This window comes from Aotus nancymaae, unplaced genomic scaffold (assembly GCF_030222135.1).
Source record: "Aotus nancymaae isolate 86718 unplaced genomic scaffold, 86718_ANA_hifiasm-v0.15.2.pri h1tg000033l, whole genome shotgun sequence".
Classification (NCBI taxonomy): domain Eukaryota; kingdom Metazoa; phylum Chordata; class Mammalia; order Primates; family Aotidae; genus Aotus; species Aotus nancymaae.
Genome location: NW_026988447.1, coordinates 49,537,315 through 49,681,493, shown reverse-complemented (window position 1 = coordinate 49,681,493; position 144,179 = coordinate 49,537,315).

The window sequence follows — 144,179 nt, the reverse complement described above, 5'->3', positions numbered from 1 at the left end:
GTAAGAAATAGAAAATCTGATAAGGACACATGCACACAAATGTTCATTACAGCACAGTTTACAATAGCAAAGACCTGAAACCAACCCAAATGCCCATCAATGATAGACTGGACAGGGAAAATGTGGCGCATATACATCATGGAATACTATGCAGCTATAAAAAACGATGAGTTCATGTCCTTTGTAGGGACATGGATGAAGTTGGAAGCCATCATTCTCAGTAAACTGACACAAGAACAGAAAATCAAACACCACATGTTCTCACTCATAGACGGGTGTTGAACAATGAGAACACATGGACACAGGGAGGGGAGCATCACACACTGGGATCTGTTGGGGGGAAATAGGGGAGGGACAGTGAGGGGTGGGGAGTTGAAGAGAGATAGCATGGGGAGAAATGCCAGATATAGGTGAAGGAGAGGAAGGCAGCAAATCACACTGCCCCATGTGTGTACCTATGCAACAATCTTGCATGTTCTTCATGTGTACCCCAAAACCTAAAATGCAATAAAACAATTGTATAAAAAAGAAAAAAAAGAAAAAAAATAAAGAAAAAATAAATCTGAACAGACCAATAATAAGATAATCATTCAGTGATAAAGTCTTCCACCAAAATATGCCCATGACCCGATAGCTTCACAGATGAATTCTACCAAACATTAAAATAAATGCCAAATATTCTTAATGTCTTCCAAATAAAATTAACGAGGAAATAACTCATCCAAACTCATGAGAACAGCATTAACCCGATACCAAAGCCAGATAAGACACTACAAAAAAGTAATGAGAGGTCAATGTTCTTGATTAACATAGTACAAATTCTCAACAAAATACTGGCAAACCAAATTCAGTGACACATTAAGGAAATCATAAACTGTGATGAAGTAGGATTTATCCCTGAATACAAGCTTGTTCATGGTTTAGCACTCGCAAATTGATAATTGTGATACATCGTATTAAAAGAATGAAAGATAAAATTATGTGATCACCTCAGTGGATGTAGAAGAAGTATTTTATAAAATGTAACTTTTTATTATGGTGACAAAAACTCTTAAATTAAGTGAAAAATGTACTTTAATATAATAAAAATTATATATGACCTTAGAGAAATGCAAATGAAAACTACATTGAGATACCATCTCACACCAGTTAGAATGGTGATCATTAAAAAATCTGGAGACAACTGATACTGGGGAGGATGTGGAGAAATAGGAACACTTTTACACTGTTGGTGGGAGTGTAAATTAGTTCAACCATTGTGGAAGACAGTGTGGCAATTCCTCAAAGACCTAGAAATAGAAATTCCACTTGACCCAGCAATCCCATTACTGGGTATATATTCAAAGGATTATAAATCGTTCTACTGTAAGGACACATGAACACAAATGTTCATTGCAGCACAGTTTACAATAACAAAGACCTGGAACCAACCCAAATGCCCATCATGATAGACTGGACAGGGAAAATGTGGCACATATACACCATGGAATATTATGCAGCCATCAAAAACGATGAGTTCGCATCCTTTGTAGGGACATCGATGAACCTGGAAACCATCATTCTCAGCAAACTGACACAAGAACAGAAAATCAAACACCGCATGTTCTCACTCATAGGTGGATGTTGAACAATAAGAACACATGGACACATGTGTTCTCACTCATAGACGGGTGTTGAACAATGAGAACACATGGACACAGGGAGGGGAGCATTACACACTGGGGTCTGTTGGGGGGAAATAGGGGAGGGACAGCGGGGGTGTGGGGAGTTGGGGAGAGATAGCATGGGGAGAAATGCCAGATATAGGTGAAGGGGAGGAAGGCAGCAAATCACACTGCCATGTATGCACCTATGCAACAATCTTGCATGTTCTTCACATGTACCACAAAACTTAAAATGTAATAAAATAAATAAATAAATAATTATATATGAACAACTCACAGCTAACATTATACTCAACACTGAAAATTTGAAAGCTCTTCCTGTGAGATGAGTAACAGTACGAGGATGTCCACTTTCGCCACTTCTATTTAACATTGTACTCAAAGTACTAACCAAAGCAACTAAACAACAGAAAGGAATAAAAATCATCCAAACTTACCACACAACTGTTAGAACTAATAAATAAATTAAGTAAAATCGAAAGATTCCAAATCAACAAAATTCAGTAGCATTTCTATATGCTAACAATAGACCATCAGGAAAAAAAAATCAATAATTTCACTTCCAATAGCGTAAAAAATATTAAATATTGGGAATACATTTAACCAAAGAGATGAAATGTCTATACCATGAAACCTATAAAATATTGACAAGAGGAATTTAAGAAGACACAAATAATGAAAAGCTATTCTCTATTCATGGATTCGATTATTATTTTTTTTTTAATATACTAACCAAAGCAATCTAAGGATTCAATGTAGTTCACATCAAATTTGCAGTGACACTTCCTAAAATGTATAATAAACCACACACACACACATACACACACACACAAACCCAATAATCTAAAGTAATCTCGGTTCAGATTACTTTAGAACAAAGCTGGAGGCATTGTACTACTTGATTTAGAATAAACAACAAACCTAGAGGCATTGTACTACCTGATTCCAAAATATACTAATAAGCTATAGTAATCAATACAGCATAGCATTGGCATAAAGAAAAGACATAAACCAACAGAATAGAGAAGAAATTTCATAAACAAATTCATGTATTTTCAGTTCATTGATATTTGACAAACGTGCCAGGAATACTCAATGGAGGAAAGGCAAGCTTTTTAATAAACAATTTTAGGAAGCAGACGTTTGAATTTCGATTATTATATCACACCACATATGAAAATCAACTGCAGATGAATTAGAGACCTAAAGGTAAAACCTAAAACTGTAAAAATGCTAACAGAAAATGTAAGGAGAGCTGCTTGCTAGTGATCTGGACAATCATTTTTTGAGTGTGACCCCAAAAGCAAAGGCAACAAAAGCAAAAATAGACAAATAGGATTGCATCAAATTCAAAAGCTTTTGAGTAGTCAAGGTAATAATTAACAGAGTGCAGGCTAGGAGAAAATACTTGAAGAACTTGCAACTGATAAATGGGTAATATCCAAGATATATAAATATGTCAAACAATGCAATACAACAAAACAAATAACCAGATTAAAGTATAGGTAAAGAACCTGAACAGACATTTTTTTTTTTGAGATGGAGTTTAGCTCTTGTTCCTTAGGCTGAAGTGCAATGGCACCGTCTCTGCTTACTGCAACCTTCGCCTCCCAGGTTCAAGCCATTCTCCTGCCTCAAAGCTGGGACTACAGGCATGTGCCACCATGCTCGGCTAAGTTTTGTATTTTTAGTAAAGACGGGGTTTCACCATGTTGGTCAGGCTGATCTCCAACTCCCGACTTCAGGTGATCCACCCACCTAGGCCTCCCAATGTTCTGGGATTACAGGTTTTAGCCACCGTGCTCCTGGCTTTGAATAGACATTTTTTAAAAGACATCCAAATAGCTAACAGGTATATGGAAATATGATCATCATCGGCAATCACTAGGGAACTGCAAATTGAAACCACAATGAGGCAATGCCTCAGACCTGTTGTTAAAGGCTGTTGTTAAAAAGATAACAAGTAGTGGTGAGTTTGCAGATAACAAGATGTGGTGAGGTGGTGAGCCTCCCAGCACTTTGGGAGGCTGAAGAGGTTGGATCACCTGAGTTCAGGAGCTCAAGAGCAGCCTGGCCAACATGTTGAAACCTCGTCTCTACTAAAAAAATACAAAAATTAGCCAGGCGTGGTAGTGTACGCCTGTAATCTCAGCTACTCAGGAGGCTGAAACAGAAGAATGGCTCAAACCCAGGAGGCAGAGGTTGCAGTAAGCCAAGATTGCACCACTGTACTCCAGCCTGGGCAACAGAGCAAGACTCCATCTCAAAAAAAACAACAACAACAACAACAAAAGAAAATGGGATACACACACACACAGAGACACACACACGCACACACACACACAAACACAAGCACACTATGTGAAATATGCATATAAGTATCCATATGTGTATGTGTACCACATCTATGTTTGTATATATGTGATGGCTTACATATACTCAAGAGAATATTGTTCAGCTATTTATTTATTTGTTTTTTTAGAGATGGGTTTTCACCACATTCCCTAGGCTGATCTTGAACTCCTGGGCTCAAGCAAATCACCAGCCTTGGTCTCCCAAAGTGCTGTAATTTCAGGAATGACACACTGTGTCCAGCCTTGTTCAGCCTTTGAAAAGAAAAAAAAAATAGAATATACTGAAAATAAGGAAATTCTGTCCTTTGCAACAATGTAGATTAATGAGTAAGACATTTTAAGTGATAATAAACCAAAAACAAGGATCAAATACTGTATGATCTCACTTGTGGAATCTAAAAAAGTCAAAATCATAGAAGCAGAGAGTACAGTGGTAATTACCAAGGGTTGGGAGTAGCAGTGATATTGGTAAAAGGCTACAATTTCAGTATACAGGATAAATAAATTTTGGAGATACATTAAAAAACACATTGACCATAGGTAATGCTAATGTATATTTGAAAATTGCTAAGAAGTAGATCTCAAGTATTTTCACCACACACACAAAAAAATCTATGTGAAACCATGAATATGTTCATTAATTTGATTATGGTATTTATTTTATAATGTATAGTTACATTAAGGCATCATGTGTACCTCTTAGATATGAACAATTTTTTATACCTTAGTAGATCTGATAAAAATAAATTGGATGTATATTGAAAACTGTAAATTATTCAAATGTAAATATATCTAATTTAGATACAAAATTACCATCATATTATTAAATTCTGATATATGCACATTTTTAAAATAGCATAGCACTTAAACTTCATTTTGAGAATCATAAAATGATATGAATGACTTCCATTGCAATATTTTAAACCTCTTTCAAATTCAAAGTAATATGAATGCTATGATTAACAAAAATGAACATATATTTACACGGCTAGTTCAAGTTGTAAATTTAGGAAATAAATTTTAGATAAATGGCTTAATATCTAAATCTGCCACTAAATCCTTCAATTTTCAAAAACTATTTAATTTTCATGACAAATTTATAAACCGGCACCTGGTTTTGAAATTCACTGTGCAATGTATCTATCATAGCATGTTATGTATAGCCACTTGTCTCTAGAATTAAAACTACATCTCAAATAACAAAATGTTTAGTGTACAGAATTTTAGTATCTGATAAAGAAAGCATAATTAGTATTATATGTTATAGTAATTAAAGTTGAAAAAACAAAGTGAAAAAATATATTTTATTGCAATGGAAAGAAATCTCAGTACATAATCACTCTAAAAATCATTACTGTCAATTCTATCCCACATACATTATTAAAGTCAAGTTTTAGTAAAACATTATATTTTGTAGATAACCTCCAATGACTTAAATTTTTTCAATCACTTAAATATTTATTTCCATTAACCAAGTGTATTTTTTTAAAAAGTCATTCACTATCAATGTATTTTACTTATTTTACTATTATAGTTTTCTCCTAATAGTGGATCTATAATACCTTTCAACAAAGCAACAATTATTTTTTAACTTTTACTATGAAATTTCATTATGTTTCAAGTTATACAATTCTTTTACATTAAAATAAAGTTTAATGTAAAATTTATACTACATTTAAAGCATTGATAAATGACATTATTTATGACATACTCAACATGGAAGTGGATTGTATCTTATATTCCGATGGTGCAACATAAAGTATTAAAATTTAAATATGTTTAGAATGAAATAATGTATTTTTCATATTGTGGATGGGATTACTCAAGAAATACATAAAACAGTATACATGAAAATATATACATTTACTGAATTTGCCAGCTCTTCTTCTCAGGTAGGGCATTTAGCAGTTTTTAATCTTTACATTTGAGAATTTATGGAATTAATGAATTGAAATTATTATAGCACTTAAACTTACATCACATTTTTCCATATAGTTATCTCATTGACCTTATTTTATGTAACATAATAAACGTTTTGACATAAGATTTCAGCCTTCATATAAAAAATCAGTTTTTTTCCTATCTAACCATTAAATATGGTGATGAAGGAGTTTTAGGAAACAAAACACAACAGCAGACACTTTAGTCCCCATTGAAAAGCATTAGACAAAGTGTATTTATTAGTATTAATAAATTTCATCTCACTAAGCAAATAAAATGTGTGGTCCATGTAATTGGCACTCTGCACATGTCCTGTCAATATTTAATGTTTTTGTCCACACCAGACTAACTTCCAACTGCCAGGCTCTGTGGCTTTCTCCCTGAGTGTGTTTTCTGCCCTCTGGAACCTGCTCTGTCCACACCACATGTAAGTGTCAATGAACTGATATGTTCCTGGGAGAAGCTCTCAACCAGTGATTGATGGGAGGTAATGTGGATATACCCCAGATCCCTTGCCTCCAGGTGAGATCATTCTAAGCAGTGCGTACTAAATGAAATCCCATAGTTCCAAAGCAGGACTTACCTTCAGTTGCTCACCATGTAACTCGCTTAATAAGGCACTTCTGTATTGGCTTCTTTTCCTTTCCTGTCTCATATCTCTTCTCCTGTACAAATGTTTCCTGGGAACAATTTCCACATAAATTGTATGCAAATCCTCGTATCACAGTCTGCTCCTTGTGAAACTCAAAATAATGCAAGCAGTTAGACCAATAAAAATTATATTTACACTTATTTCAAATAGGCCTTAATAATTAGTAAGCCATGGGGAAAATAAGCTTGCTTCCTGTCTAGGAATCCTGAGAGACTTTGATCAGCAAACAACTAATTTCTATCAGAGAAAGCCCTAAAAGACAATCCTGGTCAAAGGAGGGGATTCTCTCTGTGGCTTCTTTATTTGGCAGAAGTTACAATATATTCCACTCATAAGATTTCCCCTTTTGAACAGACAACTAAAGATAGAGACTGTTATTATATGAGCCATTGGTTAGCCTTCCTGTATGGCATGGTTGCAATCTTCTATGTTTAATCTAGAAAATGATATACAGTGTTAACATGTGGTTTCTCTCTCCAAATATGCCCATTTTGGGCTTTGATTCAGTGTCGTGATCAGTCAAAGTATGTAGGTGGAATTCTTAATTTCCAGTTCAATACAAACACTGTTTTGTCCCCTAATAGAAATTTTTCTCTATTTATAAAACATTTTTCTTTCTCTAAATCTAATTTTGAGTAATAGGGAGAAAAGCCTCTCCTTTATTCAATCCCTTGGTTCCCAAACCTGTATTCTGACTATGGGACAGAGTACTATAAATTATTTTTTGGTTCTGAGCTTTTATGGTATCTAGAATTTGCTTTGGCAGGTGTTGTCACCCAATTTCTGATTCTTCAATAAATTCTCTCAATTCAGCTGGGCAATTTATTTACATTATGGCTTATTCGGTGCATGAGCCTATTTCCTCACTTTATTTGCTGTACTTTCACAGAGAAGCAATATTTAGAAAACCATAATGATAAGTAATAGATTTAGTAAGTTCAGAGACAGTGCTAACAGAACAACTGTGGGAAATGCAAGACTTTATTCCAGTGCCAAGAAATCTTCTAACAAGACTTCAAAAAGTCCCTAAACAGCAAGAATATTGCTTGCCAGACTTCCATTGATTCAACCCATAAGAAATCAATAAACCTAAATGGATTTAGATAGTTTATTACTATTTTAGATACTTTATTAAGCCGGAACTTAATGTCTGCATTGTTTCCCTTGTCTCTTAAGTCCCATGCTTCTGAATCAGAATAAGCCCAAGTGAGCATTGCACACAGAATAGTCTGTATCAAAGCCAAGCAATACTGAGCTTAGCCAGCCCCTATTCCTATAAGGAATTTGATAGTAAACCTGTCCATCCTTTGCCCTGGAGGAAGATTATACTATACTGGTTAAGAAACAAACGTACCTTCTGACCTAGAGGAAGATTCTGTCTTTAGCTTTCAGGGCTGTTTGTTATGGAGACATCCTTGAAAATATGTTTCTGCAGAAAAGTTGTCATAAGACATACAGGAACACCACAAAGCATAGTCTACCAGCAGCTTCCAAGACAGGTCCAATAATTGTGCCTATGGTCTCTGCTTTTCAAAAGTTGAACATTTAACAGTAGTAATACCAGATAGCTCTTGATGTGCGAAAACCGTAATATTAGTCCATGTATTTTTTCAATTAAAATTCTACCACTATTACCACTATTAAGGACTGCTGAATCTAACACTGAGGTACCTAGAGAGAAGGACTAACTGATAAGAGTTTGAGTCATACTGCTCATGTTGAGTCATAGTCAGAATATTGAGAATTACCTTATTATTAAGAGCTTCCGATGCAGGGCATGTTTTATGCAGGTAACCATTATTACATCCTGTTTCCATCATTAAAGTCCTATTTTTTTCTACCTATTCCTGTGCTTCTTATCACACTCCTGAAGTCTTGTCCTCTTAACATGCTTGATGTCTAGGCTAATCATTAGTGACTGCCTACAAACTTATATGAATTCATATATCTGACCATGTCTTAATTATGAAAAACCAGATATATACCTTAAAAATCCCACCTCTTCTACTTTTTAAATGTATTAATTACTAAATTTGAAAAACTGATCAGGACATAATTTTTATCAATAAAATTCCTATTGATGTGTAACTACTAATTTGGAGGCAATTGGGGAAATATTAAAGAGAATAAATCAATTTTTTATTGCTTTATAAAAATACATGAGGAAACCCCCTATAAACAATCATTCATTTGTGTATTTATTATCAGTGGGTATCAATCCAGTGGCCAATTAGAGGAATTTGTGGAGTTTTAAAAAAATTGCCTTTGTCCAAGCCACAATTCAAGTACATGTAATTACACAAATACATAAAAAGCTGGGTTGAAAAAAATGTATTAAGCATATATTTAATATCTAATGTTTCCTAAACCATCATTTACATTTATTCAAGTGCAGGGAAGGTTTCTAGACTGTGTGAAACTTTTTAATCTTTAGCTAACATTTCTTCTACATGATAAAACACATAATTTTTAAGTGAAAGTGAATGCTCTGATGCAAATATATAGCGATTCATTTTTATGGTTCGGAGAAAAATAATAACAGCTATTCATGATATTCAAAGTAACTGTTAAGTCTTTATTCATATTCTCTTTTACAGAGTTTGTGGATTACTAGAACACAATATGCAGAGGCCTGTGAAACTGCCTTAATGATAACTGCTCATGCATTTAGTGCTTCAGAATCCCCATGAATATAGAAATCAATTATGTGAGCAGGTGCACCCAAGTAACTAGGTTTTATGCTCACTGGGACATCACAACATTTAAATTTGATAAAGTTAATCCCCAAATATGTACATTCATATGCCACAATAAGTTAATATACATTCATGAAAATGCAAATTGAGAAATCAACACTTGGAAAGTGGTTAAGATTGCATTTTTAGAAAATTGATACAATGATTTCAGCTCTATATAAGATTCTGAGGATAAAATCAGCATAGAAGGAAAAATAGGCTGAATATTATTGACCATACAACATTAACTAGAAATTTGGTGATTCTTATTAAGATAGAACGATGAAAGCAAAATAATAATAATAATTTATTGAAGTTTGCTGCAGGGGTGCAACCCTCATGGAGAACCTCTGCTAGGGCAAGGTGGAAGGGAAAAGTGGAGTTAGAGCCCCCACAAAGAGACCACTGCCTAGTGGATCTGTGGGAAAAGGGTCACTGTCGTCCAGACCCTAGAATAGTAGATCCACCAACAGCTTGTACTGTGTACCTGGAAAAGCCACAGACACCATGCCAGCTCATGAAAGCAATCAGGAGAGGGGCTGTACCCTGCACACCACAGGGGCAGAGCTGCCCGAGGCTGTGGGAGAGCCCAACTTTTGCTTCAGTGTGCCCTGGATGTGAGACATAGAATTAAAGGAGATCATTTCAGAGATTTAATATTTGGCTGCCCTGCTGGATTTCAGACTTGAATGGGGGCCTTAGCCCCTGCATTTTGGTCAATTTCTCCCATTTGTAGTGGGTGTATTTACCCAATGCCTTTATCTCCATTGTATCTAGGGAGCAACTAACCTGCTTTTGATTTTATGGACTAACAGGAGGAAGGGATTTGCTTTGTCTCAGATGTGACTTTGGACTTGAATTTTTGGGTTAATGCTGGAATGAGTTAGGACTATGGGGGACTGTTGGGAAGGCATAATTGTGTTTTGAAATGTGAGGACAGGAGATTTGGGAGGGATCAGGGGAGGAATGGTGTGCTTTGGCTGTGTCCCCACCCAAATCTCATCTTGTAGTGTAGTTCCCATAATCCCCATATGTCATGGAAGGGACACGTGGGAGGTAATTTAATCATGAGGGTGGTTACCTTCATGCTGTTCTTGTGATACTGAGTGATTTCTCATGAGACCTTGTTATTATTATTTTTCTTAGAAAGGCAGACTGCCACATGCAGCCCCTCATTTGGATATGTCTGGAGTTTTGGAAGCTTGACTATCCTACTTTCTCCTTCGAATGGACCTTAAGAGCTTGTTTGGAGCTTCTAGCAGGGGAGAACAGCTACTTGTATACCCTTGACCAAAGACCAGTCCTCCTCTATCAGGGATGGTCATCCTTGTCGACAAGAGCACAGCTTTGGGAGGGACGTGCATGGAATGGTAAGGGAGGAAGGGGACAATCGTCTGTCAAGACAGATCAGCCAAATCAACCCTGGCTATCAATGGGGTGACAGTTGTTGCAGCCAGATCACCCTCACATCCTAGATCTGATGGTTTTATATGGGGCTTTTCCCCCTTTTTCTTGGCACTTCTCCTTCCTGCCATCATGTGAAGATGGTTGTGTTTGGTTTCCCCAGCCATTACTGTAAGCTTCCTGAGGCCTCCCAGTCACACTGAAGTGTTAGACAATTAAACCTTTTTTTCTTTATGAATTACCCAGTCTCAGTTATGTCTTTCTTAGCAGTTTGAGAATGGACTAATACATTCCCTCCTGGCCACAATAATGAACCTGATTCCTAAAATCAAAATGTGTTCAATCCTCCTTGCACAGCATCAAAGTCTTCTCCCTTTAGGACATCAGCCCTAAGTCCAGAATTTCATTGTCTAAATAATATTTTGATAATGATGAGGCTCTTTCTGTGTGCTTTCTTGTGTAGAGTTATTTGTATATGATACTTACTGAGCTATGTACCTGTGAAAGAAGAGGCTAGTTATCAGCCCTTCCACTACCCAACATATAACTGTGATAGAAAGGAGTGATAACCCCATGAGGCATTCCTAATCAAAATGAGAGAAAAATGAGCACCTATAAGTGACCTACCTACGTTGTAAGAGATTTTTGCAGAATAGAACATCTGTTCCAAGACAGAACATTACAAGTTGATCATATGAATATGAGGATGCAGAAGTTTCCAAGCCAATTTTAAACTACATTTGACCATATTTTCCTTTTGTATAAAGAATCACAATAGACGAGTATTAGAATTAAGAAATCAGTTAAGAAGGATAGATGTGAAATTGCTACTTCCTCTTTTATAAACACCCTTATGCCTAACCTTTTCCTTGAACCTAAGATGATTTTTTCAGGGAACTGAAAAAGGCAAATATTGAAAGGGAGAGGCCAGGGGCAAAAACTGAGAAATGTTAGGAACATTGGTGTCATATGAATCATGAAACACAAAATGCCTAGGATTTTCAATATCTAATAAAATCTCATGTTATAATAATCTTCATCATGTGTTTTCTGATCTCAGTAAGGTGGTTTAATAACACAAAAAATAACTCATACTCTTAACCACATCAAGTTGTTTTAGATGAAGGCCCTTCAAAAATGAAGACATAAGCTCCTTGTTCTATTTGGATGAATGTGTCTGAGTACCTGGTTGATCCTTCTAAATCCTGTTTAATCTAAGGACATAGTTCTGTCTACTTGTCTTACATTACTGCCACATCTATCTGATATACTTCTTTTTAAATAAAGACATTTTAGAGCCTCTGCTCCCAAAGGACGAGTAAAACTTGTAGGCTCTTAGATAATGTTTCTGCAGAGGAAATATTGGGAGTGGGGAATTTCTGTCAACAATAGTTTATACATTTTCATAGCTTACAACCCTCTAATCATTATTTCAAAAAAATTGTTGTTCTACTATGGAAACAATATATAGACATTGGGTCATGTTATAAAATACAGTAATTTTAAGAACACAGCAGATTATAATAGTACTTTGGGCATTTCTATTATTGCAACTCATGTTATTTTAATGACAACCGAGCCCTTTATTAATAGTAATGCTACATTCTGAAAGTATTAAACATACCACAATTGAGAATTACTTTCTAAGGAAACAAGGATTCATGAAAAAAATATTTGTTTTTCCAAAAGTCACTTGGTTCTATTTAAATAATGTGGTTCTAACTGATTAAAAAGATTAATACTCTCAATGAGGAAAAATTTGAACAGAAGTAAAAACATTACCAGTCTAAGCTTAACTAAACAATCTTTCTCTACACAGCAGCTTAAAGACAAATGAAATATAAACACACAGACAGTATCTTTATGCCTCACAAAGATACACACACATTATCCTAATTTTAGGTAGATGGAGAGATATCAGAATTATGTGTAGATATATATGTAGAGTAGAATCATTCTTAACTACTTTTAACTAAACAGTTTCTGGCCAGATAATTTGGCTGTTTTCTCTCCAAAGAATGATAGTTGCTCCCAGCACACTGAATGACTGCATCATTTCTTATGTGGTAAAAGCAAAACAGTAATGAATTTATATACATATGTGTGTGTGTGTGTGTGTGTGTGTCTGTGTGTGTGTGTATATATATGTGCATATATGTATATATATATTTATATATACATATATGTGTATATGGCCTACCATTGTGTATATATATGTATATATAAATATATATATACATATATGCACATATATATATACACACACACATACACACACACACACACACATATGTATATAAATTCATTACTGTTTTGCTTTTACCACATAAGAAATGATGCAGTCATTCAGTGTGCTGGGAGCAACTATCATTCTTTGGAGAGAAAACAGCCAAATTATCTGGCCAGAAACTGTTTAGTTAAAAGTAGTTAAGAATGATTCTACATATATATGTGTATATGTGTGTATACACATATGTGTGTGTCTGTGTGTGTGTGTGTGTGTATATACCGTGGAAACTCAGAATCCATCAATTAAGTTATATTATTAACAAGAATCAACTATGTTTTTTCGCAAATGAAACTTATAGATGTGGGAAAAATAGCCTTTTTTAAAAACCATATATAATGTTTGTAAAATCTCAAATGTGAATTACCAAAAGAAAGTTTACAATGTGGGAAATAAATTGTAAACATTTCTTATTTTAAATCACGAAAGTAGGAGTTTCAAATCAGTTTGCTATTCATGGACATTTGTTCTTGTGCCTCCTTGGCCCTAAATGCCTGGAGTAAATACTATTTGTTTCAGGGTAGGTACAATGAGTTTGTTTCTCTTCTTAGTGGTGAGCTCAGAAGTAGACAAGTGGCTCAGTTCTCGCTTTTGGAACAGTTTTATCACATTTAGAAATGAACTCAGATGAACGAGCCATGTTCTCCTTGGGCATCAGTGTATAAAAATGTAGCTTTGATCATAAAAGAGGGAGATGACACAACAGAGGATGGCGGGGCCAAAAGTAGGCAGCAGTTGGGTCCCTGAAAACTAGCAAAATATTACCAAGCTGATTAATCAATTATAAAAATTTAAAACAATTCCTGTAAACCACTTATGAATGAATATAGATATAACATTGGTAATTTAAAAAAAAAACGTATTTTTCAGCTGAGCTTTGTATAATGTGGCTAAACCACTAAAAAATGTAATAATTATTTAGTAGTAGAGAAAGAGTACAAAATATAAAGAAGAAGGCTAAAAAGTATTTATTAAAATAATAAACATCGTTGAGACACTGAATTAAATCCTGCTGTATTTAGAACCATTTTATTTGAAACAATATATCTTATTGTTTGAATTTTCTACTACTCCTTGCTGAAATGATCCTACTGAGTATATTAATGGTAGGCCAACGTTTTTCAAATGTGGCTCTATACTAAGCTTACTTGAGACATTAAAAAATAGCAATGCGAAACACACAGCCTAACCAAGGTAACATAGAATCACCAGGCATTGGTAATTTAAAAATTCATCCATTTGACTCCATTTTATAACCCATGTTCAGGAGCAATAGGTAGAAAGATGAGTTTTTTCTACAGTACTGTAAGTCTTTGACTTGACTGCCTCTTCTGTTAAAAAAAAAAAAAAAAAAAAAAAAAAAAAAACAAATTTTTGAAGTCTGTGTAAGTTAAAGCTCTTAAGATCAGGAGAGCAATCTGCCCCTTTATTCTATGTTGGAACTGCTTTATCTTTTCTCCAGTGAGCTAGTTTGAGTCACTACAGACTCTTCTCTATTTCTACCTCTGGAAACATCACTACTGGGCAGAGTGTTCACTTTCTTAGGGAAACAGTTGTTTATGCTTTCATTATGTGACATATCACTTTTGACAACTGCTGTGTATTCATTGGGAAGAGGAGGGACTCAAACGAGACTGGCCATATGTTCATTAGGAAATAATTAACTTCATTATTTGATAATGATGACTATACTAACTGCTTCAAATCCATATCAGTTTGTTTTTGTACGTTTTAATAACTGAACATGGAAATTTGCATGAGTTCCTCTGCAGGAAAAAAAAAAAAAAAGCTGCTCTTACCTTTTCAGCAACTTGAATTATGGTAACTAAATTCTAGCTTTCCTGGAATTGTATTATGATATCTGTTTTCTAGGAGTGTCCCAAATAATTGATCTATTGATGGTGTTTTCTTTCTTATCATTTTTCAACTGTTATTTTATTTGTTCATTTATATCTTTACTGTATTTCAATGAGATTTTTAGAAGAATCGTGATGAAGATGTGTTGTATTTATGTTATTGGAGTCTCTTTATGTTTCATCATATATTATAAAACAAAGTATAATATAGCCACAACAAAAGTGATGCCAGGGATAACTAGCTGTTTATATAGCTGTAACTATAACTTAACTATGACTGTAATGGCACTTACACATGTCTCCTGATGTTGATGTGTTTTACAAGTGTCAATTAGGTCAAGTTGTTTAATGACATAGTTTGTATCCTCTTTATGCTTATTGATTTTCTATCTACTTGTTCTGTTAATAAGAAAGAAGTGTTGAAACTTCCAACCATAATTATTGATGTGTGTATTTCTAGTTCTAGTTCTGTCAATTTTGGTACTTGTAGTCTCTAGTTCTGGGCTATAGGTGCATTCACATTTAGGAGTTTCATGTTCTCTTGAAGAATTGGCTGCATTATTATGTATTTTCTCTTTTTATCTCTGGTAATGTAATTTTTTCTGAAGTGAGTTTCGAAGTGGTAACTTTTAGTTCCTGAGTACACTACCAAAATATTCTATGTACAAAATCATTAGTCATTGCAGGCTTACCATTTTTGTCAAGAAGGTTTTTGTTTTGATTTTTGACCACTGATTGAATTTCAGTTTTTCCCAATCAGTAAGGACATAATAATTATGAAACTAGTTTTCAAACTTAAATAACTGTCTCTTAAATTATTTTCTATGGTAGCTTTTTATATGTACATTTATCTTGGGTAATTAGCATTTTCATAAATGTCAATTGTTTTAGATAGAAAAAAATGGCACATCCTTGTTCAAGTTTTGGTTTACATTTTTTAGTACATTAATTTACTTTATACAGCTAAAATATTTTTAAATACTTTGGTGTTCTTTTTCATTATTCTCAAAAAAATTATTCCACATTTATATTTTCTATTAAGCTATTGCTTAAATATTTATGTTACATAGACTTTCATCTTGTGATAATTTACATCACAAATGTCTTTATTACATTTTCTTCTGTAGTGATCTAAGATCCTCAGACTTTCTACAAAATTTGATATTCAGATAACTTATTTTTATTGATAAGAGGTTCTTTAGAAATTAAGTGATTAAGTTGTTCTTACTAATTCCTAACAAAATCATCTATTATAAAACCATATTTGCTGCATGTTGGTATGAGGCATTCCTTGTATTCTTAGTAAAGCATTCTTACATTTATTTTTTGAGTCCCTCTGTTTTTAAAATTGATATATCATGTCTCAGCATGTACTCTAATAAGCACATGTTACATTTTAATAAATACTTCTAGCCTTCTTCTTTATATTTTGTACTCTTTCTCTACTACTAAATAATTATTACATTTTTTAGTGGTTTAGCCACATTATACAAAGCTCATTTTTTTTTGTTTTTTTTTGAACTACCAATGTTATATCTATATTCGTTCATCAGTGGTTTACAGGAATTGTTTTAAATTTTTATAATTGATTAATCAGTTTGGTAATATTTTGCTAGTTTTATTCGATACATTATGAGTATTCTTTTTTGATCTGTATGTTTTATTGTACTTTAGGTTCTGGGATACAATGGCATATCATGCAAGATTGTTGTATAGGTACATACATGGCAATGTGGTTTACTGCCTCCATCCCCTTGTCTCCTATATCTGGCATTTCTCCCCATGTTATCCCTCCCCAACCTCCCCACTCCTCACTGTCCTTCCCCTAGCCTCCCCACAACAGACCCCAGTGTGTGATGCTCCCCACCGTGTCCATGTGTTCTCGTTGTTCCAACACACGCCTATGAGTGAGAACATGTGGTGTTTGATTTTCTGTTCTTGTGTCAGTTTGCTGTATGTTACTCCTGGAATAGTTTACTTAAGGATAGTATGATAATATGTTTATGAATGTTGATATAATCCATGCTAAAGTTAATCTAAATTTGGAATTTTTAATGTATTTCTTTGATATCTTTTTTCACTTTGTTAACAGTTAATAATCTTTAATTATACTTTATACACAGATTTTTGGACATTTCTATTTTTCTCTAGAAAGATGTCTATTTTATCAAGATTTTCAAAATTTAGAACATAGTGTTACTTTACTTTTAAAATTTCCATATATAGGACTACTTCTGTTTTATTTCTTCTTATATTCTTATACATGGTTTTTCTAAGATCTTGTAATAGTTTTGTAATTAAAATATAGCAATTTGTTTTTACATCCTCCTCTGCCTAAACACCCACAATGTTCTAACAAAATAAATCCACATTTGGTGTTTGGATTTAAGTTAGTTTTGAAAAGTCAAGTTACAGTATTTATTTGTTTTTCTCTACTTTGCTTAATACGTATAAATTAAGCACTCAAAAAAATCTCACTCACATCACCACATATAACTATGTGTAGAAAAATTTAAATGTTAACATAAGTCACACTGGAGTCTAACTGAAATGAGAGTCCTGTTACAATAATGTAGTGCTCTTTACAGTAAATTATAGCGTATGGTACAGGAGAGAAAAGGTGATTAGTAGTACATAATACTCTTTATAATATAAATATGCACAGATACAGTCTTCCTGTTAGAACATATTGGTCCAATAATAACCTTTATAGGTTATGAAGTAATAACTCATTGTGGTTATGAGATTTGCATTTCCCTGATAATGAGTAACATTGGGTACCTTTTCACATACCCATTGATAATTTGTATGTCTTTATTGGAGAAATGTTTAATTATTTTGTCTATTTTAAAATTGGCATCTTTGTTTATATTATATTGAATTATGGGACTTCTTTATATTTTTTATGTGTTAATCCTTTAGCAGCTATATGATTTACAAATATTTTCTTCATCATCATAGGTAAATTTCCATTTTTTTTTTCCTTTGCAGTATAGAAGGTTTTTTCATTTGACGTTGTTCTGCTTGTGTATATTTGTTTCTGTTGTTTATGCTTTTGTCATCATATCCAAGAAATCATTGTCAAGACCAATGTCAAGAAGCTTTTCTCCTATGTTTCTTTCCAGGAATTTTATTAATCCTTGATATGTTATTGTTCAATTCATTTTAAGTTGATATTTATGTATGGTGTATGATGAGGGATCAGTTACAAAAGACAACTTCTGTTTTTTGAGACAGTGACTTTCTCTATTGCCCATGCTAGTGTGCAGTGGCACAATCACAGCTCACTGTAGCCTCAACCTCCTGTCTCAAATGATCCTCCCACCTCAGCCTCCTGAGTATCTGGAACTACTAGTTTCCAGACAGGTGTGCACTATCACAACAGGCTAATATTTTTATTGTTTGTAATGACAGGATTTTGCCATATTTCCCAGGTTGGTCTCAAACTCTTGCCCTCAAGAAATCTGCCCACCTCAGCCTCCCTAAGTGCTGAGATTACAGGAGTGAGCCACAGTCCTCAGTCAGATAACAAATATTGTTATGGATGTAGAGAAAAGGGAACCCTTATATACTGTTGATGGGAATGCAAATTGGTGCAACAGCTATGGAAAAAAAGGGTGGCAGTTCCCTGCCACGTTATAAATAAAATCATCATATAATCTAGCAATCCCACTTCTGTATATACACTCAAGAAATTGAAATCAGAATCTCAAAAAGATATCTGCACTCCCATGTTCATTGTAGCATTATTCACAATAGAGAAGACATAGAAGCAACTGGAATGTTCATAAATGGATGAATGCAAAAGAAAATATAGTGTATACATACAATTTAATATTATTCAGTTTTTACAAAGAAGTAAATTCTGCCATTTGCTACAACATGGACAAATCTGGAAGACATTATGCTAAGTGATATAAACCAGAAACAGAATGACAAATACCACATAATCCCTTTTATATAAAAAAATCTAAAATAATAAAACTCATAGAAGTAGAGACTAGAATAGTGGTTTCCAGGGACCGAGGAGAGGGGAAAATTAAGATTTTTTAGCCAAAGAGTAATAAGTTTCATTTACAAAGGAGTAAGTCCTGGAGATCTATTGTACCACATGGTGCCTATAGTCAAAGATATCATTTGTATACTTAAAAATGTGGCTAGAGAGTAGATGTTATGTTAAATGTTCTTATCACTATAGTAATAACAATAATAACTGAATAGGATGGGAGAAAACTTTTGGAGCTGATGTGGAAGATTATGGCGTAGATCGTGGTAATGATTTTACATGTGCATACTTACCTCCAAACTTATCAAATTGCATACATTAAATATTGACATCTTTTTGTGTCAATCGTACACTACGGTGGTTTTAAAAATTAAAGTAAAATTTGTAAATCCAAATTCATGCATTTAAATTTGTAGACATAAACAAGATAGGTATATTTCTAAATCTCTAAAATTCACTATTATTATTCATAGTGTAACCAGGGGAGCATACTCAGCTTCCAGTTCCCCAAGAGATTCTTAGCCTCGCTAACCCAGAAGAATAGGGAAAGGGGCCACAAAGGCATGGTGAGTTTGCTTTTTAAATAAATATCATGCACTCAAAGAGTATTGCAGAAAAGCAATTTATTAGACAGAGAGAGAGAGAGAGAGAGAGAGAGAGAGACGGCTCCCATACTGTCATGAGAGGGGACCCAGAGAAGGAATCCCTATAGGTAAGGAGCTCCTGGAGTTTTAACCCTTGATTTATTCTCTCCCCATTCATGTTCTCATCCAATGAGAGAAGTTCTTTTAAACTTTCTCTGGAGTGATTGATCTTTGACTCTGATAACTGGATTGGATGCTTGGTCCACAAGTCTGAGTTACAGAGCTCCCTCCTCCCAGAGATTTTGGAGGATTTTTTGGGACAAAGGAGCTTCACCCGGCTTTCTCTAGCTAGCCTGCACCCAGACAAATAACTTTACATTTCAAACCCCTCTGGTTCCTGGATGGAGGCATGGGGCTGGAAAACTCCTGCCTTTGAAACCAAGCCCCTCACAGACCTGGAAAGAGATGTCCCTCAATAGTGAATTAATATCAATAACTAAAATTCACTATTATTTAGATTTATTACCAAAATCTCTAAAATGCACTTTTATCCAGATAGATTCACTATTATACAGTTTGCCACTTCCTAAGTTATTCAGAAACAAATTTACTTATAGCTTTTTCCTGAAATATCCAGATGCTGCAAGAAAACTTGTCTTTGCCATGAGTCATCAGTGCATTGAGACCTGTGTGTACTGCAACATAAAATCGTTTAATAGACACTTTTACTCAGCTCTGTAGATTTTTCTTATTTGCATGCAAAGTACTACACATCTTGTTATAAAAATGAGTCTTTCATTACAGCGCAGTTTACAAAAGCAAAGACCTGGAACCAACCCAAATGCCCATCGCTGATAGACTGGACAGAGAAAATGTGGCACATATACACCATGGAATATTATGCAGCCATCAAAAACTATGAGTTCACGTCCTTTCTAGGGGCATGGATGAACCTGGAAACCATCATTCTCAGCAAATTGATACAAGAACACAAAATCAAACACCGCATGTTCTCACTCATAGGCGGGTGTTGAACAATGAGAACACATGGACACACGGAGGGGAGCACTACACACTGGGGTTTGTTGGGGGGAAATAGGGGAGGGACAGCAGGGGGTGGGGAGTTGGGGAGAGATAGCATGGGGAGAAATGCCAGATATAGGTGAAGGGGAGGAAGGCAGCAAATCACACTGCCACGTATGCACCTATGCAACAACCTTGCATGTTCTTCACATGTACCCCAAAACCTAAAATGCAATAAAAGAAAAAAAGAAAAAAAAAAACCACTACTTAAATCTAAAAAAAAAAAAAAATGAGTCTTTTCTTTTAATTACAGGATAAAATGTATATGAAAATAAATATTGGCTTTATGCCTTTATTTCTTCTACCATAAAATCATTTATTGATTAATACATTTATTTACTTCTAACTTCTTCTATAGTCATGGTCATCAGCATGAAAATATAAATTATGTTTAGATTGTTAAATGTTCTCTTGAAAGAAACTTGAGATATATTTTTGAAAATATATTATAACTTTTATAAAGTTTAAAAGCAATATTTTCATTGACAGATTCTTTCTACTTCTTCATGGGTGTAACTTTTACATGTATCCAGACCCATCATTTTAAATGTATTCTCACATTTTTCACATTTTTTAAATTTCTCACCTTTTACCATTTGACCTCCCTTTCTCTTTTTATGTTTGGGAGTGTGTGTGTGTGTGTGTGTGTGTGTGTATCCCCTGAAAGAAGAGAGACTTGCCAGTCTACATTTCTAAGAGCATGAAAAAAATCACAAGACAAAAAATTCAACCTTTTTTTCCACAATCACAATCAGTATAAACTGTATGACCTCAATACGTGTAAGATAGAAAGTAGATGTAAATATAAATAAATGTAAAATTACACAGCTTATACTATGGTCAGAATTAAAAGATACCATAATATAGCTAAAATTTAAAAACTTTATAATAAAATACATGAAAAATCAAATATATATATAAATGTAGAACATTTGAAGTTCCAGAATAAGAAGGATAACAATTTATATGATACCTATGTGATTGGAAAATTATCTAATAAAAAGATTCTTGAAGACTTTTAATAAACACCAACATCTACAGCCATTATGTAACATTAAGTCATGTTTGTGAATGCCCACCAACATTTGAAGATTTTAGGAAGATTTTAAAGTGCTAAATATTTAAATGATCACAGAATGGCTTGTTTTTATAAAGATCTTATGAGTCACTATTGTTGGAATAATTTGTATATCAACTGGAATACTTACCTAAATTTTTCCTAATTAACTTCATAAATTTAAATCTGTTCCAGAGACATGATGAGAGAAAAACAAGCAATATAGCATAAAAAGAGATCAAGCTTTTGTGGTGAAGCAACTCAGAATGAATAGTATTTTTGAAAACATAGAAACTTTGTGACCTCAAGCAAGATAACACATATTAGCTTTAGTTTGCTTATTTATTAAAGTAGGATTGTAATGGTATTCATAAATAATACTAGAAATTTTAAAAAGTACAATATTTATAAAGCATCAGAATCAGCAAAAGTTATTATAATTTGTCACAGAATATGAATTGCAATATGAAAAGAAATTAGTCCTCAAATTAAATTACTTATTTTCTTGTATTTGTGGTGTTAGGTATGTTATGTTGATTGCAGTAATCATTTTATAATGTATAAATGTATAAAATTATCCCATTTTACACCACAACCACATATAATTTTTATCAATTAGACCTCAATAAAGCTTGAGAATGTAACATATAGTTCAATAAATAAGAGTACTATTAATCATATACATTTATTATTCCTATTTCTCCCTAGGTCATCAGAAGAAATTTTTAAGATTTGTTTAAAATACATCTTACAGCATGTTGCAATAATTAGAATATTAGAAATCGCAGGTTAAAAATTTCAAAAATTCTTTATAGTTCCTGATTTATGGAGTAAATATAGAAAGTAATAAAATCGTTAAATATACATTATTTGGGTACATTAAAAATAGAGAATATTAGATTCTTATCTGAGGGAACATATCTTTGTCCTTAGCTAACTTGCATGCAGATTTTATCAATATTCTAGTAAAAATAAATGATTAAATATAGTTATAACAATTATGTATCTGCTTTATATTTATAATTTACTCAAGGCTTATCTTAAAGTTAGAAGTACCCCCAGAGAGTTAGAGTAGGCTTTTGGATTAATTAAGGTAATAAACCTAGAAAATACTAAGGTTAAAAGCCTTTCTTCAGTTATCAATTAGAAGAGGTAACATAATCAGCTGTAACTAACCTAGTGTCCCAGTACTTGTGAAGCACTCATTTACAAGTCATACAAAATAATGTGTTTGTTGTTGACATATTTATCTTTGCAATGAGAATTTGTATACATATAATCTATTTCCTTCACATATTCTAGTTATTAAAACAGCTACACTTATTTTAAAATTTGTAGAATAAATGCTATACTAAGAAACAACAGTGTTCATTTCAGTAGCACATATGGCAAAATTAGAACAAACACATTAGAATTATAGAAATCAGTATATACTGCTACTGCTGTGAAGAATATTTTAATTATACTTATTATAACGGACTAACTGTTTTCTAAAACTTAAATGATTATAGAGCAGATATAGGTGTAGATACATATTATTAAATGATTAATGTATATTTTATCATATGAAATGAATTAACTAGTTAACTATTATTTTAAATTAATTTTGAATACCATATACATAACATATATAAATAAATTAGTTTAAATTATATATCACCATTATTTTGTTTCTTTACAAATTAGCTTTACAAACTTCAGCTATCAGTATATTCAATATAATATTGTTTAATTCACAATTATATTTTTGTAAGATGTATAATAAGAGCTTTTGAGGTGCAGTTATGCTTCCTCTTTAAATTTTGAAGATGTGATTTAATGTGTTTAATGTGGAACCCTGGGGAGCACTGAAAATAATCAGAAGCCATCTGGCAAATACTGAAATAACTGAAGAAAGCATAGTCTTCAGGAAATCATAACTTCAATTTATTTATTAGTATGTACTTAAAGAATAAAACTAAAAGATATATATTAAAAAGATGATGTGCATATCACAAAAGAAAAACGTTTTTGACATGCAGATATTGGGATCATATTTATAATTTTAAAAAATAATATTGATTTCTTTTTAATTACACAAAAATAGCATAATGATTGCTATTTCTTGATCTACAATTTTAAATGAAGTGACATGAGTTTTTCCCACATATTTTAAAAATATTTTAACAATAAAATACACTTCAAGTTAAACACACTCCTCTGAATAAAACTAGGTCAGCAATTATTGTTAGCCATATTTGTTATTAAATATTTTTTCCATTTAACATTTTACTTCTGGAATATTTAGTGATTATTCAGAATTTATGCTTATGCCATTTTCTTGAATGAAAACTACTGGCTTTTAAACTTAGAACTGAAGAGAATCAGAAAATATGAACAATGATTTGCAGATAAAAACAAAGTTAAACACTTTAGGCCACACGATGTCACTGCAGTTCAAGTAGGGTGAGGTTTTCTATGCAATTAAGCAGAAAAGAGGGTAATTTATGTATTTAATCTGTGCTTAATTTATATATTTAATCTGCTTTTTATTGTATTTTAGATATTTTATACTGGGCTATAAAATGAAGGTAGAACAGGAAATAACTTATAAAGGAAGCTATTTTCATTTGATTTTCTATCAGTCACATGAGAGATGTTAGAGAAAACGTCAATTCTTCAATGTTTTTGAGAAAAAAATGCAAATAATAATTACAATAAGAACAAATAAGTTGCTTCTTTCTTAGCCTTAGATTTTATTTCTATTGAATAACAATGTTCTAGGCGTGGGATCAAGATTTAGTCTGCAGGGATTCATATATTTGTGATTTACTAACTGTATCTTAGAACAACCTATGCTATTGACTTGTAAAATGGAAATAATAATGATAAAATACTTCATGGGGCTATCATGGGTTGCATATGAAATGCTTTCATCCAGGCTTTAATATAAAATTAGTTTTTAATACATGTTATCTATTATTAGAGAAACAAGCAAACCTATATGGTATAACTACCTTCATTTTTATGTGCTTAGAAATATATATATTTGCCAATGTTAGTCATTTATTAGTAAAATCAGAAAATGCCATACATGATACATCAAACCCTACTTTATCTTTTCCACAATTATTTCACAGGACAACTCCCATTAGACTGACATCAGAATCCTGAAATGATTTTATTATAAATAATAGTTTCCCAATAAGTTCCACATCACCATCTGAGACTACCTCATTCTGGACTTCATTGCCCATAACTCTATCAGCATTTTGGTCAAATCCATTCAACAAATCTCTAAGAGGTTCCAAATTTTCCTACATGTTCTTGTCATCTTCTGAGCCCTCTAAACTTTTTGATTGACTCACAGTTTCCTATGGCTGGGGAGGCCTCTGGAAACTTAAAATCATGGTGGAAGGTGAATAAGGCAAACACCTTTTCCACATGGTAGCAGGAGAGAAAGCGAAAGGGGAAGAGTCCCTTATAAAACTATCAGATCTCATGAGAACTCACTCACTTTCATGAGATCAGCATAGGTGAAACTGCCCCCATGATCCAATCATTTCCTATCACGTCCCTCCTTTGAAACATGGGGATTATGGGGATTACAATTTGAGTTGAGATTTGGTGGGTACAGTGAGCCAAACCATAGTAGGTATGTTCAGGAGAGGACTATTAGAAGTAAGATGTTCTACCAGGCATTCATCCTAATGTGAATTCCACAAGTCTGTGATAACACAGAGGCATATATACAACAGGCACAAACATACACACACAAACACACACAGATACACACTCACACACACACATACATAGACACACCATAAAAGTAGTAATTTTGTGCCTTGGCCTTAAACTTGAATGAGTAGTCAGTTATCAACTGATGTTTGAAGGGTTCAACGTGAAAAAACCAGGATAAGGGAAACAAATAAAGAACAAGCATATGATCCAAGTAACGATGATCCTGAACATACTTGTCATATTTTTAGATGATCTGCTGAGGTCAAGAAAATTTTTAGTGTTGAAAAATGTTTCAAATGATTCTTTTAGAATCACCCTAAGGATTAGTTTGAGGATCACAGCAAAAATGCTCTGATCCTGGCTTTCTGCCTTAGGAGTTTCTAGGTTGAAACATGAAAATAATAATTTCCTAGGAGTTAGATGATCCAAATATAAAATGAAAAGGAATAAGCCAAATATCTCCCAGTTAGAGATATTTTGCTCCCTAGATGGCTTTAACACTAACGAGTTGGATGACCCTAAATATGTTATTTAAGAGTTTAAGCTATACACTTTACAAATCTTGAAAAGTGAATACATTTTGTTTTTAGGTTTCTTACATGGATATCTTCTACAATATACTTAAAGTGTAGAATATAGTTTCTACCATAAAAATGCTCATTAAATGATATGTTTGAGTTAATTTTCATAACTATATTTTCAGAATATAACACCTAATAATATATTAATATATAGAAATAGAGTCTTGACATCTGTTTTATTCTATTGTACAGATTTTTAAGTGACTATATCTAAAAATCAAAGTAAAATAAAGTATATATGGGGGAAGGCTATATTTACCTCCCTAACCTCCCTGCTTATATATTAGAAAAGTTAGAAATTTCCAATTGTTAGTGTAGAGTCATATGAAAATTCTTTTTTAAAAAAAATAAAATAAAATCCTACACCAAATATGACTGTCATGAGGATTTCCTAAGGAAAAAAAATAGGTAGGAAATATTCAGCTGCTGTGTGACTGAGAAAAGATATACTTGGGGTAAATACAAGAATCTGTCTTTTTCCTTTTGCAAATTCATTACTTGAGTAAGTAGCTATTTTTTCTTTATATTCTTACCTTAGTCTTTCATTATACTTATTGACATCCATAATGCCTGCACTTCCAATCACCATGAGATATGAAAATCTCCCCAAAATGGATGTTATATTATAAAACATTATTTATAGTCATTTCAAACATAATCTTTGTGTTTCAATTTAACTTCTGTTAATTTTTAATGAAATTCCTCAAGAATATGTTTGCAATAATGGTTATATTTAAAAGTAATATTTCCCTTCATAAAACAATTTATTTTAAGATGTTAAGTAGATGGAAGAATTAAAAAAAACCTCTGGTTCAAATTTAAGATGACGATTTAAAATATTTTATAATACTATCTAAAGTTTGAGAGTAATTTTAATATTTTATTTCAATTAATATACAATTCTGTGATCCATGATGCTTAAATCAACAACAACATGCATATATTACCATAGTCTCATAATATTATAATACTACATTTTTACTGTACCTATTCTATGTTTAGATACACAAATAATTATCATTGTGTTACAGTTGCCTACAGTATTAAGTACAGTAATATGCTGTTCAGGTTTATAACTTAGGAATAATAATAGGCAACGCCATATAGCCACATGTGTACTAGACCGTACTATCTAGGTTTGTGTAAGTATTCTCTATGATGTCCTCACAAAGACAAAATTGCTTAACAATGCCTTTCTCAAATCGTATCCCCATCTTTAAGTGACACAAGACTGTAATTGCTCTATATAAGTGAAGAAAAAGTTTCAATGGAAGGAATAAAGGATATAAGAAAAAAGAAAGGGTTAGGACAGATGTGTTGTTTCTATTAATGCCTAGATCACTGTACTTGATGAGCAATTAAAGTAAAAGCAGATGAGGGAGAATTAGGGAAATATGAGAATGAAAACAATATTAAAAGAGCAGAACCAGCAACTAGTTTCATAATTCGCATTATTCTCTAAAATTTACTTTCTTTTTAGTCTAATGTACATATTTCTCCATATCTAACTCTTAAAATCAATGACTTAAAGTAGTAGCAACCTATAAAGCTGAAGTAATATAATTCAAAGATAGCCAACCTTACTGAATTACTTTCTGTAAGTCATCTGTTAGCATACATGTATTTCTATTAATGAACCAACTATATAAGGCCATTTTTTTCAGCTGTCGTCTTGTAGAATTTAGGTTAACGTCTCCATAGGTTAATGTCCATAATGAAGGATATCATCATGTGGAAACTACCAGCTAGGAATATTGAGCAGAGGAAAAGATGGAGAGATGGACTGAGAAAATTTATTTAAACATTCAAAACACAGAGAATCAAAGGCAGACCTAATTCAGATTGATAATACTCTCCCAAACAAGCACTATGACCCTCCTTGCCATTGTATTTTTTCTTTCTTTTAATTTTATCAAGTTTTAGAATATGCCCTGTTTTATCTCTTCTATATTGTTCTTCTCATAACTTAGCAGAGTTAAGATTAAAGTTGTTTTTTTTAGACTTTGTCCAGAACCATATGCAGTTTTTGACTGTAGAGTAAATGATAATAAAAATATCAGCTACCATATGTTAAGCAGGATATTAAATATTTTAAATATTTCTATGAAATACATCATGTTTATAAGAATTCAGTAGAGTGACCTACAACTTATAACTGGGTTATATTTCCTTGCCCTTAATTTATTTTAGAACAAAAGCATTATATTAAATGAATAAATTTATTATATTTTTTCCTGAAATAAATTGTATCTATATTTTAAGAAAACCCAGTAGACATATTTACTAGTTTGCAACTTTCTGAATATGTCTTTTAGTTATTATTAGGCTTGGAAATTTGAGACAAACAGTTTTAAATTGATTATCATGTGATTATTTCAGTTATCTGATGATGTATAATGACTGGCTGTATGAATGGCTGGTTCAAAACAATGATTTATTCCTTTATCATTCTTCACTTTGGATGGGATTTTCCATGAATGGATAGTTCGTGCTCCATATGATGTTATGATGTTGGCTAGGGTGGCTCAACTGTTACTGGCAGACATGTGCCTACATTCACACATCTATCATCTCAGCTGGATAGCTGGAATGACTGAGGGTTGGCTAGGGCTTTCTTTTCATACAAGTTGTCATTCATTCTCAGTCCCTATAAGTGGTCTTACTCTTCATCAGAAAGTCAGAATTCTTCACAGGACAACTGACTGACTTCTAAGAGGATAGATAAAAAGGAAACTGCAAATCATCTTAAAACCTAAGCCCAGAGATCACACAACGTCATTTTTGCATGTTCTGCTGGTCAAAAGATGTTTCCAGGATAGTACAAATTCAGCTGGAGAAATAATGGCTTCTTTTTTTATTTTATTTTCTTTCTTTTTTTTTTTTTTGACAAGAAGAAAAGAACAAAGACACAAGTATGGGAATAATAATTGGTAGCCACTGCATAGTTAATGTTCTACAAGGCTCAATATATAAATTTGTAAAGTATTTTACATTGGCATATAGTTTGAGAGTAATGAAACATTTTTGTCTGCAAAGAATAATATTGTACTTATTTCCTTCTGCCATCTCATTTCTTGATACTCCACATTAACTTATATTCTATTGCCTCTAATGTTCTTAGTTGTGTAGGGGCCATTACTGAACTTTCTTAGGAGCTATTACACATTTTTTTTTAGTTTTTTCTGTATAGTTTTTCATATACAAATTTTAATTGCCATTGGAAGACAATAATGAATTTTATAAGAAAGAATTCATATAGGTTCTATTGCAGTTCTTTGTTTGTATAGAAAGTTTATAATAACTCTTGAGATCAACACCAGTAGAGAAGTGAAGGAAGAAGAATTGAGCAGAGGAGAGATTTAGCTGCCATATTGCTCCACCAAGACTCAGCAAATACAATAAAGAGATCAGGAGTTGAGATGGCTCTTTAGACTTATCTTGAATTTAGGCACGCTAACTAAAATTATTTACTCCTGCACTAGTTGTTATTATGTGTATTCTTTGTTGGGAAAAGAAGCTGTCTTCAGCTGAAAAGAAGTTCCAGGGAGAGACTTAAATGAGAGCTTTTGTCTGCCGAGACTTCCAACAAATGGGAAACACATTTTTCATTCCTAAAAGGGGAAATATTCTCCTGGGTCGCACACCACATACATGAACTACAGGAGCAAATAGTAAGCCTGAATAATTGATCCAATGTATGTAATGAATTAGCATATATTTGTTACCTTAAAATTCATCAGTGATTCCAACAATAGTCTTTTTAAAAATAACAATGATAAGCTAAATGAAGAAAGATAATTCATATAGTTAAATTCAACTCTGATCATACCTCAATTTGGATATTGTGATCATTATTATGTTTTGCCATTTAAATAGATCATAATAATTTTTAAAATTAATATGATCGGAGTTTCATCCAGGGGATGAGGGAGAAAAACACAAAAAATTTGTTTATAGATTATACATTTTAAGTGATTATGAGAATAAAAATAATATTTCTTCATGATGGTCTGTGAGTCATGCTTGCTTGATTTACATAGAATTTACATACATATCTGTGAACAAGTACATCACAATATATGTCAATAGGTACGGTAGGATTGCCTTTGTGTCTGTATTTATCTGTAACTAGGATTTTATTAAGATACGTATTTGGAAAAATAAAACTATCCACAGTGTTAGACTGGTAGCAGCCTGGGAACCTGAAAAGATAAAATTCATAATTTTATATATAACTTTAAATATTTATTTTTTTCTTATTAAACTTACAACTTTTTACTATCTCCTGTAATTCCCTTATGCTCTGTCAGTATAGCACATTATTTCTTAATAATGAGAATGTCTGTATCTACAATTGCTTTTTTCATCCTAAATATATTCTTGTGATTTATTTTCATATATTAGCCACCTATTGCCTTTCAAAATTAAAGTTTTAAAAATGAATCAACATAATAAACTTCCATTTTTAAATGTGTTTGTGCAATTCCAGTGTGATTTACAAAGTGCTCATTTTATTATACAATTAGATATTAATATTAACAAGAAATTTTGTCTATATTGACATTGTTTTCCTATTTTCTATCTAAATTCTGTCATTCTTACTATGAATTAAATTTATTAAATTGAATGACCTATCACAAACTAGTCTCTTCACAAATGTACATTTGGCCTATGTTAGATGATTAATTTTCTGTGCCATTATGTTTTCTCTAATGGTCCAAACAGCATTAATATCTCAATCATTGGTTTCTTCTCAGCAACAAAATAGAAGGAATTTAACTGTTCCTCGTATTACAATTATTGGAAAGTATATTAGTAATTAGAAGAAAATGTTTTCAATGATTCAATTTGCTAATGATATATTAAAAGCCTAAGTGTTGAAAGTTACCAACATGTAGTCAATATGTTGATGAAATAAAAAGTAATATAAATGCTTTATATTATTAATAAAATTAAAATTGTAAGTAAAACATATTTAATTATTCATTTACAATACAGATTGCCAAACTAAATTATCTCTAATTACTAGCAAGGCTGCAATCAAACTATGCATTATGTCAGATGTGAAGAATGCACTCGTTGGGACTTGTCCAGTACAACATACAACACTCCCTGGTTATAGTATTTCTGTATTTTACTTCACTATGTGTCAGCCAATGCTATTCCCATAGTACAATGCAGAATGCTCTTCCCACTGTACAATCTAAATAAAGGTGCTGAATGACAGCAGTCCCTATCCTACCTACAAAGAATAAAATTACATTAGTAGCTTTATAGTTTATAATAGAAAGGAATATTAGCAAATTGACAAAGGAAGGAAATGTAAAATAATCAAATCAATGAAATATGACAATATGTATTAGGTTGTCATTTTATTAAGCAATTATTTTACTTTAACATCAGAATTATAGCCTAAGTATATTTATATCATTTAAAAAGAAATATACTACATTCAAAGCTTGATTTGAAATTACAGAATTAATATTGTAATTAATTTAAGAAAATACACTGCTCTTTGGTATAATGAAATTTAATAATGCATTGTCATTTGTTTATAGCATTTATTGTTATTAATTCAGGTAGTTCTAATTTAATGACTTTCAGAATGAATGAGCCCTTAGAATGGGATCTTATAGGTAACATAACTAAAGAAGCAAAGGAAAGTCGTTTCAGTTTAGAGTGATGTAAAATGTTGTCAAGCTGATTCATAGAATAATATTAGCATACAGCTCTATCCCAAAAGAACAAACGTCTGTATTATAGCAAAGCCACATAAGTCACTGTGATCATTCTAGTACAATATCATGACATGCTGTAATAATATGAAGAGTATAATCGCCAGCAGTTGTGAAAATAACAGGAATCGCATTAATAAAAAATTGAATTTACTTATATATGCACTTTAAGTTGAAGACAAAAGCCTGGCAAGTGAAAAAATAATGGTAAGAAAGATAAGATGAATACATTTTATTTAGCTTTTGCATTTAAATCCATGGGTCCATTTATATGTACCCATTTATTATTTATTATATATTTGTACATGAATTCATCAAATGGAGCACTTAGTAAATGACAGGATATATGTTTGTTGGGTATTTAAAATGCAAAATTCGATCTATTTCTTCAATAATTTTATTTTTAATATGTAACTTGCTGTGGTGTAGAGTAGAACTATCTACACTTTTCTAATCACAAAGTACTCATCTGTACCTTAAGCAAATTTCATTCTCAGTGTTTCTGCTTCTGAAGGAACTGGGGGCCTGTGCTAGTTCCAGCTATGGGATTTAACCTTCAAGTAACCTTATGTTTCCTTCAAATCATGTTTTAATCTATTACAAAACAATTAATCCAAGCTGGGATGCAGTGTCATAGAGGGTAGTTTCAGTTACTTGGGAGGCTGAGGCAGGAGAATCACTTGAGTTCAGGAGTTCAGTCTAGACTGGGAAAAAGAGTGACAACTCTATCTCTAAATAAATAAATAAGAGTTAATGCAAGGCAAATTCACTATAGAAAAAGATATATATTAAGAAATCTATATGAATATGAATTTATCTATGTTTTTTCCTTGTGCATTCCTCAAGTTCCACCTATATAAAGGAAATGTAGATCATGACTACTCACATATAACATCAGGTTTATGAATTAGAATAATAAACAGTGAAAACTATCAAAGCCAATTTCCTTAACAATGTTTAGATTTTAACTATTTCTGTAATTGTTTTACAATAAGTACATTTTAAAAAATTAAAGTATATTTGACAATTCTATAGAAAATATTTTAGGCTAAATTTATTACAAAATTAGTTAGTTCTTAAATTGACCTCCATAGTTTGAAGTGAAAGTGAAAAGTATTCATGTAAATTATAAAATTTATTTTAATATAAAACAGGGTTAAAAGGGTTACTTATCAGTATATTTAAGGAAATAGAATAAAATGGACACATATTACTTTAAAAATGAGATCATTTCTTCGATGAACCAGAAGCTATTACCACACCTAAGTGTTTGAATATGTGTCTGCTAATAAAATGCTTCACTGAGCCGGAATATCTCACAATCAACACCAATCTAAACATCATTGTTGAACTAATTTCCAACATAGGCAAATAATTTATTGATCAAAGATTGAAATTTCCTGGTATTTCCTTATTTTTTGTTTCTCTTTAACCCACCATCTTTTACTACTTAAGATAACTGTATATTAAATTTTCCAATTCAAATTACTGATGTGTTTTCTGTCTCCTGACAGAACTCAAGTTAATGAAATTCTCCAGCTACAATCATTTCTCACTGCATTACCCAATGATTGCAGTAGGGGTAATGGTGATTTTAGAGTTTGCCAATCCTATACTTAGGAAGGTGAACTGATTCCTAAGATTTCAAACTGTGTCCCAAGATAATGAAGGGTTGTTCTGATGTGCATCATTTTCAATTGAATATGTGACGCTGGAATTACTGCTATTAAAAATTAAGATCAAATTTATTTCAATTTAAAAATTGGCTAAGTTATTAAATAAAAATCTATAAAAAAATAAAATAAGTGATAAAATAGCACTTTTTATCAACAAGCACAGAAAATATCCAGTTAAATATGCCAGGGTAATAGCAGTTAATTTACTTTCCTTTCTGAATCACAGCAAAAACAAAAGTAGAGACAAATAGTGGCATCATGAGAAATGTATGTTGAATAAATGATTTTATAAACTTATAGATATTTTCATACATAAAATATATTTACCCATTTATCTTGGGTAAAATATATATTTTTATATATATTATAAACTTCTCTAATTGCACACTCATTACCATACTAAAATGATAGATCCCAGTATGGCCATATTTTGTTTAAAAAATGGGTGGCACCTCAATTCTAAGAAAACTTCACTTTTTTCCTAGGAAACCTCATGGTTATTCTAGCCCCTGGTTAGAAGTGCCCACAAAATTAGAAACACAATTCCATTGTGCACTACTCACTCTGCTCTTGAGTGTGTGCTTTTGCTTTGCAATAAAATCTTACTGACATTTGCTTTATTCTGACTCATCCCCGAATTCTTACTCTGAATTCTGGCTGGGGCTAGAATCTCACTGGCATCTGGAGACCCTCTTGAGTCCTCCAGCAATGTTTTGATAAAATGTTTATCTGCTTTATATATTCACTATTGTTCGGATAACCTGTGTGGTTTGCTCTTGCTTTAAATCTAAGTCTGTGTCTATTAACATTTTATTGTCAATCATTATCATTCTTTAACTTTTGTCATGATTGTCCTCCTTGTAAGTAATAGTAAAAAAAATTACAACCAAGTTAAAAATCACTCCATATTTTGAATGCTTAATTCTATATCAGTATCATTCGTCTGGCATATTTGCATTGAAAATGTGACTATTAAACAGCAATTAAAATTTAGCAAACTATCTCCATGGCATTTATTTGAATCTTCAGTTTAATAATGATGTTAAGTAAAAATGTTTTATTGTTAACCACGAATCCATATAGATATACAACAACCTCAATTTTTGCCTTCTTAAAGAAAGAATTCAACTGAGGGGCATAAGGCAGAAAGAGGTACGAAGGCAAGTTTTAGAGAAGGAGTGAAAGTTTATTAAAATGTTTTAGGGCAGGAATCAAAGGAATAATGCACACTTGAAAGAGGGCAAAGCAGATGACTTGAGAGATTAAATACGTGGTTTGACCTTTTGACTTGGGGTTTTATATATTGGCATGCTTCCAGTGTCTTACCTTACATCTCTGATTCTTCTCTTGAGGTGGGCTGTCTGCATGCTCAGTGGCCTGCATTTGGGAGGGGCTACATGCATAGTGTGTTTACCGAAATTATGCACATGTTCACTTGAGGTGTTCCCTTACCAGTTGAGTGATTCTAGAGGAAGGTCATATACCTGTTAAATTCCACCATTTTGCCTCTTAGTGCACATGCTTGAGCTCTCACACCCTGCTCCTCCTGTGATCTTATTGGGAAGCTGCTGATAATCACTATCAGGATTTTTCTATCTTTTGAAAGACTGCCTTTCCCTGGCACTGGCTGTGACCAATTCTTATTTTAGAGAGACAATTTAACAACTACCTAACCATCATATGACATTCTTGGTAGGGAGGCTCTCTCCTGCCTTGTTATGTCTGCCTGAATACCTACTGTAACATTATTACTGCTAAGTAATATTCAAAAATATATAGATGCAAAAAACTTTTATCTCTAGTATTCCATTCTATTTATGTACTTAGAATGCAAAAGTGTTTACACAAGACTACTTTGTAATAATACTTTATTGGTAGAAATGCTATAAATAATATACCCAAGCTAAATATATATATATGATAGATCCCCCATATACTCATACATATATTTATGAAGAAATATGATGAATCCGAAATAATGTGGTTTGCCTATATTAACAGATAAGAAAATATGTTCAAGTGTAATAAGAAAATACATAAGTTATAATGATGTAAGTATAGTGTGTAGTTACTTGTAGTAAATAATATAACAATATCAACAATAGTTCTATTGAGTAAATGGAAAATACAGGGATTAGCTTTCACTTTTTTTTTTTTTTTTTTTTTTTTTTTACTTTATCAACTTTATTCTCTGACAGATCTGGAGACCAAACGTAAAATTGAGTTGTTGTTGGAGTTGCACTTCCTGTGTAGTCTTTCAGGGAAAACCTGTTCCTTGTCTTTTGCATTTCCTGATGGTTGTGAACACTCCTTGCTTGTGGCTAAAACTGTTTTTCTGTTCTGTCTTCACATCATCTTCTCTAGGGTGTCCTTTGTGACTTTTATAGAGACACTATATGAATGTCTATAGCAATGACTGCTATGGAATTTACATAAAAACATTAATTTTTTTAATTGCATGAAAAACCAAAATGATTATTGTTATTTAAGTTTAATATATTTTTTAAGTTAGAACATGGTAGCTACAACAGGGTTATTTTAATTTTAAATCATTAGTTGTATGAGATGTGTACTTAGTTGATATTTAATGGGAATTATTAAAATTCTTAAAGATACAAACATTTAATTTGAAAACTGGATAGGATTTTATAATAGTCAAATAACACACACGACTCACCTCTTCAAATTTCAATCGGAAGGAAGAAAAATACATGGATTCAGATATAGGATGTCAATGTAAATTATGAGCTTCACATATGTAATGTGTACATTTCTTCTTTCTTAGGAGAAGAAAGTGTATTCCTTAGGAGAAAGAAGAAATATGCACATTAAATTATATATGGCTACATGGTAAATTAATAGAATAAAAAATAAAGTCGAGATAAATATAGGTATAACATTTACTTCTATGACTAGATCATAAACAGATTGAGCAGAGGGTGTAATATATGAAAATCAATGTGTCCCTTATATCCTCTGGTTTGACAAAGGATAGTGTAAAAAGGGAGTGTCAGAATGTGGACAAAATTCAAGCCCTCCATTTGGGATTCCATGTATATTCTGGCTTCAAAATTTAAACACTGCAATCCTTTTCCAAATGTATACATAGTTTTCAAATGTATGGCATGGATGTATAGTAATATATGTCCGGAAATAAAATAATATATATTAGTTCTTAAAATTCTACTTTTGGATTTACGTCTTTCAAAGTCATTGAATAACTCCATTCTAATAAAATAAGAATATTAAGGAAACTAAACATTGTAATTATTCTATTATGTAAATTATAACATCATTTTTACTTTATCAGTTTTTCTATTACTTATCTATTTTGAAACAATACAAATTTTTTAGGTTTCTAAAACATATTTAAACTGTTTTTATACTTACCAGTTTTTTACAAAGATCTCTTTATTGATAAGAATTATTTGCTTGGTTGGATTTTGTTACAGAGTTCTTACTTTTGACATGGGTTCATGGAGACAATGTTATCTGAATATTTTCATGCTTCAGAAAATTTAAATATACCTTTGCAGAGAATATAATTTATTGAATATAACTTTTCTTAATGTTTTAGATTTTGATGTATTTTTTGGAGGCAGATAATGCTATGATATAGAAAAAAGAGCACAGCATATTTTTTCTCCTGAATTTGACTTATTTTTAATCCTTAGAACTTAGAATTATGGTTAGTGGTAAAAGCTCAATGTTAAGCCTAGGATAAAAATCAGTGACAGTCTTTCTATTTCTCTTGAGACATGTTTATGGGATTTTACACAAAATTTGATGAAAGCATTCTTTGCGTTTTTAGGGTTTCTTGTTTTTGTTGTTATTTGCTTACTATTATTTGTTTATCTTCCATTTTTATATTCATACTATAGAAACAGCATGTTACATACATTGGCAAATTTTGGGGTAAATATATTTTTATGTATGAAAATATCTATAAGTTTATAAAATCATTTATTCAACATACATTTCTCATGATGCCACTATTTGTCTCTACTTTTGTTTTTGCTGTGATTTAGAAAGGAAAATAAATTGACTGTTATTACACTGGCATATTTAACGGGATATTTTCTGTGCTTGTTGATAAAAAGTGCTATTTTATCACTTATTTTTTTTATAGATTTTTATTTAATAACTTAGCCAATTTTTAAATTGAAATAAACTTGGTTTTAATTTTTAATAGCAGTAATTCCAACGTCACATATTCAATTGAAAATGATGCACATCAGAACAACCCTTCATCATCTTGGGACACAGTTTGAAATCTTAGGAATCAGTTCACCTTCCTAAGTATAGGATTGGCAAACTCTAAAATCACCATTACCCCTACTGCAATCATTGGGTAATGCAGTGAGAAATGATTGTAGCTGGAGAATTTCATTAACTTGAGTTCTGTCAGGAGACAGAAAACACCTCAGTAATTTGAATTGGAAAATTTAATATAAAGTTATCTTAAGTAGTAAAAGATGGTGGGTTAAAGAGAAACATAAAAAATAAGGAAATACCAGATATAGGACCAACCACTGTATATTGGCTGAGACAGGGGGCACAGGAAGAAACGGACTTGGAATAGATTCTTCACATCTCATCAAAAGAGGTGTGACTTGGTTCTTCTGGATGGCTGAGAAGCTGAATGAGGTACTGTAAGCTTTGGATAGCAAGAAGTGTCTCAGCTGGGTAAGACTCTTTGGGAGCAGGGTTTTGATTAAAGTTTCAGGGACGAGCTCTCCACTGAAGTGTCCATTAGTCGTGCTGACAAACCACCCATGAGGATGTCACTGACTCTTGTTGAAGGGTGAGGGCCACTACATGTTTTACACCAGCTGGTTATCACAGGCCCTAAGAGCAAGAAGAAGACAGCATGCTGGAATATGAAGAGAAGACTCCCCATTCAGGGTAATTTACTGATGAAGATTAGCATATTGTCAGCAGCAAATGATAAATATTTAGAGGGTACTGTTTCAGTATTATAATACAAGCCAAAGAAGGTGGATTTGGAGCTCAGCCTCAACAAACTGATAATTGGCTCAGAAAATAAAAATCCTACCAGGACATGCACATACCTCTTGATACGGTTTGGCTGTGGTCCCACCCAAATCTCATCTTAAATTGTAGCTACCATAATTCCCACATGTTGTGGGAGGGACCTAGTGGGAGAGAATTGAATCATGGGGGTGCTTCCCCCATTCTGTTCTTGTGGTAGTGAACAAGTTTCATGAAATCTGATGGTTTTATAAGGGATGTCCCCTTTCACTTGGCTCTCATTCTCCCTTACCTGCCACCATTTAAGAGGTTCATTTCACCTTCTGCCATGATTGTGGGGCCTCCTCAACCACGTGGAACTGTGAGTTCATTAAACCTCTTTTTCTTTGTAAATTACCTAGTCTCCAGTATGTCATTATCAGTAGCATGAAAACAGACTAATACACCTCTTAAAGTAACAAGGCTCATATTTGTTATCATTGGGAAGCTTCTCCAGAAACATGGTTTCATCTCATCTTTGAATCTGAGTTTTTACTTTTATTTTTCTTTTCATTAACTATGTTCTATAAGAGTAACACAGTGATTCTCATTCTTCCCTGTACTACAGTCTTCCCCAGCTGGAGCCTGGGAAAAAAAGATGCTATAGTTCTACCATCTTATTCAGCTTTACATAGTGACACTAACAAAGACCTATTTCTGTGTGAGCAACAGATAAAAGAGTTGTGCAGAACAACATTTACATAAGAAATTAACAATATAGGTTTAATAATATATGTTAACCTGAAAATATTAAATTGTTTATTATTTGCTAGTAGTTCTGTAATTTCCCATAGATTAAGAGTTCTTCTTAGAAAGTTTTTCCAACCTATTATCATTCTATAATAATGATATTTTTGCCCTGCAGTACTTTGAAGATGTTGTTTCATAGTATTTAATAAGCATTAACTCTGAAAAGAAGTCTTCTGTCATTCTAACATTTGTTTCTTTGTACAGCAAGGTATAATTTCTTTTCTCTGACATCCTTTAAGATGTGTCTTTCTCACTACTTAAGAAATTGTATTATGCTATATCATAGCATAGTATCCTTTTTTTTGGACTTGGGTCTGTTAGACCTTTTTGGATCTGAGGGTTTATGAATTTTATCATGTCTTCGTCATTATGTCTTGGAAAATTCTTGGCCATTTATCTTCTTTTTCTGTCATACTTGTCTTACTTCCTCTCTTCTTTCCTAGTAACTCCAGTAGCATATATATTAGGAAGTTGGGTTATCCCATATCTCACTGTTGTCTTCTTTTCTCGTTTATTTTACCGTGTTTTATTTTCCATGGTTATGTCCTACTTTTCAATGATAGAAAACTACTATGTTCAGTTGTAGTTATGTTCTACTTTTATGTATTCAGTTTCAGTAATCTTTCTGTATATTTTATAACCTGCTGTTGTATATATACATAATATTTTAAATCAAATATATTACATTTTTAATCTGCAGAAATTCAATATAGATTTTTTATATATTTTCCATGTCTCCAATTAACTCTGTCTTGTTGAACATAGGTACAACTTGACTGAAATCAAGGGATACTTAATCAGAAGTATTGATACTTTAGAAGTTTTTCAGATTTCAGATTGTTTCAGATTTTTGGATATTTGCATATACATAATGAGATATGTTGGGAATTGGACCCAAGTCTAAACACAAAATTTATTTATGTTTCATATACACCTTATACACATAGCCCGAAAGTAATTTTATACAATATTTTAAATAATTGTGTGCATAAAACAGTTTTAACTAAATTTTGACTAGGACTGTCACTTGATGTCAGGTGTGAAATTTCCCATTTGTGACATCATGTTGGTGCTCAAAAAGTTTCAAATTTTGAGGCCTTTCAGATTTTATATTTTTGGATTAGGAATACTCAACCTGTTCAACATTATATCTTTTTAGCCATATCATCTGTTTAAAAGCCATACCTTCTGAGTCTGGTTATATTGATTTATTTTTTCTTCTCACTGTGGGTCATTTCCTATTTCTTCACATGTGTAGTAATTTTTTAATTGATGCTGATTATTGTGAAGTGTACATGTTCTGTTGCTGGGTATTTTTACATTCCTAGAAATATTCCTAAGCATTTGGTTCCACAGGACAAAAACAGTGTTATTGTAATATCCATTTTTCCTGATTACTGAGAAAATACCTTTGGATTATTCTACCAGATCCCTCACAAATTACATTTTTTATTATGCCATTGGGAAAATAATCTATTCTAAGTCCAGTGTGAGTTCTGGGATTCTATACTTTTTTTCTTTTAATTATATATTTTTATTTTTATTTAGAGACAGATTCTCACTATGCTGTGCAGGATAGAGTCCAGTGACTATTCACAAGTGCAGTCATAGCAACTAAGACACCACCATATTTAGCTGAAGTTTTTCACATATTTTGCTTATTTTATAATATATTTTCTTTAGATAAAGCCTAGTTCCTATTATTCCATCCTGACCACAAGCAGAAATCAGTTATATATATATATATAACTGATTATATTATATAATATATATATTCAATATCTACTTCTTTACATTTATTTTTAAGTTATATTTTAAGTTTAGGATTACAATTGCAGGTTTGTTGCATAGGAACGCTTGTGTCATGGGGTTTTGTTGTTTTGGCTTTGCATAATATAGAGTTTGCTGCAGACATGTTACTCCTCTGGGCCAGACTTGATGTATCACACCTGTAATCCCAGCACTTTGAGAGACTGAGGAGGATGGATGACCTGAGGTCAGCAGTTCGAGACCAGCCTGGCCAACATAATGAAACCCTATCTCTATTAAAAATGCAAAGATTAGCCTGACCTGATGGTGCCTAATCTCAGCTAATTTGGAGGCTGAGGTGGTAGAATGGCTTGAACCTGGGAGGTGAACTTTGCAGTGAGCTGAGATTATGCCACTGCACTCCAGCCTGGGCAACAGAGTAAAATTCAGTATCAAGCAAAAAAAAAAAAAAAAAGAAGACGAAAAAAAGAAATATTACTCCTTTGTACATTAAAAAAAAAATCAATTGGGCATTTTTTTCAAGTTGAGTCAAGATTAAGTTTTGATGTACATAATAGTTTGACTCTATGTAAACAGTATTACAATTCAGTTCATTCAGTAATTATAATTCATATAAATACATATGTAATATATTTGGTAACTTAAACAATATGTTTAGTAAATGCAAGTGCTAACAAATCTCATCTACTTATACATTAGGCACTTAAAAGAGAGAAAGAAAAAAAAGGGAGAACATACATATGAAACATGCACATATACATATTAAACACCAATATTGTTGGGAATACTAATTTCATATGTAATTAACCTGTTTTTATAAAGAATTCAGTACATAATTCATTAATTTAAAATGATTATATAGTATAGAATATTCATTATAAGAATTATGATAACATTGTTTATAAAGTCTGAAATATCGTAATTCTATGTTGTCACTGTTATTTTTTAGAGTATATATTTTTGTATATCAAAAATATTTCAATACAACGTGATTTCTTCACATTCTAATAACTTATTTACGATCAATTGTACTGTATTTTATCCTAACAAATATAGACAAATAATTTAAAACAGCAAAATTGGAAAATATCTCCAAATTCTCAAATATTTTACTCAAATTTTTTGTGAAATAATTTTCAGGACTATTCATTTGTATTTAAAAATCTACATTTTAGCATGTTTTACATATTTTTATGTTTCTAGAAGTTATTGTAATTTTTACAGGTTATAGTGACATAAAATTATCTCCAATGTATACAGTTATATATTATGTTAAGCATTTCCTCTTTTTACTATTCCATTTATATCTGTTGTGTTTATTAACTCATATGATAAATTTTTCAATTCAATTTCAGATAAAATTATTGAAATGTTAATTATAACAAAAAAAAATCTTGTTTCACATCAGGTAAAATTCTTTGCTCTGCGAAACTGCTTTAGAAACTGAAATATTTCATGTGCATTATGTACATGGTGTGACATAGTATAACAAAGTATTTTTAAAGAAATTTAAAAACATATAATATTAAGCTACTCTAAGAATAGTGCTCCAATTCAGCATAAAAAAGCACATATATAATTAAGTTTTAAAGAAAGTTACTTTTAAATAATTTATTATTAAGAACCACATTAACTAATTCTTTTAAAAGAGCTTTATTTTAATCCTTTTGATATTCTGAATATTATATTTAAGGTATTAATGGTGTTGATTATGATTTTTAATATGCTATTAATATAATAATTACTTAATTTTTATTATGATCATGTTATATATTAAAGTAATAACTTCAGATTATAATTTAAATAACAATATTCATTTACATACAATATTTGCCATAATTACCTAATTATAATCTATCATGCACTACAGTAAAGTATAAATATTTCCTTTATTTGCAATTATTTCATTTTAGCTGTCTCATTAAAATACTGTATCCTATAAATGATCTTTTAATTAAAGGTTAAATTACATTTCACTGGATATACTATTAGCATAATGAATTCCAAGGCAAACACAGGCACTTTGTTACGAGAATAAAATGTACGTATTATTATAAATGAAATAATTCTCTCTTTTATAAAAGTATTCTATATGAAAACTTTTTTTCTTTTCTGGCAAACACATTTTAATAATGAAATATAGATGCATACATATGTGTCTATAACATATACATAATGCTTGTGCAGGGAAACTCCCATGTTTAAAACCATCAGATCTGATGAAACTTATTCACTGTCACCAGGACAGGCTGGAAAAGACCCACCTCCATGATTCAATAACCTCCCACTGGGTCCCTCCCACAACACATGGGAATGATGGGAGTTACAAGATAAGATTTGGGTTGGAACACAAAGCCAAACCATATCATTCTGCCCCGACCACTGCAAACCTCATGTCTTCACATTTCAAAACCAATCACAACTTCCTAGCAGTCCCTCAAAGTCTCAACTCATTTCACCATTAACTCAAAAGTCCACAGTCCAATATCTCATCTGAGATAAGACAATTCCCTTCTGCCTATGAGCCTGTAAAATAAAATATCAAAAGCCAGTTAATTATTTCTAGATACAATGGGGGCATAGGTATTGGGTAAGTACAGCCATTCCAAATGGGAGAAATTTGGCAAAACCGCAGGGCTCATGCAAGTCCAAAATCCAGTGGGGCAGTCAAATCTTAAAGATCCAACATGTTGTCCTTTGACTCCATGTCTCACATCCAGGTCACACTGATGCAAGAGGTGTACACTCATGATCTTGGCCAACTCCACTCCTACAGCTTTGCCAAATACAGCCTCCTTTGCAGTTGATTCATGGGTTGACATTGAGTATCTTAAGCTTTTCCAGGTACACAGTGCAAGCTTTCAGTGGATCTACCGTTCTGGGGTCTAGAGGAGGTGGCCCTTTTATCACAGCTTTAGTAGGCAGTGCCCCAGTAGGCACTCTGTGTGGGGACTCCAATCCAAAATCCAGTTACGTGCAACATGTACTGGGGCTACAGGACTCATACAAGTCCAAAATCCAGTGGGGCAGTCAGATCTTAAAGATCCAACATGATGTCATTTGACTCCATGTCTCACATCCAGGTCACACTGATGCAAGAGGTGCACAGCCATGATCTAGGGCAACTCCACCCCTACAGCTTTGCCAAATATAGCTTCCCTTGCAGTTGATTTCATGGGCTGACATTGAGTGTCTTAAGCTTTTCCAGGTGTACAGTGCAAGCTGTCAGTTAATCTACCATTCTGGGGTCTAGAGGAGGTGGCTCTCTTATCACAGCTTTAATAGGCAGTGCCCCATAGGAACTCTGTGTGGGGACTCCAATCCAAAATTTGTCTTCTGCATTACCCTAGCAGAGGTTCTCCATGGGGGCTCTGCCCCTACAGCAAACTTCTGCCTGGTCATCCAGGCATTTCCATACATCTTCTGAAATGTAGGCAGAGGTTCTCAAACCTCAACTTTTGGCTTCTTTGCACCCACAGGATCAACATCATTTGGAAGCTGCCAGGGATTGGGGCTTTCACCCTTCAAAGCAACAGCCTGACCTGTATCTTGGCCCCTTTTAGTCATAGCTGGAGTGGCTGGGACCAGGGCATCAAGTCCCTAGACTGCACACGGCAGAGGGACCCTGGGTCTGGCCCACAAAACCAATTTTTTCTTCTAAAACTCTGGGTCTGTGATGGAGGAGGCTGCTGCAGAGATCTCTGACATGCCATGGAGACATTTTCCACATTGTCTTGGTAATTAACAATCGTAACAATTGGCTCCTTGTTATATACGCAAATTTCTGCTGCCAGCTTGATATTCTCTTCAGAAAATGAGATTTCCTTTTTTATTGTATTGTCAGGTTGAAAAATTTTCAAACTTTTATGCTTTCTTTCCCTTTAAAACTGAATGCCTTTAACAGCACCCAAGTTACATCTTGAACGCTTTGCTGCTTAGAAATTTCTTCTGCTAGATACCCTAAATAATCTCTCTCAAGTTAAAAGTTCCACAAATCTCTAGGGCAGGGGCAAAATGCCACCAGTCTCTTTGCTGAAATATAACAAGAGTCACCTTTGCTCCAGTTCCCAACAAGTTCCTCATTTCCATCTGAGAGCACCTCAGGCTGGCCTTTATTGTTCATATCACTATCAGCATTTCAGGCAAAACCATTTAACAAGTCTCTAGGAAGTTCCAAACTTTCCTAAATTTTCTTATCTTTTTCTGAGCCTTCCAAATTGTTCCAATAGCTGCCTGTTACCCAGTTCCAAAGTCACTTTCACATTTTTGGGCATCTTTTCAGCAGCACCCCACTCTGCTGGTACCAATTTGCTATATTAGTCTGTTCTCACACTGCTGATAAAGACATACCTGAGACTGTGTAATTTATACAGGAAAAAGGGTGGAATGGACTTGCAGTTGCACATGGCTGGGGAGGCCTCACAAGTATGGCAGAAGGGAAGGAAGAGCAAGTCACATCTTACATGGATGGCATTAGGCAAAGAGCTTGTTCAGGGAAACTCTCATTTTTAAAACCATCACATCTCATGAGACTTATTCATTATCATGAGAAAAACACAGTAATGACCCTCCCCCATGATTCAGTTATATCCCACCAGGTCTTTCTCACAACATATGAGAATTATGGAAGCCACAAGATGAGATTTGGGTGAGAACACAGAGCCAAACCATACCAATACTGTCTGGCAATACTGTGCAGCAACTACAAAATTCAGCTCTTTATCAACCAAGAGATCAAGAGGGTAAACAATCAACACTCTATAGTGTACTGGGTAGCCAGAAGAGTTTGTACAACTGTAAACTAATGTAAGTGTTGTGAGCATGTTTAAGGTAGACTAACTAGGCTAAGTGATGATGTTCAGTAGGCTAGGTGTCTTAAATGCATTTTCTTTCTTTTTTTTCAATTTTTTTAATGGCATTTTAGGGTTTGGGGTACATGTGAAGAACATGCAAGATTGTTGCATAGGTACACACATGGCAGTGTGATGTGCTGTAAATGCATTTTCAACTTATGATCAGGTTTTTGGAAAGCAAATTCATTGTAAGTTGAGTAGCATCTGTATTTTAATTACTCTAAGCATTTTTCTCATATTCTTAAGTAATCAAACTTCTTTTAAAATAAATAGCTATGAGTTTAGCAAGCAGAAAAAATAAAACACTTTAACATCAATGATAACATCTATTTCCATAGAAAATGAATGAACCAAAATTTTTGGATTTTTTTCAAAAGGTAATAATGCAGGATCTATGGGATATACCAGGAAACTAATATAAGCGCTGGGACTGATAGAGCATGTCAGAACTAAATCCTCAGTTTCCTGACCATTTTTGACCTCAGTCTAAATTTTGAAATTTGTCATTTCCTGGAGCTGCTTCACTTTATAAATTAGAAACATTCACAGGTCTTAATTCTTTGACTTCTGATTATTTATGTCTGTTATACTCAGCAGGAAACATCTCTTAACAATATTTCTTCTGTGATGAATAGTTCTGCTTATTACTTTTTATCCAACAATATATCAGACTCCTCATTTTTATATCAACTAATTTATTGTTATTTCTAACCCTTTTATTTCAATTTACTTCTTTCCCAGTATGGCAGTACTCGACACTGGCTTAATATAATTACTACCTAAACTATTCAACAAATTCAGTGGAAAGTCATGAGATCTGAATTAACACAGACACAGATTCACATTTCCTATCTAGAGGGCTGTCCATGCTTTCATACAGTTCACCTTTTTAATTGTAAGCTTTTCTTTGACTCCCCACAGCAGTTTGTTCGAATTTTCTCAACTCCACTTGTCCCTCCTATTTAATTACAACATCCAAAATTATTTCCTTTTATTTTTATAAAATAAACCAATAGATGAAAAATATTCTTATTTCTTATATTAAATCAGCAAAATATTGGTATTCAGCATCATCCTTGTAGAAGGGGTTCATGTAGTATCATTCAATCTTTCTATTATAGTGGAACAAAACATCCATTTTCCAAAGTAATTTTGTTAGACATTGTGAGAAACAAACTCACCCAACCAAACCCAAAGAATGGACTCATAGACCTGGAGAACAGCAAAAGTGAGACTTTTAATAATGGTCTTGCAAGATCAGTTGCTTGATAGTTACACACACCTAGCACATTTTTAAGAAGCAATTTATTCCCTAGTGCTTGGGTCCCTCCCCCCATTCCTTATAGGCAAAATACTATGGGCTTACAATCTTCCTTGACATTGTCTATTCACTGTTAGATAGGGGCTTTAGATGTTTTCTTTTAGGGCTGTCTTGCTGCATTTTGTTGCAGCCCACAATGCCTTACAATCTTATTTAGCTTAGGGTCTCTTCAAGTATATGACTTATGACCAAAGTAGCTGGGCAGGCTGATAAGAACAGACAAAATGAACTATTTTTCAGGCTAGTAAACTTTCATTTTAGACTAAGCTTCTTTGGTTTGGGTAAGAGAAACTAAGAAGAGGTGGGGTCGACAAGCAGGTGTTGGCTATGCAGGCAGGGACGGACCTACCATACCCTATTTCTTCTGTAGTTTGCTGACCTAAGCTAATTTAAGGCACTTTATCTTGGAAATGGAACATTGTATACATTATTTCCTTCAGTATGATACTGGTTTGAAGAGGGAAATTTTTAAATCATAGTTAGGGAGAATAACATGCCTTTTAGTTCATAACAAGCCCTATGCTATGTGCTGGAGAGAGAATATGAAAAGTTATATGTGATGTCTGTCATGATGAAATTTACAAACTAATTGGGAAGATAGAATTGAAAGAAGACCAATATGGTAAAAGTTCAAAAGACATCAACTCTGATGTACACACTTAAGTATTTTGTGGAAGGTATATTTACTTACTGAAAATTTATGCTTCATGCTTTTTTACTATATAACAATTTCCTTGTTTTGAGCTCTTGCTTACAAAGATAGTTTTTGCTGGAAACATGCTGTTACTGCCAGGAAAACATGTAAGTTATGACAATATGAGCTGTTCTATTTTGCATGTCAGTTTTATTTATCATAGCAGATTTTGTAAATAGTCAATCTGGTTTAATGTCAATCTTGTGAATGTGTGTCTGCATTTCAATGTTAATTTACTTTGAAAATCCAACTTAGAAAAGGATAATTCCTTTTAATAATCAGAATACACAATATAGTATAGAGAGTGAACCTAATGAGATAGCTAAAGAAAGAAAAATGTGATAGATGCTAGTGACGCAGTTCAGCCAGGGACTGGGCAAGTCAGAAGCCTTACAGGTATCAATCAGGGATGTTGTAGATGAAGTTCATGTAGTATAATTCAGCATTTATTGAGGATGTAAAATGTTAGTGACATTTGAACTAGATGACATTTGAAATTTATTCAAATACCATCACCTATTCTTTAAATCAGACTTCAGTTTCTAAGTTATATTCCTGAATATCTATAATTTTATAATATTATAAGTAATCCTCAAAATCATTGTACATTTTTGCATCACCCTTTGTATAAGATAATGGAATATTTTTCTCTGCTTTATGAAATCTAAGCTTTAATTATAAACATTGTATATATTAAGTCCAAAGAATAGACATTATTTTCTTCAATATGTTTGAAATTTTAAGATTTTATTATATTTACAGAAAAATAGTTACTAGTTTAACTATTTTAAACTATTACTAGTTTAAAATTTACAACAAAGACTGCAAGATTTACATGTATTTAACATTTTAATTTTGGTTAATCTCTATCACTAAACATGGATAAGAATTTACGGTATCCAGAGGCCCAGACACCCATGACTCTCATTAACTGAAATACAATTCATGAATCCCAAGTGTTGATGGTGTGAAAAAGAAAGTTCTGACACGTCTATTTGAGTCACAATAGATATTAGTGAGACAGCTTTTTTCCCTATGTGGCATTTTGGGTTGATCTTTAAGAATATTATGACCAATAAGCCTCTGTTTTCCTTCATTATATGCATATGAACTCACTAGTATCCTCTTCTCATGAACCAAGTGTGTCTCTATGCTCTGTCTGGATTTAAATAACTGGAATCATCTGTTATATCAAAGTTCATTGAGCTAATATTGAGATCTTCCATGGTTTGGTTTCTGGAGGGAAGTACATTTATTTAAACCCTCTTAGATTATCTCATAAAAAATAGCACGTTTAGTTTTTCTGCCATATATATTTTTGAAATTTTAACTTTGAAGACCCTTATTTCACTCAAATTTTCTAAAGGTATGTGCACAGAAACAAGAGAAGTATTAACCTATCACTATTTTATTAATAATGTAATATTTCTTTATTCTCATTTAAAATTTTGTACCATTGTATATCTTTTCTAATATTTTTTGTTTATTTTAGTAGTAGTTTCCTATTTATTATAACTAGATAATTCTTGGATTACCCATTTTTATCATAATTTTTACTTTTAAGTTTCTATTCTAATTATCTTTGTTATTTAAAATTATTATTTTATTTCATGACTATATATGGGTTAGAAACATATAAACATTCTCAAATATTTCAATATTTATTGAATTGCAAAATGTTCTGAAAGAAAATCTGTGTCTCTTTTATATTCTGGAATCTTAAAGACTATCAATGATTATATACTATTGAATATTCTAATTTAGCAAAATTGCTCTATAAATCCATGTTTCTAATGTAGAATAAATTATGGCTTAATAGACAATATTGGTTACTATTTTGTTGCTATTTCATTTCGTCTGTCTGATTTTTATCCAATAATCTATGTTATTCATCTACCTCCTGTGGGCAGTTTTCATTTCTAAGTTACATACGTTTTTTTTTTTCTCGTGTTTGAGCAATAACAAAGTTTTCAGTTCTGCCATTAACTCAAAATTATTGCATTTATTATTTTTTAATAGAAAATTGTACTATATATAAGAATTAATAATTTAAAGTCATAGTACTAGAAATAATGTTGATCTATATTTTATTAATCAGTTTTTTCCTATGATAAAATTTCTTTCTTCAAAATTATGCAACCCTGGTAACATTTTCTTAAGATGAAAGCTTAATATTGGATTTTTAGGGGAAATATATTAATCCAACTCAAATACTATCCCTAAAAGAATTTTATCTAAGAAATATTAATGCAAACAATGTGGCTATCAAAAAGGCATTGTAATAATAAACAAAATTTGATAAATTAAACAAATAAAAATAAAGTCTATGTACATAATATTTTCATAATTATGAGAAATTCAATATGTTGTAAAAATTGTATAACATATTTAGTATAATAAATACTTTCTATTAGTTAAAATATTTTATAAATGATACAAACAGTAATCTAACACTTTAGATAAAACTTTTAGATATTTAGGACTAAATTGTTTTTCTCTCTAAGGAGTTTATAAAAAGTATCTTATTTCAGATTGATAGGCATGTATTTTTCAGGACAAGTTTATTTCAAACAATTATTTACTTTTCATACAAGAAACCTGAAAATATTGTGAACTTCAGCATTTTCATTCAACAGCCCATGGATAGAAATTCTAGCTAATATAAGAAACAAAAATTTTAATGTACTATTTAGAGCCCCCAAAACCTAAGGGAGATGATAAGAATAGGTTCTTGGTTTAGCTTCAAGAAGAGTTCAGGATATACACTGGATATTTCACCTAATAACAAACCCCAAACCGGTGTCTCCTGTGATGATGTAATCACTTCTACCACACATACCTGGAATCCAGCTTCCCCTGCAGCCACATACATCAAAATCAGCCTCTTTGGCTTAGTCTAATTACTTGTTCTAGATACTTATGTATTATAGTCATATCTGCATACTTCTAAATACTTGACACACAACTTGGCTGAGAATAAACTTCGTATGAGAATAAAACTTGTATGATACAATTCCCTTCAAAATAACTTAGGCTTTGATTCATTTTGTGTTGATACAGAATGTTACAAATATAAAAGTCAATAACCAGCATATTTTTCCCCTTCAAGGTAACATATTTTATGTTTAATTAGAAATACATCTTCACATTGAAAGTTCAATAGCAATCCTACAATACGAATCAGCGCCAGTCTTTCTAATTTTCTGAGGTATGATTATCAGATCCTATTCATACATATAAATATACCCATCACATCACATAATTATTGTTTGAGATGAGAGCATTTACAGTCTACTTAAACAGCAATTGTTACGCTTACAATACATCTTTATCAACTGTAATCACCATGCTGTATAATAGATCTCCAAGACTTATCTTCTTAAAAGAACTTTTGTACATTTTGACCAACATCTTCCCATTCCACCTACTTTTCCTCAGACCAAGTACATTCTTCTATTCTCTGCTTATATGAGTCAGACTTTTTTCAGATTCCACGTATAATATTATGCCATATTTGTCTTTCTATGCCTGAGTTATTTCACTTAGCATAATGGCCCCCAGGTTCATCCATGTTGTCACAAATTACAATATTTTTTTTACTTTGTTAAGGCTTAATAGTATTCCATATGTACGTAAACCACATTGTCTTCTTGGGTTGTTTCCATATCTTGGCTAATACGAATAATGCTGAAATAACATGGGAGTGAAGATCTTCAGCATACTGATTTCATTACATTTGGCTCTATTCCCAGAAATGAAATTGTTGAATCATACAGATATTTTATTTTTTATTTTTGAGAGAATTATATTACTGTTTTCCATAATGGCTGCATTAATTTACATTGTACAAATATCAAAACATCACATTGTATACCATAAATGCATGAAAGTTTATACCAATTAAAATAAATTAATTAAAATTTAAAAAGAAACATTACTTAAAATGACTTAAATGACTCCAAGTCACTAAATAAGTATATATCATATACCTAGTATCTCATTTCATGTAATGTCTTTTAAATACATCACTATGAAATATATATTGTGTGTATAATTTATTTGGCATAATTTTAGATTTATTAATGTTTAATCTTAAGATCCTAAAAATCTTTAGAACATAACTGCACATTTGTTACAGTGTGCATTATATATACTTAAAGATACTACAGAGTGGAATAAATATTTTAAATTGCAGAAATTTGACATGAGAGTAAGAGGTATAAAAAATAAAGATAGAAATTCGATTGAATAATATCCATTCTCTCTGTTTGACAATATTTGTTCTTTCCTTGGACTTGGGCATATGTGATTAGTCATTGACATCCTTATATTTCCTGCCAGATGACATAAAGAATCTTGCCTTTTACTTTATCATTTTCTCTAACACCTCCAAAAGACATTGATTGATTCCTGAAACTATACAGAAAATAGTAGAGAAACAGAAATGTTATTTTAACTATATAATGCTTCTAAAAGAATGTGTAATATTGCACATTTGTAATTAGGACTAAAGCATTTATTTGTATGTAATGGTCCAAATAAATATTAACATTAAGTTTTTTTAAAATAATATTTATTTTAAAAAATCAAAAGAAGCAACTTGTTTATTTACATGTAAAATGTGACAATCTGTCACTAACTTTAAATATACTGAAATAGAAAGTTGATTTTCCAAAATCTAAGTTTAAAGAGATTAAGCAGGCGTGTATTTGTATGTTTGTGTAAGTGTTTTTTATACTGAAAAAGTTGAAACCTTTTTCCATCAGATTAGAACTTTAGCTTTCTGATTCCCCTTTGAAAGGTACAATTCTCAGTGCCACGAGACTGTTTACTCACCATTGCAATAGTCACTCCTTACAGCAACACAGAAAATCTGCAGGTTTGTCAATTGCAAAGAAGTGTACATGATATGTGTAAATAAAACTAGACATGCAATTATAAAAATGCTTGCAAGAGCAATAATTTTGCAATCATATATGCTATTATGAAATGAAACTATATGGAGGAAATTGAGGAGAAAAAATGTCATTTTAAAAAAAATTCCTTCACTAATTTTATTGTCTTACTACAAGCATTTTTTTGTTTCTACAAAAATAGAAATATCAAAGTGGTGATATTGTTAATTTATGCATTCTTTCATTATTTCTTTATCTATCTTAGAACACCATTGTTTGCATTGTTTTTCATTTCAAGACATCTTGTAAAACATTACATAGAATCAAGACTGAAAACTCTGGGGTACTTTAATAATTTTTAACCTTCAAATTTGCTTTCTCTTTATGGAGACTTAATGGTAATATGTATCCTTGATTTGCCTTCCTTTTCCTGGAATCTCGTAGTAGGCCATGAATTTTACTCTTTACAGCAAAGTTCCAGTTCAGGGCTCCACAAAGGTAGGAAAAAAATAGATGAAATAATCTTTAGACACCTAATAATGGTTAAAAACCCTATCTGAGAAGTCACAAGTTTTTAGAAGGAATACACAAATGCCTAGAAGCAGATAGAGACTCTAGGAAAAATGTGAAAATCTTAATTTGACATTTACTTCAGCAATTTAAATTGGTTTGTCTCATGCTGCTCTCACTTTCAATTCACATATGTAATATTTTTCATAATAAAATGTATTAGCAAGTTATATTTTTATTTTTTATGTTAAAAATTTATTATTATTACTTTTTAATTTTTAGAGGTAGAATCTTGCTCTGTCACCCAGTCTGGATAGAGTACAGTGGTGACCATAGATCACTGCAACCTCAAACTCCTGGGCTCAAGATATCTTTCCACCTCAGCATCCCAAGTAGCTGTAACCTAAACCCTACTGGCCCCTCCTCAGAACTAATCCCAAATTTAAGACTCCTTGTGGCTCATTCCTCCACGAATGCTGATCAGGTCTCCTCAGCTCCTATAACCCAAGAGGAGTCAGGAAAAGCCTGAAATGGCCAAGGCACCTCAGTCTTCTAGGATTCCCCAACTCTGCCCCCTACAGGCAGTAGGAGGAGAATTTGGCCCAACCAAAGTACATACTCCCTTTTCACTTTCTGACTTAAAGCAAATCAAGGAGGACTTAGGAAAGTTTTCAGATGACCTGGATAAGTACATAGATGTTCTGCAGGGCCTGGGTCAGTCCTTCAAATTAGATTGGAAAGATAGCATGTTATTGCTCAGTCAGACCTAACCAGCAATGAGAGAGAGGCTGCTATGGCAGCGGCTCAAGAGTTTGGGGACACCTGGTACCTTAGTCAAGTACATGACCAAATGACACCAGAGGAGAAGGATAGATTCCCTACAGGTAGACAAGCTGTCTCTAGCATGGACCCTTGCTGGGATCCTGACTCAGAACAAGGGGACCAGATTCATAGGCACCCATGACCTGCATACTTGAGGGGTTAAGGCAAACTAGAAGAAAACCCATGAACTATGCAATGTCAACCACCATAACTCAGGGAAAGGAAAAAACCCAATAGCCTCCCTTGTGTGGTTATGGGAGGCCTTAAGAAAGTATACTCCCCTGTCACCAGACTCCATCCAGGGTCAGCTAATACTAAATGACAAATTTATTATTCAATCAGCAGCAGACATTGGGAGGAAGCTTCAGAAACTGGCCCTAGGGCCAGAACAGAGTCTAGAATCATTAGTAAATCTGGTAACCTCAGTGTTCTATAATAGACAGCAGGTGGACAGGCTAAAAGGGACAGGAGGGACCAGAGAAAGGCTGCAGCCCTAGACATGTTCTTCAGGCATGCAGACACAAGGGGCATGGAAGAGGGAAATGCCTGGGTTAGCCGCCAGTCTGCCAGAGTTGCTACCACTGTTGCCTATCCAGACACTTTAAGAGAGATTGTCCCCAGAGGAACAGAGCATCTCCTCATCCTTGCCCACTATGCCAAGGGGATCACTGGAAGCACACTGTCTCAGGGGACAAAGGTTCCCGGGGCCTGAGGTGGCTAACCAGATGACCCAACAGCAGGACTGAGGGTGCCCAGGGCAAGCACCAGCACAAGCCATCACCCTCACTGAGCCCCAGGTAAAGCTAACCATAGCGGGCCAAGAGGTCAGTCTTCTCCTGGACACTGGCACGGCCTTCTCAGTTTTGCTTTCCTGTCCTGGACAGTTGTCCTCCAAGTCTGTAACTGTCTGAGGAGTCCTAAGACAAGCTCTCTAGATATTTCTCCCAGCCCCTAAGCTGTAATTGGGGAAATATACTCTTTTCTCATGCCTTCCCCATAGTGCCAGAAAAATAATCCTTTTGCACATCACAGAGTTATTCCTGGGGAAGAGTGAACTGGTCATTATCCAGGTGAGGACTGGCAAATGGAATATACCCATATGCCTAAGTCTCAGGGATATCAGCATCTGTTAGTATGTGTAGATACCTACACAAACTGGATTGAGGCTTTCCCCTGCAAAACGGAGAAAGATCAAGAGGTAATAAAAGTCCTAATTAATAAAATAATCCCTGGATTTGGACTCCCTTGCTGTCTTCAAAGTGATAATGGCCCTGCCATCAAAGCTGCAGTAATCCAAGAAATTTCCAAAGTGGTAGGAATACAGTATCATCTCCACTGTGCTTGGAGGCCTCAGTCCTCAGGGAAAGTGGAAAAGATGAATGAAATTCTTAAGAGACAGTTAAAGAAACTGGCACAGGAAACACCTCCTGTGGCCTTCTCTATTACCAATAGCACTTTTAAGGGCTCAAAACTCACCTCGGAAAATAGGATTCAGCCCCTATCAGATGCTTTATGGAAGGCCCTTTTTTACTAATGATCTTGTATTAGACAAGGAAACAGCAGATCTAATAAAGGATATAACCTCCCTGGCTGAGTACCAACAGGCTCTTAGGACCTTACCTGAAGGACATCCTAGGGAAAAAGGGAAAGAGTTGTTCTGCTCTGGAGAGCTAGTGCTTGTTCAGTCTTCCCCTCAGACTATCCCTCTCTAGGCCTATCTTGGGAAGGACTATTTTTGGTTATTTTGTCTACCCCAATGGCATTTAAGGTAGTGGAAATTGACTCATGGATTCATCGTGATTGGCTGAAGCCTCGGCCCTCCACTACACAGCCTGAAGTTCCAGGAGGTGACTCTTTGTACACCTGTGAGCCTTTAGAGGATTTACATTTGCTCATCCCACAAGATCTCCAGAAATTCAAGTACTCGTGAGTCTAACTTACGTCCTGGCATTAACAGAACTATCACACTTGACTTTACTATTTGTGATCAGACTCTATGCCATTTTCCCTAAAGATAAGCCTAATAGCTCTCCTCCTCTCCCTCTGATATGAACACTCCCTCAAATCATACAAGGCTTACAGGTCCCTTGGTCACCAATCTACAAATCCCGTCTACCTCAGACTTCACTTGTGTGAAATCTACTAACAACTCCAATGCTTCCCTATGCCAAAACTAGGTTGCCTTATCCCCAGGCCTCAACTGCCTAGCACCAGGCTTACTCTTTGTTTGTGGCAACTCAGCTTACCACTGCCTGAACAATACTCATGGGGAAATATACCTCCTCTCCTTCCTAGTGCCCATTCCCATTATGACTCCCATAATGATTTACATCAACTCTTAGATGCAGAGACTTCACCTGCCAAGGCTATGCCATACTCTCATCCCAATTATTCCCTTCATAGTGGGGATGAGGGGCCAGAATAATAGGAGGACTTGGTACTGGCACTGGAGGAATTACTACCTCTACTAAGTTTTACTATAAGCTATCTCAGGAGATAAATGATGGCATGGAAAAAGGTTGCTAATCCTCTCTGCAGAAGCAGCTGACTCTGCAGAAGCAGCTTAACTCTTTAGCTGCTGTGGCTCTTCATAATAGAAGGGCCCTGGATCTGCTAACAGCTGAGAAAGGACCTCTTTTTAGGAGAAGAATTACTTTGTAATTCAATCAGGTATTGTCTTAAACAAAGTTAAAGAACTCAGGGATCAATCAAACCCAGGGCTAAAGACCTTCAAAGAAACAGGATTCTGGAACTCCTTTAACAACTGGCTGTCCTGGTTCTACTGTCCTGTAGACCCATTTATAACCATTCTATTATTGTTGGCCTTCAGACCTCTCATCTTTAACCTTATTGTCAAATTCATGTCTTCTGGAATTGAGGCCATGAGGCTATAAGTGGTCCTACAAATGAAACCCTTAATGTCCTTGGCTCCTGAGTTCTACTGCATACCTCTTGATCAACCTGCACCCCTGGAAGTCTCCCATATAGAGGAAACCTCAACTGCAGGACCCCTTCTACTCCCCCAAGTCAGCAGGAAGTAGTTAAAGAGCGATCAATGCTCTTGTCCCAACAGCAGTTGGACTTTCCTGTTCAGAAGGGGGACTGAGGGACTTCTCTTCCTGGGTCCACAAGGGGCATGGTTTCAAAGACAGGAGTTTCCTGGCTCCAGATCTCCCTCCAGGAACCAGACTCTTCCTGGGTCCACCAGAGGTGTTGTTTCAAAAGCAGAACTTTCCCAGCTCCATGCCTTCATCCTCAAACTGGAGGGGTTTCAAATGTAAAGTTCTTTGAGTTTCCCATGCATGGGCCTTGTGGGAAAGCTAGATGTGCTTCTTTGTCCCAAAAACCCTGCCAAAAGTTCTGGAAGGAGGGGGCTCTGTAACTCAGAGTTGTGGACCAAGCAGCCAATCCAGTATCAGAGTCAAAGGTCAACCACTCCAGAGGAAATTTGAAGGAACTCCTCTCATTAGATGAGAATGTGAATGGGGAGGGAATAAATCAAGGGTTAAAACTCCCACTGCTCCTACCTATACAGCTTCCATCCTTAGGCCCCCTCCCATGACAGCATGGGAGTTGTCTTTCTCTCTCTCTCTCTCTGTCTCATAAATCGCTTTTCCACAAAACTCTTTGGAGCCATGATATTTATTCAAACGGCAAACTCACTGAACCTCCAGGGCCCCTTTCCCCATTCTTCAGGGTTAGTGAGGCTAAGAACCTCTTCGGAATGGGGAGTTGGATACACTCCCCCATTTACATTTTTATGGGAACATGGATATATTTTTTTGTCCATATCAGTGTTTCTTAATTTTTTATTGATTTCCCTCTTCCTCAGGAGTCTTCTAAAACATGCCTATTTATTTAGTGTCTGTATATTTATAAATTATATATAAAAAAGAAAGACTTAAAATGTTTAAAGCCATCAACATTTAATTTGACCTATAGCTAACTGTATTCATTGCGTAACTTCTAATATACTTGGAAACAAATTGTATCCCCTGGTAAAAATGAAGTGGGTAACATGACAACAATCTGAATGCAATTTTGCTAGTATTAATTTTATTTTTGAGTGAAGTATGTTCTTGGTTCTCTCTTTTCTTCATAGACTGCTTCTTCATGATTCAGCTTATTTTATTATACCTTTGTAATAAGATAAAGCAATTTCAAGTGGAAAAAAGCTTCAACTATGCTTGGTCAGCCAAGTTTGCACATGTAGACAAACATTAGCTTTTTCCCTTTAAATTTTCACACTTCATATTAATGATGTATAGTTTAGGGATTAAAATTTATAGATAATTTTAAGACTTACTTTACTAACAGAGAGCTGTTGCACTGGCAGGAATAAAGTAATTTACACATTTAAATTGAAATAAAAGTTTGAACAGAAGTCCTAGATTGATTGAAGCTTACGTAGATATCTCAATTAAAATAAAATGATGGCTAAGACATAAATGAAAAACAAGACATTTTTCTTTCTAATAATTTTGTATAAATTTATCACTTAAAAACATTGTCAAACACGAATACCAGAATAATAGAATTAATGACCTTTTCTGTATATCGACTATAAGATAGCTGTGATAATTTCATTATGAATAGATTACTATAAAATGGATTTTCTGCACATGAGAATATATCAGATCAAAAATCTTTATTTACTTTATTATTCTCAATCATGTGACAAAGCAGTTAATCATGTATTATAATTAATTTTAGCTATTTATTTTAAAATTAGAATGTTTAAGGATTAAAAAATACTTAATTAGCTTTTTTAATTCAGGTGCTATCAGTCTTTCTCTACATGTGCCAAATTTCAGAAAAAGGATTCATAGACTTCATGGAAACCAATCAATGTCACTCTGTTTCAATAAAACTTTATTTGTGAACACAGAAGGAAAGTTGGGCTTGACACACAGGCTGACATTTGATGAATAATTCATAATTGGTATTTATTTGAATTATTCAAATAAATAGTCCAGGAATAATAAAACAGTAATGAACCTTAATTATGAAACTATTTTTGTCCATTGATGCTATTTTGAATGAAGTAAACATCACATTTAATTCAATCTTCTCAGTGAGTCCCTGTATTTATTTGTTCTATGAGGATTTATCAAATCCTCAATAGTTCTCACTCACCAGGTAGAATATATGTATATAAAGATGTGTGAATATAGATATTGTACAACTACTAGTTTATTTGTGTCATTTTTAAAATAAAGTCCCAATTAATGTTTGTTGTGAAGAACTCACTCTAATGAAATTAAATAATAAAGCAGTAGCAAATAGTTTTGCACTTATAAAATGTGTACAGAAGCAAAAATTTCTATAGAAGAACATCAGAATTGTATTAGCATTTGATATGACTTGGCTCTGTGTCCCTACCCAAATCTGATGTTGAATTGTAATCCCCAGTGTTGGATGTGGGACCCGGTGGGAGGTGCTTGGATCATGGGGGTGGTTTCTAATAGTTTAGCAGAGTTCTAATGAAATCTGATTGTTTAAAAGTGTGTAGCACCTCCCCTTTCATTCTCTTCCTCCTACTGCAGCCTTGTGGTACATGTGGGCTTCCCAATTACCCTTTACCATCATTGTAAGTGTCCTGAAGCCTCTCCAGCTATGTTTCCTGTATAGCCTGCAGAACAGTGAGCCAATTAAACCTCTTTATAAGTTATCCAGTCTGTAGTAGTTATTTTTAGCAAGGCAGGAATTAACTAATACAGCACTCAAATCTTTCCAATGTGTATCAGTGCTATAGTTACTTTGATACATTGATGTATCAATGTATGAAAGACACAATGAAGATACATTGATACCAATGTATTACTTGAATTATTCATTGACAAATTATTTCTGAATTTTCTCAAGAATAACTGGACAAGGTAAATCACTGCTAGCAACAAGAACAAAAAAATATTAACGGTGTGGTTTTTTCAATTAAGCTTATCAATAGTGATAGTCCCAAAGTGGTAACCATTTAATTGAACGAGAGTTGAATACACCAAGCAGAGACCAGTATATAAACAAGTAAACTTGGGATACACATAACTTAGACACAATACAATGACAGTTTTAGCTAATTACTCTTATCAAGAAGAAAAAAAATAACAATTGAAATATTAAACAATTAAATGTGAATAAAAATGTGCTTATCAAGACCTGCCAGTATCAACATGAACAAACAACTTCGAGTTTCATTAATTAGAGAGAGATGGTATGATTGAAATATCAGTTATCCAAGTTGATTTATCTAACTCTGAAAAAGGTAGTATTTTACATCTGCAGAAAAATTACTTTATTTTTTTAAATAATGAAATATTTCAAGACCTGCAAATATGTAAAACATTTATTTTTGGGGGAAGTGTATTTTGTTAAAATGCTAATTTTTAATTTTTTCAAAATAAATTCTTCTGATAATTAGACACATTTTTTTTTTTTTCCTATGGGCTTATTCAATTTTGGAATAGCTCATTGTTTAAGAGAAAACTCTCGTGCATTTCCTAATGTGAAGCTTTTAATGACAAATACCCAAGTCAAAGTGTTGGAGGGTTAAATAAATGATATAACATACACCTCCTTGACAAAGTCTCATACATAGTAATTCTTAGACTGTCTTCTTTTTACCATTGTAAAGGCATTAACATTAGGAATTTTCTCAAAGAACTGGGAAGAATTTTAATATGTTATACCCTTGTTTTTATTCTTCTAATGAGTAACATTTTTGTCAAATAAAAATAAATGTTTTTCATGAAGAGTTGGCCCATATCTTTCTCCCAGTGAGACCAATGTGACTGCTGAAAACTGTTTCCCTTCCTCCTAAGTAGGTAACTGAAATACCTTTATTGTAACTAAGTACTCCATTTTCCTAAGAGATAGAAAATGAGTTATTATTGTCTGCATCATTTTTTTCTCCCATTTTCTCTGTTTCCTGCATTCCCCACTTCCTACTTAGCCCTTTAGAAGTGAAATTAGAATCTTTTACCCCCTGCCCCATTCCCCAGACATACCCTATGGGCCAAGTTCATCTAATTACGTGCTTAGAAGCTCCAGAAGGAAGCTCTCTCCCACCAGGAGACTGCCTCCAGAGACCAAAGTCAATTTACAACCCAAAGTAAGCCTGCTGTGAAACTCTCACTCACCAGGAATCTGCCTTAAAAAATAACAAGTCCATTTACAACCCAAAGTCCCTATGTAACCTTGTCCTACCTGGAGAGGTCTGGCCACCTTTACAACCTAGTTGCTGTCAACAAAGGTACCAACTTGGCAACCTGGCATATAAGGCACCAAAACAAATACACAGAGCATCCCCACACCTACCCACCTCCTTCCCTGAATGCCTTTCAATCTAGGTCCCCTTTGAAAAGCATCCACTTTCTCCTCCAAAAGCCAAGTAGTATCCTTAAGGCAGGAATCTGTACTTCTTCCCTTAAATTAGCTTTGGAATAAAAAGTCACTTTCTTTATACTAGATCTTGCTCTTGTTAACTGGACCCTGTAAATGGCAAGTGAACGACTCTGCATTTTGGTTACATTAACAGGTTGCAAAATCCTCTCCTGGGTTTTCTGACCTGAACATCAATGGCCATTATGATTAAAAGAAAATAGCCAAGTGTAAATATCTGAAATTGTCCTATACCAAGATAGTAAAACAAATGTAATGCAGCATTTTTAAAGGAATCACAGACATTAGTGCCATCGTAAAGGATATATGAGTGGAGATCACCATTATATCATCTTTTAATCCATTCAAATGGCCTCAGAGAAAGGAGATGCATTATGACAAATACAAGTATATTAATGCAAACTTAATCAAGCCATAGCTCCAATTGCAAATTTTGTACTGGATGTGGTATATTAATTGGGTAGATCAATATGGCTCCTTGATACTGCAGACTACATGAAGTCTTTAATATCCAGGTAAATAAATATAGTTCTTTAAAAGTATACAGAAACCCAAGATAAATGAGCTTTTTCCTTCGGCCTGTGGTTTTAATATTTTATATGAAATTTCTTTTATCAAAAATTACTAAGTTCATAAAGTTCATATTCAAAATTTAATTGATGTTGTTTCTCTAGGCAATGCAGTGATATAAAAGTGTTGAAAATAGGATTTTCCCTTTGAAATCAGTGGAGCATAGAATGAAAATTTAGTTTATTTGTCATTGTGTATAACTGATTTGTACAGAGTTCTCAAAATATCAAATAGTTATTGGGTGTTTTTATTCCATGTAAACACATTGTCTGTTTTTTTTGTTGTTGTTGTTTATTTTTAAATCAATCTTGCATCCTTTAAATATCTCACTATGCAGCTTTCTGCACTTGTGGCTTTTTAAAATTATAAATGGTAATTTAATGTAGATATAGTTTTTCTCACTGCTGACCATCACTTCATATTTATATATCTTATGGTCAACTCAGCTAGCACAGAGGCTATCTAGTGAAAGATACACAGATTTAAACAGTGGTATAGCATGAAAAAGTGGAAAACTTAAATATTCACCTTCAAATACATTTAAATATAGTTTGTATATGTTTTTATTCATCCTGAGAACTGAATATTATATTAATAGTTTTATTTTCTTATTGAATACAGACCTTTACATATAAATATAATTAACTTGTTTACATTTTCATTACTACATAATCTATGAATTTATGCCAATGAAAAATAATAAATACAGCTAAATAGCTTTTACAACTATTAACAAAAGTAAAATTACAAACATACTTTAAAGTCAATTAGAACATTTTAGTTAATATGTGACAATAATTAGTGTAGAAAGTTGTCAATCAAGGTTTTAACTTTTAAACATAAGATTCAGTTATATTTTATTTTGTTAGCTTTTGAGGGAATGTATTCTCTTCCTGGGTCCACAAGTGGACATAGTTTCAAAGGCAAGACCTTCCCAGTGCCATACCTCCACCTGGCTCCATCCGGGAGACTAAAAGTCTTTGTTTAACTTTCTCGCACACAGGAAATGTTTCAAAGATTAATCACTCCACCGGAAGTTTAAAGGAACTCCTTACATAGGACAGAAAATTTGAATGGGGTGGGAATTACTCCCAGGTTAAAAATCCCCTTCTCCCACATCTGGGTGGACTGTATCCCCTTCCACAACCTTGTGAGAGCTGCTCTATCTCTATATCTTTCTCCTTTTTCCCTCTCTCTGCCTAAATAAATCACTTTCTGCAAAAACTCTTTGGGGTCCAATATTTACTTATGAGCACACTGCACCCAGTGAGGTCCTCTCTCCCATTCTTGGGCAAGTGAGGGACCAAGAGCCTGGAAGAATACATCCTATTGGGGAGCTGAACCTCCCCCATGTCCCAGAACACTGTCTCCCTTCCAAAAGTTCAATCTTCCAGTCATTCTTCTTTTATTTTTTTGGTTGTTTCTGAGACAAGGTCTCACTCTGTCACAGAAGCTGCAGTTCAGTGTTGCTATTGGAACAGGGTGGGGGGCATCCTGACGATGCTCTCAGTTCCCTCCTGGTTTGAAAAGGTTCTTAGCCTTGCTAACCCCGAAGAATGGGGAAAGGGGCTCTGGAGGCATGGTGAGTTTGTCATTCGAATAAATATCATGGACCAAAACAGTTTTGCAGAGAAGCAATTTATTAGGCAGAAAGGGAAAGAGAAAGAGAGACAGTTCCCCTGCTACCATGGGAAGGGATCCAGAGAAGGAATCCATATAGGGATGGAGCAGTGGAATTTTAACCCCCGAGTTATTCCTTCCCCATTAATGTTCTTGTCCAATGAGAGGCGTTCTCTCAAACTTCCTCCGGAGTGATTGATCTTTGACTCTAATACTGGACTGGCTACTTGGTCCACAACTCTGAGTTGCAGAGTCCCCTCCTCCCAGAGCTTTTAGTGGGCTTTTTGGACAAGGGAGCCCAGCTGGATTTCTCTACCTAGCCCATGAGCCGGAAACCCAAACAAAGAACTTTATGTTTCCAGATGGAGGCATGGAACTGGGAAACTCCTGCTTTTGAAAACACACCCCTTGTGGACCCAGGAAGAGAAGTTTTTCTTTAACACAGTCCCTTATTCCCCACTCTGAACAGGAAAGTCCAACTGCTATTGGGACAAGAATGTCGATTGTTCTTTAACTATTTCTTGTTGAATTGGGGTGTAGAAGGGACCCTGCAGTTGAGGTTTCCTTCAGAGGGGAGTTTTCCAGGGGTTCAGGTTGATCCATGAGCCCAAGGACATTAGAAGTTTCATTTGCAGGACCATTTGTAGCTTCACAGCCTCAATTCTAGAGAAATGAATTTGACAAGAAGGTTAAAGATGAGATGCCCAAATGCCAGAAATGATAGAATGGTTATAAATGGGCCTAGAAGAGGGTAGAGCCAGGAAAGCCAGTTGTTAAACAAGCTCCATGATCCTGTCCCTTTGAAAGTCTTTAGCCCTGAGTTTGATTGATCCTTGAGTTCTTTAACTTTAAGACAATACCCGACTGGTTTACAAAGTAGCAGCATTCTCTTCCTAAAAAAAGACAAGTTCCTACTTTTTCAGCTGTTAGCAAATCCAGGGCCCTTCTATTTTGAAGAGCCCTGGCAGCTAAGGAGTTAAACTGATTCTGTGGAGAGAATTTGCAACTTTTTCCATGTTAACATTTAACTCCTGGGATAGCATATAGTAAAACTCAGTAGAGGTAGTAATTCCTCTAATGTCAGTACCAAGTCCATCTATTATTCTGGCCTCCCCCCCACACTATAAAAGGCATAATTGGGGTTTAAGTATGGTGTGGCCTTGGCAAGAAAAGACTCTGCACCTGACAGTTGGTGTAAATTGTCATGGGGTGGCACTAGGAAGGAGAGGAGGAGAACTATTAGGCCAATCCAAAGGGGCAATCACATAGAGTCTGGTTGCAAACAATAAAGTCAAGAGTGATAGTCCTGTTAATGCCAGACTTTAAGTTACATTCATGAGTACTTGCTTTCCTGGGGATCTCATTGGAAGAGCAAACAGATCCTCTAAGGGCTCACAGGTGTACAAGAGTCACCTCCTGGAACTTCAGGCTGTGGAGTGGAGGGCCGATGATTTTCTTCCAGAGGTGTCCAAGACTTCAGCTGAGTGTGATGAATCCACAAGTCAATTCCTGCCACCTTAACTGCCAATGGGGTAGACAGAATAACCAAAAATGGTCCTTTCCAAGATGGGTCAGAGAGGGAGAGTCTGAGGGGAGAGACTTAACAAGCACTAGCTCTCCAGGACAGAACTCTTTCCTCTTTCCCTAGGGTGTCCTTCAGCTAAGATCCTAAGAGCCTATTGGTACTTAGCCAAGGAGGTTATATCTTTATTAGATCTGCTGTTTCCTTGTCTAATACAAGATCATTAATAAGAAAGGGCTGTCTATAAAGCATCTGATAGGGGCTGAGTCCTATTTTCTGAGGAGAGTTTTGAGCCCTTAAGAGTCCTGTTGGTAATAGAGAAGGCCATGGGAGGTGGGTTTCCTGTGCCAGTTTCTTTAAGTGTCTCTTAAGAATTTCATTCATCCTCTCCACTTTCCCTGAGGACTGAGGCCTCCAAGCACAGTGGAGATGATATTGTATTCCTAACACTTTGGAAATTCCTTGGGTCACTGTAGCTTTGAAGGCAGGGCTGCTATCACTTTGAAGACAGCAAGGGAGTACAAATATAGGGATTATTTCATTGATCAGGACTTTTATTACCTCTTGGGCTTTTTTTGTGTTACAAAAAAGACTGGGAAAGTCTCAACCCAGTTTGTGTATATGTCTACACATACTAATAGATATTGATATCCCTGAGACTTAGGCATATGGGTAAAGTCCATTTGCAAGTCCTCACCTGGATAATGATTGGTTTGCTCTTCCCAAAGAGAAATTTTGTGATGTGCCAAAGGATTATTTTTCTGGCATATTTCACATCCTTTGACAATTTGTTGGACAGCCATGAAGAGAACTTTTTCTGTAAATATAGATTTGGCCATTTGATGTATATTTGTATATTCTCTATACCCATATGGAAGGTTTGATGTAGGGTTTTAAGTACTTTCCACAGGCTGGCAGCAGGTAGGAGAACTTCTCCCTCTTCAGTAGCCAGCCATCCTGAAGGAAGAAGATTATGTCCCTGGGAGATTGCCCACTCTACCTCTTCTGATGAGTATTGAGGTCTAGTTCCCTGGAAAGGGTTTTCCCATATTAAAGGTCCTTCTATAATTTCTTGTCTAGCTGCTCTTTTTGCCTCTAAGTCAGTGCAGTGATTGCCCTCTGCTTCCTTCTCATCTCCTTTCTGGTGATCCTGGCAGTGTAAGACTGCTACCCCTTTGGGTTCTTAGACAGCTTGTAATAAGTCTAAAATTTCCTTATGATATTTAATGGGAGTTCCTGCCTAGGTTAGGAACCCTCTTTCTTTCCATATGGCAGCATGAGCATGCAGAACCAGGTAAGCATATTTGGAATCTGTGTGTATGTTTATTCTCCTTCCTTTTCCTAATTTTAGAGCTCGAGTGAGGGCTCCTAGTTCTGCCCTCTGGGCACTAGTTCCAGGAGGAAGGGAGTTACTTTCAAGCACTGTTTGATCACTGACTACTGCATATCCTGTCTTTCAAACTACATTTTCCATAAACGAACTTTCGCAGTGTATGAGTTAAGGTCAGGATTGGCTAAAGGAGTTTCTAAGAGATCCTCTCGAGCCGCATAGTTCTGGGCTATAACCTGCTGACAGTCATGTTCTTTGTCTGCCCCTTTCCTAGGAAGAAAAGTAGGTGGATTGAAGGCTGCACATGTGCGCAGCTGAAGTACAGGCCCTTCGGGCATTAAGGCCTGATATTTGAGTAAGCAGTTGTCGGACAGCCATAAGCCTCCTTTAGAGGCCAGAATTCCAGCTACATCATGTGAAGTCCATACAGTTAGATCTTTCCCTTGCACTATTTTAACAGCTTCTCAGATCAGTACAGCCATCGCAACTATGACCGGCAAGCACTATGGCCAGTCTTTTGCTACCACATCAATTTCCTTACTTAGGTATGCCACTGGTTGTGGTGTGGTCCCCCGAGTTTGGGTGAGAACCCCCAGTGCCACTCCTGACATTTCCATAACATATAGGGAGAAGTCATTCCTGTAGGAAGGCTTAGAGCTGGAGCCTGCAGTAGTACATGCTTCAGGGTCTGAAAGTCTGCCTCAGCTGTAGGGTCTCATTGTATTAGATGGTTGTTAGCTTTTTGGGTTTCCTTAATCAGAGTGTTTGGCTATTTCACCATATCTGGGAATCCACAATCGGCAGAAACCAGTTATGCCTAAGAATCCCATAACTGTCTTAAGGTTTTCAGATAGGGCAAGGCGGGTATGGGTTGGAGATGTTCTCCATCACAGGCCTGAGTACCCTTAGACAAGACAAGCCCTAGGTATTTTACCTGTTGCCTACAAAATTGGGCTTTTGATTTGGAAACCTATATCCACAGCTGGCTGGAATGTTTAGGAGGTCCTGGGTGGCCTGCTGACACTGGGTTTCTGAGTTAGCAGTTAAAAGTAAGTCATTCATATATTGAAGAACTGGGTACCTGGATGTGCAAAATGACTAAGGTCCTGAGCTGGATCCTGGCTGAACAGGTGGGGGCTATCTCAAAAGCCCTGGGGTAACACTGTCTAGGTGAGCTGAGAATTATGGTCTAAAGGGTCTTCAAAGGTGAACAGAAACTGGAAGTCAGGATGTAATGGAACACAGGAAAAGGCATTTTTAAGGTCTAGGACTGAAAACCATTGTGGCTCTCCTGGTATTTGAGAGAGCAAGGTGTATGGGTTGGGTACAGCTGAGTATAAATGGATCAGAGTTTCATTAATAAGCCTGAGATCTTGCACCAACCTTCACTGTTCATTAGGTTTTTGTACTCCTGAAATTGGAGTATTACAAGAGCTATTTCAGGACTTTACTAGATCCTGAGCTTTTAAGTTCCTTACCATATCCTGTAGCCCCTTTTTGGTTTCCAGCCTTAGGAGGTACTGTCTTTGGTAAGGAAAAGAGGTAGGATCCTTTAGCCTTATTTGAATTGGGCATGCATTCTTTGCCTTCCCTGAATTGGGCATGCATTCTTTGCCCTCCCAAATTGTCTCTTCATTGCCCAAACATACAGGTTAATTCCTTCTTTAAATAATGGGCAGCAGACAGGGATTTTCTCTCTGATGATGTTCATATGGATAATGGATCCTGCTCTGGCTAACAGGTCCCACCCTTGTAAGGGAGTGGGACTTTCTGGCATGATGAGAAGGCATGGGAGAAGAGTATATCTCCTCAGTTACAACTTAGCGACTAGGAGAAATATCAGGAGACTGCTTGCCCTAGGACTCCTTAGACAGTTACAGACTTGGAGGACAACCATCCAGGACAGGAAAGCAAAATTGAGAAGGCTGTGCCAGTGTCCAGGAGAAGATCAACCTCCTGGTCCTCTATGGTTAGCTTTACTAAGGGCTCGGTGAGGGTGATGACTTGTGCTGGTGCTTGCCCCGGGCACCCTCAGTCCTGCTGTTGGGTCATCTGGTTAGCTGCCTCAGGCCCTGGGAACCTTTGTCCCCTGGGACAGTGTGCTTCCAGTGATCCCCTTGGTGTAGTAGGCAAGGACAAGCAGGTGGTCTGTTCCTCTGGGGACAATCTTTCTTAACGTGTCCCAGTAGGCTGCAGTGGTAGCAAACTCTGCCAGACTGGTGGCAAACCCAAGCCCTTCCCTCTTCCGAGCCCCTTGGGTCTGCTTGCCTGAAGGCCATGACTAGGGCTGTGGCCTTTCTCTTGTCCCTCCTGTTCCTTTCAGCCTGTTCCTCCTGGTCTGTATTATAGAACATTGAGGTTGCTAGATTTAGTATTGATTCTATACTCTGTTCTCACCCCAGGGCCAGCTTCTGGAGCTTTTTGTTATCCAGTATACACTGTAAGGGTGATTTTGCCATGGGAAGAGTCACACCTATCTGAAATAAAACACAGGGATGCCTACATCCCTGGTTATTCCTTGCAACTACTAGCCCTGTGGCATCCCCTAGTTATAGCACCATGTGATTTCCTTACACCCTAGATGCGTGATCATCTTCTGGACCCCAAATGTGCAGGGTTTAATCACACTTACCAGCATCATGGGCACACACTCACCTTCTACATGTCCTTATGGCAACCTTAAGGACATGGGACTGCCAGAATTAGTAGCCCTGTACCAGCGTGTCCTTGAAGAACTAGGTTAGTCTTGGGCAATGGGTGTCAATATTCCCTAGCAAAAGTTCAATTGACATAGGCCTGACTATAAAACTGCCCTAGGAGGATAAACTCCTTGAGAGTGGACTGTAAGCACAGCAATCTTAAAGAAGGTAATGGCTGGCTACATGACCGAGCCCAGAACAATGCCCTTGGGACCCAGGCCTTCTCCCCCACCCCACTCTTCATTACTGGAATATGCCCTAGGTTTGTGGGGCTGGTAATTAGCTATTTGAGCCTTGGACCAGATCTGACTATGGTATTCTACATGGAGAAGTTCTGCCATACAGAGAGCCAATCCTAGGCAAGACAAATTTTATGTCATTCTATTCTGGCACCATTCAGTTGGATTGGGAAATTGCAGGTGACCAAAAAAAAAAAAAAAGAAAAAAAGAAAAAAACAGTCTTACAGTCTCTAGTACCCACTGATAGAATCTAGCTCTGTTAGGACATAACCTAGCACTGCAGACTAGGGGAACTGGCCCTGAGCATTGTAGAAGGTCCTCATAGACGTAAGCCTGAGGCCATCCCCAGAGCCTCAAAAAGGGTAATAGCCTAACAAAAGGGGTAATAGCCTCATCTGTAGGAAATATCTTAGACGAAAGAGCCAGGAAAAAGTTTGCCTCACAGAAATCTGCACCCAGGAAGTTGGGGACTGAAAGGCTGGGCATGGCTCACATAGGCAGCTGCTACTTCAGTCGGTTGGGCACAGCTGCCAGCTGTACCCAACCCCACACAGGCCCAGCCTCCTGGTGCTCTCCACAGGTGGTGCCTACCCAGCCTTGTCTCCACCGCCCCTCCTTATAGGCTGCCCTCCTCCTGATCTTTACCTCCTTAACAAATTTAAAAGAAGCAAAAGGACAGATTAGCAAGCAAAAGGGGTCCAATATCACTCTCCACTCTGAAGTCTAATGTACACCTGGATGGCTGGCCAAAGGATGTAAGGGGGTTGGCATCCCAATGACACTCTGAGTTCCCTCCTGGTCAGAAGAAGTTCTTAGCCTCGCTAACCCCAAATAATGGGGAAAGGGGCCCCAGAGACACTGTGAGTTTGGCGTTCAAATAAATATCATGGACCCAAACAGTTCTGGTTAGCCTTGCTAACCCCGAGAATGGGGAAAGGGGCTCCAGAGGTGCGGTGAGTTTGTCATTTGAAAAAATGTCATGGACCCAGTTTTGCAGAGAAGCAATTTATTAGGCAGAGAGAGAGAGAGAGAGAGAGAGAGAGAGAGAGAGAGAGAGAGAGAGAGAGAGAAAGAGAAACAGAGAAAGAGAAAGAGAAAGAGAGAGACAGCTCCCACACTGCCATGGGAAGGGATCCAGAGAAGGAATCCAGAGAATAAATCCAGAGACAGAGCAGTGGAATTTTAACCCTTGAGTTATTCCCTCCCTGTTAATATTCTTGTCCAATGAAAGGAGTTCTTTCAAACTTCATCTGGAGTGATTGACCTTTGACTCTGAAATCAGATTTGCTACTTGGTCCGTAACTCTGAGTTGCAGAGCCTCGTCCTCCCAGAGCTTTCCGGGCTTTTTGGACAAAGGAGCCCACATGGATTTCTCTACCTAGCCCATGCGTGGGAAACCCAGACAAGGAACTTTAGTTTCCATATGGAAGCGTGGAGCTGGGAAACTCCTGCGTTTGAAACCACACCCCTTGTGGACCCAGGAAGAGAAGCTCTTCTTTAACACAGTCCCTCACTGTCATAGCTCATTGAAGCATCAGCGTCCTGGGCTTCAACAATTCTCCCACCTCAGGCTCCTGATGAGGGACTACAGGCATGCACCCCCATGTCTGGCAATTTTAAAAATTTTTGTGGAGACGTGTTTTGCTATATTGCTCAGGCTGCTCTTCAAATCCTATCCTCAAGCAATTCTCCCACCTTGGCCTTCCAAAACAGGGATACAGTAATAGCCACAACACATGGCCTCTTTCAGTCATTTTTAAATTTACAGATTTATATAAAAATTATGTAATAAATTACACTGATTTTAGTGTGATGTAAAATATTCTATTAAATAGTTATCCTGATAAATATAGTCAACTCGTATTTCAAAGTCTTACTACTCAAAACATCAGATTATACGATGTATTTTTTACTCTAAAAGTCATGATAACAATTTTTAGAAATAAGATACCTTGATGCATAGAGGTAGAAAATATTTTAGGAAACTAATATCAAATGCCTAAAGCTTACAAATTATTCTATTCACAGCTGCAGAGGAAGATGCAAGAAGATTCAGCTGAAATATTATGAAAGTAGTTGCTACTGGGATACAGAAATTGTTTTGGAAGCAGAATGTGTATTTCTCCTATTGCCATGTAACACATTACCACAAACTAAAAGCCTTAAAAGACCATCCTTTGGGCTGGGTGTGGTGGCTCACACCTGTAATCCTAGCATTTTGGGAGGCCAAGGTAGGAGAATTGCTTTAGGCAATAGCAAGACGACCCCTGACTCTACAGAAAAAAAAAAAAAAAAAGCAAGTCATAGTGATAAATGCTTGTGGTCCCAGCTATTTGGGAGGTGGAGGCATGAAGATCGCTTTAGCCCAGGAGTTGAGGCTGCTGTGAATCATGATGACGCCACTGCCCTACAGCCTGGGTGACAGAGACCCCCACCCTTAAAAATATACAAAAAGCCTCATCCTCTGAGTATTTATCAATTTCTGTCCATTAGAATTCCAGGTCTGACATATTTGGAGTCTCTGTTCAAGGTCTCAGAATGCTATAAGTAAGGAACCATTGGTCTGCATTCTTATGTGAAGCTCAAGATTTGCTTCCAAATGTATTCAAGATGAACGTATTTACTTTCTTTTGGTTGCAGAGCTGAGAACCCCTTTCTTGCTAGCTGTCAGCAAAGGTTTGCTCTGCTATGGTGACATCTAGAGTGTAGGCAGCTTTTAAACATTTTTCTCAATGACAGTGCCTCCCTCCTGTTATGTGTATCCTTGTGCAATCACCAACTCTTAAGTATAGGCTCAATTTAGTCACTAGATTCTGACAAAATATAACAAAAGTGAGACAATGCCATTTCCATGATAGGGCTATAAAAATTGTGACTTACTGACCTCCTAGCTCACTCTTTTTTGCCAGAACTCTGGTGAAGCAACCTGCTTTGTGAGTGATACTCTTCAGAAAGATCCACATTGTCAAGGCACTGAGGGAGGTCACTGTCTAAATAGACTGATGAGAGACTAAATTCCTCTAACAACCAGCTGATCCATATCTGAATAACTGAAGCACAAAATCTGTGAGATAGCAAATTATGTTGTTTTGATCCATACATTTTGGGATTATTTATTATGTAGAAATAGTTAATACAGTGCATTCGAGTTATAGCAGTTATATTATGTTTAGTAATTTCTGATTGCTCAGTAGCATGGCACTCTTGGATTTATATATACTTGCATTTGACTTGTCCTTATCAAGTATGCACAAAGGGAACATATTCTTCCTATTAGATGAAAAACTATTTCCAACAAGTTTGCCTCTATGTTATATTTGTTGAATTGTTGATCAATTTTAAGGATGAGTGGATATTTTAGAAACACATGAATTATGGGATATATTCTACAGGTGTTTTCTATTTTGCTGTAAGAACCATCTATGTCAGAATCACTGGAGATTTGTTGGAGTGCTAAAAGTCAGCAACAACGTCCCATAGTAAAACATGAATTCTGTAAGTAGAACCAAGGAATCTATATTATAACTCCCTCTCTCAAAGTAGTATGTAATTTTCAAAACAGGAGCTATTGTTAGGTATTTTTATTTTAATCATCATGTTGCAAAGGGTGAACAGTTTAAATAACTAGCTCAAATTTTGAATGTTTGTATTTCAGATTAACTTAGGTAAAATGTGAGTAATTTTCCTGAACATGCAATTCAGTAACTGCTTATTTTTCTTTTTGCAAAATTGATTTCATATACATAATGGTGACTTAAATTAAGACTGATTTTATCTGTCCTTTTCAAGGGTAAATGGACTAGAATGACTTCTTTCAGGATACTGAGGTAAGAAAATATGTTTAATGCAATCTTTTATAGCATTAAAAAATAAAGGGAAAAGGTGACTCTCCACATTTAAACTGAAATATCACTTAGAGTGCCACCTGCCTATTTTTAATTTTTTTATTGATTGATTTTTTTATTTTAAATTTTCATGCATACACAATAGGTGTATATATTTGTGGTGTACATGAGATATTTTGGCACCAGCATACAGTATGTGATAATCACATCAGCATAAATGGGAGCAGTTGTCACATCAAGCATTCATCATTTCTTTGTGTTACGAATATTCCAATCGTATACCTTCATTTACTCTAAAAGGTAAAACAAGTTATTGTTGAATGTAGCCATCCTATTGTTCTATCAAATACTACATCTGACTTATGTAACTATATTATTGTAACTATCAACTATCCCCATTTCTTCCACCCCAACACCCTTCTCAGCCCTTGGTAACCATCATTCTACTCTCTATCTTCAAGAGTTCAGTTATTTAAATTTCTCGCTCCCGCTGTAAGTGAAAATGTGAAATTTGTCTTTAAATGCCTGACTTACTGTGGCTGTGATTCAAATATTCTTTTCATTCTTCTAACTGAAACTTTACTCACCTTTACTCACTAATGCACTGCCATCATTTGGACATTTCCATTCATCTTCAGAAAAATTCTCTTCACTTTTTCCCATATCTAATCCTTCATTTACTGGATCTCATATATATTTTTAATTTTGTTGGCTTATTTACTCATTTTAAATACCAGTTTAAATAACTACCTCAAATTCTGAATGTTTATATTTTGGATTAATTAAGGTAAAACATGAGTAATTTTTCTGACCCATGGTTTCCCGTTAATCATAGAACACACATCTTTGCATAAAGTTATTTTATTACAGGTCTCCTCATTGAAAATAGTTTTTTTCAGAAATGTATAATATTTAGCTGTTATTGTTTTCAATTTTGCTCTTGCCAATATGCATGCCATTATAAATCACAATTGTTTGTGTGTAGATACATTGTTTGTTTCTATTCTTGTTTTTGTTATGATTTTTCTGTTTTTCTGCTTTCAAGCCTTAGATCTCCTCTCTATATTTAGTGTTTATAAGTATCATGAGGTACATACTACATTTTACCCCTTTTCTCCTCTCTTTTTTTTTCTTTTTTTGTAACTTTAACTTTGGGGTACATGTACAGGTCTGTTACATGAGTAAACTTGTGTCATGGGGATTTGTAGTACAGTTCGTTTCATCCCCCAGGTATTAGGCCTAGCACCCATTAGTTAAATAACTACTCCTCTCCCACCTTCCACTCTCCTATAGGTCCCAGTGTGTGTTGTTCCCTTCTATGTGTCCACGTGTTCTCATCATTTACTTCCCACTATAAGTGGGAACATGTGATATTTAGCTTTCTCCTGCATTCATTTACTAAGGATGATGGCATATTTCTAATTATCATACTAGACATACAGTTGGTCTACTCAAATTATAAACCTTAGACTTTCTCTTCTAATAAATTTTAACTACAATTTCTCTGATACATTTTGCTCCATTTTATCTTCTTCACTTCCCAGACTTTTTTTGGTTGAATATACTGTCTCCTGAAATGATTTTCTTCTTTACATAGCTTTCTTCTACTATTTTGTTCTACTTTCGGCAAGATTTTCTTAAATATGTTTTTTTGCTAAATACTTGTTATCTGATTTTTATGATCTTTTAATTACTTGGGTTTTCTATGATGGAGAGTTGCATATTTGATGTCTTTTGTTTTCTTTTATAAAATGGCAACTGGAAGCACTGTGTTTATGTATATGTACTATGTGTGTACAAAGAGAGCTAGAATGGGAGAGAGACATTTAATTACGGAACAGTCCTCCAAATGCATTGACAGAAAAAGAACTGTTCCAGAGATAAATATTTAAAAAATTTAAAGTTCCATACATAAGTTACACCTCAGCTGTTTTGCTCAGTGTCTGAAGAAAACTAAGTTTTTTTTTGTTGTTGTTGTTTTGTTTTGTTTTCTAATTGTACAGAGGTCAGCAAACCAAGGCCTGTGGAAACATTCTGCCCATCATATATTTTTGTACTGCCCACAAGCTAAGAAAGATTTTCAATGCTGAAAGAAATCAAAATAAAGTGTTTTGTGACACACACAATTTGTATATAATTCAAAGCTTAATATCTAAAGAAAAATTCATTAAAACCAGCCAAGCTCACTCATTTACATATTGTCAATGCCCGTTTTTGCTTTACAATGTGTTCTACTAGTTGAGTAGCTGTGTCTGAGATCACATTTGTTTTTCTCATTGCTTCACATTCCTGCGGGCTTCCTACAAGTAACAGTGACGGAGTTAGAACTGGAAAGCATTTCCAATGTGTTCCATATTATTGTAACACACTATTTCTTCACATGCTTATTATCAGTGCATATTCATCATGTTAGCATAAGGAAAAATGGACTTCAAATGACACGATTTTAGGCACAGTGCAGTGTGGATTATTTTGTTACCTAATTATATAGCAAAGCATTTCAGTTATCATGTAATGATACAAAGAAGACTAAGAACTTAATCATAATATTTCCAACTCACAAAAAATTGTCAGAAAAATAAGAAAATTTAAGACAATATTTCATCACAGCAAAATTTCTTTACTATTTTTTAAAAGTCAGAATGAGGCAGCAACCACAGTATATTCCCAAGTGGCTCCCTTGTTAACTAAGCCATGAACCCTATTTACCTAGGGTGACTTACATAACATTTGATTGAAGAAGCTAAAGAAGTGTATTCACAGAAAATCAGCCTGTTTAAGACTATTAACCTTCAGTTATAACAGTGGCTTTTTCAGTTGTGTATATTGGGAGCAACATCATTAGTCAATTAAGAAAGAGAAGGATTTTATTACTCTGTTTTTTGTTTTTGAAGTTCTGAGTTTGAAGTGATTGAAGAGTTAACTTCTATGAATAGCCTGCGTGGAATAACTACAGGTGAAAATATTTTCATAGAAGTTGAGTACAATTTAGTACAAACAAATGGAATTTTCTGGGATGAATTATAACTGATGGGGACAAAATTATATAAACACTTAATTGGTCAAATTTTAAAAGCTTATGAGAATTTAGAAAGTTTAATGCCTATGGTGTTCACTGTGTTATTTACCAGCAAGTTACTGCAGAAATTATTTGAATCTAAAATGTGTAATTGAACCAGCTGGATCAGTGGGAGAACTTCATTTGATCTTGTGGACTCAAAGCAACATCAGTTGCTTACTTTCTTTCAGTCAGAAATTGAAGCTGAGTATCTGGACTTTCCGTACTGCACAGCAGTTTGATGGAGTAGAAGTGGTAAATTTTTTGCAGGCTTCTGGGCTCAGGAATGAAATTGAAATCTTTACAAAGAGAAAAACAGCTCTCATCCACTATTATCAACATGGAATGGCTTTGGAAATTAGCTTTTGCTGCAGATTTTGATAATGTTCTATAAATGAATTCATACTAACATAAAGTCAAAAAAAAAAAAAGTTCTGGCATGCAAAAGGTATAAGACAACAACGTTATTTAAATGAAAACAAATGTTTAAATCACCAGTAATGTCAAACTGCCATGCTGTCAAAAGTTAAAACAAAAGGTAAGTTCATCATTCCCTCAAAAATTTGCAGAAGATAAAATTTTCTGAGGTTAAACTATAGTTCCAACAGCTTTTTTCAGACCGTGATGCAAGTACAAAGGAAATTTCCATATTTCAATATAAATCTAACTATTCAATTGAAGAACATCCTCCTTACCTGCAATTGGAAGTGATTAATCTGCAACATAATAACTCACTAAAAAGCAAATATCAATAGGAGAATCTGAATTTGACAAGTTCCTTCCAACATTTAAATAAGCTGAATTAAAATCATATGTTCATTGATTTCTGTCAATATTTGTCATTATCTATCTTTGTGAAAAGACCTTTCAAAGATGAAATTTAGAAAAACCTCATCAGAGATCATCATTAACAGATGAATATTTGCAATCTACTTCGATAAGAAGGTACGATAACTTTGAATTTTCATTAACTGAAATGTTACATCCTGTATTAGTCTGCCAGGACTGCTGTAACAAAGTACCTCTAATTGAGTGGCTTAAACGGAGACTTATCATCTCATTGATCTGAAGGACAGAAGTTAGAGAACAAGGGGTTGCAGAATTAGTTCCTTCTGTGGACTGTGAGAAAGAATCTGCTTTATGTGTCAACCTAAATAACAGAGAGGAAGACTCTTAAAAAAAGGATGTTTCTTCAGGAATAGGCATTGTAATGCAAATACACGTGCCATAGTAAACTATATGCATATTTAGGGAGGTAAATGAAGATAAAGGTTTTGAAAGGAAAAATGAGGAGAATTACATACAGGTTTTGAGATAATTATTCTTGGCTATAAGGATCAATAATAAGAGACGCACCAGTCTGAGGCTGGATAGGCAACTGCTGGGCAAATGTCTTCTCAGAGGTATTTCTTTTTTTTTTTTTGTATGAGGTTGTGATGATCTTTGTGCAAGGTTGTGATGTTTGTAGAGACTTTTGTGACAGTTCTCTTTATCAGGCACTAGTGCATGAGGACCCTCCATTCATGAGTTATGACCATAAATTTTTCTCCCTGATGCATGTTTGTCTTCAGTTTTCCCTTTTCATAAACTCACCAACAATACTGGATTTCTAATGATCTCATTTTAACTTAGTTTCTTCTGTAAATATCCTATCTTCAAATAAGGTTACATTGGGAGGTATTGAGAATTAGTACACATGAATTTTGAAGGAATGCAATTGAATCCATAACTCCCTCCAGCCAGAATAATGCTATTCTTAGTGGAACCGCATTACAAAACATTATGTATATTTATTTTGATTGTAATCCATAATAATTTGTGGAAATGTATTACACTATATCTTATTGTATTATTAAATATATTTATTCAACAAACATACTTACCCTTTTTTTTTTTTTTTTTTTTTTTTTGAGACGGAGTTTCGCTCTTGTTACCCAGGCAGGAGTGCGATGGTGCGATCTCGGCTCCGCAACCTCCGCCTCCTGGGTTCAGGCAATTCTCCTGCCTCAGCCTCCTGAGTAGCTGGGATTACAGGCACGTGCCACCATGCCCAGCTAATTTTTTGTGTTTTTAGTAGAGACGGGGTTTCACTACGTTGACCAGGATGGTCTCGATCTCTTGACCTCGTGATCCACCCACCTCAGCCTCCCAAAGTGCTGGGATTACAGGAGTGAGCCACCTCGCCCGGCCCAAACATACCTACCCTTATGTAAATTTCGCTTGACCCTGATATGTTCAGTTTAGTCCTGCAACTTTGCTCTCCTATTTATCTGATAATTTAGATTCTTGCTACTCTATGTTTTAAATGGTGATGTAGAAAGAACAGGATTTTTAAACTCAACTCTCCTAACTAGGATTTCAGCATATCGAAACTATGCCAAGTAGAACTGTTATTGTCTATGTGGTGTGTCTACATGTATATGCCTCCACTCACGACCTACTACATTAGAAATTCTAGGGTGGAGCCTAGCAGTTTCTATTTCTTTAACGAACTGTCCAAGTGATTCTGATATGTCCTAAGATTACACACACACAAACACACATATACATACACACATACATATACACCATTGTCACCATCATTGCCTGATTATTTTGCTTCTAGTAATGCATTCTCTACAAATTTGTGTGGGTCAAGCCAAATTGTGTGTCATAATTGTATCCCCCTGGCAAGCTGGTGGTGGTGGTTAGGTACTGTTATTGGAAAGCCGTCCTGATCCAGACCCCACTCGAGGGATTTTGGAGCTCAGGCAAGAATTTGAGATGATCCATAAAGTAAAGTGAACGCAAGTTTATTAAGAAAGTAAAGAAACAAAGAATGGCTACCCCGTAGGCAGAGCAGCTCCGAGGGCTGCTAGTTGGCTAGTTTTATGGTTATTTCTTGATTATATGCTAAACAAAGGGTGGATTATTTATAAGTTTTTCTGGAAAGGAGTGGGAAATTCCTGAAACTAGGGAGTTCTCCCCTTTTTTAGACCATATAGGGTAACTTTCCAGAAATTGCCATGGCTCTATAGACTGTCATGGGCTGTGGGAAGGTCTTGTGGCATGCTAATGCATTATAATTAGCATATAATGAGCAGTGAGGACAACCAGACATCAGTTTTGTGGCCATCTTGGTTTCGGTGGGTTTTGGCTAGTTTATCACATTCTGTGTTATCAGCAAGGTCTCTGTGACCTGTACCTTGTGTTGTCCAGCTGCTGTCTCAATCTGTGACTTAGAATGCCTGACTTCCTGGGAATGCAGCCCGGTAGGTCTCAGCCTTATTTTACACAGCTCCTATTCAAGATAGAGTTGTTCTGTTTCCAACGCCTCTGACAGTATTAACAGTATTAACAGCTGGCCTCTACCATTCTAGCTTCTATCATTATGAAAAATATTAGCAAGCCCAGCTTTATGACCACTTCTTCTACTAGCACTCTTGACCTGAAGAGGAAAGTTACCACCGAACTTTGCAATTCTAGTATCACACCCAGCAGTGCATTTCTGATGTGCTTAATGAAGGGTGTGGAGTCCTTTGGGACTCCCCTGAAAGCACAGTACTCTAGAGTATTTTCAGGCTTTGCACTATATATCCATTCTATTATACCAACTCTATATTTTTATATACCATTTTATATACCATGCTATATTGCTATCTTTTCATCCAACATCTGCCACAATGGTTCAGGCATTTCCATTTCACACAGTATAGCCCATCACTCGTAAGAACTACTATCCCAGTGAGTTTATTGTCTTTGGTCCTTACAAATCAATGGCCATGTATCATGTACTTAAGACTCTATTAATCTACCCTTAAAATCCGGGGGTTTTATTAGTGTATTAAATCGTACCCTGAAAGAATTACTCCCAATTCAAAAACTTTTCAGTATTATGTTCTATTTCCCTTAACCAAGCAACCTCAAAATCTGGTCCCATGAGTACTCCCCTGGCTACTGCCAATACACCGTGACTAAATTCTTGGAGCTCCTTTGGGGTATAGTCCCCTTCTTTCATTATATTCACCTATGATATGTGCTATTTAACCAGAGTTATCACCCATAAATCCAGGAAAGAAAAAGAGGACAGAGATCTTGAGAAAGAATTTCCTTGCCTTGTAGGAGTTAGACTTCCTTAATATTTTCTCACACTGGAGATACTTTACTCTTAACAGGGAGGCATTGGCCACTTCTGCAAGTTCTAAGCATAGAGGGGAGTCTTGGAGAGTCAGTTTTGGGAGTTATTTACCCAGATATTTTCATCTCAGTGGCATGACAAATCTAAGTAGATATTCTTTTTGAAGCTTGATAAATCTATTAAATCCTGAGTTTCACCTTCAATTTTTGTGTTTTCCCACCTCTTGTTATCAATCACAACATTCCTTTGCTCTTCACACTTAATTTTCATTGTTGATTAACTGTTTTCTTTTTTTTATTATACCTCTGAGAACATCGGTGCAACTTAATAACAACCAGTCAGTTCTGTTGCTCTTGAATGCACTGTCCCAGTTCTCAAAGCCTTATTTATTGCAAAATGCAGAACATTCCTTTCCCTGGAATAATACTCCACATTGCTCAGTGAATATGATAACAACAGGGCTTTCACATTGTGCAGAGATAAATGCCCCATCTACTACCTGGGATGGAGTCCTATTGCCAATGAGACAAGGATGATTGAGTCCCCAAATCCCCACCTACCACTTGTTTTTACAAGTTTCCCAACTATGCTAACTCAGGACTTTTTGGAGGTAGATGCTGATATGGAGTTTGAGTGTAAGAATTTTATTGGAGGGAGAATGCTGTGAAATGACAAGGGCAGATGAAGCAGCCAAGGTGGGGAAAAAAAATTCTGATTGTGAAGTAAGTGTGACATAAGTGAAAGAAAATAGAAGGGATGGATGTGGTGGCTCACCCTGCAATCCCAGCACTTTGGGAGGCCAAGGCAGGCAGATAACTTGAGGTCAGGAGTTTGAGACCATGCTGGCCAACATGGTGAAACACCATCTCTGCTAAAATATACAATAAAAAGTAGAGCGTGGTGGCGGGTGCCTGTAATCCCAGCTACTCAGGAAGCTGAGATGGGAGAATCCTTTGAACCGGGAGGCGGTGGTTGCAGGGAGCCAAGATTGAGTCACTGCACGCCATCCTGGGCAACAGAGTGTTGGATCCGTCTCTAAAGAAAATAGAAGAGGAAGCAGCACTGAGTCAAGAGGAGCCTCAGACTGCAATGTACTTCTGACAATGTTCTAACCAACTCAACAGGGAGTTCTGGAGTAAAAACAATAGCCAGACCCTATTTATCCCACTGTGCACAGTAATTTGCTGGGAGCAAATGACTAGGAAGTGCATGACCTCAACTCAAAATCAGAGGCAGGGCCAAAGGGCACCATAGCTGAAAGTTGTCTGTGAAATACACACCTCTTAAAGTTGAAAGAGACGTTATTTCTTGAAAGGAGATCCATGCAGTACGTTTCTGCCACACACATATCCTCTTATGGTCTTACATGCATATGACTGTATCATAGCCTCTAAAGAAGCAGATGTATTCAGATTTATTTTCAATATGCAAAAAACTGTATTTTATACCAGGAGAAAATAGTAGACTGTAAATTTCCTGAACACTGAACAAAAATGATTTTGTATTAATATGCTGAGAGAAAATTCGGAAGAGTAAGCCCAAATAATGGATGGAGTTTATGCACTAGAGCAGAGCATTTTTAATAAATTATTTTAACAATAAAATTAGTGACTCAATTTTTCTTGAATATTTATTTACTTACATGCAATCAGACTTACTAAGTTGAGATGATAATTTTTTCAAATGTTTCAGTCACATTGGCTTTTCTTGTTTGCATGATAAAATAATTAAATATAATCTTAGAAAATATTTAATTTTTGGAGCTTCTTTTCTGTGTGTTTTTCAGGGTATCAGACATTTTGCATGGTTGTCTTAAAACATTGTTCCTTTACTGAGTTACCTGTGAAGTCCTGACAGTTGTTACTCTTCCTAGAGTTTAGACAAATTTGTTCAAGTGCATACAGAGATTGACACATATAATTTTTATAAGTGTGGTGCTATATAAGAAGATTTCCCCATCCTATTGCACAGTTCTGCCTCTCCTTCAGAGATTTTTCCATGTCACAAAGAAACTACTATTGCTATTGAAATACACACTCACCAAACCACTTAAGCCTAGAGGCTTCTATTTTGTAGTTGAGCATTCAATCAGATGACCCCAGGGTCACTTTTGCTAGTATCTAGTGTAATATAACCACCAACTATCATCTTTCTATCACAGATGGCATTACATCTTAGAACCATGAAAAAACAGATGGATAACATTCACAGGTGGCATCCAACTAAATCTATGTATCTGGAGATTGAAAGAACCTAAATTTGAAAAGCCCAGTGGGAATTCTAAAATCAGTGTGTGTGAGGGGGAACTCAGTACATCAGACTGAGTTTCATAACAGTTTAGGGCCATCATCGCTGCGGTATAAAGAAAACAACTCACTGGGTTAGGTATCTGATTGTATTGATAAAAATCCCATAAATGAAATAAAAATTAATTTGTAAAAGCTAGTTATCACTACCAAAATGTTACAAATATTATTAGAGATCTGTATATACATATATCTCAGAATAAATTAATATATTTTATGGATATTTTCGTGTTACACCTTTATAGAAACTGAAACATGTTTGAAAGTTTTTAGAATACAACCAGTAAATATTACTACTATTTAATAGGCCTGTATTAATGAACTGCTATTCTAGTTCTACAGCTGTGTATTGTGTTTTTTTTTTTCTCTGATATTCCCAGGCAACAGGAATCAACTTATTTATACTTTTTCAGTGTAAAAAGTAAGAATTTTCTAATGAATTTAAAATAAAAAGAGAAAAAGTGCATACTAAGTGGTCTAATAGAGTATAAATTCCATGACCATTTGACCATTTAAAGGAGTTCTGAGCTGAAAAATAAAAACTCTTCCGAAAGATTCTTATACCTCCTTAGATTCTCAAAGGTGTGCGTGTGTGTGTGTGTGTGCACATGCATGCACAAGAGAGAAAAGACAAACTATATATAGACATAATTTGTTGAACTTTTGCTCAGTTTTAGTCTGAATGGTAAAATATTAAATTAAACTATAATGAGCAAAATTTCCAGATTATTTCTAGCTTCTAGGAAAACAAATTATCAACTAAATAGAGAAAAAATGAAAAGCTTGTTAATGCTTATTCTATAATTTAAAATATTTTCTAGAAAAATTTTAGATTTATAAAGAAATTAAGTAAGTACTATAGAGTATATCCATATATTCCTCTATTCCACACAGAGTTTTCTGTTATTAATATATTATATTAGCATGTTGTATCTGTTATTATTAATGAATCACTATTGATAAATTATTAATAATGAAATCTCATTGTTTATAATAACGTTAACTCTTTGTTATGCTGTTCTGTGTGTTTTGAGAAATGCACAGTGTCATGTATACACCATTATGATATCACACAGAATAGTTTCACCACTCTAAATATCCTTTGTACTTTACACATTTACCTTTCCCCTGTCCCAAGCCCTGGAAAATTGTAGATCTACACAGATTACTGTCTTCATAATTTTGCTTTATCCAGAATGTCATATAGTTGGAATCACACAGAATATAGTCATTTCAGATGATTTTCTTTCGCTTAGCAATATGCATTTTGTATTGTGTATTTCATGGCTTGAGAGCTCATTTCTTGTTATCAATGAATAATATTTGATTGTAGATCAAAACAAAAATGTCTAACACTTTGTTTAACCATTCCTCTACTGAAACAACCTATTAGACATTTGGTTGCTTCAAGCTTGGAGCACTTATGAATAAAGCTGCTATAAAAATTTGTGTGCAGGCATTTTTCTAAAATAAGTTTTCAACTTATTTGGTAAGTGCCTAAAAATGTAATTGCTGAATCACATGAGAAATGTATATTTCGCTCTGTAAAAAACTGACAAATTGTATTCCAAAGTGACTACAACATTTTGCATCACTACCAACAATGAATGAAAATTTCTGTTGCTCTACATCTTCCTTGGCATTTGGAATTAGCAGAGTTTAGATTTTACCAGTTCTAGAGTGTGTATAATGGTATCACATTATTGTTTTAATTTGCAGCTTCCTAACAGTATATGATATTAAGCATCATTTCATATGCATGGAACCTGTATACCTTTTTTGGTGAGGAGTCTGTTCAGATCCTTTGCTCATTTTTTAGTTGGATTGTTTATTTTCTTATTGAAAATTGAGGTTAGTAAGTTATTTTTATATTTTATATATATAATATACATATATTTATAAATATATTTTTATATTTTGTATTTTTATACTTTAGACATCACACTTGTATCAGATATATGTTTTGAAAACATGTTTATCCACATTATGGGTATTATTTTCCTTCTTCCAATAGTGTATTTCTCAGAACAGAAGTCTTTAATCTTGATGAAATTCAACCTACCAATTGTTTCTCTCATGAATCACGTTTTTGGTCGCATAACCAATAACTTCTCAACAAATCTCAGGTTATTTAGATGTTTTTCTATGACATGTTTTGGAACTTTTATAGTTTTATATTTTATATATAGGTTGATGATACATTTAAAAATATTTTTGCGAAAAATGTAAGACATACATTTAGATTCTTCTGTTTTGCAAAGCAAAAGTGTCTCCCAAAGTGCTGGGATTTCAGCACTAGATTCCTTGGTTTTTCATGGTTGCATTTGTAGCAATGGACACGGGGCACCAGAAGACTCTCTCTCCGCATTTATCTCCTGCCACTGGTACAGCCTGTCTGCTTGGGCAGAACCTCATGCATCCTCTTCAGAGCCCAGCATTGTGCCTGCATCTTCACTAGAGTCACCACAGTCACCTGCTCATAAGTGGAGGGTTCTTGGGCAGAGATGAGCCCAAGGGGTGCTATGGGGTGCTATGCTACTTTTTCCCCTAGGGACAGCCTACGCTGAGGGCTAGACCTCTGGGTATCCCACAGCTCCCTGGGATGCTGCTGATCTCCCATGGTTGCCATGGTATAGGTGATTCTGGGGAATATTTGAAAAAGAACTAGTGATACACAGATACAAAGGCTGAGATTCCCTGAGCAGGATGGTGGCCCATAATAGATGCACAATCAGTATGGCTCCCACTTGGGTTGGAGGAGAGATCAGGAGAAATTGTGGGAACTGGCGATCCCATGCACTGCCTTCAAGTTCCCAAATACCTGCTAACAGTGGTGCCTGGATTCACAAGGACAGCAGTTTGGCCATCAGCAGTCTGCTCTGGGGTGAGGGGAGCAAAGAGACCTCCACCTGCCTTTTCCATGGGGCTCCAAGTTCCCCAGGAGTCAATCTCTGTCAATTTCTTGCTGCTTTCATTTTCTGTGTTCCAGCTTCTTCCTGTAAATTCTTCAATTAGTTCTGGCATGTTTCCTTAAGTATTTCATTTAGGCCATGATCATTCACCTGTCCTTTTTTTTTTCTTTCTGAGAACAGGCATCTAAGGCCTCTAGTCAGCCATTTTATAATGGAGCCTTTGCTCTCCAGTATTCTCCATCAGTGACTGCATTGCCAGCCATCTGGCCTTCTGCCAAAAGGTCGCATTTGTTCAGAAGGGGCTCTGAAGTTGACTCAGTTCTTTAGTTGTCTTCTATTTTCTTGTGAGGATTTTTTCGGTCTTCCTGTACAACTCTTGTTTCAGCTTCTCAGTTAACTTTCCAAGTTTCCCTTTCTTTATTCTAATATTTATCTGAAAAGCCCCTTACTCATTTATTTATACAACATATTAAACATATGCATTTGGTATGAAATTAAATTGACATATATTTGTAAAATTTACTAATTTATATTTTAAATACATTATATTATTTTTTATAATGTTCTCTTTATTATTATTACTGATTAGAACATGAAGTTCCTCAAAGTTGATTTTATGTTAAATATGTTGTTTGTGAGCAAATAGACATTCAGAAAATAGATTTTTATATGTAAATCTATTATATATATTTAAATCTCTATAGATACATACAGAGATATAGATATAGATATATACGGATCTATATATAGAAAGAGAAAACTGATATATATATCAGTTCTACTGTGTCAAACGAATTTGAGAGGATTTGTATTAGTTTTCTCTGGAAATAAATTTTAAGAAGACTTTAATATATATTTAATTTGTATTATTTCTTTGGCAAATCATTAATCAAATAATTTTATGCACTTCAATATCATCAATATTAATTTATTTCAAAAACAACGTTTTGATGATGTTAGCTTCACTTTGTTTTCTTTAAGTATTGCAACCCATAAAGAAGAATAAAATATTTTTCAATTTAAGTACACTCCAAATCAAGGTAAGGCTGTATTTTTACATTATCTAACCTTATTCATGCTAATAAAAGCACTTACTGTATTATGCTTAAGAAGATATTGCTTTCATATCTACATTTGTTATTTTTCTGTACACACTGATCAATTTCACACCTTGTGCAGAGGGAAGCAGACCTATTTTAGAGGAAAGTTTTGACAAATAGGTACACTAAAGTAAAATAATTCAAAACTTCTAGGTTACTTGCAAACAACTCTGTAACCTCTAGAATAAAGCAGCATGCTATAATTCTAAAATTTAACACCATTAAATAAATAGAAAATACCATAGTATTTCAATGATAACAGATTAGCTATATTCTTCAACCTTGAAGATTATTAAAAAATATTCATATCTTCAACAAAGGGAAAGAAAGAAAGAGATTTAAAGTGTATATACTCTCACATCACTGCTATCATCCTTCTTCAAGCCGCAATTATGCTTCACCTGTACTGAAATGAGAGCATCCTTGGTCATTCATTTTAATCTTGACCTCTCCATGTCAATGGACTCTGCAAAGCTAACAAATCTTACCACATCCCAATTTAAGTCTGCAAAAATTTCTCATTCTGGTTTCTATAAGCTTAAATTTTTTATAATTGGTTAGTTGGGAGTAATAGTACCTAGAATTATGTTTAACTCTGAAACCTTATTTGGTCCTTGTTTCATCATGAAATCTTTGCCTGTGTCTATGTCCTGAATGACATTGCCTAGATTTTCTTCTAGGGTTTTTATAGTTTTGGGTTTTACATTTACCTCTGTAATTAATCTTGAGTTAATTTTTATATAAGGTGTAAGGAAGGTAAGGAAGGGATCCAGTTTCAATCTTCTGCATATGGCTAGCCAGTTCTCCCAGCACCATTTGTTATATATGGAATCCTTTCCCCATTGCTATATGCCGCACTCTTTATATTATTGAAAATCCCCAGTTCTAGACGTCAGAGTTGCTGCATTCTAGTCCTTCAGCCCAGAACATTTAGTTCTGTTTTGCTTGCTTCTGCACAAATTTTTCAGTTAGCTGTTACTATTAAATAAACGGCCCAAAACATATTAGTACAAAACTACAAACTATTATTTATCAGGTTTCTGTGATTCTGTGAATGGGCTGAGAGGTTGTTTTGTTTTGCATTGTCTTAGCTGGGCCTGAATGAGCTCCCATTAACTCATTTACGTATCTGGGTAATATAATTTCGCTTTGTGTCCTCACGCAAATCTCATTTTGAATTGTAATCCCCACATCTCAAGGGAGGGAGGTGATTGGATCCTGGGGGTGTTTTCCCACATGCTCTCATGATAGTGAGTGAGTTTTCTTGAGATGATCTTATAAGCATCTGGCATTTCTCCTGTAAGCTCTTTTCAAATCTCTGCTTGTGGCCATTTTTGTTATTGCCCCATTGGCAAAAGCAAGTCATATACCAGTCCAGACTTGGAAAACAGAGAAGTCATCCCACTTGTCAACAGAAGTACTGGCAAAGTCACAACACAAAAAGATGTACACGAAGGGATTAGAAGGAGTCATTGCAGCCTTTTTGAAAATGATCTTCCACATCAATCTTTTAGCCTCACTTCAAGTTTCTATTCTTTAATATGGTTCCTCCTAAACCTACTCATCCCATCTGTAAGTTTTGAGTGACTTTCTACTCTCAGAGAACCTTTTATTATTTTTCTTTCTCCATTAATCATAATTATATTTATCAGCATATATTTTAGAACTTGTGTTTATATTAATGCTCATCCAGTATAATAAAGTCAACTCAGTGCTTACTGGGCTGGTGATGCTCAATATTTTCTAAATGAATGAATGATTGAATGCTACCAACGAGTGAGGCATGTCAGTCTTTAGTGTAACAAAAACTGAACATTTTTATAAATAATGAATTTTAATAATTTAAGCATAAACTGTGCATTTTTGTATGTGTGTGTAGATGATAGGCAGATTTTTACATATCCAGCAAGGCATTGGTTACACAAATATATTTTCATGAGGTAACACCAATTTATTAACCTCAGAAAAACCTGTATTCAGAAAAGAGGGTTAAATAAAACTAAACAATTTGATGCAGGTTGGAGAATGTGCCTTTGAGACTCTCACTTTATACTGTGAGCTTACCAAGTGTCTGTGCTTTAGCAAACAGGACGAGGCCTGTTAGAGCATATATTTTCTTTGTTATTGCCCCATTGGCAAAAGCAAGTCATATCCCAGTCCAGACTTGAACTTTATGACCTGTACTAACCTTGGTGCAGGAATAGCACTTTTTTGAGTCTTGCATATAATATCACCATATAAAATGTTTCCTGAGAAATTTAGATTTTTCATCATAAGATTACATGGCAAAGACAAGGGAGGTTTTTTATTTTTTTAGCTGTCTGTATTGCAGATAAATTTCAAAATTAGTAATAGGTATTTATCTTTTCTAAAGTCCCTTGATGATCATACAGAGTCTAGGACAGTCTTTGCTCTGCTGTACCTTAAAGATAAGTTGAACTCATCTGGGCATTGTGGCACATGCCTGTAGTCACAGCCACTGGGAGGCTGAGATGGGAGGACTGCTTGAGCCAGGTGCCATATTGTTGGTCATCTAAAGCAAATAATCCTATAAACAACAGTGCCCACCTGTTTTAGAAAGCACATTTTTAATACTATTTGGTTGTTTGTACTCTGTGGTTTCACCTCCAAAATACTGAACTTATTGAATATTTGTTCTAAACACAAAATGGCAGGGTTGGCAGCTCACATCTGTGATCTCAGCCATTTAGGGGGCTGAAGCAGGAGAATTCTTTGAGCTCAGGAGTTCAAAAGCAGCCTGGGCAACATAGGGAGACTTTGTCTCTAAAAAAAAAAAAGAAAAAAAAATATCTGAGTATGTGGCACATGCATGTGGTCTCAGGCACTTGGGAGGCTGAGGTGGGAGGATCATTTCATCCTATGAGGCCGAGGTTGCCATGAGTTGTGATCATGCCACTGCACAACTTGCATTGCACACCACTTGCACAGCCTGGGCAACAGAGCAAAAGCCTGTCTCAAAAACAAATAAATTAAACAAATAAATAAATACAGTACTTCTTATACTCAAGGGAAATTCTGATAAGCAAATTCTTTCCTTTTTTGCAGTGTCAGAATGTACAGTGTGTGGTAGATGAAAGAGAGTGTGCCAGGAGGGACACATAAGGGCTTGCGTGGGAAGAAAGACTACCCAGATGGAAATAAAAAGTGAAGATTTCAGAGGGTTGAAAACGGGAAGTGGAACAATGATTTTAAATATAGGTGAGAGAAGCATCTCTAAACACTAAAAAGTCAATACTATGGGAAAAATTATCCTTAAATAGTTCAATTCTGGATATAAGATGGAAACAAAATTTAGATGTATGGGTGTCAGCAAGGCTGTGAAACAGGTTATAGATGGATAAGAAATAAAAAATGAGAGCTTGCAAAACGTTATGAGATAAAATCATGAAAATCTAGGAATATAATCCTGTGTCTGGTTACATTTTTTTTAAATTGCTCCTCTCTTTATGTATGCATGTATGTATTATTTATATGTATGTGTGTGTGTGTAAAACCAAGGAAAATACATGTAAAATCTATAATGAAAGAACATACATCCCATTTTGTATCACAAAATAGGAATTTGATTATCAAAGTTTGTATAGATTGCCAAACATATTTGTTGAGATGCAATTAGATTCAATATTATAATCAGTAGTATTAGTATGAATGTTATGTTTATTTTGTGTAAAAAGATCATTTTTCAGGAAGCAAAGTGCAACTTAAGTATCTAACAAGAGATTCAATCTAACTATTTCATAGATTTTATTATACTTTCTCATCATGCAATTAGCTGTCTTGTTATTACTCTTCCTCAGAGGATAATTAAACCTTTAAATATATATTTTAAGAGCCTGCGGTTTCCATTAGATGGAGGACATTGACATAATTTTGTGAACAGATCACTGTCCTCTGAGCTGGTTTATGTTTGTTTACTTATCTTCCAGCAGATGGTGCTGTTGCAACAGATATGCTTGCTTTTGGTTTTGTTTTTTCATGATTGGGGTGAAAGAGGCCCCACTACTTTCTCCTTTGTGATGGCATAATTAATAAGGATATTCTTTATGAACACATTGTACTCCTTTACATTTTTCTTACTATTTCAAAAACAACAAGACTGCCTAGGAATATGAGTAGATATGATTGCTTGCTTCCTGTCTCCTTACTCCCAAAGAGCTACAGTCATTTGCTCTTTTCACTCTCCAAACAGTAAACTCTTTACATTCTATAGTCAATTATTTTCTGTTACCAGGATTCTGGAGACAGCCCATGGCTTAAAACAGTCTTTAAACAATTTTCTACCAAATCCTGTGCCTTTTCTGTGAAACATTCCTCTGTTATTTTAGCTCCCCATTTGACTCTGGCAGACAGTTTACATTTTGTGTTTCACTGTGCAGTATTCCAGGGGTTATATTACGTCTCCTCCATTTGCTTATTTTTTTTTAGTTGGCTCTGTTATTCTTGAAATCATAACTGATTTGGAGACATTATCTTACAACTTTTTGTAAGACCAATGTTAATGCAATATAACATTTGCACCCAGTAAGGTTTAATAAATTAAACATGCTGCTTAGAGTTTTAAATAATTTTTATTCATATCCAGATGCTAACTTTCTCTTAATACCTGAATTTGTGTAATCATTCTTACCCCCAATATAGTCTCTATAATTAAAATGTCCTTCTTAAGGTTTTCACAATATGCATTGTCCTTCCTATCATTCTAAATTACTAAACCAACCTTGTCCTTGAGGCATCCTTCCTATTCTTTTTCACATATTGACTAATCAGTTAATTAATCTGTTAATTAATTAATTGTTGCAAACTTTCAACATATATTGAATTAGGCCAGTGTTAAAGAGTAATATTTTCTATAGAATTTAAAAAATGGTTCAGAAAATTATGCCTTCTCAATGATATTTTACTGATCAAAACAACTCCCATCTATGAATCTATTCACCACTGCCAATAAAACTCATTTAACACAAACACATTTTTTTTAAAGTGACAAAGAACTAACCATTATATGCTTCATGATGATTCAAATGAAAATTGCAGGACATAGCTTAAAAGAGGAAAATAAATTATTTAAGAGAGTAAATTGGACAATCTTTTATAATAGAAAGATGATTTTCCTATTGAATTTCGAACTGGAAAATGATTTTTTTTTCAATTGTAACAGCAAATTTTCTCTTGACTTCACATTCCATTGAGTTATAATTGAATGATAATATGTTCTAAGATATGGTCCAAATATGTCTCATTTATAAGATTTTGAAGTATAAAATTAGAATGGCTATTATGAAAACAATGTACATAATAATAATTAAAATTTAAAATATTGTGTTTCATATATTGACAGAGATTTAAAAATTTTTAAACACAAAAAATAAGAAAGAATGAAAAAATCAGTTAAATAAAATCTGTATTTCTATTCCCAGTGTATTATTTTCCTTAGGCTTCTATAACAAAGTACTACAAACTGGGTGGCCTAAAACTACAGAGATTAGTTCTCTACCAGTTCTAGAGGCTAGAAGTCTTGATTCTAGAAAAATCAACGTGTTGGCAGAGCCATTTTCCCTCAGAAACCCATAAATAAAGATTATTTTTTGACTTGTCCAGTTTCCGCGAGCCCCAGGCATTCCTTGACTATGGAAGCAATGCTCCAACCTCTGCCGCAATCTCTCTTGTATCTGTGTGCTCTTGTATCTCTCTTGTAACTGGCTTTTCACTGGGCTTTCTCCTCTCTTATAAGGACATCAGATATACTAATTTAAAGGTCCACCTTATCTCTATATAACTTCATTTTAACTAGCTATACCTATATTGACACAATTTTTAATCAAGGTTATGTTCTGGGTTACTGTGAGTCCTGACTTCAATGTTATCATTTTGCAGGGCGTAGATAAATCTATAACATGTGGGGTATAAATGTAATGACATTATGTATTTCTATCAAGACTTTTCAAATAAAATTTTTGGTCTTTTTGTATGAAAAGTTTATATAGGTAGAGATGAATCTTGCCAGTATTCTCCTAGTTAAAATAAACATACAAAAGATCAAATGTCTTTTAAGAACTTGTTATGTGTAGGAGCTTTATGTAAATACTATACACATTTATCACACCCAATGAGTGCAATAGGTATTATATATGTTTTACACAGCAAGAAAAAAAAAACTCAAGCTTACAGAGAAGTAAAATCTTCACAGCTACTAATTCCAACATCATTCTCCATAATAACAGTATTCCTCACAATTTAATGTATGTAAAAATCACCTGAGTAGACGTGTTAAAATATAGATTTCTAGTTAAGATAACCCCAAAACTATAAATCAGTAGATCAAATGTAGGAAAAAGTTAGGCATGCTTATTTTAAAAAAAAATCCTAGTTGACTGATGCAGATGATCTCTTTCTAAATTAAAAGACACATCTCTGCACTATGTAAAGACGACTTATATGATATATTGCTGTTGTCCTAATACAATTTTGAATTATATAAAATCTACACACAGAAGCTAGGTAACCATGAAGGGATGAGGTGATTTTCATTCCAAAATAATTGTTACAGGGGTTGAGAGTAGGCAAAATAAAAGATGGCTGGGACCATTACTGAAAGTTTCACCAACTTTATCTGAAATATGGATGTGATGTGCTTAGTTAAGAGGACAATAATGTGTAAACACCTGCTGTGGAGCTTACGTATAACACATGCAGGATGAAGTGAGCATATGGTGCCTTAAGACTTAAAAAAAAGAATTATGTTCTGCAGATAAGATTAAATAGTAAAGACTCATTCAGAGTTTTGCAGGTTCTGAACTTCGGTCTAGGGAATGTTTTAACAAGTAGTTACCCAACTTCTAAGATAAAGTGAGGGCTTTAGAATTTTAGTAAGAAACTGGAGAATGATTTATAAGGAAAAGAGAATGAAAAAAATATACCAGCCAGGTATGCATCTGTTGAGAAATAAGTTATAAAAGAAGGAAGGAAGGAAGGAAGGAGGGAAAAATTATTGGACCAATAAGCAGAAATTGTTCATTACATATAATAAAAAAATGAAAGAAGAAAGCCTACAAGGAATGAAGCATAAGTATAAAAGTAAATTAACAAAAATAATAACATTATTTACTGTATGGATTATGTATTATAATATTAGTTACGTGAATTAATTCTGAAAGGATAATGTACTTGAAGAAACAGGGAATTCTATAAATAAAAAGTAAATTTGAAAAAGATTATAAACTATCATAACTTTTCAAAGGAACAAGTTCACAGGGCATATGAATGTAAATATTTCAGAAAGTAATAAATAATACAAAAGTTCTAACAACTTTTAATTATATAATAAATTTTACATCACTATAGCAACAGATATTACTGTAATATGAGTGGGATTTTTGTCTTTTTTCCCTCTGAGGTAGGTGAACCATGGAAAATAGCTTTTCAATTGAAGTTAAAATATCTTGAAGAAAATTCCAGCTTTGCAATTTAATGGCTTTATTACTTTCATGTAATCATAACATTATATTTGCCTTTTGTGTGTCTATAGTAATATTCATTTTTGGTGATAATCCAATGAGATGATGCATACAAAAATGCTTTTATAACCAAGTGAAAATACTAGACACTATAATTATAATTATCGATATTATTTTTTACTCTGCTTAACTTTTTAAAATATGTATTGTAAAAGTTAGAGAAATGTAGATGAGAAATATTAACCAAAACCAGAAAAAATTGTATAGCTTAAATGCTGCTTGAGAGTAGATATGCAGTACTGTGAAGCCTGGTAATTAGCATATTAAAATGTCTTAAGATGTTCTATTATTTACCAACAGATATGTTGATCTAATCTTTATTTATGTGTTAATCTAAAATAATTCACTTGATTTTTAAAGAAATTAATACCTCTTAGGATTGCATGCACTGTGAAATTAGAAACTAGAGTGATTAAAATTATTTATATATTATGGAAAGAATATTAGGGTTATATATTTTAAATGCATAACTACATTTTATTAAAGTATCTATGTCACTGAAACCTCTTATGTAATGTTTGATTCAGTTTTTGGGCATACTAATTTGATACACTATTTTCTGTGCTCTGAATGTTTTAGTTCTCCCAAAATTCATATTTGATATCTCCTCAGTGGAATAGTTTTAAGAGGTGAGGCCTTTGGGAGGTGATCAGGTCATGAGACAGATGGGATAAGTGCCTTGTAAAAGAGGCCCACCCAAGGGAACTTGTTTGCATCTTCCGCCATGTGAAGACACAGCAAGAAGGTATCATCTGTGAGGAAGGGAGTGAAACTTCACCAGACATTGAATCTGTTGGCATCTTATCTTTACCTTTCCAGCCTCCTGAACTATGAACAACCAATCTCTGTAGTTTATAAATTACCCCATCCGAGGTATTTTGTTATATCAGTCTGAAAAATCTAAGAGAGAAATTGCTACCAGAAGTGAGGCTGATGCCATAACAAATACCTAAAAATATGGAAGGGACTTCGAAACTGGGTAAAGGGTAGACTTCAGAAGTACATGCTAGAAAAACAGCCCACCTTGGGGTGGGATAGTAATTAAGAGTAGTTTTGGTGAGGGCTCAGAAGAAGAGAAAAGCTGGAGAGAAAGCTTCAGTCTTCTTAGGTGTTTCCTAAGATATTTTGAAGAGAATGTTGGTAGAAACGTGGACAATGTTTCCATTCTGATGAGGCTCTGATAAAAATGAGCAAGTTATTGAAAACTGGAGAAAAGGTGATCTTTATTATAAAGTGGCAAAGAACTAGGCTGAATTGTGTTCATGTCCTAGTGTTTTGTGGAAGGTAAAGCTTGTGAGAGATAAAATGGGATATCTGGTAAAAGAACTAGGTAAGCAAAATGTTGAAGGAGCAGCTTGGCTTCACTTGACTACTTAAAATACCAGAAGAGAAAAATAATTTAAATATCAAAATTGATCACCATAAAAGAAGCAGAACTGAAAGATTTGGAAGAATCACAGTTTCCCCATGTTGCAAAGAATGAAAAACCCTGGTTGCAACATTACACCAAGGGTATGGACAAGCAGCCCTTCCTATGGATGGGAAGAGCTAGATGCTATTGATCAAGACAATAGAGGAATGACCTCAAACTCATTATGAAGATCATCAGGTCTGTTACTCCAATCATAGGTTTAGAGTACAAAGGCCTGGGAGACAGAAAAATATCAAGAGAGACCTGAGGCCTCCACTGACCTCCACACTCTTTTCCCTTTCCTATACCACCACAAATCTCTGTTCTCTGAATTCTGGCATAGCAATACTCAACTGTCCCAGGGGTGGTACCAGTGGTCCCAAGCACGGTGGTGATATGAAGTCTACGGCTCTCCTTGCATGGGGTTTAACATAGGTAGGAGTCTTAAGGGTAGCCCTGTTCCCAAACCTCCACTAGACATTTCTCTAGTAGGAGTTCTCTGAAGTGGCCCTGATCCTGTGGCAACTCTCTGCCTGGGCCCTGAGGCTCTCTGGGGCATCCTTTGAAATCTAAGTGGAGGCAGCCATGCACCCACAGCTGAGAATTCTGTGTACTAGTGGAGATGACATGGTGAAATTGCCACCCAGGTTTACTGCTTGCAGCCTGTAGAGGAGTGGCTCTGAATAGAGTGTTTTCTACTTTGCTCTATCCATTCATTACTTTTTCCTAAGTTTTAGTTACAAACTCTAATTCATTTATAGAAATTTTGACCTGCTGTAGTTCTTAGTTTCTGCATTTAAAGCGAGAGAGTCACCAGCAATTTCTTAGGATTTGTAAATAAACATCAGCCGATCATAATGTTATCCTTGGGTAGAGACTGAGAAGGGAGAAACAAATACAAATTTACGTATTAGAAATTTACTTTATTATCCTCTGGGTAGAGACTGAGAAGGAAGAAACAAATACAAATTTACGTATTAGAAATTTACTTTATTATCCTCTGGGTAGAGACTGAGAAAGGAGAAGCAAATACAAATTTACATATGATGTTTCCCAGAGCTGGGTTATTTTATCTTTCTTAACTTTTTGCCATATTCTTTTTTGAGAGATCATTATATAATATCTAAGCTATCTGCATTGGCTTTGAGTTTCTTTATACTGAAAATAATTTCTGGGGTCACTTCCTCATATTCGGGCATTTGATATTTGACATATTTTTTCTGTTCTATTCTGTCATTTGATAAAGTTTCCAACAATATCAAAGTTATCTTCTTTAGATTTGGGCTGTTACTTTTAGATTTCAAGACCTTTCTTTGGAGGCTTATTAAATCTAAATTGAGTTTAACTTTTTAACATAAACTGTGGGTGCATCACTTAATAATCCTTCTACATTAGATTTCTTCATCTTGAATATTGCTTTCATTTCAGAGAATATTTTTTAGAGCACGAATTCATCATCTTACTAATTTAATTGGAATGCCTATATAATTGCATTATATCCTTGTGGAAATGTGAAAAAAATTGATACAAGTGTATTACTAAAGTCACAGAACAGACTCACTGAGAAAATTGAAATACATAAATCTCACTGTTTGTCGAATGTATTTCAAACACTTAGTGAGAATTAACGGGAAAGATATGGGGTAGGGTTATACACTTAGAACAGCATGCAAGTGGAGTAGAACAAACAAGCTACCTGAGTCTTGTTTTATGCAATGTACATGTGCCCTATCTCTTTCTGCTTCATCAGGTTTTTTTACTGATGATAGGGATATAAGAACCAGAGTTAAGGTATGAAAAAGGAAAGTCAGCAGACAGAGGTGACTGTAACTATAACACTCTTGTTCTTTTGAAGACACTCAGGAAGGTGCATGGCTGTACCTAAGCCTTACCAATTGGCCAGATAAACAGTTATGGGTATCATATGGCAGAGGACTAATGACGACAGGAGTCACTATGGGTAGTTGTTTAAAAACTCCATGAATATTAAATGACTTATGTGACTTGCATATTTACTGTATCACAAATATTTCATATTTTATGTGCATAATTTGGGGTGTCAAAGTTCCTCATATACTTAGTGAATATCCTGTGCCTTCTTATTCCTTCTGTCCTTCATTTTTATGTTGACAACTAAAATTTATTTCATAATTTATGTGCAACTTATCTCACAAGCTACTTGTGTACATATTTAGACTCATCTGACTGCCTTGTTTTCTTTTTTCATATATATGTTCTAGTTATTTCTTAACGATAGAATTAAATGCTATTAAATATATACTAGATACATTTCACTACAACCTGCAGACTCTGTTCTTTTATTTCTATGTATTGATCCAGTAACAATCCCTACATAAGGCACCAATAGCAGTATTAGTCATAATAACACAGAACGGGAAAGAACCTGAAGGTCTGTGAAAAACAGAATGGATAAATTGTAATGAAAATGAATGCATCATGGTTACTCTCAACCTTCAGGTTAAATTGCACAAACATAATGTTGAATGGATGAAACCACTAAACAAAATCGAAATTAGTGATTCAGTTTATATAAATGTCAGAAAGAGGAAAATCTAATTTATGGTGCAATGAGTTTGGCTACTGTTTGCTTTTGTAGGGGATTAGTGTCTAGAAGGCGGGAAACAAAGGGATATGTAGAATTCTGTATTTTTCTTGATCTGGGTATTGGCTTTGTGAGTATCTGGTGTGTAAGGGGAAAATGACCATACACTTTTTTACAGTTCTGATATTGCCTGTATAATAAAGTAAAATGTAAAATAAACATAACAAATAACATATGAAATCTAATGTTTTGTATGATTGTATTTTAAGAAAATAATAGAGGGAAAAGGCTGGAAGAAGAATGAAAAAAACAAAAACTGACAAATGGGATCTAATTACACCAAGCACTTCTGTACAACAGAAGAAACTATCAATGAAGTAAACAGACAACATACAGGATGGGAGAAAATATTTCCAAACTATGCATTTTACAGATGTCTGATATCCAGCATCAGTAAGGAATTTAAACCAATTTACAAGAAAAAGCAACCCCATTAAAAAGTGAAATGAACAAACACTTTTCAAAAGAAGACATACATGTGGCCAAAAGGCATATGAAAAAAAAAAGCGCTCAATATTACTAATTGTTAGAGGAATGCAAATCAAAACCACAATGAGATGCCATCTCATACCATTTAGAATGGTTATTACTGAAAAGTCTCTCTCTCTCTCTCTCTCACGCGCGCGCGCGCACACACACACACACACACACACACACACACAAAACAGATGTTGGTGGGATGGCAGAGAAAGGAAAGACTTATACAGTGTTGGTGGGAGTATAAATTAGCTCACCCATTGTGGAAAGCAATGTGGTGATTCCTCTAAGAGCTAAAAACAGAAATACAATTCAAGCCAGCTATCCCACTACTTGGTATATACCCAAAGGCATATCAATTATTCGATCATAGTGAAACACACATGTGTTCATTGCATCACTGTTCACAATAGCAAAGACATGGAATCAACATAAATGTCCATAAACGGCAGACTGGTCAAAGAAATGTGGTACATACACACCACTGAACCATAGATACTATCCAGCCATAATAAAAAACAGTATCATGTCTTTTTGCAAGAACAGGCATGGAGCTAGAGGACGTTACCCTTAGCAAGGTAACACAGGGACAAGAAACCAAATACTGCATATACTCATTTGTAAGTTGGAGCTAAATGATAAAACACATCGACACAAAGAGGGCAACAACGAACACCAGGGCCTACCCAGGGTGGAGGGTGGGAGAGGGAAGGAAGCAGAAAGAACGCTTGAGTACTAGGCTTGGTATCCGGATGATGAAATGATCTGTACAACAAACCCCCATGACACAATTTTATAAAGTCCTGTATATGTACCCTTGAACGTACAATAGAAGTATAAAAATAAAATAAAGTTAGAACTTGAAAGACCACAATTATTTCAAATAATAAATTATCAATTTTCAGATTATTAGCACTCTGGGAAATACGGCCAGTTGCCATTTCAAAATTAAAATTTTGGGGAAAAGTTATGAAGTTTAATAAAAGGTGTCACTGGAAAAAATTCTCATATCAAAAAATAAATAAAAAATCCATATAGTATTTAACAGTTAAAATGTAGAAAAATGGCTGGGCATGGTGGCTTATGCCTGTAATCCCAGCATTTTGGGAGGCCGAGGCGGGTGGATCACTTGAGGTCAGGAGTTCGAAACCAGCCTGTCGAACATGACGAAACCCCGTCTCTACTAAAAATATAAAAATTAGCCGAGCATGGTGGTGCATGCCTGTAATCCCAGCTACTCGGAAGGCTGAGGCAGGAGAATTGCTTGAACCTGGGAGGCGGAGGTTGTAGTAGGCCAAGATCGTGCCACTGTACTCCAGCCTGGGCAACAAGAGCAAAACTCCATCCCCTCCCAAAAAATGCAGAAAAACACAAAACTTACTTCCATAAATGATGCACACATTCCCTATTCATTGAAAATTTTACAAAGGTAATAAGTATTCGTTATGAGAAGAATCAAATTTCCAAAAATATTTTGTAAAGACAAAGAAGTATACATACCATTATGTTTTTCAAAATTTTGTTAAAATTTATAATAATTTAGCAAATTTGTTTTATTATAAGCTAATCACACAAATATACAAATCAATTTTAGCCACTACTTTTTTACCAGCAGCAGACAGATATTAGACCATAGCCATACTCACACGTAATTGAAGATTGGAAGTATACTCCTTTTTAAAAATTTATTTTACTCTGAGAAGTATGAATAAAAAGAAAATGCCAATTTTTAAAACAAGTCGAGAATAGTTCCTTGGAAATAACCTTCTGTCTCTGCCCCTCCAATATTTTATTTAGTAAAACAGTGGTTTATAAAATGTTATTGTATATACTGCAAGAAAAATTTGTTGCATAGTCAAATGCTTTAAATATTGGTTTATTCAAAAGTAAATACTTTGCTTACTGTGAAACTTACTATCATGTGCAATACGCTAACAATTTCTGAAAGGAAATTTATATATATATATAATAAGATTTGTATATATATAAATTTAATGTATATATAAAATTTATATATTTATATATAATAAAATTATATATAAAAATGTAAATTTTGCTTTTACAGTAAGCAAAGTTTATATATATATAAACATTATCATCTATATAATTATTTATTTATAATAGTTTATGTATATATATAAACTTTATTTTATATATATATATATATATATAATGATTCCCCTAAAAATGTTTTGTTGGTGAGGTAGAATCACTTAAGGTTGAGAAACTTTGTATTTCTTATTCAAGTCAATAGGTAAGTGTTATTTTATAATGTAAAAAGATTAGAAATCCCTAGTAATTGGAGAAATCTCATTTTAAATGTGTAAAAAAAAAACTGATAAAATGAACTGATAAAAGAACTATAGGGAATAAGGTATTATCTTGTTCCTATAAAATATTGATGTATGTTTAAGAGTCTAGCATCATTGTTGAATGCCATGGATAGTGTTTTTGTCAAGATAAACTTGAAAAAAAACTTGGAAATTTTTGTAACTAATAGTAGATCAAAGACTTCTTGTGGTATCTTCAATTTTGGATCCTTTGTACTAAAATTCTTAGAGCATTTGAAAAGAAAAATGTAAAAGATTACCTCAAAAATTTCCTTAAAATGTTGCAGGGACATGGATAATGCTGGAAGCCATTATCCTCAGCAAACTAAAGCATGAACAGACAGCCAAACACTGCATGCTCTCACTTACAAAAGGGAGCTGAACAATGAGAACACACGGACACAGGGAGGGGAAGAACACACACTGTGGCCTGTTGAAAGAGGTCAGGGGATCATGGGGGAGCCTTAGGAAAAATAGCTAATGCCTGCTGGGCTTAACTCCTAGGTGAGGGGTTGATAGGTGCAGTAATCCACCATGGCACATGTTTACCTATGTAACAAACCTGCATATGTACCCCAGAACTTAAAATAATAATAATGATAATATAAATTTTTTCAATTGTCTGGAATACTCTTTGGTATTAGCCCCAATGTTATAACCTCATCACTCTCTGAGCTCTTTCACACAATTCATTTAATTCACAGCTTCTGAGAAAATATGTTAATCTAATTTCTGGGACTCAGAATTGCACACTAGAATCATTTTAAGTCCATAGGTAATAGCTATTTTTAATACTTTTCTCAAAAATGACTAGTTTAAATAAATAAAAGCATTATTATTCATAATTCTCAACAAAAGAAGCACTATTTGTTAAGGTTCTAATGTGACTTAAAATTGGTTGAATAGAGTTTAATTAGTTTGCTCATTATTATAATAATCATTCAATACACTATTGCATATATTCTTCCACATGCTCAAATTTTCACTATAATTATGGTTGATTAGACTAATTCATATCTGTTATATGATAAACACAATTAGGAAATTCAGATTTTGATAATTCATTTACTGTAAAAAATAATATCAAGATAAGTAACGCTGGTAGAATTACTCTTTTGTATCACAAAGAAGGGTTTAATTAACATAATTAATTTTGATTTTTAGCATTTAGCATAAAAATTTGTACATGTGGTTTTAACTCACCTGTGTTCCATATATTTATAGAGCTGTGTTAGTCATGTTGAGTCAATAAATATTCAAATATTGATGACAGAGGATTTGAAGATGACTAGCCAGTCTTTACTTGTTACAACTAACAATCAGATAGGGGAGTAGATACAGGAAAATTAATTCACCTGACAAATAAGAATAAAATAAATTTTATATACAGTATAAAATCTATTTATATGTGGTCAAAATTTTATATATAGTATAAAATTTATAGTAATGTGAAAGAGTGATTCAAATCCAGGCACTCTCTCTTATTATCTTAGTATTATGAAAGTTTCCCTCATTTTACTTTATATTCTCCATAGAAAATTACTGGAAGATGCCTCATATACAGAAAGCTCCCAGAGAAAATGTTAGCTATTACTGATACCATTATTGAAGCTAAATAATAATATGGGTGTTCAGTAAAACATTTTGGATATCAGTAAAGGTACTGGGAGAAGATAATGAATGCAAAATAAGAATTGGTGGTTGAAGCATGGACTGTCAATGTGAGAAAAAGACATTTAATTATGGAGAGAATAGGGGTAATATGAGATTTTTGTTTGCTTTTGTATGATATCAAATCAGGAAAGTGTTTGTGTCAGGTTTAAGTTTTAAGAATTTAACTTGGATGATGGTTTTCGCGTGGATTAGAGATGAAAGAAAGACAGAAAATATGAAATGACCACACACTGCAATTTCTGAGTTAGATTAGGTGAAAAGCTATGTATCTGATGATAATGAAAAAACGAGGATAGCTGGAGAAATATGGTGAAAAGAAAAATTTACTACATGAGGTTAGGCCTCTGAAAATAAAAAAGACTTAAATTCATCTTCTCAGAGAAGAAAATGCCTATGTAACTTATGCCATTCTTACTGAAGCAGATCTGCCTATTGTAAAAGCGTTTGTATGCTGCAGATATGAGCAATGCCCATCAAGAGGAGCTGAGGACACAGCCGAGGCTGCACATGTGAGTAGCTTCTACCTATTTTCATTTCATTACATTTTTTAGGCTATGGGTTATGCTAAATTTTTAAGCCAAAAATTATGAAATATTATCATTGAATATATAAATATTATGTTAAGCATCTCTAAAGATTGTAAAGAATTTGGCTAATTTTGATTGAGCTTTCAATAATGGGCATGCTTTTCTTAAAATCTAATATTCAAATTAGGCATTTCATTGAATATCAAGACAAATACACTGAACTTTCTAATAAGTTGGCTCTTGATTTCAAATTTATCATATTTTTTCTCTTGAATATTCTTCTTTGTGTAAGCAAAAATTACCTTTGTTGTAATTATGTTTTTTAAAAAATCAGTGAAAGCAACAACTTAAAAAAATAATAATAAAAGGACAAGTTCAAGTTTAATTTGGCTTTTTTTTTTTTGGCCCATAGCATCTGTTTTCACATGAGTCAGATATTTTTTATTCTTTCTATCATTTAATAGTAAATAAACATGAATTTCTGAATATTGTATGAAACAAGGACAAAACTACAATGCAGAGTTCAAAAGTATACTCAGAATTATATTTTCACTTTATCCTCTGTTTATCTCTATTCTGATACCCTGCTCAGTTATCATTCAGAAATCCACATATTTATTTATGGAGATGGGGACATATCTCATTTACTACTGTATTGTCAGAGTCTACCACAGCACCTTATGTGTGGTAAGAGCTCAATAAATATTGGATAAATATAATCAGAATTAGTTAACAAGGGGAAATAACTGCCAAGAGAACATTATTTACTTTCTATTTCAAAGAAAACATAGTATAAAAAAAATAAAATGAGACTTGACTATAATGTGCAGGTAAAAGCTGCTTAATCAATTAAGAACTTTAATAACTTATAATTTATTGTGCTATGACATTTTCTGGTGTCTAGAAGAAGAGACTCATCTGCTTTTATCATTGAAACAAACAAACCAACACAAAAATTAAAAGGAAGACTGCATAGCTATCTCATCCTCCAGTTCTCTTCAAGTGTGAATATGCTGAGATCAATAATGGCTGAGATTTGTCGTTTCTGTATTTTATTTTTGAATATTTAGTTTGATTTTGTTTTAAAAATAAGTCGCAAAACTAAAATGTTTGAAAAAGTTCATTTAACTGTCTTCCCAGGTCATTATTATTATTATCATTATTATTACTTCTTAGTTATATGTTTAAAAGAGGAGATATTTAATACTTCGGCCTAACTGGAAAAATGTGTCTTTGGCATAGGTGAATTTCAGAACAAAAGCTAATCTTCACAAGAGTTTTGGCCTCTGCTTTGATCTTAAAGAACAGAACCTGGGTGGAGAGTGACAGACAGAAATACCACATCTGCCACTCAGGAGCCAATTTTCTCAGAAAGACTGGTGTAGATGTAAAAATGCAATCTGTTTTCAAAATTTTAGCCAGAGCGATTCTACTCTTCTTAAGAAGTAGAGTTCTGCTTCTCTCTAATCCCTGCTTTCAGTAGAAGATAGCCAAATTCACAGCAAGCATACAGTTGAGCATATAATTTATGAAGATGATACAACTCTTTGTTTGCTGAAATAACTGAACAACATCTGAGTTTCCTAGAGATTTGTGTGTGGCACAAAGAAGCAAATACTTTAATTCAACAGATGAATTATCCACTCACTGGTTAAATTTGACTAATCCCTCTATAGGTTGGGAACAGAACCATTTGGAAGGGCTTTCTATAACACTTTGGTAGATGCCAGCACACAGAGCAGTTTGGTGAAGGTTTGTTTCCAAACTCTGTCTGACTTTTTCAGAGAACTGCTCAATTGGGTTGTTTTTCCTTTTGAAGGGTCTGTGAACTTCTTTAAAGACAAATTGTGCCTCCCACATCACCAGCAGATTCCTGACAGACTGCAGTCAAACAGGCAGATAACACTGGGACCCTCTGAACTCTATTTTTTTCAGCCTCTCAGAGGAATAAAATTTATCCTTGAAATTCAGCTTTATCATTTGGCACCAACCAACTTCATACAGACAGATATGCTGAATCTCTCTCACCTATTGCAAGTTCCAAAGCATTATGGAAATGTGTTAAGACACTTGATTTGTCACGATTTATTATAAAGGACACAACTCAGGAACAGTCAAATGGAAGAGATACACAGGGCAAGGTATGCAGGAAGCTTTCATGCCCTCTCAGGGCATCCTACCCTTCCAGAACCTTCGTGTGCTCACCAACCCAGAAACTCCTCTCTATTTTTAAATGCCCCGAATATATATGCCATACAAATAAATGAAAACACCAAAGAGCAATATCAGCTCCATGGAAGTCATCATGTTAGATCTATTTAAACGCTACAACAGGCTGAGTGTGGTGGCTTATGCCTGTAATCCCCAGCACTTTGGGAGGCCTAGGCAGGTGGATTACCTGAGGTCAGGAGTTCCAGATCAACCTGGCCAACATTGAGAAACCCTGACTCTACTAAAAATATAAAAATCCTCTGGACGTGGTGGTGCACACCTATAATCCCAGCTACTCAGGAGGCTGAGATAGGAGAATTGTTTGAACCCAGTGGGCGGAGGTTGCAGTCAGCTGAGATAGTACCACTGCACTCCAGCCTGGGTGACAGAGCAAGAGGTTGTGTCAATACATACATACATACATACATACATACATACATACATACATGCATACTACAACTATATTAGGTAAAATGATAATAAGTTAATTCCACAGAATAAAAGGAGCATCTTAGTAATCCACCTTTTGTAAACAGAAAACCCAGTTTTCTGAGGGAAATAAAGCATTGTGTACGAAAGCTTATTAAAGCATTTGGTTGACAGATTGCTTTTATAACCTTTGTTCTTCTACATCTTTATGAGAAACATTCATAAGCCTATGCTTCTCAAATCTATAAAATGCTCTTCTCATTCACAATTAAAATGAGCAAGACAGATTGGTTTTAGCACACAATAACATTTTATGAACTCTCATTTTTTCATAGACCACTTAGCTGTAAATAAGCCATGCAAAAAGCAATTAGACCTTTCTTGGTTTATGCATATACACATAATGGTTATTCAAGTAACACATAAGTGTTTCAAGCAGATTTCTATATAAGACATGGATATTTAACATCATGTGTTTGAAAGGTCCTTCATTAAATGGATTTGAAATAAAATACAAGATAATTCAGAATGATGAATTTCTGTATTTTTCAGAAATATTTTTCCACATACAATAGCAAACAAGTCAAAACCCTGTTGAATTTTCTGTTACTATCTTACAGATAGTTTTAAGTCTGTCTTGTTATGTTCCATATTTATTCTTAAGTATAGATAAAAGATAAAAAATGAAGATTATATTTAACTATAGTGCCAGTATAAAAATTATAGTAGCAGTATTTGTGCAGTACTCATATCTTATTTAATGACCTCACTTAAATCTTTCCTACTGTTCCATCGCTATAAGTGACAAAAATCTGGTCCTGGAACCAAGGTAGAATTTTAACATGCATTTAGTTGTTAAATTTCTTTAATCTCCCTTAATCTGAAACAATTCCTTGGATTTTTGTTGTCTTTGATGTCCTTGATATTTGTGGGATGTTCCTCTATTTACTTATTTGTATGATGTTTCTTCATGATTAAATTCAAGTTAGACATTTTTGACAGGGTTACAAGGTAAAATATTTCATCTTTCTCTGAGTATAATTATTTCTATTTGTCCTATTACTTGTGAGGTTAACTTGTTTTGCTGAGTTTAGGTAGTGTGTGACTTCTGCTCCTCGATATTACTATCTTTCCATTTATAATTAATAAGTAATTTGGTCAAGTACTATTATGATGTTATGACCAAGACTTATGATTTATTTTAACATCCTTAAGAAGTATCAACATAAATTTCTGAGAGGACTATGGCCATTATACAGTTAACTAAAGAGACATTAAGACTCACGTTGAGTAAAGGTGAAGAGCTGTGCAGTGAAGGATCTTCAGTGACAGGAGTGAAGCCAAAGCATGTTGACAGATGCAGAGCAGGTGGAATATTTATTGAAGAAAGAAGAATTTTTTCTTCTGTTACTCTGTTTTCTATAAAAATAGATGGCAGAATATCAGCTTGATGCAAGAGGCAAGGAGATGCTAGATGTTTGATGAAAGCAAACATTCATATTGGAAGTATTTGATAGTTCAAATACCAGAGGGAAAACAGGAGAAATGCTTAGTAGAAATTATAAATTGCATAAGATATATAAGTATCTCAATTCACATAAAATGAAAAGAGTGAGTACAGCTGATTCAATTTTTGTTTCAATTGTATACTTCTTGCATGAAATTGCTAAATAGGAAATTGCCTGGTTTTAATCATTAAAATTAGAGCATCACACACTGGGGTCTGTTGAGGGGAAATAGGGGAGGGACAGTGTGGGGTGGGGAGTTGGGGAGAGATATCATGGGGAGAAATGCTAGATATAGGTGAAGGGGAGGAAGGCAGCAAATCACACTGCCACATATACACCTATGCAACAATCTTGCATGTTCTTCACATGTACCCTAAAACCTAAAATGCAATAAAATAAATAAATAAATAAAAAATAGAATTAGAGACTAGAGATTTTCCCAGCAAGTATAAGAAATGTAGAGCAGGGAAAAAAATAACAAAGCCCTGTCCTTATGTTGGGTAAAGAAGAAAGAAAGAAAGAAAATGGTAGGTGTGGTGAAATTTAAAAACTGGTAATGTCAGTAAATTAGATGATGCAAAGTGTTGGAATGATATCTGGAGTGAAAATACTGGAGTAAGTGATCTTGAAAAATAGATGAATGCAGTCAGTAGCTAATATTTTAAATAATTTTGGAAGTGAGAGTTATTGATAATAAGATATATATTATATATATACACACACAAGTGCACACACGTGTACATATTAGTGTACCAGTGTGCACTGTGGGATAGTGCAAATTAATAAGATAGGATGTGGATGTTATGATGACATTTTTTTCTTGGATAAGAAGTGATATATATCCTGTCAGTCTCTGAGGTAGGGAAGAAATCAATCTCACCAACTCACCTGGCTGTCTTATAGCTGACTGAGTGAGACAAAATATATCCATCATCTAATAGGACTCAGAGAAGCATTATCCTGAAGCTATAACCAACATTGTGCTAGTATTCTTCTCACATAACTCTTATTCCATGTCCACAGAATATTTGTTGAAATCTTCCAATTGAAATCAGGAAAAGTTATGCTGTTGTCATTACGGTGTAGCCTGAGATTAGTTACCTCTGTAAAGGCTAGAAGAAGACTATTTATCCACTAGCCACTACTCTATCTCCTATCCCACACCCATAAAATGTTAACATAGTGAGCATGGGAAACCCCAAAATATAAATAAGAGATACTCAAAATTGTGCTTATAATTGAGAGAATAAACATGTAATAAATAAAAGTGTGTTGTTATAATAACTGTTCTTGTCTTACTCAATTTTGGCTGTCATAGCAAAGGATCATAGACTACATGGCTTATAAACAACAGGAATTTATTTCTGAGTTCTAGAGTCTGAAAGTCTGAGATCAGGGCACCAAAATGATCAGATTCTGCTGAGGCTCTTTTTCTGGACTATATTGCAGACTTCTCATTGCATATTGCATCTCCTCTTGTGGTAGAAAGAGGCCTCCAGAATTCTCTGGATTTTTTAAAATGGAGACACTAGTCCCATTCATGAGGGCTCCACCATACAAAGTAATTTCTTTCCAAAGACTCCATCTTCTAAAACTATCACATTGGGGATTAGGATTTCAATATATGTTTGAAGATGACACAATTATTCAGTCCATTGCAGTTAACATAATTTTTCTTTTAGAAATTTAATTGCACTATTTGAAATATTTCAGGAAACATATGAGAATACAGAATACACCCACAGTAATGCATCTTAGTGAAGATTAAAACTGTTGTTAAATAGAAGAATGGAGAAGTAGATTGTATAATGCCAGGGGGTTATGCAATGAATAAACTATAGCCATTTTCACATCATAGATAAATGTCACAAATGTTCATAGGGAAATGTACGCAAGTCATACGTATACAGCTTAGTGAATTATTAAACTGTAAAATGGAAGATTAGCTCACCAATTAAGAAAGAATAAGTAAACAGGATATTTAAATTATTGCAAAGTAAATCTTCAATGAAGTAACACATTTTCCCAGTGAGATAGGCACAGACATAAAAGGTGATGAAGAGAAAGATGAGATAAGTAGGCACTCCATACATTTTACTTGCATTTATACCATATACCCATTTATGATAATGGGTTAACTAGTCACCAGCAACCAGTTCTTTAAATGTTCACAGCCTATGACTCAGCAATCTCACTTCTTGGAATAGATTTTGTAGATGTATTCACACATATTTTTTAAAATAACAGCAAAATAAAGTATTATATCTATATAATATGTAAGGTTATATATATATATATGGCTTTATATAATAGTTCATTTTGCTATTATAAACTTTGTATTTATTAAAAGTGTGATAATTGAATAAATTATATACACAGAAAAATAAAATAGCTCTCTTAAAAAGATACACACATAAAATGTGAAATATGTTTATTTTGTAAAGTGTATATGGCATGTTTAATTGTGTGCTTTATACTTTCAATTTGTATTTGTGAATTATATATTGTTTTCTTGATTAATTTAGGTTTTCCTTTATTTCCAAAGAACATGCTGTAGCACTTATTTCTCAAAGCATTCATTCTTATCTGTCTTAACTTATTAGTAAATTTCTTTATTTTGTGTAATTAATACTTTTCTTTTAGGTAAGTTATGCTTATTTTACATAAATAAATACTGCTTTATTTTTTAAAACTCTCCTATTTTCTGAGATACATGTTTATTTTATTTACTTGGTTTTTAATTATTTTCTTAAACAAATTTTAAAAAATATTTTTATTAAGATGGAATATCACTCCATCTTAATAAAATTAATTGGCTCAATTTATTTTTTAAATGTTCATTGTATCTTATGTTTATAGCATATATTTCAATATTTTAAAATTTATCCAGTCTCTCAGCTCTTTGCTACATTTAATTAATGTATTTCAATATAACTGTTAATATGATTATTGTGCTGGGGATTGTCAAGACCACACCCAGGTTTGATAATTCACAAAGAGGATTCATAGGACTTAGAATATATTCATACTCGTCACTATTACTTATTAGAGTGAAAAGATTCAAAGCAAAATCAGCAAAATAAATCGATGTAGGATACATTCTAGAGGAAATCAGGTTCAAGCTTAGAAAGAATATTCTCCTATTGGAGTTACACAGTGCATGCTTAATTCCTCCAACAAATGTTCTGACAACAGGTGTTGAAGAGACTCAATGTCCATGGTTTTATCAAGGTCTAGTCATGTAAGCACTCTATGCCTGACACATATGAAATATCAGACTTAAAGAAATTAGATGTTCAGAATAAGCCATATTGTTTTTATAAATATTTTAGGCAAGGTGAGCCATTCTTTTTAGTTCTGAGAATAGTGGGAACTTGCCCAAAATCCAGGTTCCCAGATGCCAGACAAGAGGAAACCTTGCCAGCAGGTCTTTATAAGGACAGCAACCTCAGACCTTCTATCTTAACCCCTTTCTAAGCAGCCACAGCTTTGGCCCTTGGCCATCATTTCCTTGCAGCATGGCTTCTTTTCCAGATTGCATATTTCTATGATATTAGTTTAATTATTTAAGTAATCATATTTACAGGATTATTTCACTCAATGAATTACAGCACACTGCCACATGAGAAATGCTCCAGCAATTTTGAGACAATGTATAAAATAGCTAAGAGCATCCTTGGCAAGGTTCAGTAAACAAACCTTCAAAATTTCTCAGTGGCTTTACAATAATAATATTTTTCATTTATGTCACTTTTGGCAGCTAATAGTAAGCTACAGTTCTTTGCTTCTGTGTTTATTTCGTTTATCTATATGTAACAAGCTAAAAAAGCAAGAGAGCAGGCAAAAAACACCCATGGCTCTAAAACCTGTTGCATTTATCACTCTTACTCATATGCAATTGGTTAAATCAAGTCACATGGTGAGCCCAAAGCGAATTCTGGAACTGAGTGTACTCTTCTCATTGGAGAAGGCTGTATCATGCAACAACAGAAAGGAAGATCAATCTTTTTGTGAAAAGAATTAGTGAATAAATGGAAACTGTTACATCACTAGTGTTATATTTCCTATTTCCACATGATGGTCCAAATGTTTTACATATGTTAAAATGAATTATTTACCTCGTTTCAAACAAAAGCATAGTTTAATATAATTATTACTTAAATATTTACAATTGTCATTTAGTTAATTTAATTGTGCCTATAATTTTTAAAGTATCGATCTAATATTCAGCAATTTATATCACAAAAGAATATGCACTTAGACTTTAGAGATTTTAGTACAATTTCCAGTATATATATATAGACTTTACTAAAGTTACATATATTCTGTTCATTTCACTGTATTTTTACACACACTTACATATATATACTGATCATAAAACTATTCAGTCACATTGGAAGCTATATGCTATAATTGCATCTATGGGAAAATATGTTGTTCATCAAAGCAAAATATGAAAGCTATTACTTGCTGCTGCAGATTGAAAACTTTACTTGATGTATGGCTATAAGTAATGGAAACAATGTTAACTACAGCAATATATTTGTTTATGAAAATATAGAACATTTTATATAGGATCTAGAAATTAATATTATGTTTATTTATATTTTTCTGGTTCTTTATAAAGTTGTGATAATAAAAAGGATTTTATGTAAGTTAAATTAATTTGTAGAAAGTACTTGAATCATTGTATGAAAATAATACATATTTAGCATCAATATGTGCATTATTATTTTATCTACATAAAATACATCAATACTTAAGGAGAATTCCAACCTTATTCTTTATTATATTATATTTACTTAGTATTGTCAAGATATTTATCCTGAATATTAATTTTTTAAGCACACACAGTTCAATATCAAAAGTTTCTCTAAGTTTTCACAACATTTGACTAGAGATGTTAAACATCTGAAGGAAGATAAATTTTGGCTTGGGAATGAAAAAACAAGCTTCAAAAATAGAAAAACTAAAATGTATAGGATTTTGTAATTTACTGTATAGCAAAGAAAGTCAATGATAATTTGAAAAGTTATGGCTGTATACAGAATGGACGATAAAGGTGCAACAGAGACAAGGATCGAAGCAGAAGAAAGATTTAGCGAAAATCAAGATTTGAATTTTACTACTTCAAAATGATGACAAAAACCTAATTTTTAAAGTTTTAAGTAAGTGTGTATTAACTACAGAAACTCATACTCAGTGCAATCCTATTAAGATGAAAGTATCTGCCTTTTAAGAATACATATTTTTGCATTAACACAAAATGCATTGATACCATTGATAAAAAAGTAAAACAAAAGTCTTGGGATTTGATTTGTTATCAATGCCTACCAGAATAAATAAGGACACTAAAATTTATAAGAAGACATTTCCCTATCAATCCAGATTTGCATATTAATAGAGAGAAGTAAAATAAACTTCATACAGATAATATATCATAATATATTATCTGACAATATAAACTGATTATACGTGATTAAAAGAGAATATTTTTTCTTACTCTTTGGTTTTTTATTTTCTCTCACACTCCAACATTCTTACGATCATTTCCATAGAATTAAATTTATTTCATTGTGGCTCAAGATATGAACTATCTTAAATACTAAATTTAAACACAAATTAAAATTTGCCTTGATATTCATTACCAGGAGAGAGTTCCTACATCTTGGTAGCTGTCTGAATCAACTCCTGATTCCCTCTGATTTTCTCTGATGCAAGACAAACATCTCTAGCTTCTGTAGGTTACACTTTTGATGACTCCAAATTATTATATTTTGGGGAAATTCACTTCCAATATTTTGAAAATTATCATCTGAGCATCTTAATATAGTTGGAGAGGATTAAACTTATCTATTGCCATTAATTTCATAGAAATTCATTTGGAAATTTATCTGAAAACCTAAGGATGACACAGTTGGAAAGCATTTGACTTTTCTCTGATAAAAAACTTAATTAAAACATCATTCTGCTAGCATGTTTGGCTCTCTTTGATGTTCACGTAATTATATTATTTGGATATGATCAAATTACATGCCAAAAACCAAGGTAGGCAAGTGAGGAGATTAGAAAAACAATTTAAACAACTTGAGTCAGAATTTTTGTGGGGTAATTTCCATTAATCTGATTTCCAGCAATTCTTACATAATGAATTCATTTGAAATTTTCTAAGAGATTTAAGCAGAATTCCTTCTTTGATAGGGCATATGAATATGAAAGTGAATATGACGAATAGCCTTTGCTATACATCTGACTTCGGGTAGCCAATTTTGTGACCTTGAAAAACTGGCAGGTAAGGTTCCAGATACAAGGAAAATAAACCTAGATTCATGAGGAAAAGAGAAAAAACAGTGTAAACAACTCTTGTAGTTATCACTTATCAAGCTTCTACATGTATTTCAAACAGTAGATTATATATATATATGTATGTGTGTGTGCACACACATACATATATATATATATAGCTTCAATAATTACTACTTAAGAAAGATTAATGCAGAAAGAAAATTAAAATAGAACAAACTGAAGATACAAAAAATATTCAACTTAAAGGAGAACACTTTTGCATAATAAAATAAGATTCTCAATCTATTCTTTAAATAAAATTAACTTCCTGAGTTGTGAAAATTGTACAAACTAGTATTTCTCAAAAACAGCATTTATTAGACATAACAAATTATATTTTACTTAAGAACAGGTACAAGATACGTGCATCTTTTTAAAGTGTGTAATGTGAAATTGTATTATTTAACTGAAGATTTCTTTTGTCTATAAAACATAGTATTTAGATAAATTACCATGCTAGTACTCCAATTGTTGCCACTTAGAAGCTGTTTCAAAGAGAAATTACTTTTTCTAAGTTAATCGTTAGAAATACATGCTAGCAAAGCAAAATAAGTACCAAATAAGATTTTGCATTTTAAGCAAAAAGAGGAGTACACTTTAAAAATAACCTTACCATCATTTTAAATTGCCCACTTTACTCTTACATGATTTTGCCTTTGGGAAGACACAAGATGGAAAGTATGTTTCTAGCTGTACACACACACACACACACACACACACACACACACACACAATGTTGTTTTAGAAAGATGTTTTTGCAGATGCAGGGGAAGAGAGAAAGATTTAGGATGTGCTCTGGCCAAGCAGCTCAAAAATTCTATCACAGATTTATAAGCATCCATACCAAACACACTGTCACCGACCTTGTAGTTCTGTGTAATAGATAATGAAAAAACATCTGTCTATTGCAGCAATTTGTCAAGAGCACACTCTAATATATTATTTCATTTTACTACAACTTAAAAATGAAATAATAAACAGTATTTCTGAATAAAGTTTATCTTTTTCTGCAATGTTTGAAATGAAGGGGTCTATGAATACCTTACAAAATCAGTTGTGGAAATAATAAATTTTGTGGTTTATAATGAAAAAACAAAATGACTATTTTTGATGGCTTCAAAAAATAAGACAGATAAAACCAAAATCTAAGGCTAGTTTTTATTACTCTTTCATATTTACTTATCTCAAAAAATAAACTTTTTTTCAGATCAGTTTTAGGTTTACAGAAAAAATGAGCAGAAAGTAGAAAGACTTCCTTATACTTTCTGTTTCACTGCACTTAGTTTTCTCTATCATTGATATCTTGCATTGGTGTGATGCATTTGTTACACCTGAAATAATAGTGGATGGGCACAGTGGCTCATGACTGTAATGCCAGCATTTTGAGAGGCCAAGATGGATGGATCACCTGAGGTCAGGAGTTCAAGACCATTCTGGCCAACATGGTGAAACCCCATCTCTAATGGAAATACAAAAGGAGACTTCCACCAAGATGGCAGAATAGGAACAGCTCCAAAGTGCAGTTCCTAGTGAGAGTGATGCAGAAGGCAAGTGATCACCACATTTCCAACCAAGGTAACAGTTTCATCTCAGTGGGACTGGTTGGACAGTGGGCGTAGCCCAAGAAGGACAAACGGAGGCAGGGTGGGGTGCTGCCTCACCTAGGAAGTGAGACTGGCACTAGCCAAGGGTGCCCTTTTTCACCATTCCTATTCAACACAGTATTGGAACTTCTAGCCAGAGCAATCAGGCAAGAAAAAGAAATAAAGGGTATTCAATTAGGAAAACAGGAAGTCAAATTGTCTCTATTTGCAGATAACATGATTGTATATTTAGGAGCTCCCATCATCTCAGCCCAAAAACTCCTTAAGATGATAAGCAACTTTAGCAAAGTCTCAGGATACAAAAATCAATTTTCAAAAATCACGAGCATTCCTATACACCAATAACAGACTAACAGAGAGCAAAATCATAAGTTAACTCCCATTCACAATGGCCACAAAGAGAATAAAATAACTAGGCATACAACTAACAAAGGATACAAAGGACCTCTTCAAGGAGAACTACAAATCAAGTTCAAGGAAATAAGGGAGGTAACAAACAGATGGAAAAACATTCCATGCTCATGGTTAGGAGAATCAATATCATTAAAATGGCCATACTGCACAAAGTAATTTATAGATTCAATGCTATCTCCATCAACCTACCAACAACCTTCTTCACAGAACTGGAAAAAAACACCTTAAACTTCATATGGAACCAAAAAACAGCCCACATAACCAAGACAATCCTAAGCAAAAACAACAAAGCTGGAGGCATCATGCTACCTGACTTCAAACTGTACTACAAGGCTACAGTAATCAAAACAGCACGGTATTGGTACCAAAACAGAGATATAGACCAATGGAACAGAACAGAGGCCTTGGAAGTAACACCACACATCTACAACCATCTGATCTTTGACAAACCTGATAAAAACAAGCAATGGGGAAAGGATTCCCTGTTTAAAAAGTGATGTTGGGAAAACTGGCTACCCATGTGCAGAAAGCTGAAACTGGATCCCTTCCTTTTACCTTACACAAAAATTAACTCCAGATAGATCAAAATTTAAACATAATACTTAACTCTGTAAAACCCCTAGAAGAAAACCTAGACAATACCATTTAGGACATAGGCATAGGCAAGGACTTCATGACTAAAACACTGAAAGCAATGGCAACAAAAGCCAAAATAGACAAATGGGATCTAATTAAACTTAAGAGCTTCTGCACAGCAAAAGAAACAATCATTAGAGTGAACTGGCAATCAACAGAATGGGAAAAAATTTTACAAGCTACTCAGCTGACAAAGGGCTAATATCCAGAATCCACAAAGATGTAAAGCAGCTTTACAAGAAGAAAAAAGAAATCAAAAACTTGGCAAAGGATGTGAACAGACACTTTTCGAAAGAATACATTTATGCAGCCAACAAACATTAAAAAATCCTTTTCATCACTGGTCATTAGAGAAATGCAAATCAAATCCACAGTGCAATACCATCTTATGCCATTTTGAATGGTGATCATTAAAAAATCATGAGACAACAGATGCTGGAGAGGATGTGGACAAATAGGAACACTTTTACACTGTTGGGAGTGTAAATTAGTTCAACCATTGCAGAAGACATTGTGGCAATTCCTCAAGGATCTGGAAATAGAAATACCATTTAACCCAGCAATCCCATTACTGGATATATACCCAAAGGATTATGAATTGTTGTATTATAAAGGTACAAGCACTCATGTTCACTGAGGCGCTGTTTACAATAGCAAAGCCTGGATCCAACCTAAATGTCCATCAATGATAGACAGGATTAAAAAATGTGGCACATATACACCATGGAATACTATGCAGCAATAAAAAAGGTGAGTTCATGTGCTTTGTAGGGACATGGATGAAGCTGGAAACCATCATTCTCAGCAAACTGACACAAGAACAGAAAACCAAACACCACATGCTTCCCTCATAGTTGGGTATTGAACAATGAGAACACATGGACACAGGGAGGTGAACATCACACACTGGGGTCTGTTGAGGGGTAGGGGGCTAGGTGAGGGATAGTGGGGTGTATGGAGGTTGGGGTGGGATAACATTGAATAAATGCCAGATATAGGTGATGGGGGGATGGAGGCAGCAAACCACCATGGCAAGTGTGTACCTATGCAACAATCCTGCAAGATCTGCACATGTACCACAGAACTTAAAGTATATATTAAAAAAAAGTTTAACTATTTTCTTACTAGACTATATCAACAATGATGCTAACATTTAAGCCAAACATTAGAAAACAACCTCTGTAAATATATACTTATATGTATTTTCAGGTACTAACAAAATAATTCCTCAAAAGTCAAAATATATATATAAACCAGCCAAGTGTGGTGGCACAGGCCTGTAGTCCCAATTATTTTCGAGGCAGAGGCAGAAGAATTGCTTGAACTAGGAGGCAGAGGTTGCAGTGAGCAGAGATCATGTCACTGCACTCCAGACTGTACATCAAAGGGAGACTCCAGCTCAAAAAAAAAAAAAAAAGGAAAAAGAAAATAAACAATACTTATTGACATTATAGATATTATAACTAATATCTACAGTTTCCATTTTTGTTCACTCTTTGTGTTGTAACACATCTATGGATTTTGCCAAATGCATAATGTCACATAGCCACCATAACAGTAACATAAAAAATCCCAGCGCTTATTCATTCCTCTCTCTTACCCTCTCAACCCCTGGCAACTATGGCTATTTTTATTGTCTATGACTTCACCTTTCCCAGAATGTCATACATTATGTAGCCTTGGAATGCTACACTAAGTACCTTCTCAGGTTGACTTCTTTCACTTATTAATATGAATTTAAGGTTACTTTGTGTATTTTTGTGGCTTGATAGCTCATTTCCTTTTGTCACTAAATTTTGATAGAGGTATAGGCCTGCGAAGCCATCAACAGAACCAGGAAAATTAGCATAGTCATCAGTCCCAACAGTTTTGTTGTTGCAATTTTAAACTAACATACCATTTTTGAGAAGTTTTAGTGTTGTGTATTTTTTACAATTATTGAGCCAAATTAGATACATTATTATTATTATTTTAGATGGAGTTTTGCTTTTGGTGCTGAAGCTGGAGTGCAATGGTGCAATCTCAGCTCACTGCAACCTCCACCTCCTGGATTCAAGTGAGTATACTGCCTCAGTCTCCCCAGTAGCTGGGATTACAAGTGTGCACCACACAACCAGTACATTTTTGTATTTTTAGTAGAGATGAGGTTTCACCATGTTGGCCAGGTTGGTCTGGAACTCCTGACCTCAGGTGATCCACCCACTTAGGCCTCTCATATTGCTGGGATTACAGGTGTGAGCCACCACACCCAGCCTAGACATACTGTTATTACCTGAAGTTCATAGTTTACATTAGGTTTCACATTGTGTTATATATTCTATTAGTTTTGAAAAATCTGCAATGGCATTTTGATTATTGCAGTATCATACAGAACAGTTTAACTGCCCTAAACATCTTCTGTACTTCACCTCTTCCTCCTTCCTTTCCCCACCTCCCAGCTGCTCGTAACCACTAATCTCTTTACTATCTCCATAGTTTTGCCTTTTATAGAATGTCATATAGTTGGAATCCAGGATGCAGCCTTTCTAGACTGTTTCCTTTTACTCAGCAACATGTCTTTGAGGTTACTTCATATTTTTGCATGGTTTGATAGCTCATTTCTTTTTTCTTTGTTTTCCTTTTTTTTTTTTATAATTCACCTTTAGATCAAGGAATTTGTTACATGGGTATATTACATGACGCTGAGGTTTGGGGTACTAACCATTCCATCACTCAGATGGTGAGTGTCATACCCAATAGGTAATTTCCCAGCATTTGCCACCTCCTTCCTTCCTTTAGTAGTCCCCAGTGTTTATTGTTCCCGTCTTTATGTCCATGTGTATTCAGTGTTTAGTTCCCACTTATAAGTAAGAATGTGCAGTAGTTGGTTTTCTGTCTGTGCATTAATTCACTTAGAATAATGGCCTCCAGCTGCATCCATGTTGCTGCAAAGGACAAGATTTTATTCTTTTTATGGTTGCATAGTACACCATGGTGTATGTGAACCACATTTTATTTATCTAATCCAACTTTGATAGGCATGGGGTTAATTTCATGTCTTCACTATTGTGAATAGTCCTGTGAAGAACATAACATATAAGTCCACATGTCTTTTAGGTAGAATGATATTTTCCTCTGGGTATATATGTAGTAAAAGAATTACCACATCGAATGGCAGTTCTCTTTTAAATTCGTTGAGAACTCTCCAAACTGCTTTCTTCAGTGGTTGGACTAATTTACATTTCCACCAATAGTGTATAAGTGTTCCCTTTCCTTCACAGCCTCACCAGCATTTGTGACTGAAAACAGCCATTCTGACTGATATGAAATGATATCTCATTGTAATTTTGATTTGCATTTATTTCATGATTAGTGACGATGAGCATTTTTTTAAATTGTATTTTAGGTTTTGTGGTACATGTGAAGAACACGCAAGATTGTTGCATAGGTACACACATGGCAGTGTGATTTACTGCCTTCCTGCCCTTCACCTATATCTGGCATTTATCCCCATGATATCTCTCCTCCACTCCCCACTTCCCACTATCCCCTCCCTTATTTCCCCCCAACAGACCCCAGTGTATAGTGCTCCCCTCCCTGTGTCCATGTGTTCTTATTGTTCAACACCCGCCTATGAGTGAGAACATGCGGTGTTTGATTTTCTGTTCTTGTGTCAGTTTGCTGAGAATGATGGTTTCCAGGTTCATCCATGTCCCTACAAAGGAGACGATGAGCATTTTTTCATGTTTGTTGGTGGTTTGTATGTCTTCTTTTGGAAATTGCCTGTTTGTGTCCTTTGCCCATTTAAATGGGGTTATTTGTTTGTCGTAGGTTGTCTGTTTACTCTATTGATAGTTTCTTTTACTGTGTGGAAGATCTTTAGTTTAATTTGGTCCCACCTGTCAATTTTTGTTTTTGTTGCAATTGCTTTTGAGGACTTAGCTATAAATCATTTCTAAGGCTGATATCCTGAACTGTATTTCCTAGGTTTTCTTTTAGGATTCTTATACTTTGAGGTATTGTCAAAATTAGATGACTGTAGATGTATGGTTTTATTTCTAGATGATGTATTTTGTCTATGTATTTGTTTTTGCACCAGTACCATGTATGTATCCCATTGGTCTATGTATCTGTTTTTGTACCAGTACCATGCTGTTTTCACTACTGTAAGCCTATAGTATAGTCCGAAGTCAGGTAATGTGCTGCTTCTGATTTTGTTATTTTTGCTTAGGCTTGCTTTGGCTATTTGGGCTCTTTCTTAATTCCATATAAAGTTTAGAATAGTATTTTCTAATTCTGTGAAAAATGACACTTATAGTTTGATTGGTATAGTGTTTAATCTATAGATTTCTTTGGACACTGTGGCCATTTTTACAATATTGATTCTTCCAGTCCAAGATCATGAGATATTTTTTCCACAAATTTATGTTACCTATGATTTCTTTCAGCAGTTTTGTAGTTATCCTCATATAGATCTTTCATCTGCTTGGTTAAATGTATTACTAGGTATTTTTCTCTTTTCGTGGATATTGTGAATGTGATTGTGTTCTTGCTTTGGCTTTCAACTTGTATGTTATTGTATAGAATGGTCCCAATTTTTGTATATTGATTTTTGAATTCTGAAATTTTCTCAAGTTCTTCATCAGATTTAGTAGACTTTAGGCAGAGACAATGTGGGTTTTCTAGGTATATTGTCATACCGTTTGCAAAGAGAAAGAGTTTGACTTCCTCTCTACTTATTTTGATGCCTTTTATTTCTTTGTCTTGTTTTATTGCTGTGACTAGGAGTTTCAATACTATGTTGAATAGGAGTGATGAGAACGGGCATCATTGTCTTGTTCCAGTTCTCACGGGGAATGCTTCCAGCTTGTGGTCATTTAGTATAACGTTGGTTGTAGGTTTGTCATAGATGGCTCTTATTATTTTGAGGTGTGTTCCTCTGATGCCTAATTATTGAGGGTTTTCATAATGAAGGAATATGGATTTTATTGAAAGCTTTTCCTGCATCTATTGAGTTTATCATATGGTTTTTGTTTTTAATTATGTTTGTGTGGTGAATCACACATATGTTTGCATATGTTGAACCAACCTTACATATTACAAATGAAGCTACTTGATCGTGATGAATTAACTTTTTGTATGCTGCTGGATTTCATTTGCTTGTATTCATTTCTCTTCATCGATAAATTATAATCTATCATAGAGATGTCCCACAATGTTTCTCCTTAGTCTTTTATTAAAAGTTCTAGAAATATTGGTGTGCAGGGTTTTCTATGTGAACTTAAGTTTTCAGCTTGTTTACATAAATACCTAACAATACATGAGTGCTAGATCTTATGTTAAGAATATATTTTTCCTTTGTAACAAACTACTAAACTTTCTTCCAAAGTGGCTGTGCTATTTTGGTTTTGCATAAACAATGCATGAGAGTTCCTATTGTTCCACATCCTTCCCAACAATTTGAATTGTCATCATTTTAGATTTTAGGTATTCTAATAGGTACATAGTGATATCTCATTGCTATAATTTGCATTTCCTTGGCAAAATATAATGTGGAACTTCTTTTCAGAGGCTATCATCTGTTTATCTTCTTAGCTAAGTTTCTGTTGAGGTCTTTTGCTCACTTTTTAATTGAATTGTTTGTCTTCTTTTTAAAGGTGTTCTTTGCATATTTTGGATACAAGTCCTTTGTCAGATATGAGTTTTGTAACTGTTTTCTCCCAGTTTGTGGCTTGTCTTTTTATCCCCTTAAGAGTGTCTTTCACAGAACAGAAGTTTTTAATTTCAACTAGTTCTGATACCATTTTTTTTTTATTTTAGAAACATTATTTAAAATCTCATTGCTTAACCCATGGCCACTTAGATTTTTTTCCCTTTGTTTTCTAAAAGTTTTATAGTTTTTGCGTTTTAAATATGAGCTCATTGTCTAATTTGAGTTAGTTTTAATTAAAGTTTTAAAGTCAATGTTTATATATATATATATATTTTTTTGCATATGGATATCCAGTTGTTTCAGCATTGCCTGATGAAAATATTAGTTTTTCTTCATGGATCATTTTTGCTTCCTTGTCAAAGATTCATTCACTATATTTATTTGGGTTTATTTTGTGACTATCCATTCTATTCCATTGGTCTATTTGTTGACTTATTTTTTTTTTTTTGGCCAATACCACATGGTCTTAATTACAATAGTTTTAAAACAAGGCTGAACTACAGTAGTTTTTGTCCTCAAAATTTGTTCTTCTTCAGTATCACGTTGGCTATTTTTAGGCTTTTACTTCCATATAAACTGTAGAATCAGTTTATCAATATTTGCAAAGTAACATGCTGAAATTATGAGAAAGGTTGCCTAGAATTTGTGGTGCCGATTGGAAATAACTAACTTATTAACAATATGAAACTTACTATATATGTGCTTGCAATATCTTTTTATTAATTTAGGTATTCTTTGATTTTTTCATCAGAGTTTTGCAGTTTTCCTCATAGAGAACTGGTTCACATTTATATCTATTATATCATGTGTTGGTGCTAATGTAAATGGTGTTATGTTTAAATTTGAAATTTCCATTATTCTGACTATGTCAATAGATGTAGAAAAAGCATTTTTCAAAATCTGACAATAACTTATGGTAAAAAAAACACTCAGGAAACTAGAAGTAGAAGGGAAGTTTGAAAACTTGACAAAGAATGTCTCCAAAAATAATTCTACAGCTATCATCATACTTAATGCTGAGTACAATAGACCAAATGCTTATGTCCTCCCAAAATTTGTATGTTGAAATTCTAATTCCCAAGGTAATGATATTAGGAGGTAAGGTCTTTGGAAAGTGATTGGGTCTTCAGGGCGGAGTATTCATAAATAGTATTAGTACACTTATAAAATAAGCCAAAGGGAGTCCTCTCGCCCCTTCTACCATGTGAAGACACAGTGAAAACGTACCATCTATGAAACAGAAAGTAAGCCATCACCAAACACAAAATCTGCTGATGTTTTGATCTCAGACTTACCACTTCCAGAATAGTGGAAAATAAAGTTCTGTTTTACATTAGCTACCTGGTTTACGGCATTTTGTTATAGAAGCCTGAATGGACTAACATAGTAAGAAACTAGATGTTTTCTCACTAGGTCAGGTACAAAAAAAACTTCCCTCTAGCCACTTTTTAAAAACAATTTCATTGAAATTTCTAATACAATAAGACAAGACAAGAAAAAACAAGGTATAAAATCAAACATATTTGTCCACAGATAACGTAGTTGTCTATGTAGAAAATCCTAAAGAATCAACAAAATTATTCTCCTAAAAACAATAATATTTAAAGCAAAATTTCAGGATAAGAGATTAAAATTTAAAAGTCAACTACTTTTATATATACTGGCAATATATAAATAAGTGGAATTTGAATTACACACACGATACTATTTAAAATTAGCAGCTCCCAAAATAAAACACTTAGTGTAAATCTAACAAAATGTGTATAAAGCATATATAAAGATAGCTACATACCTGATGAGTGAAATCAAAGACAAAATAAATATTTAAAAATATATTCTATCTTCCTGTGTAAAAAGATTCAAATTGTAAAGACATCAGTTCTTTCCATCTTGATCTGTAGATTCAATGTAATCTCAACCAAAACCCCAGAAAGTTATTTTGTGACTACCAATAAATTAATTCTGGAGTTTACTGAAGGGTAAAATACCCAGAATAGCCAATACAACTTTGAAGGAGAAGAACAAAGTTGGAGAATTGACATTACTCAACAACAAACTTATTATAAATCTGCAGTCATGAAGACAGTGTGATACTGATAAATTAATAGACAAATATATTCTCAAAACAGAATAGAAAGCCCAGATATAGACCAACTGATCTTTGACAAAAAATCAAAGGCAGTACAATAAAACAAATACAGTGTTTTCAACAAATAATGCTGGAACAACTTCATATCTATATGCTAAACAAAATTAATCTAGACACAGACATTATACTCATTATAAAATTATCTCAAAATGGATTACAAACTAAATGTAAAATATAAAACCATAAAACTCCTAGAATATAACATAAGAGAAAACTTAGATGTCCCTTGGTATGGTGATAAATTTCTACATACAATACCAGAAGCACAATCCATGAAAAACATAATTGATAAACTGCACTTTATTATAAACATCTGAAATGTATACTCTGTGAATGACAATGCCATGAGAATAAGAAGAAAAGCCACAGACTGGAAGAAAGTATTTGCAAAACACGCCTCTGATAAGAGATTCCTATACAATGAACTCTTAACTGGAAAATAAGAAAACAAGCAACCTGATTAAAACTGGGCCAGATATCTTAAGAAACACCTCAACCAAAAAGACATACAGATGATTAGTAAGTTTATAAAAACATGCTTTACACCCTATGTCATCAGAAAATGAAACTTTAAACAACTATGAGATATTATTACAAATCCATTAGAATGGTAGGTACCAAACCTAGAACACTAACAACACCAAATATTGGTATCCATTTCTATAGAAAATATAAAACCATGAGTAAACTCTAGATTAAACTATGGACGTGGGGTGTTTATGATGTGTCAATGTGGGTACATCAGTTGTAGAAGATCTATTATCTTGGTGGGGATAATGACAATAGAGTAAGCTATGCATGTGTGGGGACAGGGCTGTATGGGAACTCTCTGCCCTTGCTTCTCATTTTTTCTGTGAGTCTAATGCCACTTGGAAAAAAATGTCTTAAGAAAATATCACTTGTTCATTACTAGTATGTAAGAAAGCAATTAACTTTGTATATTAACCTTGCATCCTATAACCTTGTTATAATTTCTTATTAGTTCAAGCAGTTTTGTTGTTGTGTATTCTTCGAGATTTTCTACATAGCCTGTCATGTCGACTGCAAAGAAATCCAGCTTTATTTTTTCCCAAACTGTATACAACACTTAACTTTTATTTCCTCTTGTCTTATTGCATTAGGCAGAACTTCAATACAATGTTGAATAGATGTATGCTGTTAGCTCTACTTTATTATTATTATTATTATTTTGGTAATGATGTTATTCACCAATTTAAGGAATACTTTCTCTAGTCCTAATTTACAGCATTTATCATGGATGAATGAAATGATTTTTCTTCATCTTAATAGATGAATATAATCATATGGGTTTTCCTCTTAGTCTGTTAATATGATGGATTACATTAACTGATTTTCAAATGTTGAACGAGTTTTGCATCTCTGGAATACATCTCACTTGGTCTTAGTATATAATCTTTTATGCATTAATGAATTTGATTTGCTAATAGAATTTGAATATTTTGGTACTTATGTTCATGAGAAATATGGTCTGTAGATTTCTGTTCTTGTAATGTCTTTGTCTTTGGAATTACAGTAATACTGGCCTTATAGGAAAAATAATTATGAATTATTATCATTGCTTCTATTCCATGGAGAAAATTGTAGAAAATTATTACCATTTCTTTCATTACTGATTGATAGAATTCACAGTTAAACAATTCTGGGACTGGTACTTTCTGTTTTAAAAGGTTATTAATTGATGATTCAGTTTCTTTAATATATATAGTTTTGGTTATTCAGTGGAGCTCTATGTCATTGTGTGAGTTTTGGTAGATTTTGTCTTTCAAGAACTTAATTCACCTAAGCTATCAAATTGTAAAGAACAGAGTTGCTCATAATATTTCTTTATTATCCTTTTAATGCCCATGAGGATCAGTTTTGTTTGCCCTTTCTTGAATTCTAACATTAATAATTTGGATCTTTACTCTTTTTCTTGGTTAGCATGGCTCTAGGTTTATCAATTTTACTGATTAACAGTTATACTTTTAGTATTATGTGTCTAGTGTTGGGAAGAATATAGAGAATAATAAATAATTTATATATGATATTCACAGCTACAACTGAGATGGTGATGCATACCCTGTAGAATACTCAGAAAATGTTGTAGATTCGTGAATAAGAAAATTCCAGGTAGTGGTACTCCTGTATGTAAGAATTAGGGAGACAATTATAGGACAGCTGCAGTTAATTGGAAAATAATATGCATGGCAAGATTAGTAGTACATATTGTTAGGAAGATGAATGAAAAATAGTTTATGCAAAGCCATGAGTAACTGTCACAAAATGTGGAAGAATGAAATTCGGGGTGAATTTAGAAGTTAATAAATTAGTGCCATTTATTTACTAATTGGAAATAACTTATAAGTAGAAATATTAAAATAATATTCTCAACAAGTGAAGTGTAGATTTTGCATACTGGTTGGTTACGTATGAGAAAGTCATATTTATAATAAATCTGTAGTTAACAAATAATTATCACAAAATTAGTAGTTCATCCTCTTAAAATGAACTTGTTTGCTATTTTAACAAATTCAAGTAGTTTTCCAACAACACATTGAACATGCAATTTATATTCACATAATCAGTTTCAAGGTTACAAGTCAGCAATGCAAGTCAGACAAGAATAATTAACATTTTGAACTAATATTAAATGAATTGCTTTTCCTAAAACTGACTTACACAGAAATTCAATTTTATTTTGACCTCTCTTCAAGTACAGATTCTTTAATTTCAACTAAACTGAAAAAAAAAAATTACAGGTAATCTTTAGACAGAAAATGACATGAACCTACTGGTTATATTTTTCAAAGTACATTTTCTTACCTTGAGTATAATTAATTGCATAAAGAATCTGTAATGATTACAATGTAATCAGTGGAAATTTTGGTATTTAAATACAGGTAAATTTTAAAATTTAAAGATTTTATATTAACATATGGAGTACTGAAAGTATAAGCTATCTTTTAAAATTTACCCCATTCTCTCAGACAGATATGATCAAAAGATTTCCATTATTAGAGGAGATCTCCCAGAAATATGCCCTAAAATAAGACTTAAATAAAAGTAGTTTACTTTGAAAGTGATTATCAGAAGAGCTAAAAGTAGAGTCTAGAAGTAAGACAGGCCAAGAAGGAAAGCTAAGATAGGTTACATGGAAGAGCAGGTTACTATTATGTCAAGTAGTAAGGCTTACTCATGCCAGGGACATCTCAGACCGATTGGGCAAACCCTGTGAGTTTCTCCATCTTAAGCATGAAGAGGCTGGGATACATAATTGCAAATTCCTATTTATCGTTGTTTGAGGGCTTCTTCTGAGGATATTAATATTGTGGTACTCCAGACCTATCTCATGTGTCACTGGTGTTTGCAGTGAGAAACCCGTAACAGGGTTGGAAAGGATAAATACAAGGTAGTGTAGATAAGGCAGGGATAGTGTCTACTATAATCTACCTTGAACCACTAAGATCTGCTTGTGATACTTCATGTTGACTTTAAGGACACTGATTCTTCCAGATGGTGGCTGGTTATAATTTCTAAAACAAACATATAAAAGAAAAAATTAATGAAGAGTAGTTAGATAAGCCACATTTCCCACTGCCATAGCTCACCTCCAAACCAAATTTGTATTTATCATCTTCTTCCTCAACACTCATTCTAGATTTGCTTTACATTTGGCCAGGATTTCTGTTCATCTAGTTTTCTTGTCTGGTGTCACAAGCTACATATATACAATTAAGATGTTTAAACAATTGATTAGTCTGCCCAGGATCTTTCTGTGATTATTGGTCCAGTGGTTCCTCTGCAATCAATGCTGCTTGGTGGGCAGTGACGTTAGAAATGAATGCTTAGTGTTCTCCAGAGTTCATCTACCTGCCTTTCCCCTTTCCAGTTTTCCAGTTTTGCATTTTCCAGGCCCCTCATCACCAGTACAAATTATGTGCTATTATAAGAAAAATTCTGTTTTGTATACTTATTTCTGTCTACTTTCTTCCTATATGTAAGTTTATGGCACAGGTTGACTGTCTTAAATTCAGTTCATGGCAATATTTATCTTCATCAGTGCCTTTTAGGACTACCTTAAGAGAAGCTGTAGCAAGACACTATATTGATCAGAGGTCTCCAGAGCAACGGAACAGAGAGAGAGGGAGAAAGGAGGAAGACAGAGACAGAGAGAGATTATTATTAAAGAAACTAGCAACACAGTTGTGTAGACTTAGCAAATCCAAAATTTTCAAGTTAGGCTGGCAGGCTGGAGACCCAGGGAAGAGTTGCAGTTCAAGTCTGAAAATAATCTACTGGCGGAATTTCTTCTTGCTCAGCGGTGGTCAGCCTGTTCTATTAAGACTTTCAACTGATCAGATGGGGCTTACCCTTATTATAGAGGGTTATCAACTTTACTCAAAGTCCACCAATTTAAGTGTTAATCTCTTCTGGAAAACACCTTAATAGAAGCATCAGAATAATGTTTGATGAAATATCTGGGTACTACTGTCTTGCCAAGTTGACATAATATTAATAATCACAGGCACCAATATGTCTAGCACATCTTTCACTATCAAATCATCAAAGGGAATCACTCAGATTTCACTGATGCAAACAGGAAGAGAGGAACTGAAGCAAGGCAGGTAAATGATAATTAGGTCAACAATTCTGACTGTCCGTATTGACACTAGGGATCCCAATTCCACACCACCATCTCCTTCGACTTCTTTTACTTTCTCTTTCTGTGTCTGCTCAGAACCAACCCTGAATATGCCATCTCCATCATGTAAAATGTTTGAACTATACTCATCTAACATTTGGGTTTGGTGGATCTGACAACGCTCAACTCATGTGAAGCAGCTTGAACAGAAGCAAACTCACTTGACATCCAGCAGTCAGGGATTCAATCTCCATGAGGTATCAGCTGCACTCTGGAAGCTGCTTTTTAGATTATAAAAAGTTTTCTCTTGAAGATAGCATAACCTAGGGTTTTATGCTATGACTTCTTTATTGAGGACTGTCTGAGACTTCATGCATTATCCTTACGACACAAATAACACCATACAACTTCGACCAGGTCACATGACCCACAAGTTAGAATGAATTGAACTTCAGGCTAAACCTAGAGCAGAATCCTCTTTCTATAGGTTCCACTTAAAACTGCCAGCCTTCCAAAATCCAGGCAATACTTGTAGATGGGACATTTGCTGTTTCCACTTTCTAAAGCAGTCTATCAAGTTCTATCCTCCTTTGTTTTGATAAGAAGTAAAGTGTATATTAACTTTTAATTCAAATTGGAGGACAGACATGCCCAAGTATATACCAGAAAAACTGACTCCTTAAAACTTCTGATGTGGCAGACCTATGAAAATCTGTACAGATGATCTCTCGCTATCTTGTTTACATGCATCTTATCAGGAGAGGACATCCAAAGTATTTACTTCTTACTTTCAAGTCTAATTCACCAAATCCCATCATTAGAATGAACCAGTGCATTTTCCATTATTATGTCAAGATGGTTAAATCCCTTTTCTTTTATATGTTGATAGAGAACAAGAGGGTTTACTTTGCCCTGGGGAAAGGTCTTGGGTGACTGCAAACTACTTTATCTTTAACTTTGATGAAAATTAAAAGAAAAATATTCACTAGATCAAAGGATATAGTGTCAGAATATGTATAAAATATTCCAAAATATGTGCTTGAAACTCTAAAACAATGATGGCCTATAATAAAAAAAGAATTGTTGGCAACACCTATCCACCAGAAATATGGCAGGCAGATTTCTAGGATTATCAGCAAAGTTGAAAAAGCAAATAAAAATCCTTGACTTGCAAGAATCTGTAGTGGAGATAAGTAGAAAAATAAGAAGCAGCTGCATTTGGGACTACACAATCATCTCTCGTGATCCCCTCTCATTTATGTGATCAAATCCATTGAATTAAGTGTGATTCTCTGCATTCCTTAAGCGTTTAGGAGTGGCATTAATCTATGCCATTCTACTTGGGAGGTGGCACTGTTTCTGATTTACTATGTTGGCTGTAAAATAAGTTTCAAAAGCTTCCACTTGACTTCTCCTAACATAATTTTTATTGCTGCACATGAAAGAGAACCAATGTAATATTCTACCATCTGTTAAGTAAATCCATGCCAACTATTCACATAGAAACTGGAGAAATAACTGCAAGATGGGTTTCCAGAATCTTTGGACATTTGATATAGACCTGGGCCAGAAGTGCATTTATCACCTTGTATCCATATACTCTTGTTCTAATGGAAGACATCTATTTCATTTTGGTTCATCTGGTATTACTATCAGCTTGGCTACCCATAGAAGTTTCTATTTAATCTGCTGTCCCCAGTATACATTACTCTTTTGGGGGAATAGCCACCAAATACAATGGGCAGAATTTCAGGGTCTTTGTTCAAAAAAATATGTAGATAAGTTTTTTATTCAATCAACTGACTCTGGATCTGAGATTTGGCTCAGGTGCAGAGATTGAGTTAGATACTATGATATTTCCATTGTAGTAATAAATATTAGATATTGACTTACCCACTCTTGATATTTTATGGCTATATACGTGAAAACAAACACACACGAAAGAATAAAACAACAGTTGGCTGTGCATCTCTCTCATCCCTAGGAACACCATTGTCTATCAGCCATTTCACTACGATCCTTGTGAGTCAGGATCTCTAATTGCAATGTCAGTTTACTGATCCTCGCAGCAATTCTGCTTGCCTTGTTTCTGATGGCTACCTTCTGATAAAGGTTCTCTCTTCATTTCTTTTAATAAAGGCCATTATTATTTCCAAGTTTTAAATAGCTATGATAATGGCAAATAAAAATATATAAAGGCATATTCCCTGAATCAAAAATGTCCTAGTATCAACAAAATTTCACTTACCCAGCCTTATTGTTCACATTCTGTGATGTAGTATTTCCAAAGTTTATTCACAAGCATGTCCTTGTGGTTCTTCCAGGAATGTTAGTTAGATCTTGCAAATTTTTTGATAAATGTCACATTTTTCCTTCTCGTTGGATTACGGCCACTGAAATCATTCTGAAACTTGAACTAGTTATTGTTATGGAGGCAATAAGTGGGGAAATGGAGGGGAATCAGTAGAAATATATTATCCTGCAAAGTAACTTTCTCAAGTGAATTATTGAATGTTTTCCAGATATTGGGAGGATGTTCTCTTCTGGAGATTATGAAGGGTCAGCTTCTTTCAACCCAAAGGTTCAAGGGCATTTTGGGGATGAAAGTGCTCAAATACATACAGAAAAATATCTCGATGCATTGTTTCAGGATCTACTTCTATTTCCCTTACTTCAGTGTAGGAAACTTGCAGGGACCGTGGACTTGATTTTAATTATAACTTTGTCATACTCATAATCATTTCTTGGGCTATTTAATTTACAATAGAGTCAGCTCTCTCACTGCATGAGATAAGTAAATACTGCTTTAAAATATTTGTGATACTCACTTTGTGTACTAAATTGTTAGCCAACAGAATTGACTTTGATATTTTCATACTTTGGCACTTCTCTGGCAATTAATAGCAGCCAACTAAATCCACAAACAGGAAAATCATCATTGCTTTTCTGTTTTTCAGGCACATGAGCTACTACTTAGGCCAATATAACCCCTGCCATCTCTAACCAATGCCAATACATCATTTAATAATTTTGGTGCTACAATATGTCATGCTAGGCAGTAACAGCCTCCACTAAGTCTCAATGAAGTTGCTGACATCTGGCCTACAAGTGATCCATTGGCTGTTCCCATGATAAGTGTCTCTTCTTAGGAGAATTGTAAGTATCAAGTGCATTAGTCTTGGTTCCCCCAACACAGACACACTCTAAGGCAAAATATTCAAGTGCGAGTAGTCTATTTGAGAGTTAACTACAAGAATCATCAGAGAGAGGATGGAGAAATGAAAATGAGAAATTAAGACAAATTCAACGTATTTTAATGAGCATGTTAGCACTAGGAGAAATGGGCTATCTGTTTTGTTAGGGATCTCTGGCAGATAGTACAGGACATGACTCAGAGTTAGCTCAAGGAGCAGAAATTATTATAGTCCAGTTTCTATCCAACAGATGTTGCCAGGTAAAAGGAAAAACGGAGGAAATAAGCAAAGTTTAAAGTATTTCCAAAGGACTGATTTTCCTTTAGTCAATGACTCTAATTGGAAAATAAATGCTAGAAGATACAAATAGAAACTTGAGAATTCAATGGACTGGGAGACTTGACAAAGACAAAAAATGGTGTTTAATGGATCTGAATAACTGAGATAGAAAACTGTCTGTGGTTTCAGATAAGAAACTGCAATTTAAAGATTTTGTATATTAAAAATGTGGACAATAAAAAATCCAGAGGTGTTCAGAGTGTTAGTTTTCTCCAGAGGAGCTAAGGAGAGATATGGAGAGGGATCAAAGGATTAAGAAAGAAACTAAAATAAATTAGAATAAATTAAAATTGATTTAAATTGGGAAGGATAAGCAAATAAATATATTTATAAATTATTTGCTTAAGTTTATAAAACTTCTCTATGAATAAGATAATTATCATCATGCTTTCAAAAACAAAAAAACACAAACAAAACATACTCTTGTAGTAATAAAATTGTTTCTAACCATTCAAAAGCAACCATACTGAGCATCTTAAAATTTGTAATTTTAGTTTAATGACCAAATAAAGTAATTATCTGAACTATATCAGTAAAACATATTCTTATGTCTCCAGAATATTTATACTTAGATTTTAATATTTGCAAATGCAATTTCATATTTAATAAGATAGTTCAGCTCTTCATTTTGTGAGTGTGTCAAGACCCAGTTTAAAATAATAAAGGAGATATTTAATACTTAATGCAAAAAGAAAAAACCTCTAAAACAAATAATCAGAAAAGGTATCTCAATTTACAACATCTTTTGGGACAATTTTATTAAATTATAGTCTAAGGTAAGTTTGCATTGTTACATTTTATATTTTATTTTTCTGTCAAAATTACAGTACTTAATACTAACAGCTGAATAGCTGAATTATTCATCATCACACCTGGTTTTGCATTGAGTAATGAAAAATTTGCATCATTATTTAACAATTAAAACTTTCCCTATTTATCTCCAAATTTGAAGTGCCCTTTCAGACATAGACTAAGTTGTACTATGTTTACTGTAGAATTTTGGTCATGTTTTGTATCTATGCTTTTTCATTAGTGCTAAACTTGTTTTGTGTGGTCACATTAAAAGAGTTGCTGTCAGCAGTAATCAGTTTGAATGATATTAAGTGGTTCCTTGTGATACCTGGTTATTGACATCTTACTATAATATAAATGCTTTACACACTCAGAAAAAATAAGTGCCACAAAGGAAGTTACAGATTTTAAAAGGTGTTAAATATTACTAGAATTTTATTTTCCTGTTCTTGGTTACCTTCTATTGAGTAGAATATTATTGCTAGTGACAGATGTGAAACCTTTGCCAGGACTTCTCCTTGTTAAATTTCACCATCCTAGCAGAATAAGTTGGTGCACACATGCTGAAACAGATAACCACAGATCTAATTTAAGGAAAATAGACAATCATAAGGCTGTAATATAAAAATCACTAGGAGGAGAATGTAATATGGTGATTGTTAAGCTGAAGTAATTTCAAACCACAGAAAAGTCCAAAAAAGCTCCCTAATATTTCTGTGAATAATTATATATTTTGTATCCATAAATTTCCCTAAAACTCTTGAAGCCTGTCTTCGTTAGTCTGTCACTGTCCTGCATCTTGTTGATCCAGCTTTGATACTCATTTGAGACAACCCACCCTTAATCCACATGCACGTAACACCTTACATATTTTATACTGAATGTACCAACATTTATTAAAATTCAGAAGATATACAAAGATAGAGGATGATAATTGATTTCTTTTTAAAAATGTGGCTAATAAAGACTTTTTGTCTCCATGACAGGGCACACATGATGTGCCCTTCATTTGTGTACACTTTTACTTCTTCCTCTTTACTTCTCTGTTTTCCTCTATTTCCTGAAAATAATTATAAAATTAGTTTTCTCCTTTATTTATTTATTTATTTGTATATTACTATTAGCCATTTTTCTTCATTGCCCTGATTATAACATCTGTGCAAATCTTCAGGTCTTTTCTCATGTATTAGTTTCATAGCCATGCCATAATAAATTGCCACAAACCTGATGGCATATAATAGCAATTCATTCTCTCACAACTCTGGATACCAGAAATCTAAATCAATGCGTAAACAGGGTCACTATGCAAGGAATATTTCTTCCTTGCCTCTCTAGGCTCTGGTGGCTTCAGGCACTTATTGGCTTGTGGCTGGATAATTCCAGTCTCTGATTCTCTCATTGCATGGCCTTCTTCTCTTCTTGTGTCTTCTCCTTTTCTGTTTTTTTTAGAAGCACAGTTGTCATTGGAGTTAGGGTCCACCAGAGTAATCAGGATTATCTCAAATTTTTTAATTATAGCCACAAAGATCTTTTTTCCAAATGAGGTCATATTCATAGGTTCAGTCTTTTGGTTTTTTTTTTGTTTTGTTTTGTTTCTTTTTTTGGTGTTGGGGACACTATTCCACCCACTATATCACTTAAATGGTGTAAGCAAAGGGGAACTTGCAATTGGATATACAAATGTGAGTGAATAAAAACAATAAATCTTTGTGTAGTCAGCTGCTCAGAAAGTGAATTAATCTTGTGGGCAACTTGAGAGATCAAGTGCATGGTTAAACCTTTTGACTTGGGGCTTTATATGTTGGCATACAGAGTGACCTGCAATTGTGTACTTGGCCAGTGCCGCAGCTTGCTCTTGCTGGAGATGGGAATACAGTACTAGGCACAAGAGTGGCTGAGGAAGCAAGATTTAGGACAAATATGTCATCATGCATGGGGGAGCAAGAAAGGTGTCTGTGAGTCTGGGCACTCACTTGGCTGGTAGTGGGTTCAGTTTGTGACAGTACATCAAGTTGCATGCTTAAGGTTTGCAAACTGCTCAGTATAAATAGAAGTAAAATGTAAAAAAGTAATGCATTTTTTAGACATTGAAATCAAACTACTGTTTTAAAGTAACTATTGTGCTGTTTTTTAAGACTTTTTAAGTGTTTTCCTAGTGAGATTTCTTTGCAAGTTTCATGATAAAGCACTCATATGTTTTAAAAACTGAAGCTGATTTCACTGCTCATAATGCAAAATCACTTGCCATGCTTTTCCTTTAGAATCAGTTTTTAAGAGTTAAGCTATGGACCTGGTAATAATGAACATACCTAGCACATAGATACGGTTTCTAATACTGTGGCTGTTTTTACACTGGAACAAGAAATACAGAGGAAAAGCATGGAGAATCTTTTAGTAGCAGAAGCAAGGAGGAACTTAAACACACACACACACACACACACACACACACACACACACAGATAGAGGTATCTCAAAAGGAAACAGGGGCCAATTGAAAGATCTGCCTACATTATCAGTGGAAAATCCATATGGGTGTGCAGCAACCTCAGTTCTTGCCTCCTCAGAAGAAAGAATTTGACTAAGGGTCATAAGTCAGAAGGAGAGACCAAGGCAGGAGTAAAAGCGTATTAAAAACTTTTAGAACAGAAATGAAAGGAAGTAGAGTATGCTTTGAAGAGGGCCAAGAGCTACTTGAAAGATCAGTGAGTTTGACCTTTTGACCTGGGGCTTTACATGTAGACATACTTCTGTGGTCTTGCCATGCTTCTCCCCTGATTCTTCCCTTGGGGTAGGCTGTCTGCATGTGCAGTGGCCTGATAGCACTTGGGAGGGGAGCATGTGCAGAATGTTTACTGGAGCTGTATATCTGCTCACTAGAAATGTTCTTCTCTTACTAGTCTAGCATTCCTGGGGGAAGGTCATATGCCAGTTAAACTCCTTCATTTTTCCTCTTAGTGTGCATGCCTGAGCCCACTCACCCAACTCCTGCGATCTTATTGGGAAGTTGCTGAACACCAGCATCAGGTGTTTCTATCTATTAGGAGACTGCCTTTCCCTGGCACCAGCTGTGACCAATTATTATTTTAGTGACACAGTTAACAACTGCATGACCGTCACCTGATGGTCACCTGACAATTCCTGGTGTGTTTGTGTTGGAGAGCCCTCTCCCCCCAGTCCATGACTTACTAGCTACCTACTGTAACATCTACAGCCAAAGCTATAACAATTTGAGCAACAACATAAACTAATTAGGATTATAGCTCAGAGTATAAAATATATATCAAGTCCCTACAAATAGTATAGTATGAAGTAAATGAGAAAAACAAATATACTTTGCAAAGTAATTTTAAATAATTTATATAGATATCCTGCCCTCAGAGAAATGGAACATAATTCCCTATCTCTTAAGAGTGGGCTGCCTAGAATGATGCCTTTAGTAAACTGACAATGGCAAAACCTGTCACACACTTCCTCAGTCAGGTAATGGAGGTTCACAACCGTGGTAATTCACGTTGGCATTGATATTGATATGATATGAAAAGAATGACACTTTATCCTTAACGTGTTCCTCCCCAACCCTAAACACTTACTCTTATAATCCTGGGGAAAATGTCAAACAAACTTGTACCACGGACATTCTAAAAATACTGTTAGCATCATCCAAAACCAAGTATTGAAAATATCCGCTGACTATTAGGAAGCTAAAAAGGCATAAGAAGTAAGTACAATGTGGTATCATGGATGGAATTCTGGAGCAGAAAATGAACATTGTGTAAAGACAAGGGAAATGTGAATAAAGTATGAACTTCAGTAAATAATAATGTATAAATACATTCATCAGTAGTGACAAATACATCATAACAAAGTAATAAGATGTTAATCACACAAAACAAAACTGGTTTGGGGGTAACTGGAACACTGTAATATATTTTTAACCTATCTGGAAATTTAAAACTATTCTAAAATAAAAAGTTTGCTTAAAAATTTTCAAAATCCAAGATAAATAGAGGAATAAATAAGGAATGATGTGTGATAAAACAACTGCAGTGGTTGAATCTATGTAGGTGCTATATACTTATTCAGTGTTAAATTCTGTTAATATCACTGTTTATTTGAAAATTAGAATAAATAAGTGAAAGGAAAGAATTAAGTTCAGTAAAAGATCAACCTCAATAATTTATGCCAAATAAGTCTCCTATGACCATGAAAATACTTACACATAGGAAAAAGATGCTTTCACTTTCTTCTATGAGTTATTTTTTAATGTATCATAATATGTATTCATTTATTAATATTTATTGAAGGTTTGATACATTTTAAAAAATTTAGGCCTTTTAGTTTTCAGACAGGTTCTCACATTGTCACCCAGGCTGGAGTGCAGTGGCATGATCTTAGCTCACTGTAACCTCCCCATCCCTGGTTCAACCAATCCTCCCACTTCAGGGTCCCCTGTAGCTAGAACTACAGGTACACACCACCATACCTGGCTAATTTTTGTATTTTTCAGTAGAGATGGAGTTTCACCTTGTTGTTCAGGCTGGTCTCAAATTCCTGATCTCAGATGATCCACCTGCCTCGGTCTCCCAAAGTGCTGGGATTACAGACATGAGACACTATACTCAGCCAAATTTTGGCCTTTTTAAAATTCTACAGTCATTGTTATTTCTTAGTTGATAAATGTTTTGTAGTGTCTATTCTTATATTAGACTTAACTTAGGAAATAGTAAGAGAAATGTGAAACTAGGACTTCTGATGAGTTTTATCAATCTAGACTTTCAAGCATGGCTCTAAGTGGTTACATGATACACTTCTGTATAATTACATTAAATATAGTACATATATACAGTGGAATACTGCACAGATGTAAAAAAAAGAAAAAGAAATCCTTTCTTTTGCAGTAAAATGTATGCAATAGGAGGTTGTTATCCTATTTAGGATAACAGGAATGCAGGAACAGAAAAACTAATACCACATGTTCTCCCTTATAAGTGGGTCTAAATTCTGAATACACATAGACACAAAGAGGGGAACAATAGGCACTGCAACTTACTTGAGGGTGGAGGGCAAAAGGAGGGTGAGGATTGAAAAACTACCTATTGAGTAGTACGCTTACTACCTGGGTGATGAAATCCTTTGTACACCAAACAAATGACATGCAATTTACCCATAAAACAAACCTGTATATGTGCCACAACAGTGAAATAAAGGAAGAAAAAAAAAAGAAACATGAAATAGGCCAATAAAAAGCTTTTTGGGGCAAAAAAGAAACAAAAACAGAAAAAGCTTTCCTTGGTTAAAAAAAAATCCAAAAGAATATGCATTTAATACTATACCTAACCTAATGAGCAACATAGCTCTCCCCTAGCCTATCTTAAATGTGTACAGGACCTTTACATTAGCCAATCTTATAATACAGTGTTGAATTACTACTCCTTTTGCTTCTTTATTTCTATAGCCTAGTTAAAATGATGAAGAAACAAACTAAGTGAGAGACAGAAAATTTTGTCTTGTGTAGTATGACCCATTTGGAAAACAAATATTGAATTAAAAGTCAGAAAGCCTGAAATTATCTAGATTTTTCAAAATAAACTTTTGTTATGGAAAAGACACTTGACTCTCTGTGCTTCTGTTTAGTCATTTATATAGTTAGAGAATTACATTAAACAAAGTCTATAAAATTCTGCTCTAAAATGTATTCTATCAATACACACTGATTGGATTGGATCTTTTGTAAAACTGTTGTCATTTTTTTAAAAATCTGTTTATTTCACTCACATTTGCTGGTTTACTCCTAACATTTGAATTAAAAGAAATAACTTGGCAGAAGAGTCTGACCAAGGTTGTGTTAGTTATTTTTACAAACGTGCATGCACACATGCACTTACACGCATAAATTTAAACATCAAATAATTAGGCAGAACAAAATATATTAATGTATTTTAATATCCACATTATGACTAAAAGTATAGTTATTCCAACTCTGCATTATGGGGTCTGTATTTTTTTTCTTTGAACTGTACAAATAGACTTCATATCTAAGGAATTCATTGTTCTGCACATATATGTTACAAATACATATTTTTGAGCTTATGCTTCCAGACAGTGAAGTTTTTAAAGACATTTTTTGAACTATATTAAATACGCAAATTTTATTCATATTGAGGAAAAGAAAGCAGGATTACTTGCATAAAACATGTACTTCAGTGATAAATGGAAAGTACTAATTCTACCACATCAGTTGTGACTTCAAGTTTGTAAGTATTGCATATTATTCTCCTTTGAACATAATGGATGGAACAAGTGTAGTTGGGTTGCCTTCTGGAGATCTAAGAATAAAGACAAGCAGCAGATGGTTTACTGTTGTCAGATCAGCTATGTGAGATTGGGACAAGATGGGCACGCTAAGACTTCTAGTCCAGGAGGAAAGGAGAAGAGTGAGGCTTGTATCCAACACCCCAGCCTTTTAGAGCACTTCCATAGGGAAAGAGAGAACATCCTAGCTTATTGTATCTAGTATGGTTCTCTGAGATCCAGAGAAGCCATAAAACACTGAGACATCACCAAAAAGAGGAAGAAAGAGGAATAGAGCATACCTGTCACCGAAAAGGTTTCAGAGGCTTCCAGAATCTCTAAGTAGGCTTTTTACTGAAAGTCTTTTTTATTGAAATTGATTTGTAAAAACAGGAAAAAATTGCCTGTTCCTTTCAATGCACAGATACCAATAGAAAACAATAAGGAACATGAGGAATCATGGAAACATGACACAACCAAATGAACAAAATAAATCTCCACTAACTGACCTTCAAGAAATGAAGATCTATGAACAGCTTGACAGGGAATTTGAAATGATGGTCTTAAAGAAGCTTGGTAAATTATAAGAGAACAAATTACACAACTAAATGGAATCAGAAAATAATGAATAAACAAAATGAGAATATCAGTAAAAATATAGAAGCCATAAAAACAACCAAACAGAAATTATAGAACTAGAGATACAATAATTGAAGCAAAAAGAAATCAAAACAGAATACTAATAACAGACTTGGTCAAGCAGAGAAAAGAACCAGTAAACTCAGAGGAACAAAAAGGAAAGAAAGAAAACTAAGGCAAAAAAATTAGAAACATATAAAACATCATTACATGAGCCAATGAATGCATTATGGAAGTCACAGAGGGAGAAGAGATAGAGAAAGGATCAGATATATTATTTAAATAAATTATGTCCCCGAACTTCCCAAACCTAAGGAGAAAAATGTATATTCAGATCATGAAGACCACAAGATCTCTAATTAAAGGAACTCAAAGAAATCTATTCTGAGACACATCACAATCACATCATCAAAAGATCAAGTCAAACAGAATTTGAAAGCAGCAAGATAAATGAGACTCATCATAGGCGAGAGAGCTTCCATATCAGCACTTTGCTCAACAGAAACATTTCAGGGCAGAAAGAAGTGGGATGATAGACTCAAAGTGCTGAAAGAAAAAAATCTGCCAACCAAGAATATATATTTGGTAAAAGCCTTTCATGAAGAAATACAAACTGTTCCATATAATAAAAAGCTGAAGCAGTTTATCACCACTAAACTTGTCTTACAATAAATGCTTAAAGAAGTTCTCCAATTTGAAACAAAAGGCAATTAAATAGCCACATGAAGGCATATGAAACTATATAATTCACTGGCAAAGCAAATATGTAGGCAAATACCAAATAGAGTGATGTTGGTGTGTAAACATTTAAATTTTTAGTACATAAGTTAAAAGATAAAAATATTAAGAATAACTACAATTACATAATATTTTAATGGATACACAATATACAAAATGTAAATTACAACATCAATGGCATAAAGTGTGTCTGTAGGAGAAGTAAAAGTGTTGCTTTATATATATGCAACTGATAAATTATTTTAACTTAAAATGATTATTATAAGAATAAGACCTTATATGAGATCTTTGGATTAACCACAAAGAAAATACTTATAAGAGACCTGTGTTAGTCCATTTTCATACTGCTATGAAGATACTGCCCGGGACTGGGTAATTTATAAAGGAAAGAAGTTTAGTTGACTCATAGCTGGAAAGGCCTAAGAAAACTTACAATTATGTTAGAAGGCAAAGAAGAAGCAAGCACCTTTTTGACAAGGCAGTAGGAAAGAGAGAAGTGAAAGAAGAACTTCCAAACACTTATAAAACCTTCAGGTTTCATGAGAACTCACTCACTATCATAAGAACATCATGATCCAATCACCTTCCCCCTCTACATCTGGGGATCCAATCACCTTCCTTGACACGTGGCGATTACAATTCGAGATGAGATTTCGGGAGGGGAAAAAGAGTCAAACCATATTAGGACTCAAGGACTCAATTTAGATTTAAGGACACTCAAATGCTGAACATAAAAGGATGAAAAAAGGGATTCCATCCAAACAGTAGGAAAAAAAAAAAAAAAAGCAGTCAAGGCTACAATTATATCAAATAAAACTTAAATAAAAAAATTATCTCAAAAGACAAAGAAGTTAATATATAATAATAAATGGTCCAATAATCAGGAAATTACAGCAATCCAAAATATATGCACCAAACATCAGCGTGTGTGTAGAAATTAAACAGTGCATACCCTGAACAACCAATGGGTCAAAAAAGAAAAGAGAAATTCTAAAATACTTCATAAAAAATGAAAATAAATACAAAACATACCAAAACTTAAGAAATGCAGCAAAAGCCGTGCTGAGGGAATTTTATAGCAATAAATGCCTATATTAACAAGAAAAAAAGAGCATAAATAAACAACTTATGTATATACCTCTATAGAAACCAGGAAAAGAACTAAGCCCCAAATTAGAAGGATTAAAGCAGAAATAAACAAAATGGAGATTATAATACCAATAGAAAAGTCAACAAAACTAAGAATTGGGGTTTATAAAATGACAAAATTTCTTAGTGCAAGAAAAAACAGAAGACAGAAAACTCAGTAAACAAAATCAGAAATTAAAAAGAGATATTATAACTGATGTTGCATAAATAAAAACTATTATGAATGTATGGACAACTGTACACCAACACAATGGATAATCTAGGTGGAATAGATAAATTTCTAGACACATACACTTGCTGCAAATGAATTATAATAAAATAGACATCCTGAACAGACCTACAAGTAAGGAGATTGAATCAGTAAACAATAATGTCTCAATTAAGAAAAGCCCAGGTCCAATTTGCTCCACAAGTGAATTCTACGAAACATTTGAAATGAGTTATGCCAATCCTTCCCTTCTCAATTGAAGATAACATTTATAAACTTATTTCATGATGTCAGCATTACCTGGATATCAAAGCTGGGCAAAAGTACTACAAGAAGAAAAAACTACAAGCTAGCAATATACTTGATAAAACACAGGTGGAAAATTATCAACAGAATAATAGCAAATTGATTACCTGTTGAATTGAACAGAACATTGAAAACATCATACAGTATGTTCAAGTGAGATTTACCCTTGAGCTGCAAGGATGTTTCAATATATGCAAATGTGATACACCATATTAACAAAAAAAAGTATACTAATCAGATGAGCATAATCATCTTAATAGATTCGGAAAATACAGTTGATAAAAATACTCTTGTGATAAAAATATTCAATACACTTGGTAAAGAAGAAATTTAACTCAACATAATAAAGGCCACAGGAGTAGACCTGGATGTAAGCTCTGCATATGAAACAAAAGATATAGGGAAATTATGCTAATCCTTCCCGTTTTAAGAATTTCAGCAAGGGAGTATTTCAAGTGAAGCTCAGGGGAAGCTATAATGTTTTATCTATGTACAAGCCTTTATATGAACTTTAAAGGGCAAGGGAATGAGTACAGAGAATGTCCATCTGATGAGGACAAAGGATTGCGTAAACTTTGTCTGGGATTCTTCTGACATTTATTTGGTAACTACTTTGCCTTATGTAAATTCCAAGACCATTTTGTAGTTAAACAAAGAATAATTAACATACTGGATTGACAATTTATAATCATATTTGGATTATGTAATGGTTAACTATATGTCTCTACTTTGCTGGTCCACAGTACCTAGATATATGGTCAAACATTATTCTGGATGTTTCTGTGTGAGTATTTTTTTTTTAAATGAGATTAACACTGAAATCAAGGGACTTTGAGAAAAGCAGATTACTAGGCTTTACCCAATCAGTTGAAGGTCTGAAGAGCCCCAGGGACTGACCTCTTATGGATAAGAATTCTGCCAGCAGATAGCTTTTAGACTCAAACTGCAACCTTTGTCTCTTCCCTAAATTATCACCCTCTCAGACTTCAGACTTAAACTGCAGCATGACCTCTTTCCTCCTCTACAGCTTAAAGCCTTTGGGAGTTGAACTGTAAATTTTGGACTTGTCAGACTTCTTAATTCTGTAAGCCAATCCCTTAAAATAAATTTATTTACATTTATATCCACATCCTATTAATTTTATTTCTCTGGTGGATCCTAATACAATTTATAATTAAATGTGATCTATAACTTTATATACCATAGTTTTTTTTTTTCTAAATAATTGTAATTTTCTTGATTGATACACCTAGTAATTTCAGTAAAAAGTAGAATCACAATTCTTGTTGCTGCTATTAAAAACCTTCAAGGATTTATTTAAGATAGATTTTTATATCACTTTTAAAGACTCCAGGTACTATTTGCAATTTATGCCTAATGTATTACAATATGGGTAGATAAAGAAGCAATGAAAATTTGGAGTCTTTGACTAAGGTCATAAAGTTAGATTTTGATATTTAAAATTGCACTCTAAAATCTCTGACTTCAAAGTCACTGGTCTGTCTACGTTACTATGTTTTCTCTCAGATTAACTCCAAATGAGAAGTTGTGTGTTACTTATTATCTGTGAGGAGAAAATGTGCTACTTAATCTTGTTGGTTATTTTAACTATTTTTAG